This window comes from Ursus americanus, chromosome 2 (genome assembly GCF_024610735.1).
Source record: "Ursus americanus isolate L20-20 chromosome 2, mUrsAme1.1.p, whole genome shotgun sequence".
NCBI lineage: Eukaryota > Metazoa > Chordata > Mammalia > Carnivora > Ursidae > Ursus > Ursus americanus.
Genome location: NC_142128.1, coordinates 4,368,208 through 4,488,845, shown reverse-complemented (window position 1 = coordinate 4,488,845; position 120,638 = coordinate 4,368,208). Strand labels below are relative to the sequence as shown.

The window sequence follows — 120,638 nt, the reverse complement described above, 5'->3', positions numbered from 1 at the left end:
TGGATACGTTTTCTCTAGAAATGACGTAACACTAGAAGTCATGATTTGCATGGGGCACGAGATTTCGAAGATGTGGCCTAAGATGCATCTGACGCTAATGGTGCTCACTGTGGGGTTCCGAGGCCTTTGGAAGAACACGGCGGTGGTGGCTGCTCAGAGCGCCTGGGTAATCGAGGCTTTGGTATGTTGTACAAAGCATACACACATTGTGTGTGTTTGGTTTATGTAGTGGGTGTTGAAATAGGGGGCAGTAGGAAGTATCTCCCTATGGCTTAATAATTACCATGACAGATGTCTTACACTAAATGCCCCCAGTGTTTGTATGTTTGTAGTACAGTGTGCGTTATAAGGGTCACATTTGACAAATTCAAAATACTATACCCTAACATACTGTTAAGTGAGGAACGCCAAGTACACCCCACCATATAGCATGCTACCTTCTATGGAAGAGTTGAGAGGAAGTAAGATACACACACAATTGCTTATTTTTGCAAAGAGAAATACTAGAAGGATAAACTACAAACTAATATAAAAATGAATTCCTATGGAGGCAGGAGTGAACAGCCTTGAGTCAGGGATAGAGCAAGGTTTCTTTGGTTATAACTTTCTATGACATTTTGACTTTCAAACAAATGTAAATTATTTATATATTCAAAAATAGAAAATAAAAGCATCCTGAAATTGAAAATGGAGAAATCAACTTTATAGTAAATTGGTAACTACACAGAGAAAATCATTCTTACAAGAAACAAGTGAACACAGAATTATGACTACATGTCCTTAATGGGATATTTAAGGACAATGATCTGCAAAAACTTACGAACACCACTCATTAATTTTTTGTTATTAATACGGGTGTTACTTTGGATCTAGCTTGTGTATACTGTAAGATAAGGCAAAAAGAAACTGTTAAAGTTACTAGGAACCAAACTTCCCAGTGTAAGAGAAGAGATGACCATAAAAATGAAAGAATTTCTGTAAAACTCTCCATAATAAGAAATATGAACTAAAGCATCAGTCATTGTTTTGAAAAAGGTGTATCTCGTAGCTCTGTCCGCAGAGGGACTGGAAGCAGGGGCAGCCCCCACAGATGAGCAGACTTGGTGCCAGCACTTCCCTGTCGAGGAACCAGGAGCGACAGCTGGTTCTAAGTCTGGGACCTGGAGTGTCCAGGGTGAGGCCAGGACCTCTTGTGTCAAAAAGCAAGGAGGTACTCGGAGATTATGGGGATGTGTCAGCAGTCCCAGAAGCTACCTTGCAGGGTTTCTCCCTGGCCAAATCTGAGGTGCTTTGACGGTCAAACAGAACGACGTAACTGACTCTACAACATTTGGATAAACAGAAATCTGTGTCCACATCAATACAGAAAAAGAGAAAGGGGCTGGAGCTTATTTCCACCGTTGTAGGTGAATCTTACGAAAGCTCCTTACTCTGTCATTCGAACGAAAGCTTTTCACCCTGCCCTTTCAGTAAGACCCGTTGTGGGAAGGCTACTCTAGAAAAGTGTCAGCTAATGAACGTAGAAGGAATGATAGGATTTGAAAAATCGCTAATTTGCAACCCCTAGGGCATCTAGGCAAAGACTGTGGATGCCAGGATCAGTAGGAGCGAAGGAAACGTGTTTGTGCGGGGCCAGCCTCCCTCAGATACCTTCCTCACCAGCCCCGGGAAAGGTATGTCTTTACACTGGGATGGTTTACTGCCCCCCCTTCTCCAGTGATAAAATGCAGCACCATCAGCAGTGGTGACATCGTGTGGCTCTTGCTGAGGGGCAGCGAGAGGTCCGTGCGTCGCACTGTGGTGTGCTGTTGCTAGAGTACGTCATAGGAGCTTAATCAAGTGTGTAGTTGACAGAAAATACGAGAGCGAGCAAGCAGCTTCAGTGGAGGAAACAAATCTAGAATGTGGGGGCATCACCAAGACAACTGGCCCGGTCTCGTCAAAAGTCAGTGTGATTTTAAAAAGAGAAAAGGCCAGGGGCCTCTTTCAATCCGGAGAGGGTACTGAGACCTAATCAGACGCAGTGCACAATCCCCGATTGGGTCCCCAAACTGTCCAGCTCAGAGACCTCCACGTAGGTACTTTGGAGGCATCTGGAGCAATGTAAATGTGGACTCGCCCTGGGTAGTACTAGGGAACTCGAGTGGTTTTCTTCAGCGTGGTTACGAATGTGAGTTTCTTGGAGACCATGTAGAACAGAGGTGAGCTGTCACGGCTGTGACGTGGTTCAGGACAACGTGTGCGTAATTAGAGGAAGCAGAAAATAGGGGGAACAATCGAGGCGTTGAGCACAGTGCTCAACACATGGTGTTCACTCTCTTTCTTAACAGAGTTCTGACAAATGGTAAACGTTTTTGAAAATCACCTCACCCCTTACCTGTTCTGGTTTTTGGCACATATAGTGATGCCTGTTGTTACTGATTGAGTCAATAAAGAAGCCAAACGATGCCTTAAAAAAGTGTCTGTCTTGGGTTTGGCTGGTTTAATGAACACACATTCATCGAGTGTGCAGAGGCAGGGGTGCGGCGGTTGGCGAGGAGTGGTGCTTGTCACGCTGAAGACAGAGCTGTGTATAGAAAACACCCTTCTTCCCAGTCCTGGTGGGATTCGGAGGACTGCCCTGACCCTTGCTCCCGGCTTCAGACAGCTTCCTTGGAGCAGGTCGGCAGCTGCTGCCCCCTCTTCGTCAGAGGGCCTTGTGTTTCCTCCCTCACCAGCGGTGGTTTGGGGCTGGCAGTATGACCAAACACCAGAGTATTCAGCTGATCTGGGGGGAAGGTTTTCTCGTCGACAAAGAATCGGGAACAGAAAGGCATTGTCCATCTGGATCCCCGCTGATGGCATCTTGTGACTCAGGGCTGGTAGTCAGGAAGGTGAGCTGAGGGAGGGCAGGGCCAGTGCGCGGAGTGGTGAATTAACCAGCTCGGAAGCTGCTCTCCACCGGTAAGACCAAGGTCTCCAATATTCCTTATAGCTTAGGCCTGTTGCAGTTGAGATTGTTCTGCTACTTGCAGCTATAAGGCATCCTAAGGTTGCAGAGGGGTGTGTGTGTGTGTGTGTGTGCGTGCGTGCGTGTGTGCGCGCGTGTGTAAAACCAGAAGTGTTAGATACAGGAATTTGGGAGCAAGAATGATTTCATTCAAGAAAATGATCAGTGACTGCTTTCTGCCCTGTACATGTCTATGCCATGATGAAATAATGCTGTTTCTCGTTTGAAAGAAACAGCACAGGAAATTTCTTTTTGCAACCCAGTTACATAGTATTCTTTCTGTATGTGAAATGATCTTTAAAAAATTGAATCATTGATCTTTTTCCACTTTTTTCTTGATGTTGCCTGATGCGTCTGATTTTTATTTTCTTAATGAATTGTTGTCCTTACTCTATTGACTTAATCTTTTTGTCCCTGACTTGAAATACTATCTTCATCATGGATTAAATTATCCCTTTCAGTGGCTTTGCTTTTTGTCTGCTCAGTGCTCTTCCCCCACATCCTTCCAGAAAGGGAAGCTGATGCCCCAGAGCCGGCACATTCCCTGGTGGGCCAGTCACAGCATCCACCCTTTGTGCCCAGTTTAGTTGTTCCTGGGATGGACACTTGAGGCCAGTGAGAGTCGAGGGGAGTTCCTGCCAGGGCTTTTGGTAGACATGGTGGAACAGCGGTTGGCTGGTTTGGATGGCGGAGCTGCCGGCAGCTTTGTTATCTCGGGTCTTCTACTATTTGCAGTCAGTCCTGACTCACGGCTTGCAAGTACTCTGATTCTGGGTTTGTTTTACTGACCTATTTTGTAATCATGCTGAATAAGATTATGTTTTCATTGCTTTTCGTTTTTTTAAGATTTTATGTTTTTCAGAGAGCAAGCACTCACACAAGAAGGGGGAGTGGCAGAGGGAGAGGGAGAAGCAGACACCCTGCTGAGCAGGGATGTGGGACTTGATCCCAGGACCCTGAGATCATGACCTGAGCTGAAGGCAGACGTTCAGCCAACTGAGCCACCAGGCGCCCCTTCTTTGCTCTTCGTAATGTTTTGGCACGTGTTGAAAAGCAGGTCTCTCTTCATTCTCTTTTTCAAAGCTTTCTTGGCTTTTCCCACATTAGTTCTTAGGGACGAAATCAGGCGTGGGCTTACCAGGCTCCTCTCTGAAGCCTTTGGGAACCTGATTTTGTGTTTAGTCTCAACTGCCCACCGAGAGTGGCGCACTCCTGATCCAGCTGGCTGGGACCAGTCCGCAGTGACCAGAGACGAGGGACTCATGGAGACAGCTGTTCTCTTCCCTGTCTGTGAGTGGGCCATACTTTGTCTCTTTGCATGTTTTATCATTAATTGTTGAAAACTGGGCATTTTAAATATAACAATGTGGCAACTCTGGAAATCAGATTCATCCTCCACCCCAGGGTTTTTGGATATTTTTTTGGTGGGTTCTTTTTATGTGCTTTTTAAATGGACTTTTCTGTTTCAGTAGGTGTGTAATCTTTGTCAAGCGCAGCCACTGAATTCTTGTTCCATTAACTCAGGGGTTGGGTGTGTTTTGCCAGATTCTCCTTTAATATCTGGAGTTGAAAAAAGATTTTAAAAAGGAGAGGGGGGAAAACAGGAAAAATAAAGCTCTCCCAGACTTTGCAGACCTTCAGCGCTTAGCCAAGCTGGTTCCTGTTCTGCCCTTTCACTTCCAGTTTCCATTGAGCCTGGAGGCCCATCCGAAGAGAGTGTACAGACTTTTCTAAGCCCGTGTCCCACCCTGGGTACAGGTGATTTCCTGGTGTGCATGGAAGCTTCCAGAAGCCTATTCCCACACATCTCTCCTTTTTCAACCTCTTCCTTCCCAGGTGTCTGTTTGCTGCTCACCTTGATGGCCATTCCTTGCCCCAGCTGGCTTACAACCAGGACTTGTGCTTTTACGTGCTTGCTGCACAAGCCATCTGGGACGCTGCACAGGCCTGTGACTGATGTGAGTCGAGGAGACAAGGGGAAGCCGTGCAGCCCTCCTACAGACAGCAGTCCAGCAGGCGACACCCGCTCCACAGCTGTTTGAGAACAAGGTCTGTAATTCACCCCTCAGCCCCGGGACTTGCCTGAACCACAGGCCGTCAGGTGAGTCAGCTCTGTGGCTGCACAGCAGCTGCCCTCCCTCACCATGCCTTCCCTAGTGCTTGTGAGTTTTGGACTAGATTCTAGAGTTCTGCAGAGGTTGCCAGCTCATTATTTGCTCCTGGGGTGGGGGGTGCAGAGCCCTCCCTTTCCCTCCTCTGCCACACCTTCCTATCAGCTCTTGAGCACGTCCGGTTGACAAGTCAGTGTTCTATGCTTTCAGTTTTCCTGAGCAGCCCTGGTTCCGTTTGATGACGAATAATATTTAGGTATCAAAATCTGAGCACACATTTTTCTAAAGATAAAATTGCTACATGTTTTATTAGGATCTGAGAATTTGTAAACTGCTAGTATCTTTTGTTAGGATTGCTGCAGATGCTGCTAGAACTCTTGTTACATTACAGAGGTTTTGAGTGGGCCGCCCTTACTCTACGTTCTTTCCATGACTTACTCCTCCTCGTGTACCACTAGGTTGGGAGGGACACATCTGTCACAGTTTAGAAGAAATGACGGTGGTTCGTTTTTGTTGGCTAATTCTGTGTCACACTGGCTGCCAAGCTAGAAGAGTGCCATCTCACGTACAATTCCAAACGAACAGGCAGTCCAGGGAGGTAGGATAGCCCTGTTCCAGGCTGTTCCCCAGAGAGAAGGGTCCCCTTTATCCTGTTACTTCTCCATCCCCTAGAGCGGAGTCAGCAAGGGACAGCTCATGGGCCACATTTGGCGCCCGCCTCTTTTGTAGAGCCTGTGAGCCAAGAATGGGTTTTATATTTGTAAGTAGTTTTTTAAAAAGATCAAGGTAACATTTTATGGCATGTGAAATTCTATGAAACTGAAATTTGTGTCACGTGCATAAAGGTTTATTGGGCCAGGCGCTTTCACACTACAGAGGCAGTGCTGAGCGGCCGCGGAGGCTGTGCCCACAACGCCCGAAGTGTTCCCAGCTGGCCCCTCCCAGGGCCCGCTGGCCAAGCCTGGCCCTCAAGAGTTATCCTTGTTCTCAGGGTAGAAGCTGGCTCAGCACAGTGGTTCTTCACGGGCGAGAGGGAGAAAGACGCAGTGAAGAAGGACAGTCCTTGTAGAATGTGACTCAGGAGAGGACACGTTACTCCACTCACACCCTGTGGACTAACCTCGGCCACCTGGCCATGGCAAGCTGCAGCTGGGACATCAGAGCAGCAGTGAGGTCCCGGGTGAAACTGGATGGAAGGGGGACTCTTACAGAAGGAAGGGGGGGGCACTGGTGCACAGAACAGTGCAGGCTGTCCCACTCAACAAGTTCTAGGCCGCCATGCATACCCTCCCAGGTGGCGGGGGGCATCCCTCATCCCAGGAAGCATGTTTCAAAGTACAGTGACTGCCAGGGCGCCTGGCTGGCCAGTCAGTAAAGCACGAGACTCTTGATCTCAGGGCTGTGAGTTCAAGCCCCATGCTGGGCCCAGAGCCTTAAAAAAAAAATTTTTTTTTTTAAGTACAGAATGACCAAAAAGGACACAGACCTTATTTAGGCACCTGGGCTGTGAAACTCTGGCTAAAACTGAAAAGCATAAAACACTGAGGATTTTTATTTCTCTGGTCCTTTAATTTTCATGTTTTAATGTTTCTGGAGTCCTGGGGAACAGTGTTTATCATACCACTCAGTTCAAAACATTTCTTTTCAATATCGGTTGCTGCATGGAAACCATTCTTGACCTGGTTCTTCTCTTCATTCCAAACCCCAATTCCATTCTCCCCCCATTCAGCCTATGACCTCAAGCCCACCCCACTGTAGCCTGTGCAGGGGAGTGTGTGTGTGGTGTCACGTTCTATGTGCAGATACGGTCTATGCTCCTAACTGCTGGAGAGCAAGCCGTCCACTGCCTGGTCTTCGCTTTACTTGCCTTTCCTGTACGTACATCCGCGTGTGTACAGAATTTCTCTGGGACAGAAAAGCATATTAGCAGCACCACTGCACAAGCAGACACATATGTGAATTTTAAAAGGCATTTCCAGGTCAGTTAACCCACTTCTAGTCTACAGATACCAGCAATTATCGTTCACATCCTTACCGATATTACACGTTGCTGTCGTTTCTGCCCCTCTGATCACTGTAAGGGGTATGTCATTGGTTTAACGTGCGTATTTCTAATGACAGAGGTTTCCAAGCACTGCCCTTTCTTGCTACTTTGCTGGATCTCCTCATGTATTCTGGTTATTGGTCTTTAGATTAAACTAAGTTTGCTTTACAGACCTGAGATTTTTCTGTCCCTTTCCATTTGGCATCACAAAAGCTGCTTTTAATTTTTTTTAATTGAGAAATTTTTAATTCATAATTTTCTTCCCATCCTAAGAACCCCAGGATATGGGTATTATGTCTGCTGTCTTCTGGTCTCAGTGTTTCATTTTTCACAAGCATCTCTTTTTTCTTCCTGGTATCCCGGGCAAACCCCTCCTGTTACCACACAGCCCACTAACTGGTTTTATGGCTGTGTCCATGCCCTGTTCCCTACCTCTTTCAGAGTAACTGTTCCTGCTTCATATAACCAATTAAGGATGTCTTCTAAGACAATTTTGAAATCCGGATTCCTACATTCCATTAAGCTTGCCAGTTGTGGAGACGTATGGTGTGCTCTTAGTAACTGACTCCTTATAAGTTCTGCAAATCTAGGACAGTACGAGTAGCAGGGCGAAGGTCTAATCCCCAGTTCCTGCTCCTCAGGGTGGCTTCAGTAGGCCCGTGTATTACAGAAGAGAAACCATGCTCCCAGTGAGGAGGAACCCCTTTCCTGATAGATCCTCTCCTCTCGGCACGGTCCTCCTCCATCCAGAAATGTGCCTACTTACTGTACGCACTTGGCCCCGGAGCGAGAAGAGGCTGCTCCAGGTGTGTGCGTGTTGAGTGCACCCCTCATCTCAGCTGGACGGAGCTAATGCACCTGCCTTCTGGGTCATGAAGGCCCCGTGCTGGGCATGACAGTGGACAGCTGCCAGCACCTGCCTCTCTAATGTCTCTGGCTGCTCACAGCCCCCCAGGCGCACCCACTGCAGCTCCCTGGACCCGCAAACTGCTCTTACTTCTACGGCAGGCCCAGAGTTGGGCTCTGGGAACGAGTTTGTCAATTTGGCAGGGATCACAGACTTTAAATTCAGGGAAAGGAAAAGCAATTTATCTGATGTAGTCCTGTGATGAAAAGGAATTTGCTTGTTTTATTTGCAGGCATTCTATAAAGCGGGCAGCTACCTGGGCTGTAGTCATGTGCATTATACAGCCTTGCCTGGGGTGCATGACTGCACAGCACAGCCAGGCACATGACCACGGAACAGAGAAGAGGGTGACTCGGGGTCTCTGAGAGGATAGGGCCCCGGTGTTAACACCACGTCTTTGATTTGACCTATTTGAGAAGCATGAATGAGCTATTACTTCACGGACTAGAGGAAAATAGAAAAACTTGGGGGGAATCTCACATGTCCACCTGGCAGAAAGGTCTTCCTTCTGCTCAGCCCTTGAAAACCCCTCAGAGTTCATCATCTGCTTACACTCCAAATCATGAGGTCACTGTGTGTAAACACACAAGAACTCACACTCTGCCCCAGTCCCACGTGTGGTCCTTGCTGCAGGACAGGGAAGCGGACATCCCTCTAGTGCTCTCCCTCATGGACTCAGGCCTGTGTATCTTACAAGGGGCAGTTAGAAACTTTTCAAATACTACATTCCATCAAATTTAAGACAAACTGTTATTTTAAGTGCCTCTAGGGAAGAAAAAAAACAGTGTCATTAAAGAAGAACAAGCCACCGAGCCCACGCAGAGATGAAGTATGAAAACACCGACAGCTCTGCAACCACGAACAAATCCTGTCACCACGTCATCAGAGACGCGGTTCCGGACCACCTCCGTGCGCCGGGCCCTTTCATCTGCAGGCACCCCATGAGAGAAAGAATGTGGTAAACCATTTACGCTTTTTAAATATTTTACTTAAAATGCATACTGTGTATTTAAGCTATGAGGACAAACTACTGTGGGAAATCTTTGTAGATACCATTTCAACAAATACACCATGAATATATTTTCCTACACAAATCTATGCGATCTAGCAGACTTTGCATTCCGGTTATGGAGCAAACTCACAGAGCTAGAAGCATCCGGAGGGAAAGTGGTGAGCAACAAGAACCGGGGCCACGAAGGCTTCAAATACGTGAAAAAGACGGCATTTCACCTCAGTAGGCAGCGCTCAGTCATTCACACGTAGGCCGTCGGGCTAATCACAGGAAAGCAAAGCTCCTTACCTCCACAGTGTATATTGTGAACGAAGAGTGGAGTGATGATCCATGAATAACAAATTAACCTAAACAAAATGTAATGTCATGCACTGTAAAAAGGTAGGTGTATCTGACATCGCTGTTATCGGGCTCTAAGGGTTCTTAGGTCAGCGATGTAACCATTCACGGAAACACATTTAATTGTTTCAGGTTGATTTGTAGTGCTCAAACTATTTACATCAAAATTTACAGAAAATAAAATCAACCTCTATCAGTACTTCTAAATAAGTGATTTACCTAAAGTCCACTTCTCAACTGCATAATTCCTACAAAGGTATAACTCTGTATTTTCAGCTATCCCTAACAGCAACCTACAGCAACTGGCTCCAAGGTGAATTTCGTCCACTACAGAAGCAACAGTCCAGAGGCCGAGGGGCTACACGGCTGGGTGGTTCAGTGGCTCCACATCGTCCAAGTCCCCGGTTCTCCCCGTCTTTCTCTCTGCCATGCTTAAATTCTGCTTCCGTGTTGAAAGACACAGGCAGGCATCACGTGCAGTGAAGGCAACGCTCAACAAAGACTCTACTTCACCCTGCAGGATTCATTCCTGGAACCTTTAAGGAAACTGTTTCCAGAAATCACCTGTCAGATATCTCCTTTATCTGCATAGAACTGAGTCCTGTGACCATTCTACACCAATTGCTGGCAATGAGAAACGGATTATCATTATTAGTTGAAACTAGTCAGGATTTTTCCCCCATTCCACAGGGAGGAATGGATCCCCAAACTCCGCCAGCAAACAGTAAGGAGTGAGTCACCAGGGTTACTCAACAGTGTCTGCCACAAACCCATAGGAAGAGTTCTTCATTCAGGAAGGAGTAGAACACAATATTTAAAAATACTATCCTATCAAATAAAAATACAGATAATTCCTAAGTTACATAGAATGTGTGCTCTGCACACTCCTGTAAGCATCCAAACAAAACCAATGGAAAAAAAACTGATATAAATGGAAATACCTTAAGTACTTAAATATTTTAAGTAAATATAACTGTATAGAGTACAAGGAGTACTACAGGTGCTTCCTACTGGAAATGTCCGGCATTAACAACTTAAAATTATGTATGCACTTTACTATCGTATGTGTAGATTTCTAACTCTTGCTGACTCAGGTACGGTTGAACATGTTATAAAAACATTGACTTCTTTACAGAAGACTTCATTCATTAACAACGATCAAAGACGTTTATAAATGCCAGGCAAGAGTACGAGAAGCCGCGTACGTGAGACTATCAGAGGTTGGTTCAGAGACTGCGTCAGGCTGTCAGGGTACTAACACGGTGGGGCTATTTAAAATGGATAATCTTACCATGTCTTACAAATGACTCTAATGATGATACAATGGCTTTTCAAACATGATTCAAACGAACACACACTTCCTGTAATGTAGCATCCTAAAAAGCAAGCAGACAAACTGAAAACCCCTCAACAACTAAGTCCTACATTCCCAGGAACCACTCCCGTGTGAGTGTGAGGTTGCTAGGCTGTGGTCATGATTACTGGCAGCTCATTTTACAGCTTCTATTTACACAAGTATCTTCATCTTCTGTATTTTTGTTTTCAAGAAGCTTGATACTACATCAAAAACATAACATTTAATATTAATAATTTCCAAAGGAGTAGGTTTCCCACCTTCTTTAAAATGGAGAGGTTTTTCCCTTGGTATGAATTCCCTGATGTGTAAAACAGTCTGAGTCCACGGTGAAGTGCATATGCGTTCTAAATACTTACAGACTTTTACTCCAGTATAGTCTGGCATCCAACAAGTCCTGTGGTCTTGTTACAACTGTGGTTTCTACCTTGTGAACTTTCGGGCTTCAAGTCTAACACAAAGGCTTGTGCACAACACCTGTGTGAGCTCTGACATACTCGGCAGGCATCTCCCACTCGTCACACTGAAAGGTTCTCCGACTTCAGAGAAGCCTCCCCACATCCAGCACATTCACATTCCCTCTCCTGTGAATCCTCTGATGGCTATTGAAGGCTGATTTGTGGTAGAATTTTTTCCCACACTCATTACATTCATAGGGCTTCTCTCCGGAATGAGTCCTGTAGTGCACAGTGAGGTAGGACATCCGAGAGAAGGCTTTTCCACACTCATTACATTCAAAGGGCTTCTCTCCCGAATGGATCCGGTGGTGGATGGTGAGATAGGACATCTGAGAGAAGAACTTCCCACACTCATAACACTCATAGGCTTTCTCTCCTGTGTGTGTCCTCTGATGTCTGTTAAGGGCTGAATTCTGGCAGAAGGTTTTCCCACACTCATTACATTCATAGGGCTTCTCTCCTGAATGGATTCGATGGTGGATGGTGAGGTACGACATCTGAGAGAAGAACTTCCCGCATATGTAACATTCGTAGGGCTTCTCTCCTTTATGTATTCTCCGATGTCTGCAAAGGGCTGAGTTCTGGTAGAAGGTCTTCCCGCACTCGTTACATTCGTAGGGTTTCACTCCTGAATGAGTTCTGTGATGTATCGTGAGGTACGACAGCTGAGAGAAGAGTTTTCCACACTCGGTACATTCGTACGGTTTCTCTCCGGTGTGTACTCGCTGATGTCTCATGAGAGCTGAGTTCAGGTAGAATGTCTTCCCACACTCGTTACATTCGTAGGGCTTCTCTCCCGAATGAGTCCTGTAGTGTACGGTGAGATAGGACAACCGTGAGAAGAATTTCCCGCATTCGTTACATTCGTAGGGCTTCTCTCCGGTGTGCGTTCTTTGATGTGTGGTGAGTGTAGACTTCCGGCAGAAGCACTTCCCACATTCATTACACTTGTAGAGTTTCACGCCCGTGTGAATTTTCTGATGGTCGTTCAGTGCTGACTTCTGGGAGAAGGTTTTTCCACAGTCGTGACAAACGTAGGGTCTCTCTCCTGAATGTGTTCTCTGGTGTTGTGTGAGGTGTGTCTTCTGGCAAAAGGATTTTCCACAGTAACTACATTCATAGGGCTTCTCTCCTGAGTGAGTTCTCTGATGTTGAATGAGGTGTAACTTCTGGTAGAAGGTTTTCCCACATTCATTACATTCGTAGGGCTTCTCCCCTGTGTGTGTGCGCTGATGGACGGTGAGGGTCCCCTTCTGGCAGAAGGATTTCCCACACTGATTACATTCATAAGGTTTCTCTCCTGTGTGAGTCCTCTGATGGATGATAAACTTTGACTTTTTACAGAAGGATTTCCCACATGCGCTGCATTCATAGGGCTTCAGTTCCATCTGTGATCTCTGGTGTACGCTGAGGTTGGACATTTGCAGAAAGGTTATTTCAGATTCGTTCCACTTATAGGGCTTCTCCTCCATGTGATTAACAAAAACTGCATCCTTCTGAAAGGCTTTCTGGCATTCAATATATTCAAAGGGTTTCTCCAAAATATGAATGTTCTGAAAAATACTTTCTTCATTTAGACTATAAGCTTCCCCATTTTGATTAAATTCATAAGATTCATCTCCTGGATGAGTTTTCTCGAGTTTAATGTGGGGAAGTGGTTTCCCACATGCACTACATTCATCAGGCTTCATTCTTGCATAGCTGCCGTCACTACTAATATATTCTGCAATAGATTTCAAACTCTTTTCACACGAGTCACATTTATAGGACATTTTTCTTGAAGGAATGGGGTTCGTTTCCACATTAAAAGTCTTACCAAGAACATTACCTCTCTCTTCAATCAGGGTTTTGTTGTTGATGGATACAGTTTGCCTTGAATATCTGCCTTCATTTTCTTGGACTCTTTCTCCCAGATCATCGGTTTTCCAGACTTCTTCTAAAGAGAGGCAAAATAACAAAATTTTGTACCTCTTCCTACATAAGATATGGAAGGTGACTTACATGCAAGCATTTCATTCTGGTGGAGATGCAAGCTGCATGGACAGATGAAAATAATTCCCAGTGTACTTCTCTCCCCTCTATTGTTATGGTTTGGAATAAATACACACACACATGCATATGTATATACAAACACACATACACCTCCGAAGTAAGGAAAGGGGAAAAGCACAAACACCTTTGGTCTTTACTACTTTGTAAGATTTTGCTCAAAACTGGCCATAGATAGTAAGATATAAACACGAAACACTGATGGGAAGACAAAGGACGGTGGATGAACAGCTGACAGGCAGATATGGAAGGACTCACAGCAAATGGGGTGAATGAAGGGCGACAAGGAGCAGTACTGGGCCAGAAGGGGTGCACAGGTACCCCAGAGGCATCAGGTGTGGGGGAAGGGACCAGTACTTTGCGCCACACCACTTCACAGCACGTTGGGAGAGAGGACTACAGTCCGAGGCACCTTCACCTTTTACAGAGATTTTTGTGGCAGCATTCTCACTGGCCTAGAGCCTTCCAAACTCTTTTGCCCAGACTCTGCACAGTAGGGCCAAATCCGCTTGCACCCAAACCTCATGTTTAGAGTAGCAGCTGTGTGGCCAGCGCTCTAACCCCCTGTGGTTCAGTGTCACTTGGAAGGAGAGCACCAGGAACTCTGTATGTCCAACAGGAAGGATGAAATAGACCAGAGCATGCCAGCCCTTCAGAAGTTTAAGATTTCATAGATGCTCTCTGGCGTTATGATTTAGCCTGAACTCACCAGGACCACGGAACTCTATTTGTTTCTATCTGGACAATACAGCATGCACTCTGGCTGGCTGACCTGGGGGAGTCCTTACGTCACCTGTTGCTCAGGATCACCCACAGGTGACACAGAAACATTGGTATCTATGTTATAGGGTCGCTGTGGGATTGCATAAATCCATAAAGTGCTCAGAGCAGCATTTGTCACAAAACACATGCTCAGTAACGTACCAACTAGTTTTCCCATTTTCAACCTCCTGGTGATTTCCTTAAACGAGTCTTGCCCCTGACATACCACTGTCACTTCATTCTGTGAACAGACTTCACTCCTGAGTTTCACTTGGTTTCATTTTCACTTCCAAACCTTAAAAATCAGATTCCCCAAACTGTTCTTTATTTTCACTTACAAGTTTTTAGATGAACTTGACTTTGTACTTGCTGTCATCCACATCAAATAAACTGTATTGACCTCGTCCTCCCAAACCTACAACTTCCCTGAGCCCACTGCCAAAATGTGGACAGATAAAATGGGGGGAAAACACCTGACAAAGAATACTTTTCACCTGGGTTCACAGTATGATTCCAAACTTGGTTTTTACTAGTCTATAAAAAGTAATTTCTGCTCCAGGAAAACCAAGCTATTTGTTGGGCAAAGAGTGTCATCTGATACACCCTAGGGGGGCTGGGTGTGGAGGAGGGGAACAGCGCTCAGCACACCACCTCGCAGCAAGTTGGGAGACATGGATTCCTGGCTCAGGAACCATGGGCTTCTGAGATTGCTGTGGTGCCAACAACACCCAGCTCACTTTCAAACACAAGTCTCCCCTCTTACTGCTTAATTCAGTTCACTTGCTTCCAGCCCTGATCTACTCAAAACCTTTCAGGGAGTCTCTGTGTTTAAAAAACAAACAAGAAAACTTCTTAAATTCTTTCTCACTTCGATTAGCTCCATCTCCCCTTAACGCTGAAAATAATTACCCCACACACAATGACTAGCACAGTGGTTCAGCCCGGCATTGGATCAACAGTCCACATGAATGCTGAGTTTTAAATTATGCCACACAACTCTCTTCTCTTTCTTGACCAAATCCTGTCTCTTAGAAAGTATGACTCTATTCCCTATTTCCTTTGAACCCTTTAATAGAAAATCAGAGCTGTTACTCTTAATCTGAATCCTATGGGTATCTTTCAAGCACCTGCAGAATAAATGGGGATGCGACCCAGGCATGTGTATTTAGGACTGCTTATAAATTATTTCTCAATAGATGGACAAGAAAGTTCTTTCACCCAGGGCGCCTGGGTGGCACAGCGGTTGAGCGTCTGCCTTCGGCTCAGGGTGTGATCCCGGCGTTATGGGATCGAGCCCCACATCAGGCTCCTCTGCTATGAGCCTGCTTCTTCCTCTCCCACTCCCCCTGCTTGTGTTCCCTCTCTCGCTGGCTGTCTCTCTCTCTGTCAAATAAATAAATAAAATCTTTAAAAAAAAAAAAAAAGTTCTTTCACCTACCTGGCCCCTCAGATACTCAAGTGCAGACTACGCGTTACGTACTAAGGCAAGGGAGAACATATTACATACTAATCTGGGGAAGAAAGAAGCTCAAGCAAAAAATATATCTGACCAAATAACAGACGACTTGATCAAAGCTAACTTTTTTCAAGGTATGGCCATGAGGTGGAGTCACCTTGAGAGAAGGAGCAGACTGAAATAACGACAAGAGCTAGAAGGTAAAACTTCAAGGAGGGGTGGAAAAACTGAGCTCTGACTGGAAGAATGTGTTGTTATCTGACAAACAGAGCATGCCCCTCTGAAGTAAAGCTACAGGGACAATAACCATATGAACAGAAGACATTTAGGAGCAAGGACCCTGTGGAATGTAACAAGAGTTGTGGGAAACAACAGAACACTAATTTTCCAGGCAGCACAGGGAAGAGGAGAAATGTACACTCCCTCAGGAAGCAGCAGGGAATCACTGAAGGCTCCTCCTGGGCAACCAGTGATAAGATCAACCAAAAACTTCGAGAAACCCATCTCACAAGTGCACTTAGCATGAGGAGCTGTGGGGCAGCTGCCATAGGAGATGGCGGATAGGAGGACAGGGACGGTAAAGCATAAAACAAACAGGCAAGCAACAACCCTAAGGACACAACTTAGGAACCAGAACCCACTAAAGGTGGAAGCAGACCCTTCAGAGAATTTTCTGGAGGGTTGAGGGACAGGTACTCACTCCTGTGCACCACATTCACTGAGCACCTGACGTGACAGGCCACTGGTCAAGCACTGGGACAGAACGGTGAGTAAGAGACGAGATGGACACAAGTGTCTGGGACGTAAGGTCTGGATCGTGGGAAGGACGAGCAGCACACCGACCACAGGAGAACCAAACTCAGTGACTCGGGCACAGCCGGGGGTTTGGATCTGCCCTCAGAGAAGGGAGCCGTGAAACCGGGGACAGAAACCAGTCTGAGGCATTTCACAAAAAAAGAGGAATAAAAAAGGAAGGTGGCAAGAACTGAAGAGTCGCATCAGTTACTTTTCAATGACAGACTTACGAAGGCCTAAGAACCGAAAGAACCCAAGATAAGGGGATGGCTGAAAATGCCGTGGGAGCGAGAGCAACACAAAGCTTGGGGGAAGAAGGAAGTGACTGGGCGTGGGCTCTGGGAAGAGGCAAGCATAGCAACGCTCTGCAAACACAGGTTCTCGTGGGGAAGGAAGAACGTGCTGGGAGTGGGACTCGGGTACCCGGAGCACAGAGGTGACTGTCTGTAGGCTTCTACAGTTTCGGGACAGTTAACAATTTCCAGGAAAAACCCTTCCAAGTTACCAGTGTCCGCACTGCCTGCACTAACACACCTGGGTAACTCTGTGGTAGGAATTCTCCTTCTACTATCCATGGCTCTTCTCCTTGCTCCAACTTGATGATAACTTCCGGTTTGATAATGTGACAGCCTGTTAACAGAAATGAAAGAGAACTTGAGCCTGACTGCTGGGCTGCTGGGTCTCTGTTGTCTGAGGACAGTGCTGCCTCACAACCAGCACCACAATTCGAACCTTTCACTGGGGAGGTGAAGACCAAGTGCCCTGCCTGGTGCGAAAACAGACCACTCACATTTGTCCCAACAAATTCAAAGTTAGAGTCGGTAACATGTGAGGGCAATCCCATGTATCTCAGCAACCGAGAAAGCGGGCTCTCCTCACCCACGGAGACGAGATGCCTGTAGTTCTCCAGCATCACATCCCGGTACGTGGTCTTCTGCTCGGGCTCCAGCTGCTGCCACTCCTCCTGGGTGAAGTCCACGGCCACGTCCTTGAACGACACTGGCCCCTGTAATGGCACCAGACCGAAACTGGATGAGGTGAAGGTGGACGAGGACAAGAGCTTACCAAGCTCACTGGTCAAGTTAACTATAAACACCGTATACCTTGTTGTGGAAAGAAAATATATCAGAAATACGCCAGAATGTGTTCATTCGGCACACACTGAAAAAGAAAATACCGTCTTGCACTATGAGCCAGGGGCAATCCTGGCTTGCGGGGGACACTAAGACCAACAGACAGAGCCCCTGTCCCAAGGAGCGCAGGCCTGAGATGTACTCACAGAAACACAGGATGCACTTTGCTCCTTTTTGCTTCCAGAACATTACCAATGTTGGCTCTCCTCTGACCCCTCCCACTGCTCCTTCCTATCTCCTTTGCTGGCTCCCCTATTCTCCAAGTCATCCTTAAGTTAGAGGGCCCAGGGCTCTGTTTTTGGTGCTTCACTCTTTGCTGTCTGCACCCGGCTGTGAGCCCAGTGGACCGCATATGTTTAATTCCCATCTATACGTCAGCATGACCCAAATGTACACCAGCCACCCAGACTTCTCTCCTAAACTCCAGACACATGTCCCAGATGCAAACTCAACAGCCTGAAATTCAACCGCTATCTCTGTTCATACCTGTTCCTCCTACGGCTTACAAGGGAAGGTGATCTGTGACACTGGCCACAACTGCAACAAGCAAGCCTGGCCACGTACATCCCAGTCGTGTGTGTTACTGCAAGATAAGCCTACACAAGTCTGACCATGGCTGCCGCATGAATTGTCAGTAATGGTGTGGTTCGGCTGCCCCTAATTCCCAGCCAGGGAACTCGGAATCCCCCTTCTTCCCATTTACACATTCCAGGAGGGCAGAAGCACGGTCCTGAAGAGGGGCAAACAGCTCACAGCAGACCCAGAGACTGTCCAAACCAGACCTTTAGCCGTGGATCTTCTGAATAAACTGTCCCACTCAAATACACCAGTCATTACAATTGTCCCGCTGTATTGCTACCTCTGAAATAAAGGTAATAGTGGTGCCAACCATGTCAGGTAATACCTGCGTCAAATGGACTGATCCATGGAAAGCACTTAGCAAACTTCTCTGGACATAATACACGCTTCTCAAGGACAACTACGTATTACCGTCAACTCCCCTTATGCGTCTTATCATTCTTTCCAAATAACGACAGAAAGTAATCAGAAAACACAGAAGTTAAACAACTGTAAAGCAGCTGTCAAGTTTATGCAATTGCCAAGGAAGGTTTAGAGAACAGCGTCAGCGCATTAACAATCAGGCCCTGGGGATTCCGACAAAACACAGAGCAAGGAGTGGTGTGGACAGCGGTGAAGGGAAAGGCCATGTCATGTGCAGGAGCCATTTGAGAGGACCACAGACTCCTGACATTGACCGAAAATCTAAGCTTTTTTTATGTGGAACGATCAAAGAAGAGTGCAGGATGTGCCCCGCTGGCAAGATTCCCCGAGATGCCCGGTCACCTGAACCTGTTATTCTCCCAAGCTCCAGGTGCGGGGACGTCCGGGGACCAGGCTTTGCTGTCCTGGGAAGGGTAAAGGTGCTGGGCTCGGAGCACAACTGCTGGTTGGAGTGGCGTTACAAGTGGTTCCTGCCCAATCCAGACCAATCTGTGTGCAGAACTGCCCTGGCCCAGCCTGTGAGCAGACGGTCTAGGAGAGCAACAGTGAGCAGGTCTTCCAGAAGCTCTGCCCATCCTTCCTTCAGACATCGCCAGCCAAGCCTGTGGCCACCCTGATGAAGACCGGTGCCCACAAGTTCACACGTTAGAAGTCATTACCAAAACCAAGAGAGCAAGGCATAGAGAAAGGAAGTAGTTTAGTTTTAATACATAAATAGAACAATGTACGAAACTTCTGGTTTTGCCATCTGTAATTTCACAAAATGTACCATTTGCAGGGATTTTTTAATGCTTGCATTTTTGCATTAGGAAAAAAATACACATTAAGAAAAAATGATAGTTTTTGTTGTTTATAATGCACATGAAATACATGCACAGTTGCTGCTTAAAATCAGTATTATCGTGAATGTTCCAAACTGATTTTCTCTTTCCTGATGGGTCTGAGTAGCTTGCCCGAGTTCACGCTTACGTGCAAAGGGAGAAGGAGAAAACCGTATTGTTCTTTCTCCAGCTTTAAGCAAGCAGCTTTACAAGCATCTGAAACTCAGAGAAAATGGGTTTCAGAAAACCTGGTTAACAAGTTAAGAAACCAGCCAGACTGCAGATATGTAGGGATTTTACTTGAGTTTCAAAAGGGAATAACTCTCGATGTATTAAAAGAATACTCAGTGCAATTACTATTCCAGAGACAGCTTCATAGTCAAGAACCCCGAGCTGGCTACGCATTTTCACACAAGCCAGACCATAGGACGTGAAGGGAGAAGACTCTGAACACCTCAGTCGGCCCCGTTGTCAGGGCGCTTCCAACGCAGACGGCGCTGCTCCCACCTTCCCCCCCAATATGTAAAAGCTGAGAGAGGAAGCGAGGGCGAGGCCCTCGGAGAAGCGTAGACAATGACCCAAGTGCAAAGGGACTCTAACAAAGGGCTCTGTATGCCACAGCCACCTCCACATGTCCCAGACCTCACACCCATCGCTGGGACCAGAACAACAGAGGTCAGCGTGAGCCTACAGGGGCCAGAAGCCCCTAGTCCACAGGCCCAACCAAGCCAGAGTTGTCCTGAACGTCCAAGAGAAGGACATTCTCAGACATCCGAGGCCTCCAGAGCCGGGAAGTCAGCACACCCCGACATGGCCCATCCAAGGGGAGGCACCGCAGCTGTCCTCCAGAGCCAGCAGAGGAAAACAGAACCCACAGAAAGGAGGGGGAAGCCCGAGCCTGTGAACTCCACCCCCCTCACCACCACCAGCTGTCCATGGGCAACGCTGTGGCTCCAGTGGGGCCTGAGGGGTCCCACTCGCACAGTCGTGCTCATTTTGAGAAATTTTAAAAATGTACAGTATTTAACTCGTCAAAATGAAAACATTAAAGAATGAAATGATAACGCTGGAAAATAAAGTAAAAAAATAAAGCAGCTTGGAAGAAAATGTTTACTGACATGCCCCAAACGGAAAAAATGTATAAACATTTAAGACTACTTTGTAAGTCAGTAAGAAAAGCAAAACAAAAGAGCATTGTGACAGACAGCCTGGCAGTGGGCATGAGCGGGCACTTCACACAAAAACTGAACAGGCCCATCTGAAAAAGCTACAGGCTGTAGGACTGCCTTGAACAACGTGGGGGTTAGCGACACTGACCCCCACAGTTGAAAGTCCGCATATGACTTGTGATCCCTCCCCCCAAAATTAAGGATTAACAGTGTCCTGCTGACCAGAAGCCTTACCGATAACGAGAGTCAATTAACATGTGTTTTGTATGGGGCACCTGCGTGACTCAGTCGGTTAAGTGACTGTCTTCAGCTCAGGTCATGATCCCAGGGGTCCTGGGATGGAGCCCCACATAGGGCTCCTTGCTCAGCAGAGTGCCTGCTTTTCCCTCTGCCTCTGCCTGCTGCTCCCCCTGCTTGTGTGCTCTGACAAATAAAATCTTAAAGAAAACGTTTTATATGTTATGTGTACGATAAACGGTATTCTTACAAGACAGTAAGCTGAAGGAAAAAAAATGTTAGGAAAATATCTTTATGGTGCCAGGCTGTGTTTACTGAAAAAAATCCACATGTAAGTAAACCCAAAGAGTTCAGGCCCATGTTGTCCATGGATGTTCTGGAAAGGGCAAAAGTATACACACAGTGCAAAGACCGGTAGTTGTCAGGGACTGGGGGAGGGAGGCATGAATAGGTGGTGCCCAGGGAACTTTTAAGGCAGTAAGCGTGTTCCCCATGCTACTGTCATGGCGGACCCATGCCATTATACAGATGTCAAGGCCTGAACCACACAATACAAGGCGTGACCTCTAGCATCAACTACAGGCTTCAGATAATAACCTGTCACTACCAACCCATCCCCTGAAACAATGTACCACACTGACCTAAGACGCTCACAACAGGGGGAACTGACGGAGGGGTCGACAGCATCTCTGTACCAACCACTCGATTTTCCTATAAACGTACACTGCTCTCAAAAATAAGTCTACACATTAAAAACAAACAAACAAAAAAACAAGGAACAGCTTCGAAACATGTTAACATATTCTTAACCTCACTTGTGGTTAAGAACAAACTCAAGCCCACCAACGCAGTATGGGGCCTAGGATCAGCTGGAATATCCCAGGCCATATTCCTTCTCCATCTGCATCTCACTAACAAGCCGGGGCCCCTTGACTCCCTCCACACCCCTGCATTTCCTGCCACTCAGGGAGTCTCTGAAGTGCTTTCTATATGGCAGCAAAATGATGTGGTACACATTTTTGGAGAAATGCTCAATGTGGAAAATACACTTGAGCCCGTGGAGGAAAGAAGGAGCACAGAAAGGTACGTTTTTGTAATGGTCCACGAATGAAAGAATGAGCTATTTTAATGGCAGCAGGGAAGGGGTGAAGGGGAAGGAATAGAAGCCACTCAGAAATATAGGAACACACAGATATGGTAACACAGGACAAAGAAAGAGATCAGAATGAATCCCATTGTCCGTGACAGAGTGACAGGCAGAACAACAGAACACAGAGCCGACTGGGACGAGAGCAGAAGGCACAGGTTGGGGGGGGGGGTGCTGCAAGTAATTACTTTTAGATCTACAGGGTCCATTAAGCTGAGGTGTCCTTTGGACAGCCTCCCCGGAAGTGCCGGCAGGTGGCAGGGCAGATGTATCTGGTCCGGGTGGAAAAACCGACAGAGCCCGTGGTTCAGGGCCCAGGAGGGTGAGGTCTGATGGGTGTAAAAGTCACGAGCCGGGGTGGAAGAAACAACACACGAAGAGGGTAGAAGCAGAAGTCAGGAAGAGAGGAGAGATTCTGCAGATGGGAAAGGCAGCAAGTGGTCCAAGGCAAGGAGTGGCTCCCAGGTAACCTTTACTGGGTCAGGTTCCAGGGAGGTGTGGGGCAGACTGGGGACCACAGGCCCTGGGACACAACGTGAGTGGGAAATCAGCAATCTCTGCCAGAGGCGTCACTGCCCAGTCTGAGATGCAAACCAGACAGACAATCAGAGAACTATTTAGCGAGACTTACTGGAGAATGGGAAGGCCATTCCTCCAGGGCTTCCTCGTCCTACCCCCTGGCTCAAGCAGTAAAAACAATGCATTTATGGGATGATGTTTTAGTTACCAGAGAAATTCTCTGCATTGGCTGCTCCCTGGACAGTATGCCTTGCTTACAAGAGGCACAAGGAAGGTACCAATGGCCACGGTTTAGAGACGGCCACTCAGGAAGTCTGTTTACCATTACAGCGACATGGCCTAAGAAATCACAAGACGCGCGAAAACACAAAACTGTTTCGGCAGGTGAGTGTTAAGTACTGAATGGTATCTGTCATTTTTTGCAACGAATGTCAAGCCCCCAAGCAGTGCCTGTACCCTGGCTTTAAGGACCCTGAAGGACCGTGCTTTCAACACATATGAACATTGGTGCTTGCTGCCACGCTGGTACTCCATGCTTTATCCGCCCGCTTCTCTTTTCTGTTTCTACCTTCCCATTTGCATTTTAAAGTCTGAACGACTCACCTCCTAAGGTACATTATAAAAGCAAGTAGAGAATAAATACATACACAGAAACACTCACCACAGATTTACTCATTTTCTGCTGTTCTTGGAAAAAGGGGGAGGACAGTGAAAGTGGAGGCAGACCTGGGGAAAGAAAAGAGAAGCAATGAAGCTATGAGACCTGGACTGTCGAGAAAGTACTCTTCTGGAAGGTTCCATGAAAGAAACTGTGACACTGTCCCTTTAAACCTTCAGAAGTGACTGGAAGAATGAGGGAGCACCCACCTGTCTGTAACTCCCACCTGACTAGATAGGTTTCTCGTTAGTTAACAAACCTGAACCCTACTGAAATAATCCTCTATCATTAAATATAAAACAAGAAAGTCTGTTACATTCCTCTAATTTGTTTCTCGTTAGCTAACCAACCTGAATCCTACTGAAATAATCCTCCATCATTAACTATAAAACAAGAAAGTCTGTTACACTTCTCTATCTTCTTCGTACCCCTTGTAACTACCGAAGATCAGAACAGAATGCTCTGAGTAAAGAGCAGTGCTCAGGCATGGCTGTCTTCAAATTATCTGTGCAAACTTAAATGTGCCCCACAAAAGCATCTTTTGTTAAGAAACTCACTTTGACTTAAATGTAACCGAGCAGACAGAACACCGGCCCAGGAGCTGAGTCCTGTGAGCAAGCCCATCCACAGACCCCGTCACCCTGGACAAGCCACCTCTCTGCTCAGGCCCAATCTCCTCCTCTGTCAACCCAGGCAGCAGCAGCTGGCCCTCACGCCCTGGTCCTGCGCGACACTGTGGGATGCTCCAGGGCACAACCCAGCGGGGTCAGTACACACTCCTGCGCGCTTAGAGACACGTCGGGAAGCCGGACAGGGAACCGGGGGAGCAAGGGGGGTCGGTGGGGAGGGAGGCGGGGACCCTCTGCGCCCCCGGGAAACCTGGGTCCCACGAGTCCCGCGTCCCGGGGGAGCGCCCATCCCTCCCCGTCCAGCCGCTCGCGCCCTCTCGCCGCCGCGCCGCTTGGAAAATCCACAAGCGCACGACCTACCCCGTCGGGACCCGCCGAGCTGCCTCAAAGCTCCCGAGGGCTCCGAGGCGGGGGCTGCTCCTCCTCCGCCTCCCGGGGCCGCCGTTCCCGGGGAGCGGGCTCTGGGCCTACGGGACAAACTCACTTCGGGCCGACGACCCTCCCGAGGCCCGAATCGGCCGCCCCGGGCCTCGCCGTCCCGCGGGCGCAGACGGGCCGGGCCCGAGCCCGGGCCCCGCCGCCCTGCCCTGCCGCCGCCCGCCCGGCCCCTCCAGCCCAGCTCGCGGGCTCCGGGGCCCGCGCTCGAACCTCCGCCGGCCCGCGCGGACCCGCGCCCGCTGGGTGCCGGTCCGGCCAGAGAACGTAGCCCCGCAGGCCCCGGGACTCTCGCCCGCCGGAGGCCGAAGCCCGGGAACCACGGCGAGCGGTGACCTGGGCTCGGACAGGAAGCGAGAGCAGCGCGGCGGCACTACGCGTGCGCGAACACGCACACAGGCCGAGCTGCACATGCGCAGGACGACGGCGGCCGTGCGCCCGCCGGAGCCCACCCGGGAGCCCGACAAATACCCGACCTCAGTTTCCCGTGAGTCCAAGCGCCCACATGTTAGGGGACGTCTCGAAAGTCTCCACCCCATCTGGTGGTTAAGAGGCGCTGCGCTGAGGATTGACCGCCCGAATCTAGGGCCCAATTTCCACTTTGTCTTCGCTCCTGTTAGGGATCAAGGAAAGGTGTCACCTCGAGTAGAGGGCTGTGTTTGCGTCCTGGATGCCTGGTCCTTTGCTTGTCCTGAGATCTATCCAGTTGGCACTGAGATTCCCCACGAGCAGGAGAGGACAAGGAAAGGGTGCATCGTATACACGTCACTGAAATATTAGAAGTTTCACTAAAACACTGGGACGCAATTAATACCCAGCCATGACATTAGATAGTGTCATCCGTGGGCACATGGTTTCTCGAAGGAAGCAGAAAATGTAGCTTGTCCAGATTACACAAGGAATGCTTAAATACTGTAGAACAATCAGAAATCACACACAAACCAAAAATAAAAACAACCCCCCCCCAAACTCAGATACCCGAGATCTTGCCCATCAAAGAGAATATGTTAGGTTATAATGTCATTTTTCAAAAAAGGGACCATAAGGACAATCATCTATTAATATTGTGTGTGTGTGTGTGTGTGTGTGTGTGAGAGAGAGAGAGAGAGAGAGAGAGATTATATAATCCTATTCTTGGCCAATTGCTTCTTAATCACTGTTGGGTGGTGAGGATTAGAAGTAAAATCTCCAGCCATCCAAGAAATCCTCTCCACAAATACAGATATAAGGATAACTGTTCTATTGTTTTAAGATTTATTTTAGAGAAAGACAGCAGGGCGAGGAGCAGAGGGAGAGGTAGAGAGTGAATCCCTAGCCGACTCCCCGCTGAGCGTGAGCCCCATGCAGGGCTCAATCCCAGAACCCTGAGATCAGGACCTGAGCTGAAAACACGAGTCAGCTGCTTAACTGACTGAGCCAGCCACCCGGGTGCCCCTGTTCTATTGTTAAATAACCATTAAATCAGATGGTGCTGCCCATCACAGGTGAACCACTAACAAGATTGCAAGGAGAAAAATGAACTTTTTTATGCAGCTAAGCAAATACAATCCATTACATAGAAGTTCTCAGGCGAAACAGTACACCTGCTCCTCGTTAACAGGACTTGTCAGCACCATTTGCTATACATTTTTTCACAGTTCATCCTAAATTCACCAGGTAATCTGGGTGCCTATCCTTGCTAGTTATTTCTGTCCAAAGGAAAAAGAAATCTTCTCACGTCTCTCTGACAACCAGGTAGTTACAGCTCAGAGCTAGGTGCCTAGAGCCCATCCTTAACTCTCCTGGTGACAGACACTACCTTCCTTGAGGTTTCCATTTCAAAGAGATGGCTCCCAGGCCCTTAAGAACAACCTTCCCCAGTTGTAATGCTGGCAAGACAATTATTTAGCTTATAGAAAGATTTAGATACATATGAAATCAACAGAGGAAGTTTTCTCTGGGTAACAACACTCTTTTAAAAGGTAATAATAAGTACTGATTTATGCAAATGAACGGGCACATAACCCATTCCTGATTTCCCTAGCTGAGCTGCTGCATCAAACTAATCCCGCACAAAAGGCGTACTTCAACTGAAGCTGCTGTCCTTAGTGCCTGGGCTGCGTAGCCAGGAAGTCTTGCCCCGCTGCTAGTTAAGTGCAGCCCATCCCAAATTCTCATCAATGGAATGCTGGAATTATTGCGAGGTGACCACACCTCCCCTGGGCCTGAGCCTAAAAGACCTCCAGGCATGTTTCTTCTGTGTTCTTTTTCATTTTCAGCAGGTAAAGGACAGAAGCTGTGCTGAGCACCTTGGTAAAGACAGGCAGAGCCCCCACCCTCCCCGCCCTAGTCCTCTGGGTCCTGGTCTCCAGCCCTTCCCTCCCCCACAGGCACTGATCAGCTCACCTGAAGACTGGGATGCCCTCCCACCTCTCTCTCCACTCTGGTTCTCTGCCTGTGAACTCTGGCTGTCGTGCCCCCCTCCCTGCAACCACTCAACTCCATCCCTGCAACTCAGAGTAACGCTGGGTCCCCCCCAAGACCCCAGCCCCATACCTTGGCCTGGATAACTCTGGGCAGTGAACTGGACGCTCTCGGGGCTCACCCCTCTCTCCAAATGGCTAAAACCTGTCATTTCATATATTCATATATTTCCCCCTTCTAGAAACTTCTTTAAGTGGGGAGGGCAAATCTGAACCCTGTGATTCTATCTGGGCCAGAAGCAGCAGATCCGTACCTTTTAATGTGGCTTTATTAAGATCTCTACACATTTATTAGTGTTTAAAATATAAAGCTTTCTCTTTTTGTATTTGTATAAAATAAATATTTTTCCCAATTTGTCATTGACCTTTAAAATTTAAATGTTTTAATTTTCTGCCATATGGACATTATTTTTTGTTTTCAGATTATTCACTTTCTGTTCATACTTTTCATCTGTTTTGACACTGTACTTGAAGCCTTTCCTGCCCTTAATTTTCAAGTAGTTGCCTGCTTTTGCTCCTATTTATTTTTTTCTCTTTAATGCATCAATTTTATTAAGATAACTGGCACCCATCTTCAAGATTTGTAAATCATTCTTCTCTTAAAGTCTTTCAACAATTTTTTCCCCCAAAACTAGCACATTCACCATGACCAGGAAACGCCAGAGGCTAAGAAAGCTCAAGTTTCTAATCTGTATGAAAGAACTGGTTCTTCTTTGAGGCCTGGGGGACTCGTCTTGCTTTAATGGAAGGGGCAGCAGAAGTGTCAGAAAGTGACTGTCAGATCTGAATTCCCTCTTATTCAAAATACTGGTTGGATCGGTTTACAGGGAAGCTGCAAAAGTAAGACAACCCAGGCAACTGCATTGTCTCTGGAGGCTGGGAGTCCGAGACTCAGGTGTGGGCAGGGGCTGGCTCCCTCTGAGCGCTGTGGGGGAGGGTCTGTCCCATCCTCTCTCCTTGGCTTGTCCATGACCGTCTTCTCTCCATATGTCATCGCACTCTCTTCCCTCTACCTGGGTGTCTCTGTGTCCAAATTTTCCTTTTTTTTTTTTTGTAAAGAGTGATGAATTTATTTGAGACAGGGCACGCATGAGCAAGGGGAGGAGCAGAGGGAGAGAGAGAGAGAGAGAGAGAGAGAAGCAGACTCCCCACTGAGCACGGAGCCCAATGCGGGGCTCAATTTCACAACCCTGAGATCTCGACCTGGACCGAAATCAAGAGTCGGATGTTCAACCAACTGTGCCACCCAGGTGCCCCCCCAATTTTCCCTTTATATAAGGATACCACCCATCCTGGATGAGGGCCCACCCTAAGGACCTCATTTTACCTTGATTTCCTCCTCAAAGAACCCACCACCAAATAAAATCACATCCTGAGATACCAGGGGTTAGGACTTCAACATATGAACGGGGTGGTGGGGGTGGGAGGGGGGCATACAATTCAACCCATAGCATTTGTGTACGGGGTTATGTCCAGTTTGCTTTCTCACTGCCTTGGTTATGTTAACATGGGCAGAGCCCTTACAGATCATCTCATCTAAGTATTTTATTTTATAGGTGGAGAGATGGGTGCTGGGAAGGCGGAAGCATTTGCCCACAGGCACTTGCTGGTTTGTAACAAAACCACTACGTTCCCACCCCTCTCCCCCATCTTTCAGACAGACGTATTGTAACTACTGGTTTATGTCCTCCAGATTACCATCAGGAGTCTGGGCAGATGGAGAAGGGGACACAGTGAACAGGATATAGGACTTGAATCAGAGCAGCTGAGGTGAATCCTAGGGTCTTGCTTCAGTCTTTTGGGCTTCACATCCCTTGTTTCTAAAAAACAAATCTCAGAACCCTGCTTTCTCCACTCAACAAAGAAAATGAGACAATCCTCCTGAAAATGTCTTATAAAGGATGAAGCTCTATTTCAAAACAAGATTTGCAGACATTTTATAACACTTAAAGGGGGCAATTTTAACAGACTACAACTCACTTGATCTTAGGACCTCCGAAGAGTATGTCAGCCATGGTGGAGGGGAGTATAAAAGTCAATGACCAAGACTGGCCTTTATCACTTAGCTTCAAACACTAGCTCTTAGAGATCAGTATCCAGAACCTCTTCCCATCTGCCCATCCCGAATTCTGTGAGTTAGCATTCCCTGTCGCCTTCCTAGGGTGTCTCGAGGTCTTACGGGTCACAGAAAGGAAATAAAGAGACCATTATTCATTAGAGAATGACAGGCCAGGGTGAGCGGCCCCTGGCGAGCCATGACTTCCAGGTGGAGAGGGCGGTTTTAACACCAGCGCAGACACACTTGGGATAAGCTCTGCTCATAGGTCTACGTATCCAAATCGGCGCCGAGGCTGCTGGACGGGTTGTCACCAGCAAGCTGGCCAGAGGATTGGAGCTGGTTCTGAAGGTCCACTCAAGGCTTGGTCACAGCCTTGCCATGTCAGATCCAGGTCATAGTCTACTTCACCCAAAAGTGGCTTTGCTTTCGTTAGGGCGCCATTGCCCTGACCTGGGTGGCACGTCCCACAGAGATTTCCAAACCTGAATGTGCATCAGTAAAAAAGTTAAATTGCCCTTACCTCAGTTCTGTTGATCTAGAATCAATGAAGCTGGATCCAGGTATCTGGATTTCAATTACTTTCTCCATGTGATCCCCATGCTGAAAGGAAGGCATGTGCAAAGCACTTCTGTTTCACGCTACTGATATTTGTGCAATGTAGCCACAGCCACTGGAAGAGACAGAGGAAAGGTGATAGTTTGCTCTTCCCCATCTGAGCTGTTTAGTCCATTTTGGGGCAATGTACCAGCGTATCTTGAGATGGGCCCTGCCTCACTGCAGCGCATCTGGACAAGGTAGCATTGGAGAGAAAGGACGGTGCAAACTATTTCGAAGAGTCCCCCTCTTCAAAGTAATCCAAACTTTCACAGCACAGACAAGACATTTTAATGGGGACAGACTATCAACCTTCTGGTATTGGGAAGCCTCACTGGGAGGCAGAGCAGACTGTTTTGGGAGGACCCGACCAGCTATCCTGGCTGAAAGCATGAGGAATGCAATCTGAACGCAAATTGGCTTCCTAGAGCTCAGACTTCTCCAGTCATGAGTCACGTGTCCCTCACATGGCAGTGCCTTTCCATCAGTGGGCCCCCAGGGAGGGCTGGGGCCCAAGGATGCTGTGTGGGAACTCCAAAGCTGTCTGTATGCTCTCTGACACCTCGTCCAAGTCGAAGTGGACGATTGCAAACAAAGGAGACACTCGGCCCTGCACCTTTGATCAACTATCTTTGCAAAGTTTCAGCTCTATTGAGGCATAACTGACTTATAAAACGGTAAGATGTTCAAAGTGTACATCACGGCAATTTGATATATGTAACCACAGTGAAAGGATTCTAACCATCTAGTTAACTAACACATCCGTGACCACACATACTGACCTTTTTTGGGGGTGAGAACATTTCAGTTCTACTCTCCTGGCAAATTTCAATATTACAATACGGTGTTATCAGCTGTAGTTACCATGTTTGATTTGAGATCTTCAGACCTCATTCAACTTATCACTGGAAGTTTTCACCCTTTGCCAGCCTCCCCCTAGTTCCTCCAACTTCCCAGCCCCTGGCAACCTTTTTTTTCACCTTCTGTTTCTATGAGTTTGACTTTTTTTTTTTTTTTTTTTTTTTTTTTAAGATTTCACATATAGGGGCACCTGGGTGGCGCAGTCGTTAAGCATGTGCCTTCGGCTCAGGGTGCGATCCCGGCGTTCTGGGATCAAGCCTCACATCAGGCTCCTCCGCTATGAGCCTGCTTCTTCCTCTCCCACTCTCCCTGCTTGTGTTCCCTCTCTCGCTGGCTGTCTCTCTCTCTGTCAAATAAATAAATAAAAATCTTAAAAAAAATATTTCACATATAAACGATACCGCTCAGTATTTGTCTTTCTCTGTCTGGCTTATTTCACTCAGCATAATGTCCTCAAGGTCCAACCATGTTGTCACAAATGGCAGGATTTCCTTCTTTCTCACCTATACATGAGCTATATATCTACAGATCTCTCTATATGCACCTCATATCTTCTTTATCCATGTATCCGTTGATGGACACTTGGGTTGTTTTCGTATCTTGGCTATTGTGAGTAATGCTGCAATGAACACAGGAGGGCTGATATCTCTTTAATATCCTGTTTTCATTTCCTTTGAATATATACCCAGCAGTGGAATTGCTGGGTCATACGGTAGTTTTTTTTTTTTTTTTAATCTTTTGAGAAACCTCCATATTGTTTTCTGGGTGAACTGATTTGACTTTATTGATGCTTGGATTGGACTACTTAGAAATACGTAAGTGATCAAAACGCAAAATAAAACTTTAGGCACATCCCAAATAACAGATGTGCTTCTCTATCAAAGTTCAAACAATGGATTGAAACCAAGACTTAGCTAAAATGCGGATACAACCCAGCTGTCCATCAATAGATGGACGGGTAAACTAGAATGGTATGTATGTATATATATCATATTGTTAATTATTATGAAAGGAACATGCAAACGTACACACACATACACACACACACACACACACATACAGAGGATATTATTCATCCTTAAAATGGAAGGAATTCTGACACACACTACAACACGGATGAGCCTTGAAGACATTTTGGTGAATGAAATACATCAGGAACATATGGACAAATACTGCAGGATTCCACTGATAGGAGGTAGCTGGAGTGGCCAAATCCATAGAGACGGAAACAGAGTGGTGGTTGACAGGGGCTGGGGGAGGAAAGAACGGGGAGTTATTCTGCGATCGGGGGGGGGGGCAGAGTTTCAGTTTCAGGGAAGATGAAAAAGTTCTGGAGAGGGATGGTGCCGATGGCGGCACAGCAACTGCAATGTGCTTCATGCCACCGAATTATACTCTTAAAAATGGTTAAAATGGTAAATTTTATGTTGTGTTCTTTCAGCACAAAAAGAAAGAGCAAGCCAGATTCAGATGCCCTGGTGAAAAGCAGAGGTAGGAGGTAGGAGGCTCGGAAGAAGCTTCCCCTGATACTGATGGACAATCAGTTATTTTTTTTTTTTACGGCATCTGTGCTCTCACATGCTTCCCACCTTCTCAATAAAACAGCTTCCGGGGCGCCTGGGTGGCTCAGTCAGTTAGGCGTCTGCCTTTGGCTCAGGTCATGATCTCAGCGTCCTGGGATCGAGCCCCACATCGGGCTCCCTGCTCAGCAAGGAGCCTGCTTCTCCCTCTCCCTCTCCCTGCTTGTGCTCTCTGTCAAATAAATAAATAAAATCTTTAAAAAAAACAAACAAACAGATTCTGCCTTGGAGATTTTTCCACTTAGCATTTTTTGTGCATGTGACATCTTATTCACAGGCTACACAAGGGGGAGTAAAGTTTCTGGGTCGAGAGCGATACACACGGTCGCAAATTTTACATGCGGATGACAGCTGATTCATTGCAATCAAGGGGCAGGTTTGGGGTGATCTGGGGACTTCTGAAATCGTAGACACCGTATGAAGTGTGTGGGAGCACATGTACAGTTTTCTACGAGTTTAGGTTCCCACAATGTCTCTCGGCCTCAGGGATGCCTGAGAGTAGAGCACAAGTGCTCCCCCAGCACGGAATCCCCAACACAGTGTCAGTAAAACATCGGGCAGAAGAACTCTGCCAAATCAAGCGATTTAAACTAACTTTTAAATCCAACAAGTCCGTGCACCTGGGACCTTCTTTACATACTTATTTCACTCTTGTAAGGTCTTACCTTCCTGCTCACCCCAAATTTCCTTGTCTCTTTCGTCCCTCTCCCGCCAGACTGCACCCTGAAATAGGAATAGAAGGATGGAGAGAGCCCGACATGTTTCCAGCTTAGAATGAAGAGAGCCGGCATCCGCTGGAAAGGAGTAGAGTGACCCAGACCCCTCAAGGAGAGTTTTGGAGGATGGTCCGAGGTTGGGTCGGCGGCAGGGGACACCACTTACCCCGAGCTCCAGCAGTGGACATCAGTCTGGCAGTTATACGTGTTTCCCTTCAAACTGGTTGCCAGGCTGGAATGACCCGTGACATCAGAGGCTTCTGACCTTCCTGATTGGAAGGACCAGACTCCGGGGTGCTTGGCAGCGCAGGTGGACAACAGTCTCTTCACAGAGCTTTTCTCCACTCCTGGCTTTGCCTCAGCTTAGAGAAGGGATAACAGGCTTGCGTTCAGCCAGAATCCAGAAGAGGAGTTCAAGCAGAACAGGGTCTAAGTTTTCTGGAAGGGCAGAAAGAGCTTGGGAGAAATCATGGCCAGTTGTCAACCGTGTTCCCAGTCTGAGGACCAGAGCCCCCGGCCTAGCTCCTCAGGCTACCCCTTGGAGGTGGTGGTGGACGAGGAAAGACCGGGACCATCGGGTGAGGAAGCAGGAGGGGGAAGGGACTTGGGAGGCTTGACTAGTAAGGAGGAACGGGTACAGAAGTCAGGAAGGAGTGTTTGAGTAAGGTGTGTGTGACAGGAGAGATTCAGAAAGCCAGGGATTGGAGAAGGAGAGCACAGGAGCTGGGGACAAGACTATCCCCGTGGAAGGAAAACCCAGGAAGCAAGGAAGGAGGGTTAGGAGATGAGATCCAAAGATGAGATAAAGGAAGAGAGGAAATTATCCCATTATTCCCATGGGAGAAGTTATCTACAATGAGGAAGTTTTGAGGATGGGGGGGTGGTGAAACAGTGGCAAAGATGAATGGGGGCAGATGCATATCAACAAAGGAGAAAGATGGAAAGATGGTTTGGGAGAGGCCAATCATCAATGAGGCTGGAGAGAATGAAGGGGGAGGTTTGAATTTTCGGAGGCGAGGGGTGGCTGGATTCCAAAGACAGAAGCTTTATACTGTAACCTGGTTTCTTCACTCAGCCCCCTGGGTAGACCCCTGCCCCCCGCCTCAGTCCCCCGAAAGGAAGAGGAGAAGGGATGAGTCAGATGAGGAGACGACTCCTGGGGCTGAGGACATCTGGGTCGTGGAGACACTGTGTGGACTCAAGATGAAGTTGAAGAGACGGCGGGTGTCTTCAGTGCTCCCTGAGCACCACGAAGTCTTCAGCAGGCTGCTTGGTAGGAAAAGCACCCTCCAACCCTGTGCTTTTTTCTCTTAAAACACAAGAAACTTCCAATGCCTATAGTTTTCCAATGGAGAATTCTCTGCAGGTTGGTAAGCTCTCCATCCTTGGAGGACTCCATATTGATCCCTCATTGGGGACACGTAAAAATGACAGAAGATTACGCAAGACTTGGAGAAAGGTCTGTACTTGGGATAAGAAAGCTTGGGTTCAGTTGCAGTCCTGATACATCTTAGCTCTTACTGGTCTTTTGAATCTAAATGCCTTTGGCTGTGTGTGGAAGGGGGATGACAGGCCATCTTTGCACCCCGATGTCACTGTGGGATGAGAAAATGACAGTGAATGACTTGATGTTCTCTGCAGTGGCATGGCCGTGCATGATGAGACAGCATCACTGTTTACTTCACACCCAATCCTGCAGGTGCGCTGCTGACACCTACCTCTCTCTCCATCACCCCACAAGGGGAGTTGCCAACTTTTCTTGGCCCGTGAATGGTCTTCGCTCCCCTCTGCCCATAAGCCTCACCCTTGGCCATATTCTGAAACTTCCCCAGGGGAGGCATCGTTCTCCTCTTTGCTCTGGAATGCTCCCACAGTAACCCCGTTCTGGTTGCCAACCTGACACATGCCCTCTTTTCACAGAGGATCCTGTCATCAAAAGATTTCTGGCTTGGGACAAAAATCTGAGAGTATCTGACAAGGTATCGTTGTTCTCCACTAAGTTGATTGTTGCTCCAACAGCTGTCCTGGGGCTGGGGGATGCCTCCTAAACCCTGTCTCCAACCTCATGCCTGCCAACACTTCCCTTCGGGGACTTTGTGGTTTCTTGCAGATCCTCTGGGACCTGAGCCCCAGGTGTGCCCCTGTGGCTGTTGCCACCTTAAGTTCCTTCTCCTCTCATCTCTCAGGGGTTGGCGGGGCTCCCCTTGGCTCGACTTGCTATCCTGGGAGCACCAAAAACTCTTCCCTTGACTTCTTCAGTTTGCAACCAACCTTCTGACACCAAATAAGCGCGTTCACCCAACATGTCGGAGCGGCAGCACCTGCTCCAGCCTCCCGTGCCCTTACCCCACTGGTCTTCCTCTCCCAGGATGTGACCCCTCTCTGATGCCCCTTCTCTTCTTTCCACAGTATCTCCTGTCTATGGTCATAGCTTACTTTAGCCGTGCCGGCCTCTTCTCCTGGCAGTACCAGCGAATTCATTTCTTCATAGCACTGTGAGTATTTGGCCTCATGCATCAGCAGTATTCTATCCCCTGGGAGGATGGAGGGGAGAAGCGGGACTCTGACCTTTCCTCTACTTTTTTTTTCTTTGAACCTCCTTGTGTTTTTTAAACCTGTTTTTTAAAGAACTGTTTACCCTGTATAAAAACGATAGGATTATACTATTGTGTTTTTTATACTGTTCTTTGTAAACACAAACAACCCTAACATCAGCTAAGAGGCTGACCAAGGAAACATAAACCCTCCTAAGAGGAGGGAAGGAAAGAACAGACACCACCTTGCCCCAAGCAAATAGGATCGAGAAGCAGCTGGTTCCGATCCTCCATCTGTCTCCTTCCCACGGCATACCGAGTATAATTGTCTCCCTCCTCTGCCTTCCCAGCACAAATGCCTCAATTCACGCCCTCAAGACATAGCACAGATCTGTCGTGAATGCTTCCCCTGGTGTTTCTTACAAGTCCGTCCCCAAGCCAGCGGGCGCCATGTGCCCGAAGTCTTTCCAAAGCACCAGTCTCCTGCTTCACCCTCGATAACAATCTCGCTGGCCACTGGCACTCTCGGTCAAGGCCAGGGTTCCCAGCTTGGATCCAACCCTCTCGTCTCCATCCAGCTTGTTCACCCTCTTGGCATTTCTTCCTTCCATGCACCCTTCCCTCCGTTCCTATACTACGTTTTCTGTCTAGGTGACTTTGCACGTACACCTGAAGAAAATGACCGGTCCTCGAGGCTGATTCCAACTCCAAAATCTTCAGATGCCCCCCCTGACCTCCCTGACTTCTGCACCCTAGTAGCACTTGCATTAAAACCCTAGTCTCATGGATATTTTGGACTATAGTTGTTTCTTATCCACCTCCCCATCCCTCCGCCCCTTCCCCAATCCCATTAGACAAGACGCCTGTTGAAGGCGCTCTCAAAGACACTCAGCACAATTCCTTCCATTTTGCAAATGTTTAAGTCATGTTGGGTCTATGAGTGTTGCGCTTGACCATGAGAAAAAGCATTCATTTATTTGTTCAACAAAAACTTATAAAGCGGATCTAATGTGCCAAAGACCATGAAGCGACAGGAAGAGAGATTCAAGAAATGTGTGTTGAATTAACGTACCCACATGAACCCAGTCCTATCTTAGTCATGATCACAGAAATAGAGCAGAGTCAGCTCCTCCCTGCAGGAGCTGTGTATGTCCCTGCTCCACGGGGACACAGGTATGTGCACAGACAAGTTGAAGGGAAGGGGGCCCATGTGGGGATTGGAAAACAGGGCAGGGTATGCCCTCAGGCTTCCCGTTGAGTTCTGTCTTCATCTTCAAGGTGGGAGAAGTCTCTGCCCAGCCATGCCTTCTTGATGACAGGGTGGCACTCTGTGACACTGGGTAATGAGCAGCCTGTGTCCTTTCTGGGAAGCTGAGCTCAAGTAGGAGGTCGTTCCTGTCGTGCTCCTGACCAGTAATCTGATGTCTCTCTCCAGCTACCTGGCCAATGATATGGAAGAGGATAACCAGGCCCCGAAACAGGCCATCTTTTCATTCCTTTATGGGAAGAACCGCTCCCAGCGTCCCTTGTTCCACAAACTGCGATTCCAATTTATCCGATCCATGGACTGGAAGACCAGGGTGTCCCGGGAGGAGTGTGAGGAGGTGGGTGGGCTGGGGAGAGATGGGGTGCGGGCGGCCTAATGGGAAAGAGAGGGGAACATGGAGGGACATGGGATTTGGGATGAGAAAGAATTAGAGCCTGGACAGTGCGGGAGGGGGGTCCCCCTCCTGGAGGTTGTCTTCTCATGGGGCCGCTTGTCTTCCAGATCCAGGCTTTTGATCCAGAGCTATGGGTGTGGGGGCGAGATCGTACCCTTGTGCCCTAGAGCTCCCAGGACCATGGAGGCCTGAGGTCATCGGCCTGAGGGAAGGTAGGTCTGTGTCTTCACGGGTCCAGGCACAATGATTTCTTGTGTACTGAGGAAATCTGAGGAACCCAGTTGTCTGACCCACGCTCATCTCCCCGGCCCCACACATCAGCCTTCCACACACTGTGCAGTGGAGCAGCTGCACAGCCAGACGCTGACTCAGGGCCCAACCACGAGCTGACAAACCACACAGAGGCATGACCTCAGGGAGATTCGTGGGTGCCAGCCTCAGGAAAACCAGTTCATCACAGAGGCATGGACTTGGCTGAAATAATTCCATTGAAAGCAATTGGACCCAGATCACAGCTTTGATGAAATGTTGATTTTCTGTGAAAAGTGAATAAGTTTCCAATTTTTTCCCTAGATTGTGTTTTGACTTTCTCTTTCATGCCTCAGAGGTATCAACGATAGGGATTTATTTACAACAAAGTCAATGTCTAACAATAGGACATTTGATGGAACAGTCTGCCTATCCAATAATAAAAGATAAATTATGACTAGCTATGTTTTCATCCAAATTTGCTTGCAAGCACATTGCTTATGGCCAGAACACCAACTTCATGTTCCCTGCCCGCTTCTGGACCCGTCTCCCGTTTTGTTCCATTGCACCTTTCCCCTCAGGTTTATGATCAAGGAAGTTTGTCAGAATGAGTGAAGCTTAAGAAATACTAGTTTCAGCACGGCTTATTGTAATCGACACACAGAGTTACAGATTTGGGTGGAGGATTAAGATTTGGTTTAAATCGTGTGAACTAGCTCTCCCAGTCCATTCGGGCTCCTACCCCAAGTACTACAGACTGCATGGCTTATGGAAAACAGATATACATTTCTCACGGATTCGAGGCTGGAAGTCAGAGAGCAGGCTGCCAGATCCTCTTCTGGGTTGCAGACTGGGTGGGTTCTGAGCTAGGTCACCGGGGTCTCTTTTATCAGAGCACTACTCCCACTCACGAGGGCCCTACCCATGATCCAATTATCCCAAAGGCCCCATCACCTTGTGGGTTTAGATCTCAATGTACGAATTTGAGGGGGGGATACAAACATTCAGACCATGTAGCACTGACCAAATTTAGGACTAGGTGTTATGGTTAAACATTAGGATCTAGGGTTAGAATGGGGGATTATCTGCTTCATGATGTTGATGGTTCATGGAGATTCATGATGTTGATGTGTTAGGGATGTTTGTGGTGCGGTTATTAGTTCAGACTTTAAGTAATACAAGAGGACCAAGGTGAATATCAAGTCTAAAGCAACATTCTCTCAAGTTTGTTTTACTCCCTGAGCAGAATCACTTAGAGTCCTGGCTATCAAACAGATAACTGGGCCTGACCTTAGGCACATTAAAAAAATTTTGGAGTCAGGGTCACCAAAGTCCAAGGGTCATAATTGAAAATGAATTGGGGTTTAGAATGAAGGATTAGAGATAAAATTGAATTTATTAGTCTAAACTCTCATTAGAACTGACCGAGAATGTGAATAATCTTTATATCTGGAGAGTTGCCTCCTTGCAATCTAATTTCCTCTCTTTCTCTCAATTGAAGATCCCTGAGCCCAGGGGAGACGCAGGTTTTCAGCAGGAAGTCAATCCAGACAGTGACGACAGACATGAAGAAGGAAGAGAGGAGTCCCTTGTCCGGATAATCTAGAAGAACCCAGGAACTTCTAGAATGAGCTGAATAGAGTTATGTTGTACTCCTAGGAGCCGGGAATCTGTCTAGGAGTCCACAGAGGGACATTAAGAAACCAGGGTTTTTTTTCAGGTTCCATCCCTTCCTGGGGCACACCAAATATTTCAGATTGTTTAGTTCGAATCTCCCAAGGCAGAAGTTGGAGGTCCCATTTTTTTATGCATTGGGACAGAGACGAGGAGGAAATTACTTCAAAAACAGAAAGTTAGAGACAAAGGATTTTAATAGCCTAATAACGTATGCCATGAATTTCATTCATGGCATTTCATATTTTGAAAATGTTGCACTTAGAGTTGTTACATTTATTTTTATATTTTATATTTATGTATTTATTTTAAATAGTTCTGAAATAGTTTTTAAAAAATGCTCTTCCTACAAAGTTTTGCAATGAGATTACAGCTATAGATATAATTTTGTTTACATATTCAGGATAAGTTTTTGTGTTTTATTATATTTACGTATCAATTACACTTACAACTAGATGGGTGGTTCCCTCAAGTTCTTATAACTGTAAATGTTTATTTGACATTTAGTCTTTGTTATTAAATTGTGAGAATCAGTTGTAATTTTTTAACTTGCATTGATGACATGTTTGTATGTTATTTTAGGTTATTAAAGAGGACACTGCAATGTGTCTCTTGGGGAAACATAATAAAGATAAAAGTTTTCTTATCTTCATGCTGTTTGTGGTCATCCCAATCTGTCTTACCCGTTCACTGTCAAATGATACTGTTGCTTAATGGGGTTGTGATCATTTAGTCACACTTAACTTTGAAAAATAATTCTGACTTATTTTTCATGTAGGAAAAAAAAATAGAAGACGAGTGGATCCTGAGCTTATGTCTTAAAGCAGGAAGCAAGGAAAAGATATGGAGGGAGGAAAGGGGGAAGAAGGAAGATAGTGCTCTGGGGACCTAGATAATAATCTGAAATTCACAACGAAGGCAAGGTGACTCAACAAGATGATGCATTCCAGGCGATGTTCCTTGGCAAGCAGACCCAGAGGTGCAAGGGAGCACACATGGTGTTCCCTATTTCAATTATAGTAGGAGTCCTTTTCACTATCTCCAATTCCAGTTTTCTGTGGTAGAAAGAAAATCTAGAGTGTATGATGAAATAGGAACAACTGAAAAGAAATGAAGATTTTGGAGAACTTTCTGAGAAACACAGTAAGAGAGGAGGAGCTAAAGCTGTTCAATAAGATAGGCATGGAGAAGAAAGAGCTAATGACACGAACCCTGAATATTGGAGGAAACCATCTTGGGAGATGGTAGCACCAGAGAATACTAGGACTGTCCCAAATACCAAGTTTCGGTATCCTCAGGACACATCACCCTCCTGGCACATAAGATGCGTATCACCAGTCAGGAAGCTCACCTTAGCTTGGTGACCAGAGTTCATATTGGGGTTTCATTATGCAAGTGTGATTAATTCAATCATTGGCCATATAATGAACTCAATCTCCAGCTCTCTTCCCCCAGAGATTGGGTTGAGATCAAGCGGTTCAAAGCCCCAACCCTGTTGGTGTTCCTGGTATGGCTGGCTCCTATCCTGACTCACCTTGTTAGCACAAACTCAGGTTTGGTCCAAGGGGCCCACCATGAGTAACAAAGACTCCTATCATTCAGGAAATTCCAAAGACCTAGAGGCTGTCTCCCAGGAACCAGGGAGAGGGACCAGGTAAATTATTTATACAACACATTGGCTATGGTCAGGAATCTGGCAGAACTCACGTGGTCAGAGAAGGTAAACATTTTGGGACAGATCTATCACAGGAGATATTGGAGAAGTCAAACAAGTAAGGACTGAAATAGTGGGGTGCTCATGGGATTTGGAATAGCTTAGGAGATGTGAGAAATTTAGGAGATGAACACAGCTCTTTATATAGGGGGAGCTAATGACAGTGAGCAACTGAGTAAAGAAAAGCCAAAGGAAAAATGTGTGTGGGGGGAGGAGGTGGGGGTGCAGATCTGATAAATGAGATCAGCTGATAAGCATTGAGCAGTTTCAGAAAGTGAAACCACTAAGGTCAGAAGAGCCATAAGGACATCAGCATCTAATTACAGCAGCTCTAGGAGAGGGAAGGCATTCAGAAGTGGGACAACACAGTTCATGGACAGAGCAGCAGACAGACTAGATTCTGCAGACATGCAAACAAAGAGGAGAAACAGTCTGACAGCTTGGAAACAGATATAACTTATGAGACACCGAGGAATTAAAATGTATATTTAAGAAGCTCTAGGTCTCTGCAGGATGGGAGGTAAAGGCAGATTAGGAAACAGCTCAAATGAGGAAAGACCTGAATGGAAAGACACAAGAAACAAGACGATGGATACAAACAATAAAGCAATAACAAACAGTCAAGAAAACAGATGGTCAGGTGATTGATGATAAGGTGATGATGATGATAAGAACTGGGAATGTTTGGGAACACTGGAGCAGAACATTGTGGTATCAGCCCGGACACTTAGAGAACCTGAGATCAGGACTGATCCCAGTTGAAGAGAAGGGGAAGCCAAGGCTGCTGAGAAGGGGATGAAGCTTAAGAGACTGGAGGATAAAGAGATGGACCAGCTGAGAAAGCAGAGAGGCTGGAGACCACTGAAGGCTGAGAAGGAATACGAATCTAAGGACCTGCTTTGGAAATGTGAGGTGATGGCAGAAGGATGTGTGACTCCAAGAGGAAGGAATGTCAGGAACAAAAGAACACAGAAAAGTCAGAGCAGCCAAGCTTCTGGAACCAGAGAGTATCCAGGACTATATGTGGCCACCGAATGGAGGTCAGGAGGCAGGGGCAGCAGAAGTTTTGCCACACAGCAGAGGAGCAGTGGGCTTTCTTGGAGAAACAGAAGTAATGGAAGAACTCCAATGCCTAAAGCTGGAAAAGTAGGAGAGTGACAGGGCTCAAGGGTGTGATGTGATAACAACTTACACTGAGTGGATCAGATGGGGAAGCTGAAACAATGGCACAACACTGGGCACCCAGAATTTCATGTGAGGAGGAAAAACTGATTCTATGTGGGAATTCACAGTGCCTAGACAGACAAAATATGACTTGTGTATGGCTCCGTGGATGAGACTAACTGGAAAGCAAAGAAGGAGCACCTGGAACGCTGGGCCTACCTTTGAAGTTTCTTGGCTGAAGACGGTCAGATTCTCACTGCGGCTCAAGGTTCTCATGTAGGGGGTCAATGTTTAAATTTTGAAGAAAAACAGGCACGTGTGGTAGTCACGTACTTCAGACTCTTTGCCTCCTTGTTCTTTTTTTTTTTTTTTAAGATTTTATTTATTTATTCGACGGAGATAGAGACAGCCAGCGAGAGAGGGAACACAAGCAGGGGGAGTGGGAGAGGAAGAAGCAGGCTCACAGCAGAAGAGCCTGATGTGGGGCTCGATCCCATAACGCCGGGATCACGCCCTGAGCCGAAGGCAGACGCTTAACCGCTGTGCCACCCAGGCGCCCCTGCCTCCTTGTTCTTATCACACGCTGCCCCGTATATTATCATCCTGACCATTAAAGTCACACTCTCCCCCTTGCTTTACACTTGGCGCCTGATGTATTGCTAAGACCCCAATAAAAGTGGAGACAAAGCTTGGCACAGGGCCTTTTCGCCACTACAGCATCTGGTCCCCAGGCCTCTCCTTTCTCCTACTAAGGTGTCTGGAGTCATCTTTTCATTCGCCGTCTCCGGGTTTGCTCGCCAAACCCAACAAGTGTTGCCCTGTGTGAGGAACTTGTGACGGTCGGCGGTGGAGCCCTCGGAAATGAAAAGGAAGGGACTGCGAGCAGTAAGTCGTCGGAAGCCTGCGTCGGAACTCGGGCTTGCCGAGTTCTAGGGAACTTTTGGGCTTGGGTTTCCTATCTCTATCATGGGTCAGCATTTTTCTGCTGAACAAAAGCAATACATTAAGTTTCTTAAGCAGTTCCTTAAAGGGAGCGGGGCCTCTGTTTCAGAGGCCCAACTTCGGGGTTTGTTAAAGACTATTATTGAACATAACCCCTGGTTCCCTGATCGAGGAACTTTAGATTTAAAAGTATGGGAAAGAGTTGGAAAAAATTTAAAATGGAGCCATGAACAAGGAAAGAGGGTACCTCTCACCTCCCTTACATTGTGGGGGCTAGTAAGATCTGCTTTGACTCCGTTACATATTGAGGATACACCTAGCATTTCAAAGGAAACAGAAAGAGAACTCCCTGCACCTATGCTCCCAGCCCCTCCATGACCTGATACTCCATTGCCCCAAGGGACAATGGGATTATTATTAGTAAAATGAAGCCTAAATTTAAGAGGTATTACAGTCATTCCAGGAGTTATTGACTATGATTATCAAGGGGAAATTCAAGTACTTATGACCTGTAAAGGCTTGCATATTCCCCCCACCCCAGACTAAGATAGCTCAACTATTGCTCCTCCTCTGTTGGGTCCCCAGAGCATCTAGAACCCGCAGGGGACCCAAGGCTTCAGAAGCACAGGACCCAAAGGGACTTATTGGGCAAAATTCAGGACAAGGTTTTTTGTTTTTGTTTTTTTTTAAAGATTTTATTTATTTATTTGACAGAGAGAGACAGCCAGCGAGAGAGGAAACACAAGCAGGGGGAGCGGGAGAGGAAGAAGCAGGCTCCTAGCGGAGGAGCCTGATGTGGGGCTCGATCCCAGAGCACCAAGATCATGCCCTGAGCGGAAGGCAGATGCTTAACGACTGCGCCACCCAGGCGCCCCCAGGACAAGGTTTTTACAGGACTAATAGATAGGAGAGGCGATGTTACTATTATTAGTCAACAGCAATGGCCCCCCACTTGGCCTCAAAAAACAGCCCTTGATTCAGTCACTGGCATCGGAACTTGCTCTCAACTGTTGCAGAGCGCTTCTATATTAACCTGTCAGGGGCCAGATGGAAAAACTGGGTATTCACAGCCTCTCATTTTAAATATTCCCGTTAATCTTTGGGGACGGGATCTACTTGCTCAACGGGACTTTAGGCTAGACACTTCCCATTTTTAATTGGGGTCACTGCTTGTGTGCCTCCCCTGCCTCTGACCTGGAAGACTTCTTCCCCGGTCTGGGTCGAGCAGTGGCCCCTAAAAGGGAAAAAACTTTTACAAGCTCATCATCTAGTTCAAGAACAGCTAAAAGCAGGTCATACTGAACCCTCCCATAGCCCCCGGAATACCTCCATTTTGGTCATTCCGAAAAGATCAGGGAAATGGAGGTTATTACATGATCTCCGAGCCACCGTGCCATCATACAACCGACGGGGGCCCTACAACCTGGGCTCCCCTCTCTGGCTCTGATTCCACAAGACTGGCATGTCATTGTTATTGATCTCAAAGATTGTTTCTTTACCATTCTCCTGGCTGCACAAGATAGAGAAAGATTTGCTTTCACCCTTCCTTCCTTCAACAATGAGCAGCCTAATGCTTGGTTTCAATGGAAAGTTCTACCCCACAGCATGCTTAATAGTCCCACAATGTGCCAATATCATGCTCATCAAGTCATACGCCTCCTTCGAAAAAGATGACCCTCCACCAATCTTGTCCGTTACATGGATGACATTTTAATTGCTCACCCATCCCAGGATATCACTTTTCAGATTTTTCAGGCCTTTACAGTCAGAAGTAACCTCCCATGGGTTGTATATTGCCCCTGACAAAGTATAATGCCTATCCCCATGGCTTTATTTAGGCCACATGCTTACCAAATGACAAATTAAACCTCAAAAATTAATTCTTCAAAAAAATTCTCTTAAAAACCCTTAATGACTCCAAAAACTCTTAGGAGATATTAATTGGGTTCGACCGTTACTGGAGATTCCAAGAGCTGCCCTTTCTTACCTCTTTGGAATCCTTCAAGGAGAATCAGCCTTAGACTCCCCTTGTTATCTTAACCCACAAGCCTCTAAAGAATTACAACTAGTTGAACAAATGCTCTCAGACTGTTACCTTGACTGTGTTGGCCCTACATCACCTATCAGACTTTTTATTTTTCCCACTCCTAAATTTCCTTCTGCGTTGCTTGGGCAATTGAATCCTGCTTTATGATATCTGGAATGGCTCTTTTCTTCTAACTTTCCCTCTAAGACGTTATCTCTATACCTAGAGATGATTACAGACCTCATCATTAAAAGTTGTAAACGCTGTACTCAACTTAAAGGTTATGACCCCCAGATCATTCACATTCCGCTGCCGAAGGCTCAATTTGAAACCGCATTGTCTCACTTTCGTTACAAATTGCTATGGCAGATTTCATAGGAGAAATCACCAATTCCCTACCCTCTGACAAACTTTTGCATTGGTTTGGGATCACACATCTTGTTTTCCCTAAAAGACTCGCCCACAAACCTCTTCCCCAAGCAAAGATTATTTTTGCAGATGGGCCAGGAAAGTCAGGAAAGGCCGGCATATTCTGGCCCCCAAACAATTCAACTACTTGCTCTGGATTTTCACCAACACAACGTGCTAAAATAGGAGCTTTAATCTTTGCCCTGGAAACTTTTCCTAATGAGCCTATCAACACTGTTAGTGATTCAGCTTATTCTGAGTTTGTTCTCAAGCAGCTAGAAACAGCGCATATCAAACCCACCATAGACCCAGAAGCCCTTTTACTTTTCTCTCAACTCCAGCAACTCCTCCATACGTGTGCGCTCTCATCCTCTTTTTCTTTCTCACATTAGGTCTCATAGCGGCTTCCCTGGCCACTCACTCACGGAAACTCACAAGCAGATAACCTAGTGATTGACGTCTCTCCTACAACAAGCTCGCTTGTCACATGATTTTTTCCACCAAAATTGGTGTTCTCTACACAAACAATCTCATCTAACACAACAACGAGCTAAATTTATTATATTCCAATGTCCTGATTGCCAAGCCACGGGCGCTACTTCTTATCCACAGGGTACGAACCTTCAAGGTTTCACAGCCAATGATCTCTGGCAAACTGACATCACACACGTCCCTTCTTTTGGAAAACTTCATTATGTACATGTCTCAATGGATACATTTTCCAGCTACACGTTCGCCTCAGCCCACAAAGCGAATCCACAAAGCAGGTAACCAAAGACCTTCTCATGGCTTTTTCTTCCATGGGCATCCCTAAAATGCCACCAAGACAGATAATGGGCCAGCTCTCATTAGTGCATCCTTTAAAGAGTTCTGTACTCTTTGGGAAATCACACATCACACTGGCATCCCCTATAATCCACAAGGACAAGCCATCATTGAACGAGCACACTCCACCCTTAAAAACATGTTGAAAGAAACAAAAAAGGGGAACTACGGGCCTGAGCGATCCAGACCCTGCTGCACAATTACACAAAGCACTCCTAACTTTAAATCGTTTCAACTTGAATAATCAATTTTTAACCCCTGCCCTAAAACACTTTACAAAAAAATCCCCAGGACTGCGCCCCTTGGTCCTTTGGAGGGACCCCAGCTCTAATCTGTGGCAAGGTCCCCATGGACTCATCACTTGGGGCAGAGGCTATGCTTGTGTCTCCTCAAAGGAAGGACCGCTTTGGCTCCCAGTGCGACACGTCAAGCCATATCGTGACCCGGCACGGATCAAACCCGATTCCACAGACAAGCCAACTGAAGCTGGGCGAGCCTCGACCCCAGAATCGCTCATTGCTGAGGACACAACATGCCACCGAAATAACTTGGGGAAACCTGAAGAAAACAACTCATAAAGCTGAAGAAATCCTACAAATGAGAGGACAAGCCCACACACCCAAAAACACGTTTCTGGTCATGTTCTCAGTGATAAGTACAACTTCTATCGTGGTGGTTACATTTTACTGTCTTATTCCAGTAGCTATGGCTACTGATTATTGGGCACACATGCTTAACCCTCCCCTCTGGAAGCCCTTAACATGGGCTGACGCGCCCGTTCCTGTGTTTGATAATAACTCTAGCTGGATAGGAGGGACCTCGTATCCTTTTACACAACCACAACTCAATGGTTCCTTCTGGGCCCCGGCACCTAATAACACGGAGTTATATGCTTCTGTCCTTCCAGTTTGTGTTTCCTTGTCTGACCCTCTTTGCACGATGGCTACTCCTCAAATCTGGTTACATTTTCTGCCAAGAGATCCTATTAAGAGAGCCCAGCTAACTTTTATTTCTGTTGGAAGCATCCAACATGGCAATCAGACCACCTATAAGAGCCACTCTTCTCTCCCCTCCTGTGAAAGAAGCACTAAATAGACTCCCTCTTCAGAGAGGGTTTCCTGGGTAACATGTAGGGCCTTCTATTCTCACCTTCTTAAATTAGATAATCATATCATCTTAGATTGGAGTCCTAAAGGACGTTTCATAGTCAACAATATGGAAATTAAAGTCCACCCTGCTGGTTATGGAAGTTGGATTGGCAGGACTACCTCGCCCATAATCTGGCGTGAAGGGGGCCTCACTTCTCCACTTCCCCAAATAGAACTTCTTCCCATTCAATCATCTCTCTGCAGATTAGGACATTTATTCTTTCCTCTTTCCGTATGGCATGGAAGATATAGCAATGATTCTGGCAGCTATTCCATAACCCTTAATAAAAATTTTACTGATTTCATATAGTTATGTATTCCTCACCCATATGTCTTTCTGTTTGGATCCAATATATCTCTATTTAAGAAAGAAGGGCTATATACTATCAAACCCTCTGGTGACCAGAGGGGATATTACACAGCTTGCCTAAAATTACAATATTACTCACCACAAGGCTAGCCATGTCTTTGTTTTAAAAAAGGAGCCTTTCACTTTTATCCCTGTCAACCTCACTTGATCTTGGGAGGAGTCCAAATCACTCAGTATTCTTAATCAGGCTTTTAGTGAATTAGGAAGGCCACATAGGTTTCTAGGATTGCTTATAGCCGGCATCATAGCTGCTGTCTCCATTTTAACGGCTACTAGTGTTCCCATGGCTGCCCTTACTCATACTATTCAAACGGCTCAATATGTCAACCAAATAGCCTATAAGATAACCCAAGAATTGCAACTACAGCAAACTTTTGACCAAAAAATACTAGGGAGGTTCCAACTTATGGAAGCTGCAATAGAGTATCTGGGAGAAAAACAGGAAGCACTTACTTTCCCCCAAAGCCTTAACTGTGATTGGGCCATTTGTGTAGCCCCCCCCCCGCCCCCCACTTTGGAATAATTCATTACATATTTGGAGAAAAATTAAACACCTTCAAGGTTCTCTCCATGATAATTTAATCCTAGATATTCGCAATCTCAAGGAGCAGATTTTGGCCTCCCTTACCACTATTAATAAACATGAATATGATCAAGATACCTGGAGCGTACTTTTGGATAATTTACAGTGGTTGAATCCCCAAAATTGGTTTTCTTCCACCAAACGGGGACTTATCAGCCTATCTGTTGTATTGCTCACTTCTTTGGTGTTTCTTTTCGTAGTCTGAAAAATCGGAATAAAGGTGCTTTCCCGAGCTGGAGAAAACCGGGAGCTATATCGGGCACCGATGCAATGAGACCTCTGCTCTATTAATGAGAAAAAAGGGGGAAATGTCGGAACTCACAGTGCCTGGATAGACAAAATCTGACTTGTATATGCCTCCCTGGATGAGACTAATTCAAAACCAAAGGAGGACCGCCCGGAACGCTATGCTTACCTTCGAAGTTTCTTGGCTGAAGACGGCCAGATTTTTACTGCGGCTCAAAGTTCTCATCTAGGGAGTCAGTGCTTAAATTCTGAAAAACGAGCACCTGTGGTGGTTACGTCACGGACTCCTTGCCTCCTTGCCCTTATCACACGCTGCCCCATATATTATCATCCTGACCATTAAAGTCACACTCTCCCCCTTGCTTTGCGCTTGCGCCTGATGTATTGCTAAGACCCCAATGAAAGTGGAGACAAAGCTTGGCACAGGGTCTTTTGGCACTAGGGCGTCTGGTCCCCAGGCCTCTCCTTTCTCCTACTAAGGTTTTCATTAAACCCGACAATCCTTCAGGGCTTCAGAAGACAAATGGGATGCCTGGACTATGGTGGCTGTGGCAGACGGAACTGCCGCGGGGGTCTGAGGTGATTTAAGACTCAGTGACCAACAAGGGGGAGCTGCTTTGTGAAGAGGAAACCTTGAGAAAACTAGAAAGAAATGGTAGGAGTGACACAGGAAAGTCCCGCAGGCAACTCAAGGGCATCTGTCTGCAGCTACTCCCATTCTCTCAGCTTCTCCCTCAACAGGCAGCCACATACTGTCTGCAGCTACTCCCATCCTAGATAAGGTGGGATTGGCTTTCTTCTTCTTTCTTTTCTTCCTTTTTTAATTTTTTCCCGAAGCCTGGACTTTTCCAGACGTCCCCTAACGGGTGGGCGCTTGGACTCACGGGAAACTGAGGTCGGGTATTTGTCGGGCTCCCGGGTGGGCTCCGGCGGGCGCACGGCCGCCGTCGTCCTGCGCATGTGCAGCTCGGCCTGTGTGCGTGTTCGCGCACGCGTAGTGCCGCCGCGCTGCTCTCGCTTCCTGTCCGAGCCCAGGTCACCGCTCGCCGTGGTTCCCAGGCTTCGGCCTCCGGCGAGCGAGACTCCCAGGGCCTGCGGGGCTCTACGCCGTCTGGACGGGCCGGCACCCAGCGGGCGCGGGTCTGCGAGGGCCGGGCGGAGGTTCGAGCGGGGACCCTCGAGCGCGAGCCCCGGAGCCCGCGAGCTGGGCCGGAGGGGCCGGGCGAGCGGGCGGCGGCGGCGCTGGGCGGCGGGGCCCGGCCCGTCTGCGCCCGCGGGACGGCGAGGCCCCGGGCGGCCGATTCGGGCCCCGGGAGGGTCGTCGGCCCGAAGTGAGTTTGTCCCGTAGGCCCAGAGCCCGCTCCCCGGGAACGGCGGTCCCGCGAGGCGGAGGAGGAGCAGCCCCCGCCCCGGAGCCCTCGGGAGCCTTGAGGCAGCTCGGCGGGTCCCGACGGGGTAGGTCGTGCGCTCGTGGATCTTCCGGGCGGCGCGGCGGCGAGAGGGCGCGAGCGGCTGGACGGGGAGGGATGGGCGCTCCCCCGGGACGCGGGACTCGTGGGACCCAGGTTTCCCGGGGGCGCAGAGGGTCCCCGCCTCCCTCCCCACCGACCCCCCTTGCTCCCCCGGTTCCCTGTCCGGCTTCCCGACGTGTCTCTAAGCGCGCAGGAGTGTGTACTGACCCCGCTGGGTTGTGCCCTGGAGCATCCCACAGTGTCGCGCAGGACCAGGGCGTGAGGGCCAGCTGCTGCTGCCCGTGTTGACAGAGGAGGAGATTGGGCCTGAGCAGAGAGGTGGCTTGTCCAGGGTGACGGGGTCTGTGGATGGGCTTGCTCACAGGACTCAGCTCCTGGGCCGGTGTTCTGTCTGCTCGGTTACAGTTTTCTTAAAAGATTCTTATGTGCAGCGATATGATACCGTTGAAGTGATATCATTTAGAAACAAAAGTATGCCTTGATGCACATTTATCCCATTTTAGAGAGCTAGTGTTCTCTGTTCCTGTGGATACTTTAATTTTAAGCAATTTGAAGGGTCAGTAAGAATTTGTACAGTGTAAGAGGAGAGTTTTTTTTTTTTAACATTAGTTTAATGAAGGCAAGCTATTTGAAAAACTAGTCGATGTTTATATTAAACAGTGAGAGTAACCCATCTAATCACCTCCTGATATGTGGGAATGACAACAGTTCTACTCTGTGTTTCTCCTTCTGAGTGTTCACAGGGTATGAGCTTTCTTTGGTGGTTATTATGCAGGGTTTCTGCCTTGGCAAGCTGGATTACCTGTGACGTTTATTTCTTCTACTTGTCTAGGTCCACTGTTAAGAGTCTGTACGCTTTTCCAAGAGCAGCAGAAAATGAATGAATCCCAGGTGAGTTTTCCTATCTCCATATATGTTCCCTTGCTTGGTTTTGTAATGTGTTTCAGGAGGTTTATATGGATCCAGATTTTAAAATGAGACTATGGAAATAAAAGACATTATCATGTAAAGTACAATTATTAGGGTGTCAGCACCCAGAGTCTTTTTTTCGAGTTCACGTGTGCAGATAGTAGGCTACCTCAGGGCTGTGGTGGTCGAGCTGCACATATGACTGATGTTCCTGACAGTCGCAGAAAAGGAGAGTAATGCCCGTTATATAATTTGAATTGACTGTAAGAGGATGCCAATTTTGTTACTTGTGGGTTTTAAAGATTTCCTAGGACTTGAAAAAATGTCTTTGTTGAAATTGATGTAATTGTGGGTAGCTTTCCTAATGACAACCATTAAATCATTGCAACATGTGGCTTATACTTGTTGCTTATCTAAGCTGAGGGCCTGCTGTGTATAATTTTTCCAGGCAGCAAAATACCTCGATCCAAGGAGACAAATTTCACTGTTACTGTTTGATCCAGGGTTAAAAGTTGTCTGAGGGAATGGCCTGCCCATCCTTCAGATGCTTCTGTTACTGTTCATTTGGGTTGTATAGTAAATAATACAGCAAGATATTCTCTAAGTATGTCCTCACTCCCCTTCCCATTTCAATCCTCAGCATCTTGATTTTGTCCTCACCCCTCTCCCGAACGTGTTGGTAAAGATTAGCAGTGACCTAATTATGTTCCAAGCCATCAGACATCTTCCAGCCCTTATCTCATGTGACCATGCATGTGACTTTGACATATTACTTCCAAACTGGTATTGTCTTCATGGAGCTCCCTTTTCTTGGCTTTAAAAAAAAAAAAAAAGTCTCTTGCCAATATTTCTGTATGTATCTAAAACTGATTAGGAGCCTTTTAAAAAGTGGGTGAGGGTAACCCACAATACCTTTCTTAATATATAGTATCTGGTGTTCAAAGTTTCACCGTTTCCTGAATGCTTTGTGGTTTATTCTTTTCAGTCAGGATACAGACAGAGGCCACACTTTGTGGGGTGGTGGGTGATGGAGGCTAAGTCTTTTAAATCTTTTACTAGTAGTTCCTCCAGTGTGTCTTTTGTGTTACTTCTGTGTAATTTATCTTTTGAAGAAATTGGGCTTATCCTCGGTTTCCTGTGGTCTGGGTTGTGTTGACCACATTGTCATCATTTTAACTTTAACACTCTTTTTTATTATTCCCTAGATGCCTTATAAGATTGGTAGTTAGCTCTGGAAGTTTACCCACTTCCGTTCAGTTCCTTTGGCAAGACTTTATTGCCTGTGACACTTGTCTGCTTTCTCTTGGAAGCCGGTATCCTCTTCCTGTCTTTGTTTTTTTGATATTAGCATCCATTGATTGATGTTCATTGCCAAGGTCCGCTGATTCTTTAGGGGAAACAAGATGGTGCTGTGCTACTTTGCCATTTCTTCCTCATTTACTGGCTATAATACTTTTCTGAAGAAAAACATCTCTTTAATTGGTTCTGTGGTTCATACAGAAAAGGCAATTGTCACAATATTGAGTAGGCTCCTGAGCAACTAGGATTTTTGTGTGTTTGTTTCATTTCGTTATCATTATGAGCTCCTGGGTTTACACATATTTTAAATACTCCAGTACACTGAAGTTGTTACTGTCTTTGACGCCTAAGTGGTTCTGTCTTTGACCAGAGAAATACCTTCAGATCGGTTTCTGAGTCCTTTTGAAACATCCGCTATACATATATTTTTTAAAGATTTTATTTATTAGAGAGAGAAAGTGCACAGGGTGGGGAGGGACAGAAGAGGAGAGAGAATCCCAAGCAGATTCTCGCTGAGCATGGAGCCTGACACGGGGCTCGATCCCAGGACCCTGAGATCATGATCTGAGCCAAAACCAAGAGTCAGACCCCCAACTGACAGCCACCCGGGCGCCCCCCACATGTGCTTGAGAAGATTGCCTATTCTGCTGTTGGTGGGAAAAGTTCGATAAAGGTCGATCAGATCAAGTTAGTAGTGTTGTTCAGGTGAATGATTCCTTGCTGATTTCCTGCCTCCTTGTGCTCTTGTCCTGAGAGAGGGAAGTTGAAATCGCGGGCAACTGTGGTTTGTCTCTCGCAATTCTATCGAGTTTTGCTTCATGTATATTATCATGTATGTAAACATTTAAATTGTTACGTCCTCTGGATTAATTAACCACTTTGCCATTGTGAGAGCAGCTTCTTTACCCCGGTAATATTCTGTGCTGTGACGTGGACTTTTTCTGATATTCATGCAGCTGCTCCAGCTTTCTTTTGAGTAGCGTTGGCATCTGATTCCATTCTTTTACTTTTCTTTTACTTTTAAACTATTTCTGTCTTTATACTTAAAGTGCATATAGTTGGATCTTGCTTTTTTTATTGAATCTGAGTTTCTGCTCATTAATTGGGTTGCTTGGACCATTTATACACAATATGATTATCGATATAACTGCTTAGGTTGTAGTCTGTTTTGGTTTTTTGTTTGTAACATCGGCTTTCTTTTTTCTTCTTTTTGTCTTCCTTCCTTTTGATTGATTGTGTATTTTTTATGATTCCATTTTACATCTTGTGTGGGGTTGTTAGCTCTAACACTGTTGTTATTTGTGATTACTTTGGGGTTTATGGTATGCAGCTTTAACTTACCAGTTTATTTTCAGGTAATGCACTGTTTATTGCTTAGAATATAGGGAGCTTGTGGGGCGCCTGGGTGGCACAGCGGTTAAGCGTCTGCCTTCGGCTCAGGGCGTGATCCCGGCGTTCTGGGATCGAGCCCCACATCAGGCTCCTCCGCTGGGAGCCTGCTTCTTCCTCTCCCATTCCCCTGCTTGTGTTCCCTCTCTCGCTGGCTGTCTCTATCTCTGTCGAATAAATAAATAAAATCTTAAAAAAAAAAAACTTTTATTTATTTTAATAAAATCTTAAAAAAAAGATTTTATTTATTTTAATAAAATCTTAAAAAAAAGATTTTATTTTAATAAAATCTTAAAAAAAAAAAAGATTTTATTTATTTATTTGACAGAGAGAGAGACAGCCAGTGAGAGAGGGAACACAAGCAGGGGGAGTGGGAGAGGAAGAAGCAGGCTCCCAGCGGAGGAGCCTGATGTGGGGCTCGATCCCAGAACGCCGGGATCACGCCCTGAGCCAAAGGCAGACGCTTAACCGCTGTGCCACCCAGGCGCCCCAATAAATAAAATCTTTAAAAAAAAAAAGAATATAGGGAGCTTGTCACTTCCATTTCTCCCCTCTGTGTCATTATGCTGTTATGTCATTTTACTTTTACAGGTAGAATCAATCCCATAATACATTGTGATTTTTAAGTAAATAGTTATTTTTTAAGGAGTAAGAAAATAACATAGTTGCCATTTCCGGTATTTTTCATTTCTTTATGTAGATACAGATTTTTATCTGCTGTCATTTTCCTTCTGCCTGAAGGGCTTCCTTCAACACTTCTATTTGTTGGGGTTTTTTTTCTTTTTCAATTTTTTATTTAGATTTTAGTGAACATACAGTGCCATATTGGTTTCAGGAGTAGAATTCAGTGATTCATCACTTACATAGGACACCTGGTGCTCATCACAACAGTGCCCTCCTTTATGCCCATCACCCATCTAACCCATCCCCCAGCCACCTCCCTCCATCACCCCTCAGTATGTTCTCTGTCATTAGGAGTCTTATCGTTTGATTTCCGCCCTCCCTTTTTTTCCCTTCCCATATGTTCATTTGTTTTGTTTCTTAAATTCCATATATGAGTGAAATCATATGATATTTGTCTTTCTCTGATTGATTTCGCTTAGCATGATACCCTCTAGTTCCATCCATGTTGTTGCAAATGGTAAGTTGTTGTTCTTTTTGATGGCTGAGTAATATTTCACCACATATAAACACACACACACACACACACACACACACACACCACGTCTTCTTTATTCATCAGTCAGTGGACATTTGGGCTGTCTCCATATCTTGGCTGTTGTAGATCATGCTGCTGTAAACATCAAAGATTCTCCTTTGAATCTGTATTTTTGTATCCTTTGGGTAAATACCTAGTAGTGTCATTGCTGGATTATAGGCTATTTTTATTTTTAATTTTCTAAGGAACCTCCATACTGTTTTCCACAGTGGCTGCACCAGTTCGAATTCCCACCAACAGTGAAAGAGAATTCCCCTTTCTCCACATTCTCGCCAACACCTGTTGTTTCTTGTGTTGTTGGTTTTAGCTGTTGTGACAGGTGTGAGGTGATATCTCATTGTGGTTTTGATTTGTGTTTCCCTTGTGATGAGTGGCATTGAGCATTTCATGTGTCTGTTGGCCATTTGTAGGTCTTTGGAAAAGTGTCTATTGTCTTCTGCACATTTTTTAACTGGATTATTTGTTTTTTGGGTGTTTGATAGGTTCTTTATAAATCTTGGAACACTTCTAGTTGCTGATGAGTTCTTTCAGCTCTTGTATGTCAGAAAACGGCTTTATTTTGCCTTGGCTTTTATTTCAGGGGAGCTTTGCTGGGTTTTCTCCTCCTGTACTTCAGATGTGTTCCCCTACTGTCTTTTTGCTTCCATTGTTTCCAAGAGAAATGTGATGTCATCCTCACCTTCATACCTCTGTTTGTACTGTGGTTTTTGTTTTTTCTTCTAGCTGCTTTTAAACTTTTTATTCGTGATTTTGAGCAGTTCGTGATATGTCTTGATATTGTTTTCTTCATGTCTCTGTGCTTAGGGATCATTGAACTTCTTGGATCTGTGTTTTTATGATTTTCATCAACTTTGGGAACTTTTTGACCACATTGCTTCAAATATTCCCCCCGCCTCCTTCCAGCCGTCCTTCAGCAAGTCCTCTTACCTGTGTGTCACGCTACTTGAAGTTGTCCCACAACTCTCTGACACTCTTTGTTCTCTTTAAATTCCTTTTTCTCTGTGTGTTTCATGTTCTGTAAGCTTCTGTTGCTATGCTTCATGGTCACTGATCCTTTTTTCGGTGCTGTGTTAATCTAGTCTGGGGTAACTTTCATCTCAGACACTGTAGTCTTTGTCTGTAGAAGTTCAATTTGAGTCTTTTTTTATGTCTTCCCTGTTCTTACTCAAATGTTTTGAACATAAGGAATACGGTAATAGACTATTTTAATGTTCACTGCCACTTGTAACATCTGGGTCAGTTCTAGGCCCACTTAAGCAGATGCATGATTTTATGTATGGCTTGTTCTTTCCTGCGTGTTTCCCAGTTTCTCAATCCTTACCTCCTCTCAGTCCTCCCTCCCTGCTCCAGGGCTGGAAACTCTCAGGGCAGTAACCACCAGCCTCCCCTTGTTAATTTCCTGTCTCTGATTCCTGTCCATCGCTTCAAGATCCATGTCTTGAAAACCACTGCATTGTATACTCTGTTTTTCGGTGTCCTTTCAGGAGGCAGGGTAAATGTGATCCTTGTCCATCTTTGCTGAAAGTAGTCCTAATGCCTGTATTTTGAGTCAGTTAGAAACCTTTCCCCACATCCGGGTTATAGGGAAATTCACCCGTTGTTTTTTTTTTCTGTGTGGTTTAATATTTTATATTTATTTATTTATTATTATTTTTTAAAGATTTTATTTATTTATTCGACAGAGATAGAGACAGGCAGAGAGAGAGAGGGAACACAAGCAGGGGGAGTGGGAGAGGAAGAAGCAGGCTCATAGCAGAAGAGCCTGATGTGGGGCTCGATCCCATAACGCAGGGATCACGCCCTGAGCCAAAGGCAGGCGCTTAACCGCTGTGCCACCCAGGCGCCCCTAATATTTTATATTTAGATCGCTGATCCAGTTGGACTTTTTTCTTTTATGGTGTAAGGTATGGATGCAGTTTCATCCATGCTCAAATGACTGTAGTTGCTCTAACACTGTTTACTAAAAATCAGTATGTTGTTAGATTGTCTTATAATATCATAGGTCCTCATGATATGTCACTTAATCATACAAGGCTATTTCTAGACTTTGTGCTCTATTCCACTGACCCATCTCCATCTGTATGCCGGCACCAAACCCTTTTAATCATAAAGGTTGTGTTTTAATTTGGTAGGAGTTAGGCCCCCCTTGATTTTCCCCCCCTTGCATGAACTTTCATGCCATCTCACCTAGTTCCAGGAAAAATGCTTTTTGGTATTCTTGTTGGGATCACATATCTGTAAAGTAATTGAGGGGAGAGTGGTTTACATCTTTGTGTTACTGAGTTGACCTGTCCAGGAACAGGAGCATCATTCCTTTTGCTCCAGTGTGCTTCTGTGCCTTTCAGGAGTGTTTTCAGAGTTGTCCTAGTACAGATTTTGTACATTTCTTATTAACAGTTTTATCTTTTCTGTTACTCCATAAACTGTGTGTTCGCTTGAATCTTCTTAGTCTGTTAATGTAGCAAGGGCTATTAGGGTTTTTTTTAATGATTTTCTTTTCTTTTCTTTTCTTTCTTTCTTCCTTTCTTTTTTTTTTTTTAAGATTTTATTTATTTATTTGACAGAGAGAGAGACAGCGAGAGAGGGAACACAAGCAGGGGGAGTGAGAGAGGGAGAAGCAGGCTCCCAGCGGAGCAGGGAGCCCAATGTGGGGCTGGAGCCCAATGTGGGGCTCGATCCCAGGACTCTGGGATCACTCCCTGAGCCGAAGGCAGATGCTTAACGACTGAGCCACCCAGGCGCCCCTCTTTTCTTTTTTCTTTTCTTTTCTTTTCTTTTCTTTTCTTTTCTTTCTTTTTTTTGTAAGTTTATTTAAATCCTCTCTACACCCAATGTGGGACTCAAACTCACGACCCCAAGATCAAGAGTTGCACGCTCTTCCAGCTGAGCCAGCCAGGCTCCCTGGGGCTGTTGCTTTATGTGTGCCAATTTTATTTATTTATTTATTTATTTATTTATTTATTTATTTATTTATTTATTTATTTAAAATATTTTATTTTATTTTTTTTTAAGATTTTTTAAATTTATTTATTCAACAGAGATAGAGACAGTCAGCGAGAGAGGGAACACAGCAGGAGAGTGGGAGAGGAAGAAGCAGGCTCACAGCGGAGGAGCCTGATGTGGGGCTCGATCCCATAATGCCGGGATCACGCCCTGAGCCGAAGGCAGACGCTTAACCGCTGTGCCACCCAGGCGCCCCAAAATATTTTATTTATTTATATGACAGAGAGAGAGACAGCCAGTGAGAGAGGGCACACAAGCAGGGGGAGTGGGAGAGGAAGAAGCAGGCTCCCAGCAGAGGAGCCTGACGTGGGGCTGGATCCCAGAACTCCGGGATCACGCCCTGAGCCGAAGGCAGACGCTTAATGACTGAGCCACCCAGGCGCCCCTGTGTGCTGATTTTATATAACATTATTCCTTTATTCAGTTGGTTTTGTCATTGATTCTCTGAGGTTTCTGGGTATAGTGTATCACTTGCAAATAGAAATAGTTTTCACTATTACTCTGTTGATTAGCATGCCTCTAATTGTTTTCTCCAGCGGGAGGTAGTTTTGCCTTGTTCCTGATCTTACTGGGCATGCACCTAGTGTTTGTCCACTAAGTAAAACCCTGACTTTAGAACTGAGAGGACTTTACCTGTGCATGTGTGTCCACATCTCCATGAGCTTAAAAAGCACACGTGTGCTTGCATGTGATTCAGATTGTACGTGTATCGCACATACTACGTGTGTTAGGGTAGGAGAGTGTGTGCGTATACATCTATTCATGCTAGTGAAGTATCCATTCCTATTTTCTTGGGGGTTTTTTTAATCACGGATGTATCTTGAATATCATCAGAGGTTTTTCAGCATCTTTGTGGAGATAAAAGTCTTTTCTTAGCCCTATTAGAATGGCATATTATGTTAATGGATTTCCAAAGATTAAATGAGTCTGTATTCTTGGAGTAAGTGCCACTTAGATATTGTATATTTTTCATTCTGGCATTGGATTCTGTTTGCTGATATCTCGTTGTGGATGTTTGTGTTGATATAAGCGGTATTGGTGTGTGATTTGATCTGTCTTACTGATTGCTTGGTCAGTCTTCCAACCCCGCCACTCCTTGCCTTGTGGACTAACTGAACCCGGGTTATTACTCTCCATGGCAGTTCATCAGCTCACTTGTTCTGGATCGACTACGATGTCCTGCTGTGGATTCTCAGTCATCTCAACTCCTGCAGTCTTGGGGAATCTCAGCCTGGGCACCTACATGGGGGATAGAAAACCCTGTGTTGTTACATCGTTTGTAAACAGCAGGATGATGGGCCACGTGTGCCGAGCACTTCCCTTCTGAGACAGGAGCTGAGTGTTGGCTGCCCCAGCACCGCTGCTTGCAACGGCACTGGACACTCCTTGCTGCACTTTCAGGGGGGCTTCTGTACCCCCATGCTCCTCTGTGGTGGCTCTCGCTCTCTTTCAGCAGAGGATATCTTGAACGTTTTGAGGAAAGTGTTTCCTTTGATAATAAATTGCCCTGTTTCCCTGAAAGAATCTAATGTCTGTAGGCTGAAATGATAGCTTGGCTTGGTGTCCAGTTCTGGGTTTGAAATCCTTTTTCTTTTCACGAGCCGTGGGCGGTTGTCCAAGGGTTTTTCCGAGGTGAGAAGTAGAATGGCAGTTTCCAGAGTAACTGGTGTTTTTTTCCCCCCACCTGTAACTTTTTAGATTTTTTTCCTTAATTTTTCAGTTTGGAGCATTTTATCAGGAAATTTCTAGGTCTGTGTTTTCCCCCCGATATTCTTGTTTGCGAATCCCTTGTGACATGATGGTTTACCTGATCCTTCGGCTCCGGTATCGTTTTCCGTTCTGCCTTTGATTCTTTGTGTTCGCCCTTCTTGTTTTCTGTTCCTGAAAATGTTGAATCTGTCGGATCTGGCTTTTGTATCTCAAGCTTTATTTCATCATTTCAATTTCTTGTTATCTGAGACATTTCTTAAATTGTATATTCTGTGTCCCGTTTGTTATTTAAGCCTCTTACTTGGGGTTTTAAGAAATCCAACAATTTGGTTTTTAATTTCTAAGTATTTGCTGGCTGTTTTGGGGAGAATGTCTTCATTTTTTAGAGGCAACATTCTTTTTTTTTTTTTTTTAAAGATTTTATTTATTTATGTGACAGAGAGACAGTCAGTGAGAGAGGGAACACAGCAGGGGAGTGGGAGAGGAAGAAGCAGGCTCATAGCGGAGGAACCCGATGTGGGACTCGATCCCGGTACGCCGGGATCACGCCCTGAGCCGAAGGCAGACGCTTTAACGACTGCGCTACCCAGGCGCCCCTAGAGGCAACATTCTGCTTAATTATTGAAAAATACAAATCAGTAGAAAAAATGGGAGTTGTTTCCTATATGAAATTGATTCTGTCATTGTCGAGCTGCTCTTCTGATGTTTATCTTTTATTTACACCGTTTTCCTCAATTAGCTGACGATTCTTGACTTTTTTTTATTTCACGTTTTGAGAGAAAAATTACTAATAGCTAATGTGAATGTACTCAACTAATGACCCCATTTCGCTCTTTTCTTTATGAAGAGGATGACTGCAGAGCTCTAGAAGCTAGTGAATTAGGGAAATGTGTTTAGGTAGACATCACTTCAGTTTTTCTTCCCTTTTTTTATTGTGATAAATTACACATAATGTGAAATTTACTGTTTTAACTGTTTACTGTTTTAACCATTTTACTACTTTAACCATTTTAAAACATACAGCTCAGCGGCCTTAAGTACATTCACATCGTTGTGCAACCACCACCACTGTCCATCTCGAGAACACTTCTCATCTTACAAAACTGAAGCTCTGTCCCCACTAAATAGTAATGCCCCACCTCCCCTCCCCCGCCCCTGGCAGCTGTTGTACTTTCTGTCGCTATGATTGTGAGGGTTCCGAGTATGTCACCTAAGTGGAATCATACAGTATTTGTCTTTTTGTAACTGGTTCATTTCACTGAGCGTGATGTCTTTAAAGTTCAACCGTGTTATAGCAGGTGCCACAACCTCCTTCTTTTTCAGCCTGAGTATTACTCCATTGTACGTGTAGACCACATTTTGCTTGTCTGTTCATCTGTCGTTGGGCACTTGGGTTACTTTTGCATTTTAGCTATTGTGAATAATGCTGTGATGAGCGTGGGTGTATAATTACCTCTTTGAGACTCTGCTTTCAGTTCTTTTAAGTATATACCCAAAAGTGGAATTGCTGGATCATAAGGTAAATTCATAATAAATTTAATTTTAATTTTTGAGGAGGTCTTGTGCCTGCAGTGGCTGCCCCAGTTTGCATTCCAGCGATAGTGCACAAGGGTTCTCATTTCCCCAACGTGTTATTTCCCAGCTTTTTGGTAGTAGCCACGCTAGGGGACGGGTGGCGGTAACTCACTGTGGCTTTGATTTGCACTGGTGACTGGCGATGTTGAGCATCTTCCTGCGTGCTCCTTGGACACGTGTGTGTTTTCTTTGAGAAATGTCCATTCCAGTCCTTTGCCCATTTTGAATCATGTTAGTTTCTGTTGTTGGGTCTTAGGGATTCGCTCTGTATTCTGGGTATGAGTTCTTTACCAGAGACACAATAGGCAGATATTTTTCCCATTCTGTAGGCTGCCTTTTTCTTCTGTGCATGGTGTCTTCTTACACACGGAATCTGTAGGCACCACTCCCATTTTGAACTAGCCGCAAGTTGGCACACAAGGTTAAGTCGCTCGAGTTGCTTTTCTCTGAGTGTGGTTCTCTGAGAGCTGCCTTGGGGAAGATCAGCCACGTCCAGCTCGGATAGAGTGGATGTGTGTCCTGGTTTGCCCGAGACCCTCTTGGATCGTACCCATATTCCATCCAGTTTAACATTTATCCCAGACAGACATCTGTCTGTGTCACAGTGAATCTGTGACCCCCTCCCAGCCTTGAGGCCTGAAGTGTGTTGCGCTCTGCTACGTGTGTGACCACGGTGCCCACAGCCGGAGAGGTCTTACCGTCCGCCACTCATCCCACTGCTCTGTGGACTCGAAACTGGGAACCACCCGGGCTGCTAAGGTGCTCCTGTGGCTAATTGCTTTTCACCTCCGCTGCCGACAGGGACCCTGTACCCTCTCGATGGGCCTGGGGATTCTCCAGGGCTCCGGGACACTCCACGGTCCACCCTTGCTGGGGCCCAGCGTGCGTCCTGTGTGGAGCAGTGCGATCTGTGGCTTCGGTTCTCATCTTCTCGGCTCCACAGGAATCTCCTCAGAGAAATTCCTGCTCGGGGAACAGCCTCTGTGTTCCAGGGCTCTGTTCTTGTATTTCTTTGAACGGACTTTTCGGGGGTTTTGTTTTGTTTTGGAGGCGGGAAGGTAACCGTGTACAGTTTACCCCACTGAGTTAGAGTCTGCTCCTGCCGTCAGACAGCTGTGCTTTAGCAAGGGTCTCTCTGCCCTGTTCTTCCCGCCCCCTCTTCAGTGTCGACGCCGCCTCTGTTTCTGCTCGTTGGTACTTTACGCCTCTGCGTCTTCTTTCCGCCTCGATCCTGTGGCGCACGGGCTGTGAAGCCTAACCTGGCAGCCCATGAAACCGCGCTCCGTGCGGGCACTCGACCTGTCGGGGGTTCGTCAGTGCAAGTTATTGCTGCAAGGGTGAGCTGTTTGAGATGCGGTGTTTGGCCCAAAACTTGGAGGACGTAGAACCCTTAGTCACGCAGGTCACCACAGGTAAAAGTCCAAGATGAAAGAGCTGAACAGGAGGCCAGAGGCTGAGCGCTGCGTGCACCCCCGTGACGAGGTGGGACAGGAGGCCGGGGGACAAAATATGTCTTTATTTCCATGGTGTTTCCCTGCCGGGCCAGAAGCTTTCTGAGAGCAGGAGCAGTGTCTTACTCATCTTGCATCCCCCAGAACTCAGTTCAGTTGCAAAATGGGAACTCAGTTGGTTTTCTGATTTTGGGGTTTGGTTTTTTTAGGGAGTGCGGAAGGAACCCAGAGGTAGTATTTCCACTCTGGTTTGTTTTCGTTCCACAGTCTGTAACACACAGTCAGGTTTTCAGTGTTCACGGTTGACTTTATCAGTGAGCTTGAGCTTGCTAAGCTCCCGTGGCCGCGCGTCTCCTACACGTGACGGGTTCCGATCCGATGCCGTTACAGGGGCCAGTGTCGTTCAGGGACGTGGCCGTGGACTTCACCCAGGAGGAGTGGCAGCAGCTGGAGCCTGATGAGAAGACCACGTACCGGGACGTGATGCTGGAGAACTACAGCCACCTCGTCTCCGTGGGTGAGGAGAGCCTGCCGTGTGGGTCGCTGCCCCAGGGGTGGAGGGGGCCTGCCAGTTTAATGATTTTTTTTCTCAAGTTTGAAGAAATAAGTGTTAGGACCATTTAACTCCCTTTCGGCACCAGGGATGGTATTTGTATGTTGGCCTCTGAGGCAGCATCTCAGACTCAGAGATCTGAGAGCCAAGCAGCCGGTCCAAGTCTGGCTCCATTTCTCACTCACAGGGTACGACAGCACCAAACCGAAAGTGATCCTCAAGTTGGAGCAGGGAGAGGAGCCGTGGGTCGCCGAAGGAGAACTACCATGTCAGAATCATCCAGGTAAGTTAGGAGCTCGGTACAGTTTTGAACGTCCCCCCCTCCCACCCCACTTTGGGAGGGTCTGAGGGCAGCCCCAAGCCTCCAGCGCCCGGGCCACACCTCCCAGGCCGCAGGCAGCTTGCTCCCTCCAGCGCCATGTGCAGGCTGCTTTTCTGATTTTACATTCGATTTACACTTGTGGGCATTTTCCGCGCTAGCCAGTGCTGTGAGGACCCAGTCACTTCCTCCTCCTGCGTCCTCAGTAACTCACCCGCCCCCGGTAGCACAGAATTCCTTTCTTTGCAGCCATTCAGAAGTCTCAGAGAAAAATGAACTGGAGACGTTCTTGTCCATTCTTTTTGTCTTCCGTTTTCCTTCCTTGCCATGAAGTGCCTCGGGCTGATTTCCTGCCTATTTTCACTCCCTCCTTTATGCTCTAGGACACCAAAATCTGTCCCCTCCCTGAGCTGGTGAGGCCGGCTGCTGCCTCACGTAGGTGCTCCTGCGCTCTGTTTGGCAGCGATGAGCACAGGCCCTAAGTCAGTCTTCACGTGATGTGGTCAAACACTGACCCCTGTGCTTTGGAGCCCAAGTATAACTCAAGGACAGCTCGGGATAAAGAGGAACAAGAGCTTCATTGCTTTGTCGGGCAAAGGAGGCTGCAGAGGCCTGTGGTTTTCACAAACTGCAAGGAAGGGGGGTTTATAGGGAAAGATAGGATTGAGCTGGTTTGACAAGAGTTGTGTATATGCTGTCAGCCTTGTCAGTTGTTTTCAGGGTGGTGCCAGGTTCCTAAGACCACAGGCTAAGAAGGGCGGTGAGGAAGGTTTATGGAAGAGTGGGAGAAGGTTACTTTAAAATCAAGCTTCGTGAGGCACCTGGGTGGCTCAGTCAGTTAAGCATCTGCCTTTGGCTCAGGTCATGATCCCGGGGTCCTGGGATCGAGCCCCGCGTTGGGCTCCCTGCTCAGTGGGGAGTCTGCTTCTCCCTCTGCTGCTCCCCCTGCTTGTGGTCTCTCTTTCTGTCTTTGGCAAATAAATAAATGAAATCTTTTTTTAAAAATTAAAAAATAAAAAATAAATAAAATCGAGCTTCGTTGAAGCTTTGTGCAGCTGTCTTGATTTTTGTTCAGCTTTGTGCTTTAAGTGGTTCCAGTGTGCTGGTGCAGTGTGAGTCGGGCCTTCCTCTTTTCCCCAGCGCCTGCAGCCACCGTAGATGTGCAGGAAGCGTTTACTCATAAGTGAAGTTGCCCCCGCAGGACCTGTTTGCCATTTTTTTTTTTTTTTTAATTTCTTAGTTTGGGTGCCTGGGTGGCTCAGTCGGTTAAGCATCTGCCTTCACTCAGGTCATGATCCCACGGTTCCCTGCTCAGTGGGGAGCTTCTCCCTCTGCCCCCCTGCCTCACTTATGCGCTTACATTCTCTCTCTCTCACAAAAATTAATAAAATCTTTAAAAAAAAAAAGTTCTAGGGGATGGGGGGATGTTTAGCCCAGTGATGGGTATTAAGGAGGGCACGTATTGCAAGGAGCAAACAATGAATCATGGAGCACTATATCGAAAACTAATGAATAATATAATAAAATTTTTTAAAAATAAAGATAAAAAAGTTCTTAGTTTATTAATCCTCATGAAAAACCTGCACAGTCGCCACAGATAAAGTCACTGCAGAATCTTTACTCCTCTTGTCCAGTCTCTGGCTCGCTGTTTGCGAGCACCAGCACTGGCTCTTGTTGTCCCCCTGACTTTCTTCATTCTGCTTTTGTGTTCCTTTCACTGTTTCCTGGAGGTCTTTTTCTTCTCGTACCGGCCATGTCTTGCAAGTCTGTATTTAGGTCCATTTTTCTTTGCGTTATCCAAGGAATTCTAAATCACGCCAAAGCCAGTTGTCTTGCCACCACCAAAATGGATTCTGAATCCAGATACAAAGATGACATCTGGTGTGGTCTTGTACACTGTGGCTGGTTGTTCCCGAATTACTGTGGCCTTCCCGGGGTGGAGAGCATCAATGACCATTTGTTTCCGCTGAAGTAGTCGCTTGCTCGTGAACTTCCTGGTCTGGATAGTTACCGTGTCTTTCATGATGGCGGCCGAGCTTCAAGCAGCCAGGGAGGAAAGAGGCTGTTTTCCATTCTTTAGTTCTCTTCGTGCCCCTTGAAAAGCTTCATCTTGTTTCAACTTTCAGGCCTTTTTCTTTGTATTTGTGCTGCTCGTCCAAACTGATACTTAATCCCTGTAACCTGTGGACTATTGTACCTGGCAGGTGGTCGTGTTAGAGAGGTGCTCCACTCCCTTCTTCCTCAGAGTGGCTGACAGTCAGCTACAAACTCCTCCAAACCATCCTGCACATCCTCCCCACTTCCTTTATTCATTACATTGTACTGGTCTTCTCTCCCTTGGTTCCTGTTTCTTATCTTTTGTGAAATGCTTTAAAATTTTCCTGCATATCCTTAGTTTCTTCTGACATCAGTGTAAAAAAACATTTTCTCATACTTGGATGACAGTGAACCCTATTGGGAAATTGCAAAGTCTGTTCATCTGAAACATTCAGTTGATTTAACACTAGGCTGACAAGATGAGCCCATAACTATCTCATTTCTTCTGAAATAGATTTTACATTCTCCTCTCCTTGGGTGCCACTCAGTATGGTGTGATATTGCCCATCAGAATTCATGTCCTGTTTCCCCAGATTCTTGTTAAATTCCATTTGGTCTAGATCTCCAGACTGTCTTAGTCCCTTCTTCGTGTGTACTTCTGTTACCCAAATTACACGTTTTCCTTCCTTCCTTTTTAAATCGTAGTTATAAAGAGATAACAATCTATATCTGAAACTAATATAACACAGTATGCGAACTACATTTGAATTTTAAAAATAAGTAAAAGTTTTTTTTAAAAAACCTACCCCAGAAGAAATATCAAGGCTCAAAAAAACCACAGACGCATAATAAAATTAACCATTTTAACATTTTTGAGCATACAGTTCAGTGGTATTAACGATATGCACATTGTTGTGCAACAGAACCTCCAGAACTCTATCCTAAAAGTTCACCTCTTATTTGAGCTTTCCATAATTACTTATTTACCACACTTGTTTCTCCTTTCTCTTGAATCTACAGATACCGCAAAAGTTACTTGTTTCTCCCTTCTCTTGATACCCAATCCACAGATACCACAAAAGTTAGATACGATTCTGTATTTGGTACTTAATCCTCTTTCTCTACCTGAATTATAATCTTCCAAAGAGGAAGGATCTTTTCATTCTGCTTTGGTATGTAACATATAGAAGGCATTCTGTAAATTTTTCATGGACTGAGGACCCAGGGAAGAAAGACCTTTATTATCAATATCCATTGAGACATAATTTATCCTCAACTATAGATAAAACAGGGTTAGGGTGAACCTGAAAGCATCGATTTGATCAGTTTGGGAACTACTTTAGTTTCTAATCACAGAGAGATTCCAGGAAAACTAGGAAATGTCACCATACTCTGCAGGTACACGGTTTAGTTAGGAAAGGAGAACATAGCTGCATGGACTAGTTCGGATTCAGCTTTCACACAGAGTACTTAACTTTCAAGTACATGTTATTTACAACTTTGTGTTAAAGCTGTTTTAAAAATTAAAGGAAGAAGAGCTCTAAACAGCTGGGAAGAGATTTGATAAATATTTTAAAGCTTCCCCTGAAGTATGGATAGGTGTTGAGTGTGGCCACCGCTGGAAGCCATCTTGGTGAATGAGAGTGTGAGCACAGGCTGGTGGTTGGGAGTAAGTGGGCATGGCCTGGCTTCCCGGAGCAGAAGGTATTAGAAGATTAGTGAAATGCTAGTTTGAGTATATTTGTGAATCCAGGTAATGAAAAATCTTACTGGTGAATGATAACTTCTCTTGTTTTGTTTTGTTTCCTGTTGGTATTCGGGGCTTGGAGGTCCAGGGATGGTATAGATTACTGAGCACAGAACTGTCGGTGTTGCATTGATTATGGATGAAGGCAGCTAACAATAGCTCAGAGGCTCCAAAGATTTGTAAGAGACATAGAAATAAATACAAAGTTAATATTGTAGGGGCAGCTTTAGAAATTTGACATTTAAGGTTTTATATTAAACGAAACCTGCATGGATGGGAACTCGTGCTTCTTTTCAGGACTCAGTTAGTGTTATGTCAGGGATGTGATTGATTTTATGAAATTTAAGTGAGCAAATTGAAAGAAAATCGATGGGTAATTCTTTCAGATCATATACTGTTCTGAGCGATTTACATGCACTAAATTGGTTTTTCCCCAGTGGCGTGATTTGGGCACATTTCAGCTGTGTGAAGCTGCATCACAGTTAAGTAACTTGTTCAAGACCTGGCCAGTAGTGTGTTAGAGGTGGATTTGAATCGAGGTAGCCTCATCTCTGTGCTTTTAGCTGCCACGCTTTGTTGTGCAAACAAGTATAGTTAGGGTTAAGTAAGACCATAAGGATACTTCCGAGAGCCAACGTTTGTGGCTCAGTCTCTTGTCACCTGGTCCCATCTTACATTTCTTCCTGGTATTTATGTGCCTGGAACGCTCCCTCCAGGTGAATGAGAACCAGGGCTGGGGAGCTGGAGCCCTGGTGGTAGGAGTGTCTGTAAAGATGAGTTTGGAATTTTTAGAATGTTTATTTGGATTTATGTGCAGAATACAAAGGCAAAGATTTTGGAAGGATCTGGGCTAATGAGGATGTCATCGTGGTAATCTGTGTGTGAAGCAGTATCTTACAGTTTAATATAAATTGCAATCTCTTACTCCCAACATAATCCGTACTTGAATGTTTTCTTTGAATATTCATGCATCGATTGTTCTTGTTCTCCCACTGGACCAATGTACTCACGAGTCCTCCTGTTTGTGCCTTAATCTAGTTCTGTTTCAGTGACTGTGCCATCTGGTCATCATTTCTTGGGTTTATTTCACCTTTTCTACCAAAGTTTTGAACATGTTTGGGAAGTAACAAAGGTGCTTGTGTTTGGTGTGAATTTACTCTCCCTTCTTTCTCTAATGCTGAGTCCTGTCCCTCACTCATCCCTTCCCTGTGCCTACCCCACTCCACTCCATGTCTGTCTTTCTGTCTGTCTATCTCATATGACAGATCAGGGGGAAAGGAGGACTATACCCTCGTGATTATTTTTATTTGTGGAGATTGGCTGTAAAGCCAGAGTCAATCATATGGCAGGGCACTTGAGTACCACTCCCATTTGATACCTGGTGTATTCAGATTCACAAGGTTTGTTTAATTCTGTTCCTTTTTAGAAGAAGTCTGGAAAGTTGATGACCTGATAGAGAGAATCCCAGGAAGTGAAGATGAACATTCAAGGCAAGCTATTTCTATCAACGGCAAAACCCCGATTGAAGAGAGAGAGAATGCATTTGATAAAATGTGTAATGTGGAAACAAGCCTTGTTCCTTCAAGCGTAACATCTCATACTTGTGTCTCATGTGGAAAGAATTTAGAGTCTACTTCAGAATTAATTATTAGTGATGGAAGCTATGCAAGAAAGAAACCTGATGAGTGTAGTGAATGTGGGAAGATGTACCACGGAGGGAAACCCTATGAATGTAATCAAAATGGGGACGGCTATTCTCAAAATGAAGGGAATATTCTTCAGAAAATTCATATTTTGGAGAAACCCTTTGAATATAATGAATGCATGGAAGCCTTAGACAATGAAGCTGTTTTCCTGGCTCATAAGAGAGCTTATATGGGGGAAAAGCCCTATGAGTGGAATGACTCTGGGTCAGATTTCATCCAGATGTCAAATTTTAATGTATACCAGAGATCGCAGATGGAATTGAAACCCTTTGAATGCAGCGAATGTGGAAAATCCTTCTGTAAAAAGTCAAAGTTAATCATACATCAGAGGGCCCACACAGGAGAGAAACCTTATGAATGTAACGTATGTGGGAAATCCTTCAGCCAAAAGGGGACCCTCACTGTGCATCGCAGATCACACTTAGAGGAGAAGCCCTATAAATGTAACGAGTGTGGGAAAACCTTCTGTCAGAAGTTACATCTCACCCAACACCTGAGAACTCATTCAGGTGAGAAGCCCTATGAATGTAACGAGTGTGGGAAAACCTTCTGCCAGAAGACCCATCTCACCCTACACCAGAGGAATCATTCAGGAGAGAGACCCTATCCCTGTAACGAATGTGGGAAATCCTTCTCCCGCAAGTCTGCCCTGAGTGACCACCAGAGAACGCATACGGGAGAGAAACTTTACAAATGTAATGAATGTGGGAAATCCTACTACCGAAAATCTACCCTCATTACACATCAGAGGACCCACACGGGAGAGAAACCCTATCAGTGCAGTGAGTGCGGGAAGTTCTTCTCTCGGGTGTCGTACCTCACTATACATTATAGAAGTCACTTAGAAGAGAAACCCTATGAATGTAATGAGTGTGGGAAAACCTTCAATTTAAATTCAGCCTTCATTAGACATCGGAAAGTACACACAGATGAGAAACCCCACGAATGTAGTGAATGTGGAAAGCTCTCTCAATTCTCGTATCTCACTGACCATCCTGCGGCTCTTTTAGGGGACAAACCCTATGAATGTAGCGAATGTGGGAAAATCTTCCTTGACAGTTCAGCCTTCAGTGGGCACCAGTCACTTCCAAAAGGGGAGAAATCCTATGAATGTAACATCTGTGGAAAATTGTTCTCGGAGTTGTCGTACTATACTATACATTACAGAAGTCACTCTGAAGAGAAACCCTATGGATGCAGTGAATGTGGGAAAACCTTCTCCCATAATTCATCCCTCTTTAGACATCAAAGAGTGCACACAGGAGAGAAGCCCTACGAGTGTTACGAATGTGGGAAGTTCTTCTCTCAGAAGTCCTATCTCACCATCCACCACCGGATCCATTCGGGAGAGAAGCCCTATGAATGTAGTAAATGTGGGAAAGTCTTCTCTCGGATGTCAAACCTCACTGTGCACTACAGAAGCCATTCAGGAGAGAAGCCCTATGAATGTAATGAGTGTGGGAAAGTCTTTTCTCAGAAGTCCTACCTCACTGTACACTATAGGACTCATTCAGGAGAGAAACCCTACGAATGTAACGAGTGTGGGAAAAAATTCCACCACAGGTCAGCCTTCAATAGCCATCAGAGAATTCACAGGAGAGGGAATGTGAATGTACTGGATGTGGAGAATCTTCTGTGACGTCAAAACTCTTTGAGTATGACGAAATCTAACGGGGAGTCAGATGTCACTGTCTGAGAGTTCGTGTTTCTGAATGGGGAGAACCATTGAGGCATTAGATTCATCTCTACCTGATTTCTCACAGAGAAGAATCCCTAGGAATACAAGAAGAAGCAAAGCCTTCAGCAAGATCCTGCAACACATTGGGCACAAGATAATTTATACAGGAGTGAAACTTGATGAATATTTAATATTTATTTTGGAATTCAAATTATATTTACATATCAGGGAATCATACCAAGGCGAGATCTATCAGAGTGATGAGTGTGGGAAAACATATTGTCTTGGAAATTGTTATATTAAAAGCCATATTTCTGATGTAAATTCTGATGTTTATAGGAAAGCTCTCAGAAGCTGTCAGCTCTGAATAAACCATGGTATAAAATGAAGTTTTGGAATCATCAGGAGTTTATAATGAGGACAGTAGCATTAAACACATATATGACAGTTTCTATCATGTTTTAAAAATGCGGCTTAACAGTAATTGTATGCAAATTTGAATTTGAATTATTTGGGAAAAGGCGGTATTCTGAGTATTGAGGTGGCAAAATGTACTAACAGGATATGTGTTGTTGGTGAGACATTTGCTAGATATGAGATAGTTAAGTACGTACTTTTTTATTTGTTGGGAAGCATCGACAAATGGGTTTTTAGCAAATGCCCCATCAATAAAGGCTAAGCCAGTGGTTTTTGTAGCGAATTCGACTATGTTTGAGCAAAAAAGATTTTAAGACACTATTTTCATAAACTATGCATAGATGATTTGGAGTTAAGTCTGTGTCAGTAAAAGAGGGCATCCGCACAGTTTATCTGTAGAATACACACAACTCTTGTGCCACCCCGCTCATCTAATCCATAGTTGAGTGCGCGGTGTGCCAGTAGTATGTCATTCAGAAATTTCATCTTTCCTTTTATCTGACGTGAATACTATGTCATTATTTTGTGAACTGCCCCTCATTCCCAGTATTTTGGAACAAATACAGGTTTCTAGCAGACAGTTTTAGTTGATTAACTCAGTGTCTTTTCTCCCCTTAATTCCTTGCTGGAAGAGTTTGTTCACCATTTCCTCACATGACACAGAGGGTGAATCCTGATTCATCTAAACCAGTCATGATAATTCCATTCCGATTGCCAGTAACCTGTTTATAGTGGTCACACGACCCAGTTCACTGGGCCAAGGAATGCAAGGGTCCTTTAATAATCAAAAATTAAGCACTGGACTACCTTATGGAAACAAGTAATCTAGGATGCAAAAAAGTCACGTGGTAAAGTCAGCATCCATTAATGTTCTTCATAAGCTGTGGATTTGAAAGGAACTTCCCTACTTGGATGAAAAGTTTCTAAAACTACAACCACCAGCATACCTAATACTGAAATATTGAAAGTTTTCTCCAGGATGGAAAAAAAAAAGGAAGAAAAAAATCTATCTTCTGTCACTAATGGTATTCAGTATTCTGCAGAAGGATGTAGCCAGGAGAATAAGGCAAGAAAAATAATTAAAGAGCCTGAGGATTAGAAGTAAAACTTTTATTTGCAGTTGACATGATTTTGTACATTGAAAGTTCTGAGGAATGCACAAATAATTAGAATTAATGACTAAGTTTAGCAGGGTCCCTGCATAAAGCTCATTATGCAAAAATAGTTTTTTAATATACCAGCAGTGAACATAAAAAATGAAAAACTTAAAAGCAATACCATTTACAGTAGCATCAAAAATCCTCAAGTGCCTCGAGGGAAAATTACCTAACACCATATTTTCAAGAAAAAAAATTACAAAACTCGAGAGGGCTATATCTGGTTTATAGATTCCAGGACAGTTTTAAAAAAGATCTCAGTTTTCCCCCACATTAATTCATATGTTCAATGCAATCTTAAAAGTCCTACTAAGTTCTTGAATTGAAATTACACTAACTCTAAAATTCAAAAGACCCATAGTAGTCAAGGCTATCTTCCGGAATAGACACAGTAAAAGAACTTATATTACCAGGTATCAAGGAAGACCTGTCATAAAGCCACAGAAATTATAATTGTGTGGTATTGGTGCAGAGATAAACAAATTGACCGTTGGGACAGAATAAAGATTCCAGAAACACCCGTGTATAATACAGTCACTTGGTTTTTGCTGAAGATGATAATGCAGTATAATGGGGGAGAGGATATTCTTTCTAATAAATGCCTTGTCAATTAGATTTAATAATTTAATAGAAAATAGAGAAGTGGGGGTTGAGATGGATTACAGATCTAAATATGAAATATAAAATAATAAAGCTTTAAAAAGAAAACTTAGCAGACCGTACATAGCCTTAAAGTAAGAAAATTTTTCTTAAGACCCCCAAATCACTAAACTATAAAATAAAACCAGTTAATTTGGATATATTAACTTTTTGAAACTTATGTTTATAAAAAGGACCCCATTAAGAAAGCAAATAGGCAAGAAATGGGGAGGATACTTGCAACTTACGTATATGACAGCAGACTTGAGTTTAGAGGAAGGGGTGGTGATGGTTTTTCAAAGGGGCCAGTTAGTAAATACTTGGGGTTTTGTGAGCTAGACTGTCGCTGTGAACATGTCTGTGTCTCAATAAAACTTTATTCACAAACACAGGCAACAATCTGGATTTGGCCTGACGGCCACACTTTCCAGCCCTGGATCTAAAATTGAAAAAGAACTCTTACAAATCAACAAGAAAAAAATAGAAAATGGGCAAGAGATTGGGACATCCACTTAACAAAAGAGAATATCCAGATGGCCAGTAAACACGAAAAGGTACGTTATTTTTATTAGTAATCAGGGAAATGTAAGATTTAAACAGCACCCACCCACTGAGATGGTTAAAATAAAAAGCATAAAAAAAAGAATCCAGTTTTGGCAAGGAGGTAAGCAGCAGGAGGCCTACCGTGCTCGAGGTATCACCAACTGGTATGACCATTTGGGAAAGCTGGCACTTTGAAAATGCGTATACCCTTTTAACCCGAACCTAGCAGACAGGTGTGTTTATGTCAACTAAAGGACATACTAGAATATTCATGGCATAAAACTACTAAAACCAGAATTCTCTGAAGGGATGTATGCAGTAGAATGAAGGAAACTAAGTGGTATGTTTCACTGCAGAATGTAGAGTGTTGAGAACAAGTGAACCTTAAGTATTTGCAATAGTAGCTTGGTTTCACAGAGCTGAATGAAGGAAGCCAGACACAGGCACACATTGCATGACCATCTGTGTAAAGCATAAGAACAGGAAAACTTGTCTATGCAGTTAGAAATCAGGATAGTGGCTAGCCTTGGGCAAGGCTGAAAAAGGGGTATTTATCTGGTGCTGGTAATACTGTTTCTAAATCTGGGTGCTGAATATCTGAGTGTTCTGTGCACTTAAGATATGTGTCTTTTTCTGCATGTACATTATTTTTAAATCCTGCATCATTTTGTGCAGGAAATATTCTTTAGAGTAGTTTTAATGGCAACTACGGAGATTTCCTACACTGTGACCTTAAAGCTTAATATAAAGTATATTTTAAGTAAAATATTTGAAAAGGTGACAGGGCCATTACATATTTTGTCATCCTACCCTTTTGCGTATATAAATGGGTCTGAATCACCTCTTCTAATAAAGAACTAACGTGTAAACATTTCATATTTTCTCAAATGATTTTTCACATTCTGAACTTGGGATGTGTCTCCTGCATTACTGTCCTCGAAATGACCTTGTTGGGAGGTAAATCCATGTAACGGTGACTTTGATTTGATGGGAGATTGTACTTAGAAGGTTTCTACTCTGTTGTTAACAGCAAGATGTGTGAGTGTAAAAGCTCTGCATCATGGAAAGTTAAGAGCGCTTGGCGGGTTGGGGAGGGACGAGGGCTGGCTGAGCTCAGCGGCCCGGCAAGGAGGAGTTACGACAAGGGATGGACTGTGTGCACTTGACTTGATTGCCCCTTCCTCATACTAGGCAAAGCTTGAAGTGTAAGCAAATTAACACCTGGCTGAAAGAACAGTAATCCAGGAGCTGGGGCTTGGTGGTGTGCTCCCCCACCCCAGCTGCCTGTTTGTTCCCTCAGTCCACTGGGCTTCACCGTGAGGCGTGTGGTCAAGCATGGCCATGGCTCCCCTTCCATCCCAGCCAGAGCCTGCCTCTTTCACCATGAGGTTACAGTATTCTCCAAATTAAATTATACAAAGGCCACAAAGAAATAGAACAAATCTGTAACCCCCTCCCCCCCACCCCAAGTTGCAAACGTGGTAATCATGACAAGAGTTCCCTTTTACATTCAGGAAATCAGATTGCTGTAGTGCCTGTCAAATTGGGGAACTAGTTAAATTGTAGACTTGTGAGCCAATGTCCAAAAATCCTCCAAGGCAAGACAGGACGTGGTCCTTCAATGGAGGAACATGTGGCCTCTGGGGACGGTGAAGAAATGGGTGCAAATATCATGGCATCTGAGGAGCACAGCTCCCAAACCGTATTCTTTTCTCCACACAATCAGCTGACCTGAGGACCATGGAACAAGAAAGCAAGTGCTTAGGGGTGCCTGGGTGGCACAGCGGTTAAGCGTCTGCCTTCGGCTCAGGGCGTGATCCTGGTGTTATCGGATTGAGCCCCACATCAGGCTCCTCTGCTGGGAGCCTGCTTCTTCCTCTCCCACTCCCCCTGCTTGTGTTCCCTCTCTCACTGGCTGTCTCTATCTCTGTTGAATAAATAAATAAAATCTTAAAAAAAAAAGAAAGAAAGAAAGAAAGCAAGTGCTTAGCTCAGGACCACCAGCCAACCCTCAAGCCTGGCAGGACTGGGGAGTAGGTGGGACACTGGTAGGTGTTCAGCACCCCCCCCCCACGCCATAGCCCTCAAAGTTAAGCTTTCGCAGCAACAGAAGAAAATTGGCATATTTTACTGGTTAAAAACAAGGAAGAGGGAATCCTTTTGCAGCATGCATGTCTGGTGGGGTGGACAAACAGGAAATGCACACCGACTTTGCCAGCTTTGGGGCACATGGGTTCTCCATAAACCCTCACTGGGAAACAGGAGTGTAAGTGGCTTTTCCTGCCGGCAAGATTCCAGGAACTCCTGAGAGAAAAGGAGCTCTGGCAAAATCCGAGACTTCAGCCACTAAAAAGGAACAGACTGAACCACCTCCACTAAATAAACATCCTCAAAGAAACAAGAGTGTACTGGTGACGTGAGGTCAGAATAAGTAAAAAAGAGGTGAAATGTTGAGTGTGAACAATGAAGATTCAAGAGTTCAGATGAGCTGGTGGCTGATGAGCTGGGAGATACTGTGTGGCAGGGAGTGTTTGCAGAAAGCAAGAATAAAGAAAATGTACTGGGAAAGGGGTAGAAGTGGAGGTTTCTGCCAGATAGCAGGAGTCTCCGAAGCCGGGGAGACTGCAGCAGTGCAGAGGAGGAACTACTTGGGGGGGGGGGGTTAGTTAATTTCATATATTTGGAAAAATCCAAAATGACCTCAAAAGACCATCCAGTGCTCCAAACAGGAAAGATACAGAAATATCCATACCTCAACAAAGTGAAATATAAGGACACTGAAGATAAAATTTTGCAAGTTTCTATAAAGAGGCAATCACTCAAAAAGAGAATAATTTCTCATCTTCCATTGTTGGCCAAAATGAAGTGACAGGAACCAGATTTACCCTTTTGACTAAACTGAAAACTTGGACAAAATAAAGTCAGGGCATTGGGACAGTGGGCACAGGACAGTGATCCCCGTGGGAACCTGGCGTGCTGCCTGGACAGACCTTCCGGGCCACAGTGCAGGAAAGGGCACCCCAAGTCGCTGGGCAGGCTTGGAGAGCAGAACATAGGAGAGCCCCCAAACACCAGGGGTCTCCAGGGCCTTGGTCTTCAAGCAGAGGCCTGGCTCTGGCCTGGGGCGTGGCCTGCTGTGGTCGGGGCGGAGGCTTTCTCGACTCTAGGGATGTGGCTAACGGATGTGGGCGTGGTTATACCTTGGGGCGTGGCCATAGTAGGACGGTTGGTTGGTGCGTAACAGTGGAGGCATGATCCAGTGGGGCATGGCTGTGCTGGGGGCATGATGTTTGTATGAAGGGTTGGGTGTAACAATGAGTGGGGCGTGGTGATGCCCTGAGCGTGGTCGGTAGTGGGTCGTGGCTCTGGCTGCAGAAGGCTCCAGAAGCAGCTCGGGTAAGAACTGTCTGGATCTAATAGCCCCTGGGGAGCCAGAGGCCAGTGACCGGGCTGTGGGCGGACACGAGGGCAGCGGGAAGACAGGAAGGCCTGCCGGCAGGTGAGGAGTAATTGAGGCTTGGGCTCTAGGGCTGGGCCTCAGGGGGCGGTAGGCCTGGCACCCGGAAGGGGGAGGGGATAGAAGGGCAGAGTGGGAGGCGGTGCCTGGACAAAGAGCAGGGCCTCTGACCTCCGCCCCCCCCCCCCCCCAGCCTTCACCGCCTTGCCAGCCGCCCTGCCTGCTCGGCCATGTGGCGCCCGTTGGTCCTGATGCTGCTGCTGCTCCCTGTCGTCCCCATCCCTAGCGCCACTGCGGCTCCCATCCCGGATGCCAAAACCCAGGACAGCCTGCAGAGCCTTCTCCAAGGTTGCAACCGTCTCTTGTTGGGGTTTGGGGAGAGGAAGAAGACAGAGAGGAGGGGCGGGGCAGAAAGCAAGAGAAGTCAGAGGGACTCAGAAAGGGAGAGACAGCGATAAAGTGAGGGGGCCCAAGGGACAGAAACAGAGCTACAACACGATAGAGGAAGGTCAGGAATAAGAAAGTGGGACGGAATAGACAAGGGACCGAGATTAAAAAACAAAACGGAACAAATTGGAGGTGGGGGTGGACTGGTTTGACCGTCCTGGTCAAAGGGTGGACAGAGAAGGAGTGAGGGACAAGGGGCCACATGGACAGCTTTCCCTCTGTCCCATGGACTTCAGTGCCTCCCCAGGAACTGCCACCACACAGAGGAGCAGGGGCCCTGGCCCCTTTTCCAGCTAGCACCAGAAAGCCCCTTCTGGAGCCCAACCTGTTCTCCTTCACCAGGTACTCAAGCTGAAGGAGACAGAGGGCCGTGGGCCATCGCAAATCAAGTTCCTCACTCTGGCTGTCCTCCTGGGTTATGAGCCCCAAAGCCCCGGAGGCTGGCCTGCGGCTCTGTGAGAAGCCTCCACGGCTACAGGCCATCTGCCACAGGCTTCTTAAAGGGGGTCTGCCCTGAAGGGAGACCTGGGGCCTCCCTCAGTTCAAACAGCCCACCCCCAAGACCCACTTGAGGCTCATCAGCAGCCGTTGGGTCTGGGGGTGGGCTCCAGAGCACTGGCAGGGGACAGACATGTACCCTTACCAGACCCCATCCCCAGCTCCATTTAGAAATAAAGTCCTTTCTTACAGTCAGCTGTGCTGTTTCCTTTCAGGGCTGATCCCCAACGCCTGGCCAACTAAAAATAATTTCTGCTACTAATTTACAAGCTCCCGTGGCAGCAACATGATGGCTAATGCTTACCAGAGAGTGTGGCTTGCACGTAGTTCTCAAAAATATTTTGTCGTTACAAATAGGCATACACAGTTGAGTCCACTGTGTGCTGTCTGGAGGGTGCTGCTCCGTGACTCTCCAGCTCAAGCTCCCACTTCAATATTGCCTAAAGGGGTGATCACATTGGACTGTTTAAAAATACTAGAGTCCTATTGTCTTAATGCTGAAATTGAAGAAAACAACACACGGAGATGGGTTGGTGAGAAGAAATGGGTCATTCGTAGTGGGGGACCTCTACCTCTGTTCAGAGGTGAAGAAGCACTATTTGTTCAAATAAGTTTTGAGGTTTAAGTGATGACATATTCCTCTTTGGTTCTGTGTTCTGGTGGCTGTGGGTGTGTCTGGGCCCTATGGCAACATGGGCACGGCCAGCTGTACTCCAGCCTGTGAGGGTCCCGGCCATTGTCTGGATGGGTCCCTGCTTGATCTGAGCCAGAGGAGCTGGCCCACAATGCATCTGCCTTTAGCAGATTGGTGGAGCCAGGTGGATGTGGGGGCATCGAGAAAGGGAGCAGGGGGCTGAGCTGGAGGCCAGAGAGGTCAGGACCATGCTGATAGGGTGGGTCTGGCATAAAGCCAGATGGGTGGGCCAGATGGCAATTATAAACTGGGCTCAAGGGCATCTGGGTGGCTCAGTCGGTTAAGCATCTGACACTTGATCTCAGCTCAGGTCTTGATCTCAGGGTCGTGAATTCAAGCCCCACGTTGGGCTCCGTGCTGCACATGGAGCCTACTTAAAAAAACAAACAAAACAAAAAACTGGCCCCAGGCAGGGCTCAGGGGGCAAAGCTGTTGGAGGAGCAGCTGCACCAGGAACCCAAGTGAGCATACCTGATGGAGATATCAATCAGCAAGAAATGGCACCCTACTGGTGCAGGGGGAGCCTACAGGATGGTTGCTGTGCCCTATTTTCAAGCCACAGTGTGACTCAGTTTACTCTTCGGCTTGTCTATGGGACCCCAGGCCAATGGAACCATCCAATCAAAGGGCAGCTGCTTCTGCTAACATATTCCTATCCAGTATCAGCAGGACCTGGTATTGGGACCCTCTATATCCTTAGGGCCTGTGTCTCAAATCTCCAGACAGGTGCGTCCAGCTGCTGGTTCAGTCTCTGTGCTGGGACTTTGCTCATGCTTTTCCACTGCCTGGAATGCCATCTCTGTTTTCCTCCCTTCAGCTGTTAGGATGGAAAAGCATGAGACATCATTACAGAGCCCATAGAACATTATTATGAACATTCTATGCCAGTAAGCTTGAAAATCTGGATAAAACAGGCAAGTTTCTAGAAAATACAACTTACTGAAACTGACACAAGAAATGGAATCTACAGTTTAAAATCTTTCCATCAAAAACTCTGCAGACTCAGCTCACCTCAGTAGCAAATCGTTCTTAACACTTTAGAAAAATATTAATGGCAATCTTACATAAACTCCTCCAGAGAATAGAAAATGTGTGTTAGGAAACCAGAATAGCCTTGTTGCAAAACCTGAAAAGTGAATTTTGAGAAAGGAACGATTTCAGTTCAATCTCTCAAAAACACAGGTGCAAAGATCTTAAGGTATTAGAATGAATCACCGTCCTAAGAACAAGTGTGGGAATGGTGACTTGATTAGGTAGAAAAGCTCAGCCATGAGTTGCTGGCCAAGAGCTGTGCATGCATGTGTACGTGCTTGCTTTCAAGAGGAAGGGGAAGAGGTTTGGGGTTTGGTCAGCAGCAGAGAAATGGCTTTCCATGAGGCGAGGGTGTACCCAGGTCCTCCCATGGTATCGGGGTCTCTGGGCTGGCTGCTGCCCATGGCCTGGGTTCGTGTCTCCTCAGAGTCCTGGGCTCTGAGCACTTTGGTTCTGACCTGGGGTTAGGGGCAACCTGCAGGCTCAGGTCCCTCAGGGTCTGAGACGTGAAGGTGGAGGCTTGAGGACCAGAATGCAGGAATGCTGGGAACAGCTAGCACATTCTGTGTGTGGCAGCAACCTCAGCAATGGGGAAGTGGGGGGAGGGGCTGCTCACTGTGGCAGCCAGTTCATCCTGATGATATAACTCCTGTTCACATCCAGACCCATGCCTGCAAATTGTGTGGGTAATGAAAGGTGAGGGGTCCCTGAAGCCACACAGGGAGGACCCTAAAGGTCTTTTCCTCCTCAGGACCTGCCCTCAGGATCCTTCATTCTGGGAAAAGCAGGAGCTGAGATAAAGGTCTTGGGGAAAGAAGGGGACCCCTTTCTCACTGATGTCATAGACCAGCCCCAAGACAGGGATGGAGACAGAGTTTCAGACACAGGACTATGTCAGGGACACCTCTGTGTCACCCCCAGGTCAGTCTGCCCTGTAGAGAATTTCAGAGCCCCTATAGGGGATGAACTGGACCAGGGGCTGAGGGGGAGTGGCTGGTGTCCCCCACCGGTAGTACCACTTAGGGCTTTGAGAAACATAGGGAAGAATTGGGAGCCCAAGGAGGCTCCTCCAGCTGGAGAACATTCACAGCACAGGAGTAAAACAGAGTGACCTTGTTCCCAACGAGACACGTAGCCACTCTAGAGAATCAGGGTAAGGTCCAGTGTGGGGGGGTGGGTGTGCAGTGCGGAACGAGAGTGTAGGCACAGACACATGGCTCCTGTCCTGCCACAGGGGAGTCTCTGATGCAATGTGACAGCTCCCCGTCAAAATCTGGGTCTCCATTTCCCCAGCTGTAAAATGAGAACGGCAGTAGCACCTCCCACAAAAAGGGGACTCCCATCCTCTTAGGTTGCCACCTTGGATCAGGGGTGTGGAGCTTGGGCTTGTGAAAAAATGTTCTAAACAACTCTTTGTCATCGATGGCTTGGCATCTGTTGGTTACAGGACCAAACTACTGGCTAACGTTGTTTACATCTCTGTGGCCTGGCTCTTGAAGGTGCTCAGAAATCATGCTGCAGACCCTCTGTTCACACACCTTAACATCTGTGTTTCTCTTCTTGTGAGTCAAAAACATCTGTTTTTTCCCCACACTAGGAATGAAGGCTTGGTCCCACTTCCTCTCTCTCCCTCTCTCCCTGTTCCTGCACGTGGGGTGGCTTCGTGTGGTCAGCTCTGCTTGGCACAACGTTCCTCTGTTTTCGGGGAGCTCCCCACCCTCATCCTTTCAGCAAATGCCCTCCTGCCCTTGCCTGGGAGGACGGTGCTCCCTCTCTAACCTGATGGAATCTCTGGCTCTCTTTCCACCAGGAAAACATGACATTTTTTGAAATTCCAGTTTATAGGGACAAGTACCAAATTTCCTTTTGAGAAAGTTACACTCCCACCAACTGTGTGTGAGAAAGCTTGTTTCCTCTCATCTTTGTCAGCTCTGGATTCAGAAACTTCAAACGTATTTTGGTCAATACTTTTGCAAAAGCAAAATATTGCACTTCAATTTTTTTTCCATTTATTGAATCAAGAGTAAACCTAAGGGGACAGGCCCTTCCATAATGGAAGAATAAGGGCCTCTGAAAATCTGTCCCATCAAAGCAACAAAACATTGATGAAAACAAGGGTCATAATCAACTTTTCCAGAACTTTGGAAATTGACCAAAGGCTCAGAACAATTTGTGGAGACCTTATTCAAGAAAAATGGGTGAATATAAGAACAGTGAACTTTGGGGCATGTAAATTTGCCCTATTTGCATCCCTCTCTCCCCAGCTCTGGGGTAGCCTTGAAAACTAGCGGCCTCTGAAACATAGCCCCAGTGAAAAGCAGCAGCCTAGCAGCCACTGGAGGGACCAAATGGGCTGAAGATTCCCAGAAGCTCCATCCCCAGGGAATTGTCAAAACTTGGCCTGTATGGCAGCTCCCCAAAAAAGCCTCATCTGTAGGAACTGTCTTTATTTTCCCTGATTATGAGTTTACTGTGGGAGTAAAGCCCTATCCCTGGGGCATTTGTCAAAACCAATTAGTGGCCTTTTAATTACATTGTAGCAATCTGGGGTGATGATACCAGTTGAGGCAAACAAGAGGCTGGCCAAGAACTTAAAAGGAAAATTTGGGGGAAGAGAAGCTCTGACTTACTGCCCCTTGCCTAAGAGGTCATGCACACATCCAGCAAGTACCATGGAGAGCGTTAGTCTCACATCTGCTTGGCCTTGAGACTCTGAGCAAGCAGGAAGCAAAGGCTGGGGCAGAGTTGATTGCTGGGCAGTGAGGGTGGCCCCACATGCAAGGGGCCCCTTGACAAAGCCTGGGAGACTTAGGAGTTTAAGGCATGTATGGAAAGCTCTGTCCAACCATTACCTAAAAACTAGGATAACTGAGCAAAGGCTTCACACAACAAAGAATACAGACTTTACAGAATTAGTCAAAGAAAATCATCAAACAGCACAGCAACAAAGAGCAAAAACTCTGAGGAGGGGGAAGGAAATCCATTGCCACACTATGTTATTTAAAATGGCCAGTTTTATGTAAAAAAGAAAGAGATACATACAAAGAAACAGAAAAGCGTGGCCTATACACATACAATTAAAAACCAGTCAATAAATACTGGCCCCGAGAAATCCCAGATGTTGGACAAAGTAGACAAAGACTTCAAACAAGTGATTATAAATATGTTTAAGTAAATTATAAAATCTCTGTTGATGGGTTTATAAGATATAATTTGTATGACGATAATAGCACATACAAATGTAGGGAGAGAACATACACGTGTATTGGAGGCGTGTTTTTGTATACTATTAAAGTTAGGTTGGTATTAATCCAGGCTAGATTGTTTTAAATTAAGATGTTAAATCAGGGGGCGCCTGGGTGGCTCAGTTGGTTAAGTGTGCCTTCGGCTCAGGTCATGATCTCAGGGTCCTGGGATTGAGCCCCATGCCGGGCTCCCCAGTTGCGGGGAGTCTTCTTCTCCCTCTCCCTCTGCCCCTCCCCCCTGCCCATGCTCGTGCTCTCTCTCTCCCTCCCTCTCTCAAAATAAATAAAATCTTAAAAAAAAAAAAGGTAAGCCCAAAATATATGTAGTAAAGGAAACAAGGAAATTAAAATGGTACACTAGAAAAGATCTATTTAATATAAAAGAGGGCAATAATGGAGAAATAAAGGAATAAAAAAGATATAAGGCATACAGAAAACAAATAAGAAAATCGTAGAACTAAGTCTCTCCTTAGTTACTTTGAATATTAATGGATTAAACCCTTTGATCACAAGGCAGAGACTGGCAGAATGGATTAAAAATGATCCAGGGGTACCTGGGTGGCTCAGGCGGTTAAGAGTCTGATTCTTGATTTAGGCTCAGGTCACGATCTCCAGGTCATGAGATGGGGCCTGCATTGGGCTCCATGATCAGGGTGGAGTCGGCTTGAGACTCTCTCCTTCTCCCTCTGTCCCTCCCCCCTGCTCACAATCTCTCTCAGATGAATGAATCTTTAAAAAAAAAAAAGATCCAACTATATGCCGTCTGCAAGATTATCACTTTATTTTTTTAAATATTTTGTTTATTAGAGAGAGAAGAGTGAGAGAGAGCATGAGTTGGGGGGATGGGGGTGGGAGGGTGGAGGGAGAGGGAGAGGGAGAAGCAGGCTCCTTGCTGAGCAGGGAGCTCGACGCAGGGCTTGATCCCAGGACCCTGGGATCATGACCTGAGATGAAGGCAGACACTTAACTGACTGAGCCACCCAGGTGCCCCCAAGATTATCACTTTAGATTGAAAGACAAGAAATGCATGAAAGGATGAGAAAAGATGTACCATGCAAACAATAATAAAAGATAAGTGGAGTGACTAGACCGTAGCAGACAAAATAGGCTTTGTGACAAAAAAAAATTACTAGAGATTAAGAAGAATATTTTATAATGATAAAAAGTTTGATCCATCAGGAATGCATATGATTATAAACATATATACACCTAACAACAGAGCCCCGAAATATCTGGAGAAAAACTGGTCAAAGAAAAAATCAAAAAGGAAATCAGTATTTTGAATCAAATGAAAAAAATTTAAAAAACAATGTATAAAATTTTGTGGGACGTGGTTAAAACAGTGTTTAGAGGGGAATAGCAATAAATGTCTATGTTGGGAAAGATCAAAGGTCTAAAGCTCGTAATGCCAGCTTCCACCTCATCATGCTAGAAAAAGCAGCTCAGATTCACCAAAAGGAAGAAGAAGAAACGAAATAATACATGAAGAGAAATCAATCAAATAGGAAACATAATGGAGAAAAAAATAGTTGAGAAAGTTGATGAAATTAAAACTTGATCCTTTGAGAAGATCAATAAAAATAGCCTAGCCAGATTAATTAGGAAAACAAGAGAGAAGCACAATTGATCACTGTGCACAGAAACTACAGATACTTAAATTTGTGAACAACTTTATGCCAGTATATCCAGCAATTCAGACACACGGGACAAAGTACTCAAATGACTCAAAGTTCACTTGAGCTTGTTTATCATTCATTAAATAGGGGAAGTTCCTCTCTCTCTCTGGTTTGCTGGGAATTTTTATCAGGGATAGATGTAGGATTTAGTCATATGCTTTTCCTGAATCTATTGAGGTGAGCGTGTGACTCTGTTTCTCCACATTTTACCTGATTTTGGTAATTTGTTTCTCCTTTTTTTCCTGGTCAGTCTCACTGGAGATTTATCAATCTTCTTGCTCTTCTCAAAAAATAAAATTGTGGTTTCATTCATCTTTCCTGTTGTTTTAGTTTTTCCATTTTGGTGATTTCTGCTCTGATCTTTATTTTATTCCTTTCTCGTGCTTGCTTTGTATTTAATTCACTATTCCTTTTCCAGTTTCTTAAGGTGGAAGCTGAGTGGTTTGAGATCTTTTTTTCCAACCTAGGAACTTGGTACTATAATTTTCTCTCTAACACAGCAGTGGGCAAACAACCATGGACCAGTCAACAAATGCAGCCCACCACATCGTCTTGTACCTCCCCTAACTTAAGAATGCCTTTATGTTTTTAAATGGTTGAGAAAAAGCAAAAGAAAAATAATATATCGTGACACATGAAAATTCTGCCAAGTTCAAATTTCAGTGTCCATAAATAAAGTGTTACTGGAGTAAGCATGATCACTCACTCCCATGTGGCTGCATTGGCACTATCATGGCGGACTCAAGCAGGTGCAACAAAGAAGATGAGTTGCAACAGAGACCACGTATATCTGTTCTGCAAAAGAGGAAAAGTGACTTCAAATACTGTACTTTTAAGACCCGGTGGAGTGAAGATTATTTTGCCATTGATTTAGATGGCAAAGCATTGTGTTGGCCATAGCAAACCATAGCTCTGCTAGAGAGTACGATAGACATTGGCCTTACCAGACTGGATATTCATCATCACTTTCCCAGCTCACAGGAGAGCAACAGTCAGAAACATTAGAAAGCTTAAAAAAGGTGATCTCATCACATCAGAATTTCTTCACAAATATAAAAATGAGGTTTGGGGCGCCTGGGTGGCTCAGTCAGATAAGCATCTGACTGTTGATTTCTGCTCAGGTCATGATCTCAGGGTCATGGGATCAAGCCCCAAGTCAGGCTCTGAGCTCAGTGGAGAGTCTGCTTCGGGATTCTCTCTCTCCCTTTCCCTTGGCCCCTCCTCCTGATCTCTCTTTCAAATAAATAAATAAAATCTTTTTTTTTTTTTAAAGAGGCTGAAATGAAACTGAGTTTCTGAGTGGCCCATTCATTAGCCAAGCAAGGAAAGCCACCTACCTAATGGTGAGTTAATTAAATTATGATGGAGACAGCTGGGGGGAAATGTGTGCAGAGAAGAGAAACATATTCTGAGATGTTTGGCCTTTTGGTGAGAAGAAGAGTCAAGGACATCGAGAGCAACATCAATAGTCAATTTCAAAACAAGGCAAGTGACTTTGAGTGGTTTTCCTTGTCCCTCAGTGAATTGACAGCTGTTACTGATACCTCCCAGGTGGTTCATTTTTTGAGAGGCCAATGCCAAGTTTGACGTGATTGAAGAGTTAGCCTCCACGGATATCAAGAAACAACTACAGGTGAGGATATTTTCAAAGCTCAAGTTTAAAAGAGCAAATGATGCTCACAGTTGACACTACTGATGGATAACACACGAGAGGTTGAAATAGCTTTCAAAGAGTACCTCCTGATAAGGCAGTTAATAACCACAGACTTGAAATACCTTCTGTCTTGGCAAGCTTGGTACATTCCTCAAACGTGTCCTCCTCCTGCTCTACAGATATTTTCGCCAACATCGATTGCCATGCATCATGGAAGATTCACTGCTTGACGAATTCTTTCAGCTTTTGTACATCCAGAAATTCCAGAAATTTTTACATGTCTCCTTTCTTGAAAGATATTTTCACTGCGTACAGACCTTTTTTTTTTTCCTTTTTAAGTCCTTTAAAGCTGTTCCTCCACTGTTTTCAGGTTTGCTGACAAGAAGTTGGCGATCACTCCTACCTTTATTCCTCTGTATAGAATGCATCTTTTTATTTAGATTTTTTTTATATTTTCTTTTTGCCCCTGACTTTAAGCTCTTTCATTGTTTTCTTCATGTTTCTTGTGCTCAGAGTTCGTGGAGCTTCTTAGATACATGGATTTGGTTTTCATTAAATTTGGGAGTTCGGGGATCATTGTTTCTTCAGATCTTTTCCTGCGTCCTCCTCTCCTTTTCTCCTTTTCAGATTCCAATTGCACATTCATTATATTCATTGACTTTGTCCCACAACTTCCCCATTCTTTCCTATCTGTATTTAATTTCGGATAGCTTCCATTGCGATGTCTTCAGTTGAGTTCACTAATCTCTCCTGCATTGTCTCCACACGGTGTATGTTTCATTTGGACCCGGCTGTTTTCTCCTCCAGAAGTTCGTCCCCCTTTTAAGTATTCCCCATCTCTCCTGGGCGTGACCAATCTTTCTTCTAGCTTCCAGAACGTATGGAATACAGTTGTGATAACCCTCCCAGTGCCCTTGTCTACTAAATCTGTTATCTGCGTCGTTTCTGGATTGGTTCTGATTGGTTTCTCATGTCATTGTGAGTCATGTTTTCTTGCTTCTATGCATTCCGGGTAATTTTTTTAAAATCACAGATCCCACTTACAGAAAGATAGTTTGTTATTCTCCATAGCTAATCTCTCGGGGTTTCCTGCTGAACCTACAAACCAGTGAAATCGTTCTCTCTGATACCGTTCATCCATCTCCATGAAGACAGTGTTCTGAGCCCCTTGCTAGTTCATAGCTGATCAGTGCCCCCCTCAACATGTTCAAACTAGAGTCACTGTTTCCAGACTATCAGCCGTGTTTACTTATTCCTTTCCCTTTTTAATAAATTTAAATCCCTGCTCCCCCCCCCTTTTTTTTTTTTTTTGCTTATTTAGGACTCAGCCCATGGTTTTGATCTCTACACAAGTAAACAGCATGCTGATGGTTAATTATATGTCTTTACATTTTTCTTTGACACCAGACACAAGAGAATAGGTATTTTAGGATTCCAAAACAAGCAAAACTAATACAAGGTGCTAAAAAAAATATTCTCCCTTAGGGAAGAGGGAAGACAATGGTAGGGTGGGGGACTGAGGAGGGTCTCTGGAATTCTGGCAATGTTGTTTTTTCACTTTGTGAAAATTCAATTGTACTATTATTCTGCGTAGTTTTCTGTAAGTCCATCGTATGTCACTTATAATGTTTATTTTTTAAATGATGACTAACATCTGGTAAAAATAACATTGGATTCCTACCCCACATCTTAGGGGGTAAATTACATATTGATTAAGCACTTCATTGTTAAAATAAAATCAGACCACAAATGTTTGAGAAGAAAAGGTGGAGAAATAATTTTTATTTTTGAAGAGTGTTTCAAGCATGATGTGCAACCCAGAAGCTACAAAAGAAAATATTGATGAATCCGACTACATTGAAATGAAACAATTCTCCACGGCAAAACGCATCATAAACAACATCAGAAAACACAGAGTGAGCCAGGAGAAAGATTTACAATTCCTACTATAGGCAAGTTGATTCCTTTAATGTGATTATTAAAAATGGCTTATAATCAATAAGAAGCTCCAAGAGCCACAGGCAAATAGAAAATATGGGAAAGAAAAAGAATATGAATGAACAGTCCAAAAAATACGAATGTCTTTTAAAATAGGAAAAGAGGGTCAGCTTCACTTACAGAGAAGTACAAATTAAAACTAATGCTGAGACACCTCATTTCTACCAAATTGAGGACAATCTGACAGCACTGTGTTCGTGAAGGTGTGGGGGACGAGCAGGTGTTTTCATATATTCCAGATGGGAGCACTTAATGCTATAATAAAGTTGGAAAGTAACATGTGAATAACTAACAAAATAACTGAGACAATTTAAAATGCACAACCCCGGGGCACCTGGGTGGCTCAGTCAGTTAAGCATCTGCCTTCAGCTTGGGTCATGATCCCAGAGTCCTGGGATCAAGTCCTGCATTGGGCTCCCTGGTCAGCGGGGAAACTGCTTCCCCTCTCCCTCTGCGCCTCCCTCAACTTGTACTCTCTCTCTCAAATAAATAATCTTAAAAAAAAGAAATAAAATGCACAAACCCACTGACCCTAATTGCACACATGCCAAATACCATGTAGATAAAGAAGGATATTTATTTCAGTATTGGTTGTAATGGCCAAAGATCAGAAACCATCTAAATGTCCTTCAATAGGGACTTGTTCAGTAAGTGACGGTGTCAGGAGTTACCTGGGTGGCTCTGTCAGTTAAGCTTCCGACTCTTGTTTTCAGCTCAGCTCGTGATCTCAGGGTCACGGGATTGAGCCTGCATTGGACTCTGTGCTCCATGGAGAGTCTGCTTGAAGATTCTCTCTCTCCCTCTCCCTCTGTCCTCCCTCGTCCCACCCCACTCGCACTCGCTGTCTCTCTAAAATAAATAAACCTTTTTTTTTTAAAGTAGCAAGTAACACACATGTGCATACTATCCCGTGTATACCTAGAATATCTCTGTGAGGAGAAACGGATCTGATAAAGGCCATTGCCTCTGGGTGCGTTTAGAGGCAGGGTTCTTGGGGCAGACGATTCTTTTACACTCTTAGAATGTTGAACCAGGTATTTGAGATTTTAAAAAGTAAACAAAATTAATGCCTAAAATAGTTAAGAAGACTATGTAGCAAATAGAAAACAGGTGTAGGGGCGCCTGGGCGGCACAGCGGTTAAGCGTCTGCCTTCGGCTCAGGGCGTTATGGGATCGAGCCCCACATCAGGCTCCTCTGCTGTGAGCCTGCTTCTTCCTCTCCCACTCCCCCTGCTTGTGTTCCCTCTCTTGCTGGCTGTCTCTATCTCTGTTGAATAAATAAATAAATAAATAAATAAATAATCTTTTTTTAAAAAAAAGAAAAAACAGGTGTAATTAAGCGTTAAATGGGAACAGCATTGTTTTGCAGTGCTGTGGTCATCTCTGCAATTGGGCAGTGAGAACGTGGGAAGTCTGTGTTGTTGAGTTTGGTTGCTCGGCACTTTGGGGTATTTTCCAGTGACGGTGGTGGTGGTGGTGGAGAAGGTGCCTACCCCCATCCATTCCACCAGTCGCCCCGTTCTGAGATCCAGAGTGCTGGCCACCCTTAGTTCAAACTTTGGGGAAATGTGGAGAGGGCAGGTACATTCCCCATCCCAGTTTACCCCCAGCTCCTGCTGCATTCCCTCCATCCCTGCAGGAGGTGGTGGCCTCCATCCCCTTGGCCCAGAAGTTTCCAACTCTCCCAGGACACCCCAGTTCAGATTTCCCAAGTCGTCCTCCCCGCTCATCCCTCAGCCCCCAGCCTTCTGAGACCGCCGTGCTCCTCAGGTTCCGCGGTGCGGGGCCAAGATCACTAACGAGACCCTGGGGCTTTGGATGAAGCCAGCCCCCTAAGTGGGCCCTGGGAAACCTATTAAGTCACTCTTTGCTTACCGCGGGCGTCCCTGGGAATAGAGGCGGAGATCACGGGAGAAGAGGGGGAACGATATGGTGTAGCTGGGCTGCCCCCCATTTCCTACAAAGTCCTGCAGTCCGCTGCTACTTTCTGATTTGTATCCACAGAGGAACTGCTATTTGATCTGGGCTGTGAAGAATAAGTAGCTTTCCAGGTGGGGAAGGACGCTCTGATGTGGAGAAGGTGTGCACGGTCAGGGAGAGGTGGGAGATGGTGGCACGTGCAGGCTGCTGGGTGGCTCGTAGGGAAGGCATGGGCAGGAGATGGGGGGACCAACAAGGCCCGTGGGGTCCATGTCGCGATGGCCGGAACTTGCCCTGCTTCCACCCAGGATTCGGGTCACCTGCTCAGCACAGGCTGGATTTCTCCCCTCGCAGGCATCGCCACTGGGACTCATATTCCCTCCTCTCTCCGGGGTAGCAGGGTGTGAGCAAGGCGGCCGGCCAGCCCAGATGCTGAGGATTTAATTCAGGCTGCAGTTTGGGGTCTGGTGGCCCTGAGTCTGGCTTGAATGAATGAGTTTTCAAAGTTTGGTCTCTTTTCTCCGGGGATGCCACGGAAGATGGGAAGTGAGTGCCAGGGACTGAGTGCAAAGCCGCTGTTGGAATTCACCAGCTAAAACCCACGTTTGCAGTAGGGCAGAAATCCTGCGGGGAGAGGGTCTCAGGTCCAGAAGGCTGGGAGACATAGGAGACTCTTCTCTGTTCTCTGTCTCGTCTCTGTCTGTCTGTCTCTCCGTGTCTCTGTTTCTCTGTCTCTGTCTCTTTCTCCCTTTCTGTCTGTCCTTCTCTTTCTCTTTCTCCCTCTCTGTCTCTGTCTCTCTCTGGGTCTCTGTTAGCCCAGAGCCTGATGCACCCCCTGGGGTGGGGATGTTCTGCCAAGGGCCACGTGTCTTCCCTCCCGCTCTGCCTGCCGCTGCCCTCAGCAGTCCCCTCTGTCTGTCCCTCCTCATGTGCCTCGTTCTGTTTCCCCATCTCTGAATCTGCGTCGTTCTCTCTCCTGCAGCCCCATTTCCGTTTCCCCCTCGCCTGGGTGGGGAAGGACCCACAGACAAGGCAGATAGGGAAGAGCATGGACTTTAAAATCAGACAGACCTGGGGACCTCTAGCTAAGGGAGATGCTGTGTGACTCCCCCAAGTCTCAGCTCCCCCATCTGTAAATTAACAGTAATAGTGACGTGTCTGTCTCACAGCACCTCTCAAAGATCCAATAATCTGTGCATGGGGCGCGTTTAGAGCACGCCGTCAGGGCTGGACCCGTGGCAGTGATTGTCACATAGGGGTCGTCACTGTGGTTCCGCTCACCCCCACCCCCGCCCCTCGGCGTTTGGAGGGAATGCAGGGCTGTTGCCAACAAAGGGAAGTTGGGGGCGCTGTCAGCATCCCCGGGCAACTTTCCAGAAGGCCTTGGCAGAAGAGCTGCGGGGAGGATTTGGGGAAGAGGAACCAAGGGCGGCACTTGCAGGCTTCAGGGTCTTGGCTTCAGGGCACAGAGGCCAGGTGACACTGGTCTGTAGCCCACCTCTGCCTCCCCAGTTGCCGCGAGTCCCTCCCCTCCCTCCCACTCGCTGTCTGATCTCCAGAGAGCTTCAGCCAGGGCAGGATGTCACCCACACGCGGGGAGCAGGAAGCACAGGACAGGACTAAGCATGTGTTGATATGTTGGTGGTCTGTTCCATATGGTTCCTGCATGTAGGGAGGGCTGTGCCAGGGGCTTTCCGGACGCGCTGCTGGCCCATTGTCACGACCAAGGAGGCTGCTGGTGCCTCGTGAGATTCATACTCGGAGCTGTCCCTGCTGGTCAGTGAGACAGCTGAGACAGAACGGGTGTGTGTGAACCCCAAGGCCTGTTTGTGCCACTGGCCATCCTGGCTCCAAGAGACACACAGGATGGGCTCCTGCTAGGGGGAGAACTATAACATTACATCCCGGGGCCACAGGGCCTGCGACGCCCATCAAGGGGGAGAGATGAAGAATTGGAGTCCCACTGGGAGGTGGGACTAGAAACGAAGCTCCTGACTCAACCCCGGGCACCCCTGTTATCTGAGGCCACCCCAGAGCCAGGTGGTGGGACAGAAGGCACCCCCTGTGCCCTGCACACTGTGCACACACGCACACACACACGTGCACACACGCGCGCACACACTGGCATGGCTGGAAAGAGCTGTTTTGATATGTACGCTGGTCTGAGGCTCTTCGAAGATCCGTAAATGGATGCCAACCGTTAGGCCTTGTCTAAGCCTCCCTTACCGATGTAGCGTTCGAGATTCACCGATGCCCTTCGAACTCCTTTCTGGGCTCTTGAAACATCAAAATACCTTTAAAAAACAGTTTACCTTGGGCATCCGAGCATAACCACACACGCAACTTGCAGTAGAACCATACGATATCAGAACTTGAAGAAACTCTAAAGGTCGTCTGGTCCAACTCTCCTCTCCCAGGTGAGGAAACAGGCTGATACATGGTGGCCCGCTCGCCCGCCCACAGCAGATGGTCAGGGACGGGGTCACGGCTCACAGGGCGGTGGCCATCGGCATGGGCTCTGCAGAAATGGCTTCGATGCACCAGCAGCCTCCTGTGAGGAGAGGGAGCACCGTTAAACAGGAAGGAGCCGCCGGAGGGTGGATGGGCGGGGGGTTCGGTGGGGCCTGAGGGACATCCACCGTGTGGTTACGCACGTGGGGGCCGGGAGGCAGCCATTCGGTCTGGCCAGCTGAGGCTCCTCGGGGACGGTGAGCTTGAATGAGGCTTCCGAGGGGTGTGGTTTTAAGGACTTGGGTGTATGAAGAGAAAGAGAAGAAGAGTATGCCTCTTAGTTGAGTGAATGAAGGGGACGGCAGGACCAGGATGGCAAGGCAGCCAGACGAACAGGCCTCTGGTAGTTTTGGGGGGCACTGGCCCTGAAGATGACCGAGAGCGTGGATCCCATCTCAGGTTGACAGCAGCACTGATGACAAATGCTGAGGAGCACTTTAAGGGAAGAACCAACAGAAGGTGGAGACAACTGTCTGTCATCAAGGGGTGAGGCCTCTCCAGGACCAGAAACTCAGGGACATCATAGGGACACAGACAGGAGGCAAACATTTGGGAGAAATGGGGATTAATTCCCTCGCTTACAGTAATTCAGCAAACAACAGATGTGACTCAAACCTTCCATTCCAAGAGCCTGAGTTTAGTGGAGTTGCCATGACAATCATGGGATGAGAGGGTGACACCGGGAGGCAGGGGTCCTCACCCACACATAGCGTGTGACGTCAGCTCAGCTCTTCCCCGTAGGTGATGTGGGGACTGCAGGGCGTCCCAGGAACACCCGCCCCCCGTGTGCAGGGGCAGGTCTGCTCAGGACAGGCAAGTCATCCACTCCACGTGGAGCCCATGGTGCCAGCGTGCAGCAGGAGACAAAGCCGGAAGTCACACTGAAGGGGACTTCAGATATAACCCCGGGGACAAAGAAGGGAGAGTTAAGCCAAGAATTATCATCTGTTGTCTGGAGGGCCGTTCAGGTGGGCGGTGCTGGAGGCAGGAGGGCTGGCTGGGGTGCACTGTGATCACTGAGGGGAGAGAAAGCTGGAGAGGTGAGAGAAGAGGGAAGCGCTCCCAGAGGTGTGTGGTGCACCTGCCCAGTCGTCCTGCAAGGCCCAGGTGGGGGGCTCATCCACAATGACTTCTAACTTCGGAGCTGGGCCTGGGACTGGCTCCATCCACAGAAGGTCGAGGAAGTTTCCTCGAGAAATGATGCAGTAGTTCGGGACAGGTTGAATTGGAAGTGTGGGCGGGGCGTGTGGCTGGCAGTGCTGAGGGTCTTCAGCTCAGAGAAGGGAGTGGGTCTGTGTGGGGCTGAATGTCACAGCTTGGGCCGTGGGCATGGGTGTTGCAGCTCACGAACGCTGCTGTCCACCATAATAAGGAGCAGGTGCGCGTCTTCCCGGGATGGAATCAGAGAGAATGGACAGGCCCAGGATGACCATGGGGGTGTCCTGAGTCCAGCTAAGGGGAGAGCTGGAAAACATAAGACCAAAGACAATGGCCAGGGCAGGCGAGGACAGGAGGGCGTGTGATCTATCCACAGAGAGCCGGGAGTGTGATCTCCCTGGGACGGGCAAGTGCAGGCGGTAGGACAGGCCTCTGTGGACGGGAGATTCCAGTGCTGCTCCAGCCCCTCACTCTTGGGTCCCAGGAGTGACCATCTCCATACCCCAGAACCAGCCGCTTAGGAAAGAGCCTGTCCCTTCAGAAATCTGACCCCTCAGGCCACTGTCCACTCAGCTGTCCATCCCCACCTTCCTCCTTGAAGGCCGGCCCCTTGGGTGCAGGGGCTGTGGGCTCCGCGAACGCTGGACAGACCTGGGGGCTGGGTGGACAAGTGTGCAGAGACACCCGGGTACCTGGAAGAGCACAGGGCATGGAGGCCAGAGGGAGAGCGGACGATGGCTCCAGACATCTGAATTCCTGGGGGGACACTGGGCTGGGGGCAACAGGGGGCAGAGAGTGCTGGCTTGGGGACAAAGCCCTCTGTCCCTGGTGGAGGGGGGTGTGGGGGCCGTCTGTGTGTTTTCTGGGAGGGATGTGTCACCGCGACCCTCGTCTCTGGCCTGCACGCCTGTCATCCCACAGGTCCCGACATGAGCCCCTGGCCTGAGTCAAACTGGACCACCCCACAGGAGTTCGTGATCCTGGGTTTCTCCGGGTGGCCCCAGGGGCTGCGGCTGCTGCTCTTTACCTTCCTCCTGCCACTCTATCTGGCCACACTGGCGGGAAACCTGCTTATCCTGGGCCTGGCTGTCGTGGACCCTGCCCTGCACACTCCCATGTACTTCTTTCTGGGGGCACTGTCCACCGTGGAGGTGGCCTACACGCTCGTGCTGACCCCGCGCATGCTCGCTGGCTTCCTGCTGCCTCCGGGGAGCCAGGCCGTGGCCCGATCCACCTGCGCTGCCCAGATGGGCCTCTTTGTGGCGCTGGGAGGCTCTGAGTGCCTGCTGCTGGCTGCCATGGCCCTGGACCGCTACCTGGCCATCTGCCGCCCCCTCTACTACCCCCAGCTCATGACCACGGGGCTCTGCTGGTGCCTTCTCGCCTCCTGCTGTGTTGGGGGCTCTATCCTGGCCTTGGGGCTCACCACAGCCATTTTCCAGCTGCCCTTCTGCCAGGGGGGCTTAGTCAACCACGTCTTCTGTGACCTCCCGGCGGTGTTGGTGCTGGCCTGTGGGGACCGCCAGCTGCAGGAGCAGGTCCTGCTGGCAGCTTGCCTGCTGCTGCTGGTGCTGCCCCTGGCCCTGATCCTGCTGTCCTACACCAGGGTGCTGGTGGTCATCCTGGGTGTTGGGGGGCCTGCAGGCCGCCGAAAGGCTTTCAACACGGTGGCGTCGCACCTCACGGTGGCTGTGCTCCACTACGGCTGTGCCACGGCCATGTACGCCAGACCCCTGAGCAGTCGCTCCCTCGAGGAGGACAAGCTGGTCTCGCTCATCTACGTCAACCTCACACCGCTGCTCTACCCCGCCATCTACACGCTGCGGAATCGGGATGTGCAGGGTGCCCTGCAGCGGGTGGTCAGCGGCAGGACGCCAGGGACCGTCCACCAGGCTGACGTCAACTAACGGTGCGAGCCAGGTGGTGTCTGTCCTGAAATCTCCCTCACTGAGGGGAAAATCACCATTCCAGAGCCATCTGTAGCTCCCCAGGACGGGCTGAGTGTGGCATACGAGGACTACAAAATCGGACTGCAGCCTAGTTCTTTGGCATCTATGGACATTTCAAGCTGCATAGTCCTTGTTGGTGGCTGTGCGCTGTGAAATGTTCCGCAGCCCTTGTCTCTACCCAGTAGATGCCAGGAACACACCACCGCTCCCCCACAGTTGAGATGCTCAAAACTGTCAGCAGACATTGCCAAATGTCACCCGAGGGGTAAGGTCAGCCCTGGTTGAGAACAACTGCTCTGAATTCTGGCCACACAGTATCTTTTGAAGAGAAATGAGTACTCTTGTACAAGAAGTTTATGGCTGCATGACTGATAATAGACAAAAACTGAAAACAGGCCAAATGTTCATGAACATGGAATAGACACAAACATGGGGCGCCTGGGTGGCTCAGTCGGTGAAGTGTCCGACTCTTGATTTTGGCCCAAGTCATAATCTCAGGGTCGTGAGATCAAGCCCCCATGTTGGGCTCCATACTGGGTGTGGAGTCTGCTTAACATTCTCTCCCCCTACCTGCCCTGTCCTTCCCCTGCCCCACTCTCTCTTTCTCTTATAAAAAAAACCAAAAAACAAAAAATAGACACAAACAACTTGTGGCATATTCCTGTGACGGAATTCTACACAGCAACGAGAAAGAGAGCAGTCTTCCTGCAGGCAGACACAGACATAGTCCTGAGTATAAGAAGTGAGCCACAGAGAGTACATACCGAATGCCTCCCTGCTCGTAAGGGCCAACGACAGACTCATCTGTGATACCGTAACGGGGGTTACCCGGGAGAAGGGTCTGGGTTGGCACAGGCACTGGAGAAGTTCCACATTCTGATCTGGCTGGTACTGACATGGGTACACGTGTGTGCAGATCTTCATCAAGACACTTACTTCAGATCTGTGCACTTTGCTGTCTGTGAAATGAACTACAGCTGCTTCAGCTGTTGGCAAAGTAACGCAAGCCTCCGGGATTGCCCTGCCTTGGCTCATGCTGCTTTATGCCCCTGGTACACTCTCGCTCTCTTCCACCTGTGACATTGCCTTCCTCCTCGCAATGACAATGGCTGCGACTCCAAAATACAATTTCAGCATCTGCTTCATTTCCCGCTCACCTCCGCACGCCCCCCACGCAGCTATGCGGCCTGTTCTTCTAGTTCAAGATCCATGAACTTGGCGGTTCTTAATAAACATTTGATGGGAGGAACAAACCATAGACGAGCTTCTGGGTTGTGTGGGGGTCTCACGTGTGGGCTCCAGGCCCAGGGGCACAGCTCTGGAGTCCGACCAAGGGCAAGAATCTGATGATGGAGTCCTCCTCTGGGGACTGTTCTCAGTGTCAGAGCTGGCTGACAACCTCAGCCGGCAAATCCTTGGGCCCAACTTACCAATCAATGGAAGGAGCCTCGGAAGCAGCAGTCTTGTAACTTGACATCCTAACTACATTCAGAAAATTCCGCAGACCTGATTGTACCAGGGACAGAATCCCAGGGTCTGTGGGAGGGAACTTTTTGGAAAACATGCCCTGTAGAGAACCATTCAGACACCAGAAGTCTGAGAGGCAGAGTCCGTGCAGGGGGATCCTGCCTACCCGGCCTGTTGGCTGGAGAAGTGGCCCACCTCCGGGGGCTGCCTCGGAGCCCGGGAAGAAGGGAATACATGCAGGCCCCACGGGGCTTCAAGAATGGAGTCATCAACTCGTGACAGGGTCTCCGTCCGTCCGCCCGCCTGCCCACCCGCGCCACCTGCTTTCTCACCTTCTGTGTCTCCCTCAGGCCCGTGCTAGGAGGAGAACGGGATGCCCCGACACGCACAGAAAGTTCTGGCAGGAGGCACTGGATGCGCCACCCCCACCCCTCCCCGAATCCACCAGGTAGGAGAAGGTCTTGTATTCTTAAGAGGCCTGTGGCGCCTCATGTTCGGCCGTGTGTGGTTGTGCGCGGGGCTGACATTGCTCCAGCTGAGCTCCGGAGCTGGGGTTGGGCTCAGGAGGGGGCTCCACCAGCAGATGGCACCCCGTTGGAGTGGGAGCCACCACCAAGGAGACATTTGCACTTGACCAGCTGGCGGGCCTCCCTCAGGCAAAGCAGGAGCAGGTGTGGTGGATTTGGAGCCTGAGGCTGTCACCGGTTCATCTCAGGCGGGAGCAGGGTGCACCTGCATCTGCGGGCAGTAGCCCTGGGGCCCTGGGGCCCCGGGGCCCCGTGAACGGTGAGGCACAGTGGGCCCCTGGCTGCATCTCCGGGGGCAGGCCGCTGCTCAGGGCCGGTGTGAGCAGCTCAGCAGCCGGCTGGCCCTCCTCACCCCTCCTGCTGCACAAAGTCTTTTAGAATATTGCGAGTCTTGAGATGCGTAAAGTTTCGAGTTTGGGGTTCTTTTTTCATTTATTTATTGAGGTATAAGTGACACGTACCATGACATTAACTTCAGGTGTACAACAGGATTCTATAGATGCGTATATTGTCAAATGATCACAAGTATAGTTAACATCATCATCTCACATTTGCCACATTTTCCCTGTTGTGATGAGAACTTTTAAGATTTACTGTCTTAGTAGCTTTCAAACACATGATAGTTTCCAGTTTCAGATTCTGTATCATCCCCTGCTGATCTGACCTTACAGATTCTTACTGGAAAGATCCGCAGTGGATGTCCCCCTGCGGCCACTTCCCTCTCTGGGGTGTCCCAGTCGGCCTCCCCAGGACAGGAGCGACTCGCAGCACTGTGACTGTGACAGGCAGACCCCCAGATCCCCAGCCCTGGCGCATCAGCGCTCTGCAGGCTGACCAGCCCGGGGCCACGTCTCTGGGCTTTGACGTTAGCGAGGAGCTTGCTAACTTGCTCGGGCCAGGTGGGGCTTCAACTGTTGGCATTAGGCCACTAGATCCCATGCCACCATGTGCCAGGGGTGGGATCTGCAATATCCCACGGGGTCGAGGGACAAGGTACACAGCAACAGAGGGAGCGCAGGCCCTGGATCCTACCTTTGCAGGGAGCTGCACCTTCCCTGAGCATGAGGGCCCCATGGCACCAGTCAGGACTCGGAGTCCTGGGGCCACCTGTGAGAACAGCTGGGCAGGTGCTCAGAGTGGGGGAGCTCACTCGAAGTCCAGCACTCGCTGGGGGAACTCGCCCTCTGCGGGGCGTTAACAGGTGGAAGACAGACCCACAGCATCTCAAACCAGCCTCCGTGACAATCCTCCCAGGTCCAGAAGGACTCTGGTTGCTTCCTTCCCAGCTCGCACTTTGGGATGGGAAGGAGCAGCACTCTGCATGGGCAGTAGCCGCGGAGCAAAGCAGCGCCCACCGAGGCCAGCAAGCCCCGGGGGAGGGAAGCCCAGATGGAACGGCCCCCTGGCAGAGCCAGTTAGCCAGCCGTTCCCACTAAAAGGCATTCTCCGCAGACTCTCCCAGCCTGTTCCTGTGGCCAGTTGTTATAACTTTATTAAACTAACACTTGTTAAGAGGAGCACAGGTACTGGTGGTCAGTGGATTCAACAGCAGGCCACAGGGCCTGGGTGAAGACACAGCAGACCTGGAGGGGCCACACAGGGATGTCAAGGCAGAAAGCAGACAGAAAGAGACGACACCCGGGGCACATGACTTTATTAGGGTCCCTAGGCTAGGACCACACTGGTCAATTCAAACCAGAAAAGCAGGGTTTAGGTAAGTGCCACGGGGGTCTCAGCTAAGGAGTGCGTAAGGCAGACAGGTGCTGGCGAGCAGGGAAGTCTGCAGCTCGCAAGGAGGTGGGAGAAGCCACATGGGGACCTCACGTTCACTTGCAGCTCTGCGGCCAGACAAGGTGGGTGCGGAGCCGAGTTACCACGGAGCAGCGCAGCCAGCTCTGGACAGGTGTGCATCTAAGCTGTGAATTTACTGTTATCCACATGGGCATAAGATGTGCTGCCTGCGGCTGTGAGCTCACGTCTTGTCAAATCCGAGCCGGGTTTTCTTTGAATATTTACTTGTCTTCCTCTAGTTTGCCTTTTAGGAACTCATGCTCGCTCTTCTCGTTTTAATCGAGATGCTTCTCTGTAGACTGAATCCCAGGAATCTGCTTTGGACGGCTCTCTGTTCACTTTCTCTGCAGCTCAGTATCGTTTACCGCTGGGCTTTCTGCTCAGCATTCTGATGTTCACGTTGCAGTGCCTGTATTTCTCATTTCTGGACACTCTGTGTGCTCCCCTTTCCAAAGAGACCAGTTATCTGGCTTGGTGCCCTGCTTTCATGTGGTTTTAAGTTTTTGCTTTTAATCATTTGTGAAGGTAGTTATAGAATGTCGTGTGTTTCTATGACCCTAAAACACTGGATATTATTTTGTTCAAGTGTCTGTTGACTCGCTGTGGATTCATGTCTTGTAGTTTTGGATTATGAAGTCATGTTGGGTTTGTATGTCGGAAGCCTGACGAACATGGATTGAGGATGTCTCTCTCCAAAATGTATTTTGTTTGCTTCTGTCATTTGTTTCAAAGACAAGGCAAATTTCTGTATTTGACCGGTTAGTTTTAAAGCTGGGACAGGAATAGGGTGAATTCCAAATTCTGACTCACATGGGATGCTGGTCAGGGCTCATGAATCACTGGGGTAAATCTTCCCTCATCAGGGCCCAAAGGAAAGACAGACAAGCTTCCCCTGCAAATGAGACTTTTCGCTAGTCCACCCCCTTTCCCTGTACCTACAGACTTCTGAAATTTATGAATTTGTAAGTTACTTCAGTACCCACTCGCTGCCTTGTGTGCTCCAAGGCCTTGCCTCACGTCTTCCTTGGTCTCGAACACCCAAGCTTCAGGGTAAATCGAGTTAAACCCACAGGGCAGCCACAGCTTCGGCCCTCCAACTGAATCACTGGCTCTCTGTTCAGATTACCTCACTGGCATCTGGAAACTCCGATGGTTTTCTTGCCAGTGGCATTATACATTTAAAAGAATGTCACCTATTACTGGTCATCATTTCTGGTAGAATGGGTTTTGCCTCAGGTGGTCTGCCATTTTGCCAGAAAAGGGAGTTCTAACACATTTAATACGAAACCTAATTATGAACTGGTTGGTGGAGAGATCATCAGGAGAGGTCATGAAATTGCTGGCTTTCAGATCCAGCAAGCAAACAAAAAACAGAATGGGATGTTGGTGTGGCATCCAGAGTCCTGGTTTAATAAGAAGCTCCTACTGTTCTAGGTACAGCATACATCACAGAGACAAAAGGGTAGGATTTCGTGTGGGACACCCTGATAGAGGTTGTTCTATCGGTTCTGGTGCGTATGCCTAACAAGCTCACACTTACGTTCAATGACTAATGGAGTTTAAAAATAAATCTGATTCTTTCTAGGCAGCATCGTCAGGAACATAACCCCTTTGTGCTCCCTGGGATTGCTCTGATGTTTATGAGATCTGTTGTCTTAATGACTTAATTTATTCATAGACTTCAAAGCTCCATAGCCACGGTTAATGCAGATAGATAGACTTTATAATAGGCATATCCTATAAAAATAGATCGCTCCAGAGCACCATCACCCTCCTGTCATTGGTTTGAAGAGATGGGCTCTTCCTAATTCTCCAGACTGGTCGAATTTCACCTTGGTATGCATCTCTGCATGCCCGTGGCACTGGAATTCCTGAAAACCCCTGAAGGGTTTTCCACACTCACAACATCCAGAGGTGTGACATTCGCCGATGTGCCATGACTTGGGACGAAGCCCTCGCTCTCCCTTCACCCGTACAGCTTTTCCCGGGTGTGGATTCTGTGGTGGCGGATGAGGTTTGCCTTCTGGGAGAAGGTCTTCCCACACTCAGAGCACTCGTAGGGCTTCTTGCCCATGTGAGTTCGCTTGTGTATGATGAGGCAGGAGTTCTGCGAGAAGGCTTTCCCACACTCACTGCACTTGTAGGGCTTCTCGCCCGTGTGAGTCCTCTGGTGCAGGATGAGGTGTGACTTCTGGAAGAAGGCTTTCCCACACTCGCCGCAGCCGTAGGGCTTCTCCCCGGTGTGGATGCGGTAGTGAATGATGAGGCACGACTTGCGCGAGAAAGACTTCCCGCACTCTTTGCAGCCATAGGGCTTCTCCCCCGTGTGAGACCGGTGGTGCTCGATGAGGCGGGACTTGTGGGAGAAGGTCTTCTCGCACTCAGAGCACTTGTAGGGCTTCCCTCCAGCAAGAGCTGCGACGGGCACCAATGGGCTCGTCTTCTGGGATGATGTCGTCCCACCGCGGCCGTCCCCCCTGGGTTTCTCTCTGGGGTGACCGCCCTGGCTAACCCTGCAGCCTAGTCCCTGTGCCCCCAGGTGCGCGCTGAGTTCCGATTCGCAGGAGAAGCCTTTCCCACACTGAGTGCACCTGTGGACTCTCTCGGCACCGCCAGCTCCCCAGTGGGTACTCAGGGCCTGGTCCTGGTGGAGCGCTTTCTGGCACCGGTCACACTCACGCGGCTGCATCCCGGAAGGGGAGGTTTCGAGCTTGGAGTAGAGAAACAAGTTCCCCTGTCCGTCACATTCAAATCGCCTTCTCGCAAGGTAGGCATTGGGACTGACGTCTACATTGCACGGCAGACTCATTCCGCATGAGTCACATGTATGAACCTGCTGTTTTGAAGGAGCAAGGTTTGTGTCCTTACAGACTGCCTTTTCAACTGTGTTACACTCGTGGTGCCCTTTCTTGGTCAGTTCTGGCTTGTCTAAGAATGCAACGTGCCTCAGAAGTTTGTCTTGGTGTTCCTGTTGTCTATCTACTTGGTGGTCAACTTGCAAAATTTCTTCTAGGGGGAAAAATAATGACACAAACTTGTTAATCTTCCCAGAATCACATCACAGAACTACATGATTTCAGAAACACTTAGGAGGAAGATTAACTTTGTGGCGTCAGACCTCATTGCTGAGATCCAATCATCATAATCATAAGCCTACTACAAGCACATCCCTTGGCTTTTTTTTTTTAAGATTTACTTATTCATTTTAGAGAGAGAGCAAGTGAGCATGTGTGGGAGGGCCAGAGGGAGAGAGGCAGAGAATCCCAAGCAGACTGTGCAACAAGCACAGAGCCCAACACAGGGCTCAATCTCACAACCCACGCTGAAATCAAGAGTCAGATGCTCAACCGACTGAGCCACTCAGGCACCCCATCCCTTGGCTTTTGAAAGGAAAAAATGGGATACTGGAAGAGGGATAAAACATGGACAATAAATATAAGAAGGTTTGCTGTTAACAAGTTTGACACAATCAATTGACAAGAAGGTGAAGACACACAAGTAAAAGGGAATGAGAGAAAAACTGGAAAGGTAGTGGGCATGTTGGTGTACATGTCACCACGGCAACCACGCTGAGATTCTTAAATGTCAAATTCTGCATTCCGTGCTTGGATCCTCATTTGCTTTTAGCTTCATTTATGTTTTATTTATTTTTTTTCTAAAGATTTTATTTATTTATTCGACAGAGATAGAGACAGCCAGCGAGAGAGGGAACATAAGCAGGGGGAGTGGGAGAGGAAGAAGCAGGCTCATAGCAGAAGAGCCTGATGTGGGGCTTGATCCCAGATCGCCGGGATCACTCCCTGAGCCGAAGGCAGACGCTTAACTGCTGTGCCACCCAGGCACCCCTCATTTATGTTTTAAACCACAAACTACCTGCTATTTCATCTCTCACACCCACACCCAAAGCAACCACAGAGGTCCTTGGTTTAGAAATGCTGAAGTTCCTTCAGTCCTGCCACTGGATTCCTAAGGGACAAAATCAGTGCCTACTGATCTTACCCACCAGCATGTTTCCAGGTTGGGACCGAGTCAGGGAGTGTTTTTAAAGCTCTCCAGGTGATTCTGGTGTGCACCCCTGATTAGTAACAATATCCCTGAAACAAATGCTTGATAAAAGACCCTTGTCCCGGAAGGAAGAGGGAGTTAAGTCAATGTCCATGATGGTGTCCCACAGAATAAGGACAGATAAGATAAATGCTCTTCTCCCCATGGGATTATACTGGGACGGGGAGAAAGGAGTTTCATTTATAACCTATTAAGCAAAACAGGGCCATATTACATAGTTTTGAAAGAAGAGGCATTTAAAGTCAACCTAAAAGGGAAAAATTAAGCTTTTGAGGCATTTCGCAGTAAAAGAAAGGACAACTAAAATGAGTGGCACAAAATAAATTATTTTAAAATAGGGGCCATCTACAAATCCCTGAAAACATGAGAAAGTCTGTCTCATAACCATGGGGAAGGGGCAGACTAAAGATTCTAGAGAAGAACTAAGCAAGCAAGGTCTCAGATGGGAGGGTCAAATAAAAGGATAAAAATAGAATAGATCTTTCTCTAAAACCCAGGGAAAGGAGAGTGATCACGTCGTGATGTGTGATGTGTGCAGGTGGCAGGAGTCATTTGGGGCATTTCAAGGTCTCGGGCCAAACGTCCACAGCTGCTTGCAAAGACCCAAGGCTTTTAAGAACAGTGGCCTGAAACAAAACCCACCCAAAGTTCTGCTCTGTAACCAATCAGATGTCTACTGCCCCCACCCCCGCCTCCCACAAGCTGATCCTCTCTCACCTGGAAAGCTCCATCTGAGGATTTCTTCTTCCTCCATCCATGGTTCTTGCCCTTGCTCCAACCTGGAAATCACAGCTGGTTTGGTGACTTGACACCCTGTTGATGAGAAATATCCCTGTTTATGAGGGCTTATGCTGAGCCACTTGGGCCATCTAAGGAAGCAGAAGGTTCAGGTGGCTCAACGAACATTTACATCTTGGCTGAAGAATGGGTATCTCACTTGGGAGGTAAATTCACAAATAATGCGGGTGAGATGAGAGCCAGACTTGTTGACAACTGAAACCCAAGGCCAAACGTGCCTAGTCCTTAAGAGGTTTTGCATAACTGAGAAAAGAAAGGAGCTCAGACAGAATCAGGAAACACGGGAAGCTCTCCTCACCCACGGAGACAAGGTGGCTGTAGTTCTCCAGCATCACGTCCCGGTACAGCGTCCTCTGTGCGGGCTCCAGCTGCTGCCATTCCTTCTGGGTGAAGCCCACGGCCACGTCTCTGAATGACAACGACCCCTGGAATGACACGTTCCTGATTCACCTGGAATGCTCGGCACGGAGTGCCATGGCAAAGGTGTAGAGGCGGTGGATCTTACCACCTTCGAAGTCAGGTTTCCCCATGTTAAGTGATTTAGGAAGCTTAGCATGCCCCAACTCTGTACTACATTTTGTAGCAGGGAAGAAAAAGATTAGGGAAGATCTCTATTTATTCATCCATTTATTCAGTGCATGAGCATCTATGGAAGATTTGGTAGGTTAATGGCATTCCGCATGGTGCTTGGGGTTGAAAGCTGAATGCAACATTACTCCTGTTCTGAAGGCATTTGGAGTCTGGTGGAGTGAGATAAACAGAAGACTTCTGTGTGGTACAATTATACCAGAAGTTATGATGGAAGTATATTAAGGACAGAAAAGACAAAAAGACAGCAGTCAAATTCAATGTCCTGATGTCAAGTTAAGCTTCACTGGAAGCTGCCTTTGAGCAGAATCATGAAAGATCAACAGGGTGTCTGGATGTCTGAAGGATGCTTCTTAATAAGAGGCACAGCATGAGCATAGGCAAGGAGTCACAAAAAAAACCTGGTAGGAGTTGCAGATACTTGGGAATGACAATGTTGAATATAATGCGTGTGTGTGTGTGTGTGAGAGAGAGAGAGAGAGAGAGTGAGCACGCACGCAACGCAGATCATAAGACAAAGGGTTTTTTCTCCTATAAGGCAGTGGGGACTCCCATCAGGGTATTTGAGGAGGGGAGCTACAAAAGATGATCAGATGTAGAAAAAGGTAAGAAATCACTGGGAGGGAATGAATAAATAAAATTAGGATATAATTGTAATTGATGACATGAGATATGGTCAAAATTAAGGTAGCAACAAGACGAAAACAGAGAAAGGATTCCACAAACGCAGAGCAGGGCTTGGCTCTCTTTCCCCTTCTCCTTCATCTTCCCTCTGTCTGGATGAATTAAGGAGCAAAACAACAAATTAATTTATACTGAATGTGGTAATGCTGTAACAGTGTATAAATCATTTTTAGCACAAGTATGGAAGTTAAAATGCAAAAACATAACTATAATCAGATTTATTAATGGAAACACAATATAAAAGGAAGTAAAATCTGACATAAATAACAAAGTGTGAATGTGTGAGGAAGTAAAGTGTAGAGTTTCCACATGTGACTGAAGTTAAGTTGTTATCAGACTAAAAGAGACCGCTAAAACTATAAAATATTCAGTGCAAGCTCCATGGTAACCACACCAAAAAAAATCTATAAAAGATACACAAATATAAAGAGGAAAGAATCAAAACATATCACTACAGGAAATCCCCAAACCACAATAAAGACAAGAGAGAAGAGAGGAACAAAGAAACTACAGAACAGAAAACTATGAACAAAGTGGCAATAGTAAGTCTTTACCTACCAGTAATTACTTTAAATGTAAATAAACTCAACTCCCCAAGTTAAAACACATAGAGTGGCTGAATGGCTAAGAAGACAAGACCCAATTTTATGCTGTCTACAAGAGACTCACTTTAGACCTCAGGACACACACTGGGTAAAAGTGAAGGGGTGAAGAAAGATATTCCATGCCATGCAATGGTAATCAAAAGAGAGCTGGTCTGGCTATACTTGTATCCAACAAAATAGCCTTAAAGTCAAATATTGTTACAAGAGACAAAGAAAGTCCTTATATAATTATAAAAGGGTCCATCCAAGAGGAAGATATAACAATTTTAAATACATATGCCTCCAACATCAAAGGACCTAAATATATAGAGCAAACATTGACAAACCACAAGGGAGAAACAGACTTAAATAGCCCACTCTCAATAATGGATAGATTGTCTAGACAGAACATCAACTAGAAAACAGCAGAAATGAACTACACTATAGAGCAAATAGCCTTAAAAGATATTTACAGAACATTCTACCCAATAGCAGCAGAATACTCCTTCTTGTCAAGAGCACCCAGAATGTTCTCCAGGATGGATCATAGGCTAGGTCACAAAACAAGTCTTAACAAACTTAAGAAGACTAAAATCATTCCAAGTATCTTTTCTAATCACAATGAAATGAAACTAGAAATCAATAATAGAAAGAAAAGGGGAAAATTTAAAATGTTTGGAAATTAAGCAACACATTCTAAACACCATTGGGTCACAGAAGAAGTAAAAAAGGAAATTATAAAATATCTTAAGACGGATGAAAACACAATAAACCCAAACTTAAGGGATGCAGCAAAAGCAGTACTAAGAGGGAATTTTGTAGAAATGAACACCTACATTAAAAAAGAGAAAACATCTCAAATAAACAATCTAACTTTGCACCTCTAGAAAAAGAAGAGCAAACTAAGCCCCAAACTGGCAGAAGGAATAATAAAGATTAGAGCAGAAATAAAGGAAATAGGAAATAGAAAAATAATAGAAAAAATAAAACTAAGAGTTGGGTTTTTGAAATGATAAAATTGACAAACCCTTAGCTAGACTAAGGGGAAAAAAAGAGAAGACTGGAATAAATAAAATCAGAAATGAAAGAAGAGACATTACAGTTGATGCCACAGAAATAAAAAGATCCTAAGGAACTGTGATACACAATTCTATGCCAACTAATCGGACAACCTAGAAAAAATGAACAAAATTCTAAAAAAATATATACAACCTACCAATACTGAATCAAGAAGACACAGAAAGCCTGAGTGCACCAGTAACTGTGAAAGACTGAAGAAGTAACCAAAAAACTCCCAACAAAGAAAAGCCCCAAGACCTTCATGGATGAATTCCACCAAAAATTTAAACAATAATTAATACTGATCCTTCTTAAATTCTTCCCAAAGAAAAAAAAAACAGAAAAAGCGGGAATACTTCCAAATTCATTGTATAAGGCCAGCATCACTCTGACACCAAAACTATAGACATCACCCAAAAAGAAAACTATAGGCCAATATCCCTGATAAACATAGATGTAAAAATCCTCAACAAAATATTAGCATATCAAATTCAACAGCACACTGAAAGGATCAGACACCATGACCAAGTAGGATTTATCCCTGGGATGCAAGGATGGTTCAACACATGAAAATCCATGTGAGACACCACATTAACAGAATTAAAGATAAAGATCACAAAATCAGCTCAATAGCTGCATAAAAAGCATTTGGCAAACTTCAACACCGTTTCACGATTAAAAGCTCTCAGCAAAAGAATAGAAAGAACTTACCTCAACACGATAAAGGCCATTTACAAAAAGCCCACAGCTAACCTCGTACTCAGTGGTGAAAGCTTTCCCTCTAAGACCTGGAACAAAACAAGGATGCCCATTCTTGCCTCTCCTATTCAACACAGTACTGGAAGTCTGGCCACAGCAATCCAGCCAGAAAAAGAAATAAAAGGCATCCAAATCAGGAAGGAAGAAGTCAATATATCTGTGCTCGAAGATGATGTGATCTTATTGAACGTGGGTCTCCGAGATACCTGCCTTCTCATGCTCCTTGCAGCATGATTCACAGTAGCTTAGAGACGGAAACTGCCTAAGTGTCCATCCGTGGGTGAACAGACAATGTGGTATACACATGCCACGGAATATTGGCCACGAGAAAGAAGGAAATCCCTGCATTTTGGACAACACGGATGAACCTGGAGGACATTATGCTGAATGAAATAAACCAGACACAGGAGGACAGATACTGCATGAGCCCACTTTTATGAGGACTCTAAAATGGCCAAACTCCTAGAACTAGAGAGTAGCGTCGTGGGTACCAGGAGCTGGGAGGGGCAGGGAAATGGAGAGGTGTTGGTTAGGGGTTCAGTGTTTGTTATGGAAGATGAGTAAGTTCTGAAGATCTCCTGTACAGCATAGTGTCTACAGTTAATCATCCTGCATTGTCTACTTAAAAATTTGCTAAGAGGGCATATCTTATGCTCCTACCACAAAAGGAAAAGAAATACATATATTTTAAAAGGGGGCTGGAGGAAACTTTTGCAGGTGATGGATTTAAGTCTGTGGTGATGGTTTCATGGGCGTACACTTATCTCTAAACTCATCAAGCTGTGCCCGGTTTTACATGTCAATCATACCTCAATAGAGTGGTTTAAAAACCAGAACCTTCTAGTCACCTTTTAAGTAAAAAAGGAAATGAGTTAATTTTAATAAGATCTTTTAGTCTAATGTATCCAGAATATGATCATTTCAATATAGAATTATTTTAAAATTACTGATATACTTTTCATTCTTTTTTTTTTTCATACCACATATTTAAAACTTGGTGGGTGTTTCCCAGTTTAGAGTACATCTCAATTCCGACACTGTATTTCCAATTTCACCTTCATGAAATGTAGTCCTATAAAAACAATAAAGTTGTCTTTGATGGGAAAGTATTTTACTCTGATCCCATTTTAAAATTTAAGTGGAGGGGTGCCTGGGGGCACGGTCGGTTGAGCATCTGACTCAGGTTTCAGCTCAGGTCTGATCGCAGGGTCGTGGGATAGAGCCCCGTGTTGGGCTCCACGCTCCACACTCAGCGTGGAGTCTGCTTGGGTTTCTTTCTCCCTCACTCTCAGATAAATAAATAAATCTTTAAAAAATAATAATAAGATAAAATTTAAGTGGAAATGAAAAATGCAGGTCCCCCGCCCGAACAGCCACTCTTCAGGAGCTCAGTATCCACCTGTGGCTGCCGGCTACCATACTGGACGGCAGAAGTACTGCCGGGTTCCTGTGCTGGGGCCATGTGTCGAGCAGATAAAACTACAGTGCAGTTCAACCACTCAGGGCCCAGTTCTAGGTCCACCTGTCTGTCCGCATTCACATCCCAACTCCATCGCCTAATAGACGTGAGATCCCAGGCAACTTGCTTAGTATCTCCAGCCTCTGTTTGTCCATCTGTAAAACGGGAGGAAGGGTTAAGAATACCTATCTCACAGGCTCATTCGTGAAATAACATATGGAAAACACAGAGATTGGTGCATAAGCGCTCAACAGGCGGAGGTTTGTAACTTTTATTGTTAGTATTTCTGTTGCGGATAGCTCTGAGGAGCCGTTCGCAGCGAGACCTGGTTTCCTGAGAAATAACAGCTTCCCCAAAAGGCACAGATGAAACCTCCAGCCTGAGTACGGGTCCGGCAGCCTCGAGATGCAGCCAGCTCTCTCCTCTGAGAAGGCCGTGGTCCTGCCACCTTGTTTCCAACCCTCTCACACTGGTCCTGTGCCCAGATGTTCCTGGCGTCAAACATCCAGATGGTCCCGGCTCTTTTAGGCACTGATACAGTCATTATGAGCGACAGGTCCCCAAGCTGGACTGATACAGTCATTATGAGCGACAGGTCCCCAAGCTGGAAAACGAGACCCTAAGAACGTTTTTCTTCCTGGAGTGGGCAGCTGTAATGTTCGTCCACGAGACCTCGGCTTCTTCTGCGGCCAGCAGGTTCCCTCCGGCGCCCCGAGTAGGTGGTACTCCTGGGGGCGCCCCCCACAGACCCAGCCTCTCAGCCCTAGATGTGGACTAAGCTAGGCCAATCTGAATCTCTCCCAAAGACCGTGCAAACTGGCTCTGCGAGAGGGGGCTTGGTCCCTTTCTCTGGCAGAACTCGTAAGTGTGGGGTGTGGGCCATGCCTACTTCTGGACACACGGATGCCGTCTCTGTGAAAGAAGGAAGTCACAGACCCAGAGGCAAGGGACCAGAAAGATTCCAGGCAACACCTGCATTCCTCAGTGTGACTGTCTCTGAGTCCCAACTGCACCCCTGATCCTCCTGTGGTCCAGGTACTGCCTGGATTTGGGGCTCACCCTAACCTAGTTCTAGCTGGGTTTCTGGCTCTGGCCAGCACACTTTCCGTTCATGAGTTCCTGGGCCTGGGGTGAAGAGAGGGGCCCATCACGACTGATCTGAGAATGCAGACAGGCTGGGAGCAGACAACATCACTGACATCTGAAGATCACAGTAAGAAAGGGGGCCCAGGGCAGATGCATGAGGTCTAAGTCGTGAAAAGAGGAAGCTCGGACCCCAGGAGAAAAGGCCAGGAGCATGCCAACACTTCCCTCCATGTTCCTGCCAAAGACTGAAACTGAGCTGTTTGCTCTCCAGCTAGCTCAAAACACTACTATGAAAACGGATTTGCAGAACATGCTACTTGTTCCTTCCTCTGCACAATGCACTGCTTCCTCTAGGTCAGTCTGACCTCATGAGGCTGTTTATGGGGAACTGAGGATTTTGATTCCTTAAGCAATCACAATCACAGATTTCCGCACTCACGTAAGACCCACTGTTTATCTGGAAAGAAAAGTCAGAGGAGATTTGCTGGTGTGTCCGCCTCCGTCTTGTCATCACTGAGGACACCGCCTGCTAACCTCACATGCCAAGGCCTGTCACATAAACTCCTCAATACCGAAAACAGCTTTCTTTCCTCTAAGAAGTTGACATGCTAGTCCCAAACAGACAACACAAGTCATTTATTGGCTGGAATCTGTCTTTTGAAAGTGCCGGCAGTGTCAGACACAAGTTTATAGGGCAGCTCATAACTCTCTCCGCACGGCCTCCTTCTTCTACTTGCTTCCTGTCTTCACTGATCCTGGGTCCTGTCTGCATTGTTTTTACTGGATGCATTCTTAGAAGCATCCCCCAAACCCCTGGTAAAGCAGAGTGCAGTATAAAGAAATGCCACGGGGCACCTGGGGCGGGGGGGGGGGGGGCGCAGTTGGTTTAAGTGACCGACTCTTGATTTCGGCTCAGGTCGTGATCTCAGGGTCCTGAGATAGAGCCCCACGTTGGGCTCCACACAGCAGGGAGTCTGTTTCTCCCTCTCCCTCTGCTCCTCCTCCTGCTTACGCTCTCTCTCAAATAAATGAATAAAAATAAATTAATAAAAGAAATGCCATACTCACCTGGCACATGGTCCTTCCCTGATGGGCCGGGAAAAGCAGACACCTGGGGAAGCAGAGAGGGGGTGGGGAGAGGAGAGGACGTGAGAGGCCAAGCTCACCCCAGCCTCTGAATCAACTGCCGCCACCCCAGCCTCCAGGCACAGAGGGAGGACAGGTTTCCCCCAGGGACCCTGCCATCACACAGCCCGTGTGATGGGGACGCGGCTTTGAACGGGTTCAATCTGGATTTTTCTTTTCTACTTAATCCACATATGTATCTGTGTCTCAGTCATCAGTGTGCAATTTGCTAACCCCTCCCATCATTCCCCAGAAATTGAATTAATAGAAATTTATTCTGAAGAAACAGTCATGAGTTTAGGCAAAGAGTTAACCGCCAAGAAATTTATTACATTTTGTTAAAACTCTGCAAAAAAAACAAAAAACAAAAAACCACAAACAGAAAATAACTAAATATCCAACAAAGGAGGATGAGTTAAATAAACACACTGCCTCCAAAGGGAAATGAACCGTTCTGTAGCTAATGAAAATAAAATCATAGAAAACTACTTTAGTGATAGCATACTGATCACTGAAAAAACGTGGCTGAAAATGGTTTGATCGCATACACACAGACGCACGTACACACAGACCCACACACACACTTGCACAGAACAATCTTTGACATGATGTAAGACAAAAAGCTGGGAGCAGTTAGCTCTGGGCAGTTGGGTCACAACCACCGTATGAAACACTTTTTTTTTGTCCTTAGATGAATTTCCTAACTTTTTCTATGACAAACAGGCACTTCGTATATAAATGTTATTTATAAAATATCTGTCGTTTGATAAGCTTCTAACCCAAAGCTTGTCACCAGTCCTGCCCCTGGCAGATGTTGAGGACAACTCCCAGGAAAATATAAAAATGAGTTCCTAAAGGCAGAGTCCATTAAATAACGGAGTTTAGCTACGGCAGGTGTGGGGTGGGGGCGATGAGGCGGGGCCCTCCGGCCTGGCCCGGACCTCCTGGGTTCCGTGCGCTCCTCCTCCCATGGCTGCGATCTGTCCGCAGTCACTGTTCGTAAGAACCGCCCTGGCTGATCTGGGCTGACCTCTGCCCGGGAAGCAGTCCCGGTCTGGCTCTGCCACTTACCAAATATGGGACAAGATCTGATGGCTTCTCCTGAGCCCTCCTCCTCCTTTCCTCATTTTGCCAGGGAACAGGAACACGAAGGTTCAGGAGCAAATTTACTGTGGCTGGAAGCATCAACTGGACCCCACACCTATCTCTCTCCTGAACACACACGAGGTTGGTCTTAGGTATGTTCCTACTCAGGATAGAGACACACGGGAGTTGGGTCCAAGAAGTCTGCAGAGACACTAAAAGTCTAGAATTACAGAAACTCCATAAAGAATTCTGAGGGTGTTTTTGTTTTTTTTTAATTGGAGACTACCTAAGTGCTTAAAAATAAGAGATTAGTTAATCAATTGTGATACAATTAAAGCATGCCATGCTATGAATCAATTTACACTATCACACAAGAAAATATCGGACACGGACATCGCTTCTGGCTATACCAGTAAGTGGGGGGGGGGGGGGAAAGGATACATAATCCATAAGCACATGATTCACAGATGGGTAACAGGGAGATGGATGGGATTTTCCCAGGTGCCTGGAGTTTTAGCTAAATTCCCACACACCCCAAATTCTCCGGGGGAGCGGCTAGGCCCAACCTAACAGACGCCTCCCTTTGGAGAAGGAACGGCGGAAAGAGAGGTGTCTACTGACAGTGTACGTGGGGTTTTGCTTCCCTCCCATCCCAAGAGAGGTGGTTGCAAGAGAACCAGAGGGAGCTTGCAAAACATGGGGGAGAATAACCTCACCCCCCGCCGGCTGGATGTGCGCCCAGCTGTAGAAACTGTTGGGCACATGGTATTCAGCAGATGGGGGGGCGCGAGCACTGAGGGGACACCTTTGTGCATGCGGGAGCCCAGCAGCAGGAGTCAGCCTCGCAGCCGAGGAAATCAGAGGTTAGAGGCTGGCAAAGGCCACCATGGGTGGTCAGGTGAGGAGAGGGGGCAGGAAGGTAGGTGGGCATGAACTCTACAGCAAGGACACGGAGAAGCAGGACCACTGAGCCAGGAGCTGGGGGTGGGCACCGAGGTCTGCCAGAGAGCCCCTGCCAGTGTCACAGGCTCTGCACCCCGAAAAGGCCATCAGGTGGCTTCAGGAGTGACAGGTGACCAGCTAGGCAGGTGGAGCTACCAAAAGCACGGAGCAAGGAGACGTCTATGCTACTTTTCCTCCATTTCCCCTCCTCCTACTCTGCCCCTGGCGGAGAAAGAAGCGGTCCGACGAGGAGAAGAAAGAGTTAAGGAGGAGCAGAGACAGAAGAGACCACCGGCCCTCCATCTGGGGATGAAGACCTGCAGCCCCGCAGGGAGAGGGGGAAGCTCAAACTGGACCGGAGTGTAAGCTGTTCACTAGACCACCAGCAGCCGGCCGAGGAGAGACTGGCCTTCATCACAGCTTCAGGCAACCGAACGCTCTGGGTTACGGGAGAGCTTGTCCTGGCAGGGACGTGTTCTAGGTTGAACTCTGTCCCCGAAGAAGATATGTCGGGGGTCCTAGCCCTCAGTCTCTCAGAGTGTGGCCTAATTTAGAAATAGTCTTTGCAGAGGATGGGGGGGGGGGGCATCCCAGTGTGACTGGCGTGCTTGTAAAAGGGGGAAACTGGGCACAGGGAGAACATCAGGGAAGATGAAGACAGGAACGCCAAGGACTGCCAGCAAGCCCCCCGGGGGCAGGGAGAGGCCCGGAGCAGGCGCCCCCACACCGCCTCCGAAGGAACCGGCCCCGCCCACCCCTGAGCTGAGAAACCTCACTTCTCCGCGCTTCGGGCAGCCCCAGTCTGCCGTACTTTGCCATGGCGGCCCCGGGAAACGAGGACTGGAAGGCAGGCCCAACGGCGTGGGTCCAAAACCGTGGTCAGAGGGGACACTGTACTGTTTCCTGTTTGTGTACATCCAATTTCAGCATGTGGAATGGGTTTTTGTAAAAACATAGAAAGAAAAAAATTCCGTACAAAACACACAAAATGTTAACAACGGTGACCTTCGCATGGTAGGATCTGTTTGTTTTGACATAGTGGCATTTTCTAATTTTGTTTTTTAGACAATCAACATGTGCTCACTGTTCAATATTTCAATATTTCATAAAAATATACATATATCATCTTACTGGGTTTTCTCTCCATGACCGCCTATCAGAGTCCTTCCCCTGGAGGAGAGGAAATCCGTGGGAGGGTCTGAAGGGGTGGAAGGTGGGAAGGGGCGGGTTTTAGCGATGACCCGAGGCGCACGGGAGGAAGCCCCCGCCTGGCGGACGGGAGCCCTGGGCGCTAGAGCTGGCTCGGCCTCTAGTAAGCTGGGTGGCTCTGAACACCTCTCTCACGCACATTTTCTTTCGTCTTTAACATGAGAAGGAAAAATGAAATACTCTTAGGTTAAGAAAGCAACTTCTATGCCTTGACTACACAAGGAGGGTCTATGTCTCACAAGCCGTGGGGGGGGGGGGGGGGAATGGGGGCAGGCGGGCAGGGAGGAGGTGCCGGGACAGTGAATGCACCTGAGTATAGAGAGATTGCGGGGGGGGGGGGGGGGGGGCGTCCTCCGAGAGTCATAGGGATCCCTTCCCTCATTCCTGTTTCTCACACCCTAAAGCAGGGGATCCCCTCTCCTCCTAGCAAACCATCCCCTAAACCAAATCCTAGATGATCCCCTGATACGATGGCATCCCCCAAATTCACAGTCAGCAAGCGGGTCCTCGGTTGTTTTAGGGATGCTTTTCTGGGGGCGGTCCCATACTGCGTGGACCTCCAGTTTCAGCCCTAAGCCAGGAGGGGAGCTCAGGGCGCCCTGCTTCCAAAGTAGATTGCTGCTCCCCGGGTCACCCTTACAAGAATTATCCTATCGGTGGGGTGCCTGGGGCTTGAGGACTGGCAAAGCTCTGCTCTCCTGCTGAGAACTTACCGTGGGCTGGAGGCTCAGCTCCTGCTTCCAGGCGGTCTGGGGGTAGAAAGGAGCTGGAATATGCAGACTGAGCCACCTTGTCCCAGCCTGATTCTAAGCCTTTGCCAAGACACTAAGAACACCTGCAAATAAACAGACGGATGGTGAGACTTACGTGAGAACATAAGCAGGACATTTACCTCCAAAGGGGGTGGAGAGAGTGGAAACACAAGAAGGACCCCCACGCCACCCTGTGCAAAGAGCTGAGAGAAACCTCAGCTCACAGCAAGCCAGGAAGCAGGGGCCTTGGGCCTCAAATCCCCGGACACGGACATCTGCTGACCCCCGTGGGCCTGGACAGACTACCCCGAGCCCCCTGGGGAAGAGGCCCGCCATCCCACGCTTTGATTCTGGCCTTGGGAGACCTGAGCAGAGCCTCAGCCAGCCACGTCCCCCTGGACAGTGCAGAGCTGCGAGGTGACAGTGGGTGTTGCTTTAAATCACGGAATTTGTGGGAATCTGGGACACAGCCCTCCACTTGGTGCTCAGGAGAAGGCTTAGGGCTGGGCAGGAGACCACAGAGAGGCTCCCTGGGTAGCAAAGGTCTGGAGGAGCAGAGTGGCTGCCTTTGTGGGAAACACGGGGAAGCCCCATCCTTCCAGAAACTTCTCTCCTGAGGAACAAAGCCTTACGCTGCCAAGGGAAGGGCAACAAATACTGTTGCTCCCAGAACACAGGTAAGAACTATGGCTCCTGACAGGGAAAAGGGAGCAGGCATGTGTCCTAGGCTCCTACCACAGGGGGAGGGGCAGCAGCCCCGACAAGGCCCCAGCCCCGAGACTCAGGGACGTAGGGCCCTCCACCACCAGCCCAGGCAGCACTGAGGAAGAAGCGGGAGCATCAGCACGAGGAGATAGTCACAACGGGGAACAGTGACCAGCCCACCCGAAGCACAGAGCAATGCCCGAGACTGCCACCTGATAGTAACCAGGGCAACAGCAGATGCCAGGCCTGTCAACTCCTGACCAGTCTTGCAGCAACCGACCTCCTGCCTCCCAGCCCCACACACAGCGACAGGGGAGCAGAGGTCTCCACTCCCACACACAATGCCTGGCATTCATTTAAAAAAGAAAAGAAAAAAAAAAAAAAACGAGACATACAAAAACGAAAGAAGGACCCATCGCAGAGACAAAGCAAGGGGCAGAGGCCAACTCGATCTTGGGTCTGTGCACACCAACACACAGTCGGGATGCATATGTGGCTCAAACACGTGAAGCGTGCAGGGGGCACCGACAAATCCTCTATCACAGTGAAAAGACTCTAGCACGTGTTTTTAGAAATGAAGATTCCTGATACAAAAAAAAAAAAAAATAGAGTATACAACATTTGAATAACAATTTAAAAGCTTGACCTATTGGATCGGACAGAAGAATATACTTGCTAGTCAGAGAACATACATTCTTTTTAAGCACATCTGGGAGAGCTATAAAAATTGACCCAAAAAAGCTAAGAATAAACCTCAACAAATATGTTTTAAAAAATCAATGTTGCATAGATGCCACTCTCTAAACCAAAAAGCTGTACAACTGGAAAATTATAAGAACACGGAATTATTTATAACAACGACTGCAAAAATATTACGTATCAAAACTGAGGCATAGTTACAAACACACACTTAAAAAAAAATACAGCCCTAAGATACTCATTAGATAAAAATGGAAAATTAATGACATCACCACAGGAGACTAGCACAGAAAAGAGTAAACACAAAAGACATAAAAGAAACAAGTAGGAGCAGAGATTAAAAAAAAAAAAAAAAGGAAAGGAAATCAAAGAAATAATAGAAAAGTTAAAAAAAAATCCTGCCACCAATGTATTACCTGAATCATGGTGAGACATTTGACAAACCTACGTTGAGGAACATTCCACAAAATAACTGGTCTGGACTCCTCAAAGTTGCTATTCTATTGAAGACAATGAAAGATTGGGGAATTGTTCCAGAGAAAGACGACAAAGGGGCGTGGGGGGAAAAAGCAACACATGATCTGAGATCTCCTTGAGCTAGAAACGGTCTTCCTGCGACAACGGGTGAAAGGTGAGTAAGATCCGTGGACAGCAGTATTGTACCAGTGCTCATTTCCCGGTTTTGACCATTATCCTGTGGCTGTGTGACAAAATGGCCCTGTTTTTGGGAAACGCACACAAAGTACGTACACACACGCAGATGCATGGAGGGCAGAGGAAAAGTAGGAGAAAGCAACTTGTATATGAAGGAGCCAGTGATGGCCTCTGTGGAGTGGCCCCTAGCAGGCTGAGGCCAGTAGCTCAAAGGACCAGTGGCACCAAACTCCAATGTTAACACATGCAGTCATGTTAAAGACAGCCCAAATATAGACAGACTTTTAGTCATTTAGAATCTTCCTGCTTTGCCCACCCCATGCAACTGCAGCCAGCATCTGGTAGCCATAGATAGAATACACCATGTGGCTACACAGACCCCAAGCGCCTCTAACCCAGAGATACCCAAGGGAATCCTTGTCCTCCTCCCTTCTGGGAAGCGGCCCCTGGGCCCCAGCCTCTGGATGGTCTCATGCTGCAAGGGACCTCTCCCTAACACGCGTGCTTAAATAAAGCTTGTGCGTGCTCCTGGTCATACAGTCGTATCTCTTTCTTTAATCGGCCCTGAAATCCCTCAAGCCCCCTACACAAATGTGGTAAAATGTTCATATTTGAGAAATTTAGATGAAAGGTGTTCAGGAATTCTCTGTACTGTTCTACCATTGTGACCTGACATTACACCTGAAGTTGTGCCCAAATAAAAAACTGCAAAGAAAAAACTACAATCAATTCTTTGAAAAGATTAAAACTAGTAACATAACTGGTTTGTATTTAAAACTAAAAAAATAGACTAAGTTCAGGCACCGTTGCTCAAGAAAGCAAGAGAAGGCAAAAATGCAGTTTTCAAACATGAGAAAAGACAGCTTCAGATGCGGCAGAGATGTTTTTAAGTGACGAGATCACTATAGGCAATGTAATGCCATAAATCTGAAATTAAACTGGACAATTTCCTAGAAAAAGATCAAGCTCTAAAACTGACAAAGCAACAGAAAACTGAAAAAAAATCAATCACTAAACATTAAATAAAATGGATCGGTACTCAGAAATATACTCATCAAGGAAACACCAGGCCCAATCAAAATCTATTCAAGAGTTTTGCAATGTGCATAAGCCATAAATGGATTCGGATCTGGAATATATGAAAAAAGTACTAAAAATAAAAAAGGGAAAAACAAAGCCAAAGAAATACAGGCAAAGGTAATGAAGACACAAAACAATAGTTGTTTATGACCACGTTCACATCTAGTAAGTAAATACCACATAAGAATAAAGCAATCTCAGGAGTTGTTACCAGAGACGAAGGGAAATGGAATGAGGGGTGATATTAAAAGAGCTCCAATGGTATTTATAAGGTTTTAGTTCTTTAGAAAATCCAAAGCAAAGAAACTTTTAACATCTGCTCAGTCTAAATGGGCAAAAAGTTTCCTTCTTTTTTACTTTGCTACACCTTGGAGATCTTTTCTAACATCACTAGTTGAACACAGTAAGAAAGAATACAGGTTGGAATAGGAGAAAACCTCCTTCAAGAAGACGCAAATTCAAGTCATAATGGAAACAACTGATAAGCCTTATCAAGACTTAAAACTATAGTACCGGTTTTGCTTCACACCTCTCCCCTCCGCCCCAGGGCAAGTGTGTCCTATATGTTGAACAAAAAAGCCTCAAAGAAAGACAGACCCACCCCCATCTCTGCATCACTGGGCACCCTCACTGTGGCTCTCTCTCTCCTCGTGGAGTATGGGGAAAGAACTGTCTACACTGAACCATGTCCACCTCCTCCCATCTTCGACAGTCTGCAAACGGATGCACTCCCACAGCCCCACCTTCCTTCGCCCTTGCCAGTGTTGGCATGGCTTCACAAACCTGAGATACGCTCCTCTACTCACTTTTCCCACAACCTTAGCTCAGTCCCCAGCAATTCTACTCACTGCCAAAAGACAAATCACATCACATCAAAAGACAAACTTCACTACACCACTGCCTTGCCTAAAATACTTCAGGTGCTAATGGGATCCAGTCCGTACCCCGTAGCCCAGCTTGATATGCTCCCCGAAACCACCTCCAGCCTCACCACACCCCCCACCCAGGCTCTTCCATGGTGCAAAATCCAGCATTACCCACACGTTTCATGCTGCTTACCTTTTCATAGGCTGTTCCCTACCCCTAACCCTTTTGCCCCCTTTCACCTATGGAGACCTTATTTCAAGTCTGATATTCAGTCACGCCTCCCCCAGTAGGAACTGACCTCCTGCCTGGGTGTCCGTTCATCCAGTAGCGATAACTATCAGAGCACCCACACCTTGGTGGCCCTTATCTGTTCACCGGACCGACACCTCCACAGGGCTCCAGCCAAGGATGCCACCCGTCGCTTCCCCAGTGCCTGACCCAGACACTCAACAAATGTTTGTCAGATGAAGACTGACACCGTAGATCCATGAAATACCAATCATTTCACATCCTTCCTTCCTTGCCCTCATAGCTCAGAGCCTACCGTTGGCTGCGATGTGGGATCCGAAGGAGTGACGGAGGGTCGGACAGGAGGGGGGCCTTTCCTCAGCAGTCCCTCCTCGGCCACGGGAAGTCGGGCCGTGCCAGCGGAGTTCAGGGACCTGGATAGGCAGAGAAGCTCCGAGTCAAGGGATGGAAACAAATCCACCGTCGGGAAAGAAGGGTGACCATTCCGGGGAGAGCTGGCCCCCAGCTCACCGAGGCCGAGGCTGTCACTGGGTACACCGCGCTAAGCCCCCTGCGGAGTGTGGGGCTCCAACGAGGCTTGGCTGCAGGACGACAGAAAAGCAGTGAGACCAGCCTGCCCACGGCCCCCGCCCCAAACCAGACAGGAACCCCGACCCTCCCCAGTAGACGTCAGACGGAGCCGCCCACCGGACCCCCTGAGCACAGCACCCCTCCCAGCGTCCGCCAGCTCTGCAGCCCTGGCTCTGCCACACGTGCCCTCTCTACAACTCGGGCAGAGGGAATTGCCAGTCCCAGATGCCGCGGGGGCCTCAGAACTAGCCAGGTCCGAGGTGCTGATCACCACGAGTCCAGTCTGGGGTCCGGAAATGCGCAGACCGCTCTCAGAGACCTCCAGACACAGCCGAGATGCCCCTGGACTGGACGGAACTACAATTCCCGGGAGTCTCCGCGGTGAGGTACTTCCGGCCGGCAGTCCAGGCATTTCCGGCCACGGAATAGCAGGTGTGGGTAGGCGGGTATGGCACGGTGGCCACCCAGTGGACCCACGGGCTGTGAGTGACTGCACTCTCCCCCATGTTATTGCCGGCGGCAGTCGCCCTGGGGGCTTCCCACCGGATCGGATCCAGGCTGTCAGTAGCGCTGCACCGTGCTGACGGGTGGGTTATCGCTGGCCCCTGTGGTCCCCAGTTTGGACGCCAATGTGGGCTTGACTGTACGCCTCCTCCCCAGAAGCCTACTACTACCCGTGGGGCTCCGTGTAGGGCACTTGACTTTGTAAACAAAACAAAACAACAAAACTCCTATCCTTCGGTCCTCATGACAGTCCCAAAATAGGTATCGTTAGCCCCATTTCACAGATGAGGAATCAGAGGCAGCCTTTCTCAATATTTTCACTCTGGAGGAACCCTTGAAATAATTCTCAGGTCTCAGGGAACCCTTGCCTAAATATTATGTCTGCAGCTCATGGTATGAATAAGGCAGCCCTGAATTTATGCATA

General features: G+C 46.9%; 5 protein-coding genes, 1 long non-coding RNA gene and 1 pseudogene across 10 annotated transcripts; 3 read left to right on the top strand and 4 right to left on the bottom strand.

Annotated features, from left to right (window-relative positions):
• Positions 1-10,550: 10,550 nt before the first annotated feature.
• Positions 10,551-24,435, bottom strand: ZNF12 (zinc finger protein 12). Of its 3 annotated transcripts, none has more exons than XM_087867158.1 (5): positions 24,240-24,435; positions 22,966-23,030; positions 17,156-17,282; positions 16,811-16,906; positions 10,551-13,150 (listed from the first exon to the last, which is right to left on the bottom strand). In XM_087867158.1, exons 2-5 carry the CDS (start codon positions 22,978-22,980, stop codon positions 11,298-11,300), a joined length of 2,091 nt encoding a protein of 696 aa, XP_087723284.1. In that variant the 5' UTR covers positions 22,981-23,030; positions 24,240-24,435; the 3' UTR covers positions 10,551-11,297. The 3 variants fall into 3 exon arrangements, with proteins under 3 accessions (XP_087723284.1, XP_045669363.1, XP_045669362.1); XM_045813407.2 differs by having other exon boundaries at positions 23,952-24,391; XM_045813406.2 differs by lacking the exon at positions 24,240-24,435 and adding an exon at positions 23,520-23,920.
• A 2,771-nt stretch (positions 24,436-27,206) lies between these two features.
• LOC148110459 (uncharacterized) lies at positions 27,207-48,782 on the bottom strand. The gene is made up of 5 exons (XR_015726709.1): positions 48,012-48,782; positions 32,465-33,893; positions 32,248-32,305; positions 31,592-31,754; positions 27,207-29,217 (listed from the first exon to the last, which is right to left on the bottom strand). It is a non-coding gene; the product is annotated as an uncharacterized LOC148110459 (long non-coding RNA).
• On the top strand, positions 32,762-36,660 carry LOC148110460 (speedy protein E4-like). The gene is made up of 6 exons (XM_087867239.1): positions 32,762-32,876; positions 33,374-33,571; positions 34,219-34,277; positions 34,708-34,793; positions 36,268-36,436; positions 36,601-36,660. The coding sequence occupies exons 1-6, from the start codon at positions 32,768-32,770 to the stop codon at positions 36,658-36,660; spliced, it is 681 nt and encodes a 226-aa protein (XP_087723365.1). The 5' UTR covers positions 32,762-32,767.
• Positions 48,783-48,864: 82 nt separating the features above from the next.
• Positions 48,865-73,539, top strand: RBAK (RB associated KRAB zinc finger). Its single transcript, XM_045813410.2, has 5 exons — positions 48,865-49,297; positions 50,147-50,205; positions 62,260-62,386; positions 62,610-62,705; positions 67,952-73,539. Exons 2-5 carry the CDS (start codon positions 50,191-50,193, stop codon positions 69,868-69,870), a joined length of 2,157 nt encoding a protein of 718 aa, XP_045669366.1. The 5' UTR covers positions 48,865-49,297; positions 50,147-50,190; the 3' UTR covers positions 69,871-73,539.
• LOC123802493 (small ribosomal subunit protein eS24 pseudogene) lies at positions 64,456-64,764 on the bottom strand (annotated as a pseudogene).
• A 20,345-nt stretch (positions 73,540-93,884) lies between the features above and the next one.
• On the top strand, positions 93,885-94,862 carry LOC123802578 (olfactory receptor 10AC1-like). The gene has a single exon (XM_045813414.2). It carries the CDS (start codon positions 93,885-93,887, stop codon positions 94,860-94,862), a length of 978 nt encoding a protein of 325 aa, XP_045669370.1.
• Positions 94,863-98,386: 3,524 nt separating this feature from the next.
• Positions 98,387-120,078, bottom strand: LOC123802576 (zinc finger protein 567-like). Of its 3 annotated transcripts, none has more exons than XM_087867176.1 (9): positions 119,960-120,078; positions 119,650-119,720; positions 119,435-119,552; positions 114,847-114,968; positions 111,968-114,284; positions 110,840-110,882; positions 103,851-103,977; positions 103,472-103,567; positions 98,387-101,698 (listed from the first exon to the last, which is right to left on the bottom strand). In XM_087867176.1, the coding sequence occupies exons 5-9, from the start codon at positions 112,021-112,023 to the stop codon at positions 100,656-100,658; spliced, it is 1,365 nt and encodes a 454-aa protein (XP_087723302.1). In that variant the 5' UTR covers positions 112,024-114,284; positions 114,847-114,968; positions 119,435-119,552; positions 119,650-119,720; positions 119,960-120,078; the 3' UTR covers positions 98,387-100,655. The 3 variants fall into 3 exon arrangements, with proteins under 3 accessions (XP_087723302.1, XP_045669367.1, XP_087723299.1); XM_045813411.2 differs by having other exon boundaries at positions 119,981-120,051; XM_087867173.1 differs by having other exon boundaries at positions 119,650-120,051.
• Between the last annotated feature and the right edge of the window lie 560 nt (positions 120,079-120,638).

Coding starts and splice junctions, on each gene's coding strand:
- ZNF12 (XM_045813406.2), bottom strand. CDS start 23,586: ATGGGCTTGCTCACAGGACTCAGCTCCTGGGCCGGTGTTCTGTCTGCT. Junction 23,031..23,519: donor TCGGTTACATTTAAGTCAAA/GTGAGTTTCTTA, acceptor TTCTTTCCCCAG/GTCTGCCTCCACTTTCACTG. Junction 17,283..22,965: donor AGAAAATGAGTAAATCTGTG/GTGAGTGTTTCT, acceptor GTGCCATTACAG/GGGCCAGTGTCGTTCAAGGA.
- LOC148110460 (XM_087867239.1), top strand. CDS start 32,768: ATGGCCAGTTGTCAACCGTGTTCCCAGTCTGAGGACCAGAGCCCCCGG. Junction 34,278..34,707: donor ATCTGAGAGTATCTGACAAG/GTATCGTTGTTC, acceptor TTCTTTCCACAG/TATCTCCTGTCTATGGTCAT. Junction 36,437..36,600: donor CCCGGGAGGAGTGTGAGGAG/GTGGGTGGGCTG, acceptor CTTGTCTTCCAG/ATCCAGGCTTTTGATCCAGA.
- RBAK (XM_045813410.2), top strand. Junction 62,387..62,609: donor CAGCCACCTCGTCTCCGTGG/GTGAGGAGAGCC, acceptor TCTCACTCACAG/GGTACGACAGCACCAAACCG. Junction 62,706..67,951: donor ACCATGTCAGAATCATCCAG/GTAAGTTAGGAG, acceptor GTTCCTTTTTAG/AAGAAGTCTGGAAAGTTGAT.
- LOC123802578 (XM_045813414.2), top strand. CDS start 93,885: ATGAGCCCCTGGCCTGAGTCAAACTGGACCACCCCACAGGAGTTCGTG.
- LOC123802576 (XM_087867176.1), bottom strand. CDS start 112,023: ATGAGGAAAGGAGGAGGAGGGCTCAGGAGAAGCCATCAGATCTTGTCC. Junction 103,978..110,839: donor AGGGAAGGACCATGTGCCAG/GTGAGTATGGCA, acceptor GTGTCATTCCAG/GGGTCGTTGTCATTCAGAGA. Junction 101,699..103,471: donor CCTCAGATGGAGCTTTCCAG/GTGAGAGAGGAT, acceptor TTTTCCCCCTAG/AAGAAATTTTGCAAGTTGAC.